The following is a 144179-nucleotide window of genomic DNA, read 5'->3' on the forward strand; positions in this document are numbered from 1 at the left end:
AGCACGGGAAAGACAAGCGCCGGTCTTGGCTCTCATTAGCAGTTTGGTTGATGCAATCCCTGTCTGGGGCGGGGGGGGGGGGGGGGATTACATCATTAATTTCCTTTTACCCGTAGCATCTGGCCCTTCTTTAGCTTTAAAAGAATTGATCTCTGAACAGGGTCCCTCCTGCCTTTACATGTGAAGACCTCCCACCTTGCCTTCCTGCTGCAGTGAGTGGCATGATGGGCGCCTATGTGCTCAGCTGCTGAAGGAAAACACACACCCTCTGGGTACTGAATTCCAATCCTAGAAATACATATTTTCATCTAGTCTTTCCTTCAAAAGGCCCTATTTTGGGGGGAATTAACCAAGTGACTTGTCATATTTCACTAAAAACTAGACAAAGTTTTGTCAGTGTTTTGTGTTTTTTTTTAAACTGCTATTTGGATAGAATTTCCCAGGTGAGAAGATTTCTGATACTATAATTTCATGCAGAAATCATGTATCAGAATTGAATACCTAGAGTTAGAAAGAATTCGAGGAATAGTTCTTTTCAGTAACCAACCTTCCAGCTATGCTCTATTCGAGGCATTCCTATTTGACTCATCATAAACACCATTTACATTGAAAACTAGCAAGTCCCTAGTGCACTAGAGGATTCTGCATAGGAAGACAGCCTCTGGTAGGGATAGCACAGCCTAGCTCCGGCACATCATTAGTCAGTATTCAAGTACCCTTGTTCAGAGCATAAAGTTATGTCCCTGCCTCAGGTAATTCCCATAAGGGATAAATGTTGGAGTCTACCTCATACAGAGAGCTAGAGCCTGGGCACTGGACTAGAGTTTTAGAGATAAAGGACACACTACAAAAGAACTAGTCAGTTTCCCTCCTCACTGTCTCTTTTACAAATGTGGACTCCGAACATCAGAGGTGCTGAGTGTTTAATATGTCACAGCCAGTGTTGGCAAAGACAAGTCTAACATTCATTTTACCTGAAGTGCAAGTTTCATTCCTTTCCTTCTGTTTTCCTTCCCTTCTTCCTTATATTTTCATTAAAACTTGTTTCTAAAATGATGGGTCCGTGGATATTACACTGTCACTGCCTCACAGCGATCTGACTCCCCAGCACTATAACCATGTATTGTGGGGCGTGCTTGGTAGAGAAGGCCCCTCGGGTGCTGGGTTCTGGCTGGTGAAGAAGCATGTGCGGGCTGAACATCTGCCCCACCTGAAACCACCTGTGTTCCAGTTGCCTTTACCACTAGCACGGATGTGAAGGCAGTGATTACAGCCACTCAGCTCCGGGCTGGATAACACTCCATCCTTTGTATTTTAAACCCCAAAGAAGTGCAGGAAACTTGTCAAGTAAGCGCCACCATCTTGAAGTAGCAAGTTGTACCTCAAGATCCCTGTTCTCAAGTTCCCTCGGGTTGCCAAGTGAAAAAGGCCATCAACTGCACACTCGGTTGTGAAAACAGTGCGCTGTCATTTTGATTACAGTCAGTAAACAGTCTGTGGTTGCCTGGAAAGAAATTGCCTAAGGCACTAGCACCAGCAAGCAGTAGGAGAAACACGGCCCAGGGCAACTCAGAAGGCTACTGTGGCTGAAGCAAAACTGATGTGAGGGTAGGAATGCGGATCAAGGATTGATTATTGGGCTGAGAATGCTGTTTGCTTTCTATTTGTCATGATGCCAACTTATTTCAAAATAGAAAGCTTCCTATAAGTCTGTTGTATTCTGATTTAAATGTCCTTTCTGCTCCACATGCTCATGCATGCACGCACACAGATGTTTGCTTATGGACAAAGGAGCATTTTCATGGTAGTGTTTCTTCGTCCAAAATCCTATTACTTAAGGATAAGAACAACAATCTGACCAAATAATACTGAGAATTAATCAATCTAGAGAGAGCTTCAATGCTTTCTAGAGCATCTCAGAGTAGGGGATCACCTCCTTCCTTAATTCATGAATTTGTTTATGGGTTTGATCCCTTGGAGGAGGATGAAGAAGTAGGAGAAAGGTGTATAGTAGACCAGCACTCTTCAATAGAAATATGAGGCCAACATAGGTACTTAAAATTTCTAGATGCTAACTTTAAAAAAAATACAAAAGAAATGACATGCCAAAACATTTCAAAATTTGGCACTAGCAACATTTCAAGCCTTCAGCTACTGCACATGGCCAATGGCTGCCAGGTTGAGCTGGGCTGTTGTAGAATTCATTTTAAGTAGTTGTATTCAACAGATATTTAATAATGCCTGCTTACTTCAAGGCTTATAGTCTACCCAGGAGAGACAGAAAATGAATAATCAACATAAACAAGCAAATTATCCTATATAATAAAGAGCTAATATGCAAATAGTCATCACGCCATCACGTCATAATGGCTCAGACACTCAACACTGGGGAGAGAGGAATGAGGACCAGCCAAGCACAAATGAGCTCGTGAGAGAGGAATGGGGACCAGCCAGGCTGTGGCCAGGGAGAGGGACAAGCTGCCCGCCCCACGGTCCCTTGCGCCTGCGGCTGTGACCAGCCCGGGTGAAGCAGGCCTGGGTCCTGGGTGCCTGCGGCTGGCCAGAGAAGGGAATCCTGGGTCCTGGCTGTGGGGCTAGGCAAAAGTGATTAGGGGTAATCAGGCTGATAGGGCAGGCAGAGGTGGTTAGGGGTGATCAGGCAGCCAGGCAGAGGGGTTAGGGGTGATCAGGCAGGCTGGCAGGCGAGCAGTTAGGAGCCAGCGGTTCTGGATTGAGAGAGGCAGTTGGACATCCCCTGAGGGGTTCCGGATTGGAGAGGGTGTAGGCCAGGCTGAGGGACCTCCCCCAGCCCCCCCTCCCCCCCCACTCGTGCACGAATTTCATGCACTGGCCTCCAGTATACTACATAATAAGGTGATAAGTGCTTTGGAAACAACAGAGTGGGATAAGAAGCTGAAAGAAAAGCACAGCAGGTGTCTTTGAGAAGGTAAACTTTGCCAAGACTTGAAGGAGGTCAGGGAGTTAGGCATTCAGCTGTCTAGAGGAAGAGTGTTCCTGAGAGCTGGAACAGTGTATGTGTGCTTGGCTGGTGCAGAGGACAGCCAGAAGCCAATTGGGCTAGAGAGGAGTGAGAGGGGTGGGGAGTAGGAAGAGATGAATTTAGCTAGGGAACTGGAAGGCTGTATCATAAAGCCTTATAGGCAACTGGAAGGCGTTTAGCCTTTTCACTGGGTAGCCTCTGGGCTTCTGAGCAGCAAAAGAACATGATTTGATTTCTGTTTTCCCCAAATCACTCTGACTGCTGGGTGAAATGAGGCTGTAGGAGAGTCAGCTGGAAGGGAGACAGTGAAGAAGCTATCACATGCTTCTGTGAAATACTGCCATAAATCATTCCAAAGTTCCAGGTTTGGAGGAATTATACCACAGGACATTAAATGAATGAACAAATGAGGCAGGAGAAGCTGTGATTGTCATCTTTGAGAAATCATAAAAATGAGAGCAATATACCCAGCTGGTGTGGCTGGGTGGTTGAGCATCAATCTCTGACCAAGAAATTGAGGTTCGATTCCCAGTTGGGGCACATGACGAGGTTGAGGGCTTGATCCTGAGTGGGGGTCATGCAGGAGGCAGCCAATCAATAATTCGCTGTCACTGATGTTTCTATCTTCCTCTCCCTCCTCTCTGAAATCAATAAAATTATATATATATATATATATATATATATATATATATATATAGCAATATGACTAGCACATATGTTTCTAACTTCAGAAAACCTTTAATTCTGAACTCTATAAGCCAGTCATTGTCAAAGTGTGGTCCTGGGCCAGTGGCAACAGCAGCATCTGTGTGCTTGTAGAAATGCAGAATTTGGGACCTCTCCCATATCTGCAGAATCAGCAACTCTGGGGTGAGACCTGACAAGCAGTGTTTCAACAAAAAGTCCTCCAGGTGATTCTGATGTTCAGTTTTAGGGACCACTGCTTACAAACACAAATGGTGAGACCAGATGACCTCCTGGGTGTAACACTTTTAGAGTGAAGGCAGGAATGAGTTTTATACAATGCAAAGAAAGGAATCCCAGATTTCCAGTTAGCATGACCACCATGAAGCCTTTGGATGGTCAAAGTGATTCCGGAGAATGTCTGGAGCACCCGGAGCAGTGGACGGACGGTTTGCTTCCTAGACAAACTTCCAGTATTTCACTGCATAACATCGTGGTGGTTTAGCCATTCGAAGTTATCTCCTTGATAAGGGCCTCAACCCAGATGAGCAGCTGGTAAGGTAAGACTATTTCAGACCCCGAAGCACCAACCAGCGTTCCCACCCAGATGGAAGGCTGCCCCTCCCCCAGGGGAAACGCTGCGGGGACCTGCTGGGGAAGTCTGGGGGTTCCTCGGCCACAGCTGTGGGTCTGCGGCAGCCCTTGCACAGAGCCAAGTCCCCGGGGTTTCACAGCCGAGTGCATGACAGAAATGGTTTTGAACTGGAAAATTCTGAAGCAGGTACATCGTGCTGTCAGCATAAAAGAAGATAAAATGGAGTGAAAGGAAAAGGAAATAGCGTAAATGGCCGCAAATAGTTAAAGGATAAACTAGAAAGACAAAAGGATGGTTAAAAACAATGGAGCTGGAGTAAGACAAAAATTTAAAACGCTTTAGGGGCTAGAACATTTGAAAGGATAAATAAACTGTCAGGATAAAATAAAGTATCACAAACTATAAACAGTTAAATTCATCTCTTAAAATGCAATTGTTGATATTAGTATTACAGTTAGCAGCATCAATAGTAAAAATAAAAATGGGTGAAGAAAAATAAAGTTAAACAATTTTGTCCAAGGTTCTCTAGTGACACCCACTCTTTTCAGAGCAGCCTCTGTCATGCTTTTTGAGCTGTCACTTCCTCGCTTGTGGCGTGAACTTCCCCTGAATTTCCAAATGCTGAATTCTATGAAAGAAATTTCAGAGGCACACTCTCCATTTGGGGGGGAATTCTCTAGTTCCAACACTTGTATTAGGTAATCTAAAAGTAAAATTTCTGAACCATTTTATCCCACCACTTTTTAAATAGGGTTGATTGAATTTGATTTTAGCCATCAGGAGAAGGTTTATTAGATTAAACCTTGTTTTTTTTTTAAATTAAATTTAAGACATCTGTTAAGCAATGTTATGTAGTGTCCCTAATGCTATGGCCTTAAGCAACATTTCTTTCTTCAGTTTAGTTCTCAGAGGAAGTTTTTCTTTTTATATACAGTCTTTAGGAATTGTTTGTTTGTTTTAATTGTGATGTTTTTTTTTTAAAAAAAATATGTTTTTATTGATTTTTAGAGAGAGAGGAAGGAAAAGGAATAGAAAGATAGAAACATCAATGAGAGAATATGATCATTGAATGGCTGCCTCCTGCATGCCCCCTACTGGGGATTGAGTCCCCAACCCAGGCATGTGCCCTGACCAGGAATGGAACCTGTTACTTCTTGGTTCCTGGGTCGCTGCTCCACCACTGAGCCACACAGGCAAGGCAGGAATTGTTTTTGTTTTGTTTTTCTAAAATAGAAAGGAAAATATAATAAAAATAAAAGCCTTGTGATCTGGCGCGCTTCCACTTGTTCTTACTTACTGGGAACATTAGAGCTGAATCCCAGCCTTGATTGTATAAAGCACCCATCTCCTATTTCCAGGAACCTCTACTCTTCTCCTTCAGAGCAGTCTTCTCAAATTGTAACCCATGTGCCACCTGCACCACATTCATTTAGGAAGTTTGTTTAAAATGTAAATTCTTGGGTCTTGCCCCACCCTAACTTTTTCGGAGTCTCCAGAGATTGAACCCAGAAATCTGATTCTTTAACAAATAGCCCAAGTGAAGTTCAGAACTGCTTTTAAGAATCCCGATTGTCTGTTAACTCAAGACATGCAATTTTATATTATGGTTAATCTGTAAGCTATGGTCTGCTTTTAAAGAGCTACAAATCTTACTGAGACATATGCAACTTGAAATATGAGGCCTAAAGTGGATCGTGATGACATACACAGAACTCACCGCTATTTCCCATGGATTCTTGGAATTGGAAAAAAATAAAATCTCTCCCATTTGGAGCCCAGGCCATAAGCTATATTTTTCTGATCTGCGAATCAGTGATTTTCAATGAGCTCACTGATGCTCAGTTTTAGGGACCACTGCTTAAAAACACGAATGGTGAAGCTAGATGACCTGAAAGACTAATTTCAATGTTAAAACCCTGGACTTCCAAGTGTTTTCAATCGTCAGAATAAGAGCGAGAACACAGGCAGATGAGGACCTTAGGGGATGCTTTCTCCAACTCCACTCTCCTGTTCCTCCTTTTCTTCTGAGCCCCTCTTTAATGTTCAGCCTTCCTTACCTTATCCCCCTTCATGTCCCCATATTTTGGTTATTTAACATTATGCTCATTACATATGTCAGGCTGGAGACCAAGCTATTTAAAACCCAGTTACTTGTGTGCTATGAGGAGAAGGGAAGTAACATTTATTAACCTGTGGCTGTCAAGAAGAGAGAACTAACATTTATTGAAAGGCTATACATTTATTTAATAATTTAATGATTTATACTCTAATGCATGGGTCTGTTTGATGGGTATTATTAGAGTTATTATCATCTTATAGAAAATGATAACTATAATACTGTTGTTACTATTATTATCACCTCTAATACTATTAAAACCTCCCGCTTTTATGGAAAACCTACTTTATACCAGGTACTTTGCAAGTGTCTTTATATATATGCATGTATAATCTCATTTAATTCTAACACCAGCCCTATTTTGCTGGGTATTATAATCCCCATTAATGGATGGGAAACTAAAAAGTAGATTGGTTAGGTAACATGTTCAATGTCACACAGCTAGTGGATGGCAGAGCCAGGTCTGTGTTACTACAAAGTGAAAGGTGAGGGAGAAGAGGCAGGGCGAGATCATAAAGGCACTTGCACACTTTGCTACACTGACTACAAATCACTGATGGACAGATTTTTAATTGTGATAGGATACATGTTTTAGAAAAATCACTCTGATGACAGATTCAAGAAATGATTGGTGGCTTAGGAGTGAGTTCTCATCAGGAGTCAGAGATTTTTTAAAAGTATGTATAACATAAAAAAGTGAGATTTAATGTAGCAGTATTTTTTGTCATAGTAAATTATAAAAGAAAGCTTATTGGTGAGAATCCATGACCAGTTAGGGTTATGGGCATTGTATAAGTGAATTAAATAAATATTATTTTACATATCAATTGCTGATTTTAAAATTACTTATATTCTCCTTTGAAATAGTCACCAGTTTAACTGGGCTAAGCCATTGCTAATGGTTGCAGCTGATAGGAATACAACATCAGATGGTTATACTGAAATGGATATTATGCCTCGGTTTATTATGCTGTTTTTTCACCTTTGCTTGACTAAAGCTTACTCTTAGAAGCCATTGAATACAGTTTATTGTTCTTACTTTACTCATATTATCATATAGGGCTCTAGGTAGAGAAGAAGAGGAGCTGAAAAGGAACTAAAACACTGTAACCACATACTCCACTGGTCTGCTTCTTTGGTCTTTCTGGCATTTGAAGAAAAGAAACAAAGGGGAAGTAAAGAGGGGAGAGCAGTGGGGTGGGGGGGAAGTAAGAGGTGACTAACAGGAAGATACTCGGGACTCCAGCGTGCCTTCAGAAAGAGTGCCTGAATCAGTGCCAGGGGAAGAAGGAGAGCCCACCCAACCCAGGACCCTGGCGCTGGTTCCTGGTCCCATCCTTCCTTGAGCACCCCAGGGTGCACTGCTGACAAGGGTCCAACAACATGCTTGGCATCAGGCCTACGTTCTCGATCTAGGTCTATGAGTAAACAAAGTATGAAAACCCACAGCCAGAGCCAGAGCCAGAGCACCCAATTCAGTCAGATGCCCAAGACGCTGGACTAACTTCACCTGTGCTCCCTTTCTACACAGACCCTGGAACAAGAACGCTGACATCAAGCCTCATCAGAGTTCCTCGGAGACGAGATATCTGTCAAGGAGTATTGGCTTACTGGGGCAAAAACACAGAATCTCTTCTAGGGATAGTATACGACAAATGAGATAATTCCCAGAAGTGGCCTGGAGCTCTTCCGGAAAAAGGTACTGTGAAGGTGCTTAAACTACTAGTGGGTATAAATTTGTGTTTGTGGAAAGTAAACTAAAATCTCTATTAGCTAACAGGACAGTTAGAGCAGAACAAAAAGGCAAGCGTAGATAGGGACATGGCAGAGATGATCTCAGGGAATAGAACGATGCCAAGGGCTCCTGATGGGAGAAAAAGATGAACCCAACTTTTTATTTTGTTTTCTTTTTAAGAAAGATATCATCCTGGATATTTAGTAAATAACCCAGGATTGTACTTACTTGCATTTTATTATATTTATTTGGCAACTGGATCCATAGCTCACCATTTTGCGTGGAGTGAAAGACATCCAAATATGTGGTTAGTATTTGGTTGTAAGCTGGCTTCTGGACTGGCCAAGTTTTTGAACCAACAAGGAGTATTTATTTGTTTGGTGTATCAGCTGCTGCTCACTAGTAAAGCTGTCTAAAATGGTCTTAGTCAAGAAGAATGTTTATTGAATGTAACAAGCAGTGCAGAGGTGGTGTGGGTCCAAGAGCTGAGTGATCCATCCAGAGCCCATGGGGTAGAGCTGTCTCTGTGATCCGCCGCCCGCAGTGTGTCAGCTTTGGCCTCGGGATGTCATCCCTTCTGATTGTAAGTTGGAGTAATGCCATGTATCATATCCCAGTGCAATGAGGTCCAGAGGACAGAGAATTCCATCTCCGTGGTCTTCTTCTTAGCCATGAAGAAGCCTTTCACAGACACCCACATGGTGGACTGCTCACCTTTTGTTGGCCAGATTTGGACCACATGCCTATTCCTTAACCAATGATTAGCACAGAGCTCTGAAGTGGAATGAATATTGGGAAGTTGAACAGACAATTTCATTTTGCAAACATACAAGAGAAAAAATCAGGAGCTAATAAAACCAGTAGTTCTGACTTGTTTATAATTATGTTGGCTTAATTGTTGTTATTAGTTAGCAGTTGTTTCTCTGAGCTTATAGCTGTCTGGTAAGAACAGTCACAGGGAACTTCATCTCCTGGAAGCTAATTATTTCTGAGGTAAAAATTGTTCTGAAGATGGAGATGAGCTCATGCTTTCATATAACTATTTCTTTCCAGGGGCATGACACTGAGTCCAGGTAGAGAAAAGCAGATGTAGATTCTTTTATTAAGCACTGCTGCCACAGCTGCTCCCACGCACTGCCGGCGCCAGCCCCGCTAGCACCCGCTGCCGACCCGGAGCGATTGGGGGCAGCATAGTGAGAGGGTGCAAGCAGCGGCTGCTGCCCCAATCGCCCCTCAGGAGCAGGGGGAGGTGGAGAAGCCCTCATGGGCAATCGGAGGCAGCAGCTGCTGCTCGCAACTGCTAATGGCGACCAGTGACTGGGGCAGCACCGGGTGCCGGCAGCGGGTGTGAGCGGCAGCTCGGGCTCTGGCAGCAGGTGCAAGTGGGGCTGGAGCCAGCAGTAGGTGCGACTGCCGGGTGGGATCGTAGTCTGTGGGAGCAAAGAATTTTCAGTAACCACCAGAGGCTTGCCCTGATGACAGTGACTGGTGCCCCGCCTTGGTCTGGCCCACCTGCTCACCTGCTCCACTATCCCATCGGAGCCAATGCCTGCCATGTTCCACGCATGCCCCCTGGTGGTCAGCGCACATCATAGTGACTGGTTGTTCTGTTGTTTTGCTGTTCAGTCTATTTGCATATTAGAGTTTTATATATATAGATTAGCAAGTCAATAAATAATATTTATGTCTGTACAGTCATATGTTAAATAGGAAAGAACAATGGTAGTGAAAGTCTAGATTTAATTTGTATTTGGCCATGGAATAGTGCTTTCTTTGCTATACTTACTTTCTCAATAGGTTTATTCAGACTAGAAGGAATGCTGAATTCTTTGACACCACACTGACAACAAGAGGTACATGATATAGGAGAAAGTGGCCTCATCTTTTAATTTACCTCTAGATAACTCCAAAGTGCTGAACATACATATGAACATGAATATATTAGAAGTGGATTTTATTTTTGTTATTCATTCATTCATGTTTATTTTATCTTCTATATTAAAACAAAGGTGAGGATTATATTGCTATATTTCTTAGGTTGCACCACCCCATTCATAACATGGGGCTCTATACATAGCAACCACCCAATAAAGTAGCTAACTTATCCTAATTCAATTTCAGAAAAGATAAATTAAACATATCATTTTGTAGGCTATTTCCTGAACTAACTGGGTTTAAATCCTGGCTCCTTGACTTATTACTTTTGTAACATTGATAAGTTATATAACCTACCTGCATCTCGATTTTTTGATCTGTAAAATGAGAATAATAATAATACCAACCTCATAAGTTTATAAGGGTGATTAAGTAAGTTAATATTCATAAATTACATAACAGAATGTCTAAGACATAGTAATCATTTAATTGTTTTATCTATTATTATTTAATCTTCAAAGCCACCTAGTTAGCTAGGTATACCAACCAGGCATTATTTTAAAACTTTTGAAATATTGAAAATAATATTTAATTCTGCTTTGGAAGTGTGTTCAATGGTCATCATAATGTGCTGAGTGCTCTCTGTTTGCCTGCAGTAATATATGATGCTCTTGGTCACATGCTGCCTGAGAACATATGCTAAATACTAATACCTGGCAATCATGAACCCAAAATGAAAATTCCTTTTGAAAAAAATTAATAACTTTTTTCTATAGGAGGGTGATTAATTGGTTCATCCTGTCTTTTAGATTATGTCCTCCCTATAATAGTCACTTTTGTAGATACCAAGAAAACACAGCATCCTTGCCCCAGTAATTGACCCAGACTTTTCCTGACAACTCATCCTCTCTCCATCAAGAACACTGTAGATATTTTCCCCTAATCTTTCAAGTTCTATGACACAGGGCAACTTTCCATCCTTGAAGATGGCAAATTTACAGCCTCTGACATAAATCTGTTTCCATGGTAATAGACCAGAACTAATTGATTTTGTCTGTAACATAATCATCAAAACCTCCAGAGAGAGAGAGAGAAAGAGAGAGAGAGAGAAAGAGAGAGAGAGACTGTTGATACTATCAGGTTATAGGCCAATACAACTCGCCAAACTGACATGGAAAATTCAACAAGATGAGAACTCATGGTCTATATAACCAATAATAATAAAATAAAAAACAAAAAATAAACTTTCATTTTTGCCCCAGTAATGCCACAGCATATCCCAAATGTTTACTGTGCCATTTTTTTTCAGATTCTGATTCATTAACAAATACAGCTTCATATAGTTTCAGAAGTGTATGTTAGCATCATAGCATACAGATATGTGAGCCTAGAAAGCAGAATTGAACTATATATAACTATTTTTCTGTAGTTATTTATATACAGCTTAGATCTTTCCAATCAAATCACACAATTGTAAGATTCAAGATAAAAATGTCAAGTATACTAGGAAGCCAGTCAAGAATAGAATATGTGGAAAATGCTTTGCCTCAGAGAAATAATTTTTATTTGTCAGTAGACATTTGAGTGAAGATTACTTAGCTTCTCTGTGCCTGCACCTCATTTACTTTAAAGTCAGGGAGTTGGACTAGCTGTCAAATCCAATGTATGCCTCTTAATTAGCATCTTGGAAATTCCTCCTTTGGCATCCATATAACTGCTCTGACTTCTTTGTCCAGTATCCTCTGTGTTCCCTCTCCTTAAAAATTGGTAGTCACAGGAGTCCTGCCTCTTCATCTTTCCAATTTTTATCCTAGACAATGTAATGCATATTCTTAGCTTCAATTTCAACCATTGATTTCTAAATATTTCCCAGCCCAGATGGCTTTCCTGAGTCTCAGACCCCTATTCTAATTAGACACCCAGTTGTCTCACAGGCATCTCAAATTAAATCCCAAACAGAATTTATTATCATGCCCTACGAACCTCCACTTCTCTGTTGGGCTAATGACAATCTGGGAATGAGCTTATAGTTCTTCCTTCAGATCAAGTCATCACAAAATCTCAATGGTTTTCTCTCTCCTTCTTGTGCCTTGAAGACGGTTCCCTGGCCGTGATTTGTTTTCTCTCTGACTTATTGACCTACTATCTTCTAGGCACTGTGCTCACCCTCTAGGTGCATTTTGTCATTTACTAGTATATGCATTAACTCTAAAGTATGCGCTATTAATATCTCCAGATAATGCAGATAGTGTGCAGATAGGTAACCTAAAGAGTATAAAGGATAAAAACAATTGTCCAAGACCACACTGCTAAAGCATAGCAGAACCAGGGCTTGAATACCGTTCTGATCGCCGAGGCACTGTCCTTAGAGATTTGGTCAAAATGTCTTGCCCTATTCTTTAGACTACTGGTGTCCATCGGCTTCCTGGGCAGCTGTTCTCAAAAGGTGGTTTGCAGGCAACTGGGGTGGGGGTGAGAGATGGTTCCTGAATCTCTTTTGGGGGGACTATGAGGTCCAGATTATTTTCTTAATAATACCAAGATGGCATGTGCCTTTCCCACTGTTTTGGTATTTGCACTGATACTGCCAAAGTCCTGGGGGAGGGGAAAGTCCCATGCCATCTTGGTATTATTAAGAAAATAATCTGGACCTCATGGTGTTTAAAACTGCTAAAGGCTTAGCAAGAATCAAGGCAGCAGCATTGAACTGAAGCAGTCCATGTGCCAGTTCATGTAAGAACATCAGTGATGAAGCAGTAACTATTACTAATTTTATTAACAATATCGAGTCTAAAGAACACATAGTTTTAATATTCTGTATGATGAAATGGGAAGAATACAGAAAGCATTTCTGCTGCATACAGAAGCACATGATTGCCTCAAGGAAAAGCACTTGTCTGATTGTGAGTCAGGAGCTGAATGAGCCACTCCTAGCTTCATGGAACACCATTTTCACTGAAAGCAGAACTGACAAACTATGGTTATTCAGACTCAGGTATGAGGCAGATATTTTCTCAGAAAATGAACAAAAGATAAGCCTTTCACTTCAGGAAAAGCAAATGACAGCATTTGTTGACAGTGAAAACTGGAGCTTTCAAGTGGAAATTGGAATTTTGGAAAACTTTTACCTGCCCCTGGGAGCTTGACAGCCTCCCGAGGCATTATCACTTTTCTCATGAGTTCAGTGATGATATTAACAAATGTGAGTTTTTGAATGTTATATAATTAAATTTGTCAAAATTTGGAGAATATGCATAATAATGTGCCAATATTTTCTAAATTATTCATGCATGATGGAATAAAATCCATGCAAAGGGCAAGATCAATTAAAGTTCATTAATATAGTTTCAGGTTCCATTTTCTATTAATTTTATTTTTTGTATTTTTTTCTTTATTAAAGTACTAGAGGCCTGGTGCACGAAATTTGTGCACAGAGTGGGGGGGTTCCTCAGCCTGGCCTGCACCCTCTCCAGTCTGGGACCCCTTGGGAGATGTACGTCTGCTGGTTTAGGCCCAATCCCTGTACCGACAGTCAGAAATCCCTCTCGCAATCCAGGATGACTGGCTCCTAACCACTCACCTGCCTGCCTGCCTGATCACCCCTAACCCCTCTGCCTGCCAGCCTGATCGCCCCTACCTTGCCCCCCTGCCTTCCTGATTTCCTCTAACCTCTCTGCCTGCCTGCCTGATCGCCCCTAACTGCCTCTGCCTGCCTGATTGCCCCTAACTGCCTCTGCCTGCCTGCCTGATTGCACCTAATTGCCCTCCCCTGCCGGCCTAATATTGCCCCTAACTGCTCTCCCCTGCCAGCATGATCACCCCTAACTGCCTCTGCCTGCCTGATCACCCCTAACTGCCCACCCCTGCCTGCCTGATTGCACCTAACTGCCCTCCCCTGCCAGCCTAATCTCTCCCCTAACTGCTCTCCCCTGCCAGCATGATTGCCCTTAACTGCCTCTGCCTGCCTGATCACCCCTAACTGCCCTCCCCTACTGGCCTGATCTCACCCCCAACTGCCCTCCCCTGCTGGCCTGATCGCCCCTAACTGCCTCTACCTTGGCTCCCACCACCGTGGCTTTGTTTGGAAGAAGTCGGATGTCTGAAGGATGGCTGGTCGACCCAGTCTAATTAGCATATTTCCCTTGTATTAGTATAGATAGATTATATAAAATAGGACTGCTTAAATGGGGGGAGGGCGCTTTTTCATCAGGATGAGATGCTCTTGGCAGAAAAAAACACATAATCCCTATATCTGGACTGATAGCCAGCCATATGCACTACACTACCAAACTGGTCATTAAAAAATTGAATCGCTTTCTTACACCTTACACCAAACAGCTATTGCCCTTAAAACACCTCCTCAGCCCCCACCTTAGGTTCTGCCTTCACAGTTCACCCAGAGTAGGTTCTAATTGGTTGATTTCTATGCCAATCAGCATCAAAAGCTCCACCTCTTAGGCAGCCATTGGCTCCTCGCAATTCACCCAGATTTGGTTCTGATTTGTTGGTTTCTATGCCAGTCAGCATCTCCGGGCCTATCTTCGGCCTGATCATAGAGGCGGGGCTGATCAGCAGCCCTCGTGGAGGCCCAGAGAGAAACAGGGGCCCGGCTGCTGGCGAAGTCTGAAGAGAAAAAGAGAGGAGACGGCTGATCAACAGCTGCCACAAAGGCTGCGGATCAGACTCTGACTCTCTTCTCAGGCCTCTCTTTGGGCCTGATCTGAAGCCCCCTCAGCAGTCAGTGCTGGGTCACCGTGCCCGCACCAGCAGCAGTCAGTGCCAACCCAGCACTGAATGCAGGACTGACTTCTGGTGTTTCATCCAGCCTTCGGTCATTTTTGGATGTGACAGACCCTGTCTCTTTATATATATAGATTACATATGTGTCCTTATCCCCCCATTTTTCCCCACCCCCCAACTAGTGCCCTCACCCCTAGTGTCTGTGTCCATTGGTTATGCTTATATGCATGCATACAAGTCCTTTGGTTGATCTCTTCTCCTTCCCCCAACCCTCTACTGCCTTACCTCTGAGGTTTGATGGTCTGTTCAATTCTTCTCTGTCTCTGGATATATTTTTGCTCATCATTTTATGTTGTTCATTATATTCCACAAATGAGTGAGATCATGTGATATTTGTCTATCTCCAACTGACTTATTTTGCTTAGCATAATACTCTCCAGGTCCATCCATACTGTTGCAAATGGTAGGAGTTCCTTCCTTTTTATAGCAGCATAGTATTCCATTGTGTAGATGTACCACAGTTTTTTAATCCACTCATCTGCTGATGGGCACTTAGGCTGTTTCCAAATGTTAGCTATTGTAGATTGTGCTGCTATGAACATAGGGGTGCACATATCCTTTCTGATTGGTGTTTCTAGTTTCTTGGGATATATTCCTATAAGTGGGATCTCTGGGTCAAATGGGAGTTCCATTTTTAGTTTTTTGAGGAAACTCCATATTGTTCTCCACAGTGGCTGCACCAATCTGCATTCCCACCAGCAGTGCACGTGGGTTCCTTTTTCTTCGCATCCTCGCCAGCACTTATCATTTGTTGATTTGTTGATGATAGCTATTCTGACAGGTGTGAGATGGTACCTCATTGTCATTTTAATTTGCATCTCTTGGATAATTAGTGACTTTGAGCATGTTTTCATATGTCTCTCGGCCTTCTGTATGACCCCTTTAGAAAAGTATCTATTTAGGTCCATTGCCCATTTTTTGATTGGGTTGTTTATCTTCCTTTTGTTAAGTTGTATGAGTTCCCTGTAAATGTTGGAGATTAAACCCTTATCAGAGATAACATTGGCAAATATGCTCTCCCATGCAGTGGGCTTTCTTGTGGTTTTATTGATGGTTTCTTTTGCTGTGCAGAAGTTTTTTATTTTGATGTAGTCTCATTTGTTTATCTTCTCTTTAGTTTCCATTGCCCTAACAGCTGTATTGGTGAAGAAATTGCTTTGGCATATGTCTGAGATTTTGCTGCCTGTGGAATCCTCTAAGATTTTTATGGTTTCCTATCTTACGTTTAAGTCCCTTATCCATTTTGAGTTTATTTTTGTGTATGGTATAAATTGGTGGTCTAGTTTCATTTTTTTGCATGTATCTGTCCAGGTTCCATTTTGAAACTAATTAAAAAAACAACTGCCATTTGTAGTTTTAGTGTTTATCCAAGAAGAATATCACAATTGCCTGAAAAGGCAACTTAAAATTCTCCTCTTCCAGCCATATATATATATATATATATATATATATATATATATATATATATGATAATTTATATGTGAGAATTTTCTTAATTTGCTTTGATAAAAACAGCATATCTCAACAGATTGAACTCAGAAACAGATATAAGAACCTAGTTTGTTTGGCTCAGTGGATAGAGCGTTGGCCTGTGGACTGAAGGGTCCCAGGTTCGATTCCGGTAAAGGGCACATGCCTGGGTTGTAGGCTCGATCCCTAGTGCAGGGCCTGCAGGACGCAGTCGATCAATTATTCTGTCTCATCACTGATTTTTCCATCTCTCTCTCTCTCCTTTCCTCTCTGAAATAAATAAGAATATATATATTTTAAAAGAATCTAGCTATATTTCATTAAGCCAGACAATGAGGAGATTTACCTAAATGTAAAATAAATTCATTCTCACTCAATTGTTTTCATTTGGGTTAATATAGTTATTGTCACTAAACATTTGTTTTACTAGTATATGTAAACATACAATAGTTTACTATTAAGTTAATAAAAGTTTTTAATTTTTTCTTTTAATTTTGAATATGGTAAACATGGGTAGATAAGTCCCCCATAAACAAAAGCTCTTTGAGGTAACCAATGATTTTAAGAATATAAAGGGATCCTGAAATCAAACTTTTGAAAACCGTTGTTCTAAGGTTAGTTCCTACTTGTCTACACTTCAAACTGCCACCATCTTTCTAATCTTCAAATTGATCATGTCACTCCCCATCCCTGGCTTACCTTAGTGTTCTGTACAAGACCTTTAGTAATCTATATCCTGACTAACTTTCTAGTCCTTCCTCTTTCCACTCCCTTTTGGGCAGGTTAGTCTCCATGCATAATAAACTCCTTATAGTACCTCCCAAACTCTCCGTGCTCTTTGTTATTTCTAGATCCATGAACATGCTGTCTTCCTGCTTAGATGTCTCTACAGATAGGTCTTTCTACTAACCCTCCCCCAACTACCACCACCACATCTAATTGGTCAAATCCCAAATAGTCTACAAAACCTACCTCACTATCCCTTCCTCAGGGAAACTTGCATGAACCACACCCCTCCTTCCTTTCCTTCCCTTGGCAGAAGAAATTGTTCCCTTTTATGGAGCGCAGACAATAGCCAGCTACATATAATTACATTATAATCATTTGCATAAATACCTGTCTCTCCCAAGAGATGGCCAGCTCCCTAAAGGCAGGGACCACAGGTGTGTACTCCAAGCACAGTACTGATGCATAATAGTCTCTCAATAAGTATTTCCTGAAGTATCCTAATTCCCTTCCAGGTTTGAAATTCTGTGGTCCATCCCCATAATAGGATAATTTGAACCACAATCCTTTTATTGATTAACAGAGGGATGCTTTTGCTTGACTCACACACATTCACACATAGAGACGCTAGAGTTAATCTAAGAGATCATCTCAGATCTTTTTTGTCCTTGCAAGGACAGTTCTGGAGAAAATTTGGCATATTAAATTTGATGTATTTTAATAAATTATAATGCACATATATTCATTAATAATATATATTCCACACCAAGACATCGGCAGGAATTAATTTTTAAAAGTCTGCTCTATTAGGAATATAAAATTATGTAAGAGTTTTGTATAATAAGATCACAAGGAACAAAAGAGAAGAAAAATTTTAAACTAGAATTAAAATTAAAATAGAACTTCCAAAGAACTAAGAGAGGTTTCTAAACAGCAAAGCTGCAGGTGGGGCCACCGGAAACTCTACTCCCTGTAATCTTTAATGTCTCCGCCTATCCAAATAGTTTCCCTTACAGAGGAAAAGCTGAGTTGGGGACTGGCCTGGCTTCTCAAGATGTAAGAGACAAGAATATAGGAATTTCAAAGAGACTTCTTTACTTCCTTTTGACCAAGACTCAGATTCTTTGTTCTAGCCTTGATAAGTGAACATGAAGGTACAGAACTATTTATTTTTTAAATAAATATTCATGATTTTGTGATGGTCCTTGTTCTATGACATTTCAGAGAAATCAGAGTCATCTCCAAAGATTATTGAAAGATTTCCACATTAAATGCTTTTAGCCTAATTTCATTTTAAAACTCAGCAACCAGGAGAGTCCAATTAAATGAGTAGAATTAGTTATTTCTTTGTGGCAAAGTGCTACCACATATATGATAAAGCACTTCAATAGCACTGAGGTTGAGGGAGGTTAAATGACACAGGCAAACTGTTAGTGACAGACTCAGTGCTAACCCAGATCTCTCACTCTGATTGCTACATGTTTTTCATTCCATTGTCGATAAAGAAACCACAATCATTGCAAGCTCAAATACAAAAGCAACCTTTCTTTTTCCCTAAGAAAGCAACCATGTTTCATAGAAACTTCTTAAGACAGGTTTGCCATGCTGTTCCATCTTCATTGAGCACTTGAGAAGAACTTATCCATTCAGTTCATGACAGGCGATGAGAGAATCATGCATCTCTGGGTATCTAAGACTTGCAGTTAAGGGCAAACTCCTTCCATACTCGAAAGTATAAAAGCTGTGATTATTTCACACAGCCTCGAGCTGGATCAATTATGTGCCCATCAAAACTGACATGATATAGAAGAAAACATTGATTCTGCTGTATATTAATAGTTGACTGTTTTTAAGTAAAACAGAATAACTGTTCTCAAACCTTCTGATTTGCATTCACATACCACTTAATGAAGTACCAAAAAAAAAAAAAAAAGCCCTACCCCGCCTCAAATCAGAAGGTCTTTTTCAGAACTAGAGGGGAAAATGACACAATTTTTGACAAACCTAATATTTTATAACTTATTTAGTATGCCTTCATAGTAGCAGGGAATATAATAATGTCATACTATAAATACAAATTCCATGAAAATAAAACAGCTATTAAAATCATTTTTTTTTGTCATTAGAACAGACTAGGGAACCAGTAATCCAGATTTAAACTCAAAAAATGATATAAACCTATACAATTTTACTTATGTTACTATAAGATCCAGAGTTTCTCACTGTCTGTAAGTTCAGTATATGCAACAAACTGCTAAGAATTAGAAAGCCACTGAGGGATAAACGACTATGGAGACTAGACTAGTGCAGACTAGGCAAGGAAGGGCTGGGTGGGCGGATAGGGACAGGGAAAATGTGACAGACGACTTTGATGACTACTTTGATGCTGTGGTTTTAGATCATTCTATAAGACAACTGATGAACTCATATTTTGTTGTTATTGTTTCTGTTTTCTATCTTGACTTTTAAAATGTGATTTTTTGGCACAATGCAAAGTAACTATTAACTTATGTTTCAAAATTTATGTAGCTGATTTCCAGTATTTTGGACAGTACTGTCACATTTCCAGCAGATACAATTTTTCCTTCTTCCCCGGGAAACTGAGCAAGGTGACTCCACATGTCTGCCTTCTCTCCTTTCCTCTCCCAGCCAGGTGGTAGGCATGTGTGAATGCCCCCCTTCGACCCCGTGCTCTTCACTTTCCAGCCCATTCCTGGAGCTCTGTGGTCAGCTGTGGTTCCAGCAAATCAAGACCTTACTTAAACGAGTGACTCGAATTGTAAAAATGCTTGAAGCCACAACAGAAGTAATGGGAGGACTGAGGATAATTAGATTATGATCACTGACACTAAAATAGTGTTTACTAATTCCAGAAACTATTCTAAACACTTAATGTAAATTCATTCATTTATTCCTTACAATAACCTGGGAGGTCAGTTCTCTTATCCCTTTTTATGGATGAAGGCTGAAGCACTGAGGGGTTACATTTTACAAAGTCACGTAGCTCACAAGTGACAGAGCCTGGGTTTAGAACAAAGGGTTCTAGCTCCATATTCCATGCTTTTTAATTTTTTAAATTGATTTCAGAGAGGAATATGGAGAGAGAGATGGAAACATCAATTATGAGAGAGAATCATTGATCGACTGCCTCCTGCATACCCCACACTGGGGATCAAGCCTGCAACCAGGCATGTGCCCTGACAGGGAATCAAACCATGACCTCCTGGTTCATAGGTCAATGCTCAACCATTGAGCCATGCCAGCCAGGCCATATTCCATGCTTTTAACCACTACACCAAATGAAAGATTCAGGAAGCATCTGAAAATTGTCTTAGAATAGTTAGAGCAGCAGATTAGAAAATGAAATAAATATACAGGGTTGGATAAAAGTAGGATCACAGTTCTGAGTATGCAAAATGCAGTGTTATTATTTATTAACCAGAGGCCCATGCACAAAAATTCGTGCACTCAGGGCGGGGGAGGGGGGTGTCCCTCTGCCCAGCCTGTGCCCTCTTGCAGCCTTGGAGCCCTCAGGGGATGTCCACCTGCCAGCTTAGTGCTGCCGAGGAAGCAGGAGAGGCTCCCACCACACCACTGTGCTTGCAGCCCTTAGCCTGGCATGTGGCTGAGCAGAGCTCCCCCTGTGGGAGCACATTGACCATAGGGGGCAGCTCCTGCATTGAGCGAGTGCCCCCTGGTGGTCGTTCCCAGTCATTCTGCCATTAGGGTCAATTTGCATATTACCCTTTTATTATATAGGATTACTAGAGGCCTGATGCATGAAATTCATGCACTCAGGGGGGTCCCTCAGCCTGGCCTGCACCCTCTCTCAGTCTGGGACCCCTCGGGGGATGTCTGCCTGCCTGCTTAGGCCCAATTCCCCTAAGCCGGCAGTCAGACATCCCTCTCGCAGTCTGGTGCTCTCGCAGCCCAGGACCCCTCACTCCTTACCGCCCACCTGCAATGGAGGCAAGAGAGGCTCCGGCCACCACCACTGTGCTTGCCAGCTGTGAGCCTGGCTTCTGGCTGAGCGGCACTCCCCCGGTGGGAGCTCACTGACCAGCAAGGGGCAGCTCCTGTGTTGAGCATCTGCTCCCTGGTGGTCAGTGTGCGTCATAGTGACCGGTCATTCCACCATTTGGTCTATTTGCATATTAGGGTTTTATTATGTAGGATTGTATTATTTTCCATAAGAACAACTGTAAACCTACCTCCTCCCCATTCCCCTGCCGTATTCTGCATTGCCTCAGAAGATGCCCCAGAAGGATCCAAAAGGCAAAGCTAAAAGTAAACAAAGTCTTGAATTCCCTGTACCTTATGCTGGTCAGACCTTCCCTGGAGAACCAGTGATCAATGATGCTGATGACTAACACAAGGGCTGGGTTATGCAAAACTTCTTCCCTATCCTGAGATTCTATGAGTCTATAATACTGTCTTTTCTTCAATATGTCTTTATCTGGAGAGTAAGATGTGATAAAAGGAGAGGTGAGAGAAATATGAGTCCTTAAGTATTTTATTGACAAGCATTACTCTTTTTACCAAAAGTATACTATATTTTGGCTCTGAATAGAGTTTCGATAGACTTCTAAAGTTGGCTTATTGAAAATTTTAGATTAATTATGATGTTTTCAAGTTAAAATTTGTAGTATGGTACTTTTAAAAAATTACTATAAGGAACATTAAATAACATCTTGGATGAATTTCTTAATCCCTCTCATTCATTTGCTTTCCTAACTAACACTCATTCATTTTTGTTTGTTTACAGGCAATTCTTATGCAAGAAGCTAAACGTGATTAAATGTGCAGGATGAAAAGATGGCACAGGCACTGCTGGTACCCCCGGGACCTGAGAGCTTCCGCCTTTTCACTAGAGAATCCCTTGCTGCTATCGAAAAACGTGCTGCAGAAGAGAAAGCCAAGAACCCCAAGAGAGAACAAGACAATGATGATGAGAACAAACCAAAGCCAAATGGTGACTTGGAAGCTGGAAAAAACCTTCCGTTTATTTATGGAGACATCCCTCCTGAGATGGTGTCAGAGCCCCTGGAGGACCTGGACCCGTACTACATCAGTAAGAAAGTGAGTGTTGATTTCATACTTCTGAACGTTCAGTTATGCTTCCAAAGTTAAGTCTTTTACTAAACACTTAACATTAATAGACTTTTATCAGGCTCATATACATCCCACACCACATACTGTTCAAATTTGATTCTATAAGAAGCAGAAATGCTTATAAGAAATGAAGTCAAGATTGGGCTCCAGTGGAGAGAAGTGAAGAGATGGACCATTTCTACGATGTCACAGCAATTGAGATAGAATTAAACTGGCATTAGCAAAGCGAAGTATCTGTTATTGTCGACATACTTAAGCAGATGGTATACTAGTACTTATCACCCGAGGATCTTGTTAAATACAGATTCTGATTCCATAGACCTGGGGTGGGGCTGGAGATCCCGCATTTCTAAGGTGCCACCGAGTGAGACTCATGCTGCTCGTACATGGGACACATTTTGAACAGCAAGTTTTAGAATGTTTTATTTAAAGCCACCACACAAAATTAAATACTTAGACTTTCTTCTTCCTTTTAAACTAGTTTCATAGAAGGTGGCATGGAGAATATAGTCATATATTCCTAAAAGTAATTTAGTCCAGCACGTTTCTATAGAAATTTTGAAATTTAGTTGCTGGATTATTACACACGATGATGAGAGTGAGACATCCCCCAAGGAACAAGAAGACAGTTCTCTTATGAAAAGGATATATTTGCAAAGATACCTTCAAGAGATGGGGTATCACTTACTTTGACATGATTCAATGCATTTGCAACTTAAAGACAGGAAGTATCTTTAAGCAAGATGGGGGAGGGGGGAGAGAATACTAGGGATTAACATTAGCATTTTCTAAGGGAGACAGATATTTAGTAGTATCCTGAAAGCATTTTTCTCCTCAAATGAAGGCCACGTCATTGTAGGGGAGGTACAGTGGGCTACCTAACAGAGATATTAAGCATTCAGAATCCTTTGATTAAGTAGGTTTTTTAAGGCTCCAACCTCAGCAAAAAACCTTCCTATAATTTGTCTTCCCATAGATCTGCTTAAAAGGAAAGATTGTGCTAGTTATGCTATTGCAATTATTCCAGTCCATGTGAAAGTAGTATATCTCATCGTAAATAAATGGGTTGGCATTATGATTTCATATGCTAGGCTTTAAAACTTGGTTAATGTGAGTCTGCCGCTTGGAAACTGATTGTTCTCTGTGTGCTAACAAAGTCAGCTTTTATTGCCTCCTGTCTGAGAACCAGATTTGGACCTTGATTTGTCCAAAGTGGCCATGACCCATCTTGAGAGACATCGAGACTGTTTTCTCATTACTGTTGGCTGCACTGCTTTCCTTTTGAAATATCTATAAAGATGAAGTTTGAGGTGCTATTGAAGAAAACGTAGTTTATGATCTCTTAAGGTGCAAGTAATGTAAGAAGTTAATGGAGAAGTTCTGAAATTTTAAGATATGGCATGAAACTTATGTTAATGATGAAATCATGCAGGTGAAAGGCTTTTTAAAGTTGTAAAGCATTATGTAACCTTTTGCTGCCATTAAAGATACATTTGCACAGCTAATCGAAACAGATGAGCAACATCACAATGTCTTTTAATGGCATTTAAGTTGACCAGGGAATAACTTAAGAACAGTGACAGTGATAATAATAACAGCTAACATTTGTTGTGCACATACTTTGTCAGGCACTGTGAGTAGAACTCAGACGTACCTCATTTGATATGAAAAGAGCCAGTGGGGTAGGTCCAACGTTAGTGTCATTTTACAGATGAGAAGAGAAGCGCAGAGCGGTTAAGTAACTTATCCACAATCTCACATTATAAGTGGTGAATTCAGGATTTGAACCCAGACAAGGAGGCTCCAGGCCTGGAGCTCTTAACCATTAAGCAAAACTCCACATTGTGTTTATTAATGTAATACAAGAAAAGGTTTAAAAATTAGTTGTATAATTTTTTTTAATTCTCTGATTTATGTGGACCTTCCTACTCATAGATGTAAAGCTTATTCTTGCACCAAGTAGGCAAAATGTTAGTAAAACTACATAACGTGTATTTACTTGGAAAAAAAGAAGCAAGCAGCACTCCAGAGTGGACAAGGATCAGTTTAACATACTTCTACTTATAACGATCATCACCTGAGTAGGAATATACTGTTATTATATTTTTAAAGTCACCTCATTACTTATCATTACTTGCAGACCAGCTTTTGGAATTGACACTATTTACTCCTCCTCCACTTATCTGTCATCTTCTCCAGTCTTCTAAGCTTTTACATCTCTCAATCACATCAGAGCCCACATTTCAAATGTCTTTCTTGTCTCCTGTTCAGGATATTAGTATCTCATTCCTCACTTCTCAGAAATCAAGGTTTGTTTTGTGTTAGATGTTGTTTTGCAGACATAAACTGGCCTTTTTTACACTTACTTTTTGTCCTAAAGGCCTTCTCTATTCTAGAACCTGCAAATTCAATGAAGATGCCCTTGGCATGTCTGTTTTAATCCCATTAGCGCCACACAAATTAATCTCGCAGGAAGAGTGTAAGAGTCCATGTGTAAATGAACAGTTTGCTTTCATTCGCTTTGCTTTTGGATATTTTTTTCAAAATAAAATCTCCTAATGTTACAAGTGGCAATTGCTTTTCAGGGAAATTGTTTCAAAAAAGCATAATCAAATGCATCTTGAATTATGGTGAACTTTACATGTTATTGCTGTCATCGACTGCCTAAATGGATCCAGATTGTTTGACTATAACATTAGATGATCTAATCCTGTGAATTCAAGAAAATCTTTTAATGCATTTGTGCTTCAAGGGCAGTCTTCCCATGTCCACTGTCCCTTCTGGATAATCTCAATGTTAATAAAGAACAACTTACTTGCTCTCTTTATAGAATTGTTCACATTTATAGAATGCCATTCAGAAAAAAAAAAAATGGTTGGTTAGGTAACAGTTGGCTCCATGGTCTTAAATACAAAAGGGCAATGTATAGAGAAATGGTGTTCTCTGCCCCTTATACTCACAATATGTTTCTGACTACCTATTCAAACAGGGCATGTTGTCAGTGAACATGACTATATAAGATATAGACATTGGTTAAAGGGTAAAAACATATTATTAAGTAAATGAATATATAGAATAGATGTCTTATGGGTAAATGGCATCTTAAAGGTAAACCCACATTTAATTAAACAAGTATTTATTTACAAATAGCACTATTAAATACTGTGAAAAGTGTGGAGGAAAAGAAGATTGCATACTCTTTATGCTCAGCGGTTTATAACTTCTAACCTAGCCCTCAGTGGAATGAACCCTACATGTAAATTGCTACTTAACTATAATTACAAGCCACATGCCAAAGTGCGCAAATTAACATACCAAAACTTAACTGGTGAAGAAAACAATTAGGGAGTGATCAGAAGACATCGCAATTTATTTGGAAAGACATGATGGAAGAGGTGACTTTGATAACTGAGGACATTCCCAGAGAGTAGGGATTTTCAACCCTGGCTGAAGATTAGAATCATCTGAGGAAATTTTTAAACATACCATGTCTGTGCCCATCCTTCTGAATATTGGCAATTTTAAAGTCACCCCAGGAGATTCTAATATGAGACAAGACTAAGAACCTTTGATATAGTAGTGGGGCATTGTAGGTGGTTTCTTACTGTCAAGTCTGTTATGGATCTGAAATGGGAGGGAGTTTGCAGAGATGGCCACTCAGGGTTCTCTTTCCTCTAGGATCCTGTGACACCCTTTTTCAGAGTCAAAGGGAGAAGCTGACAGGTTGTTAGTGGGATTGACAAGTGGGTTGAATTGGCTGAAGCAGAGTTGCCTTGAAAGAAAAAAATAAAAGATGATTCTAGAGAGACATGGTAGGTAATCACCGGTAGCGTAGCTTCAATGCTAAATTGATAATGAGAGGTTTCAGATTATAGGCTTTTAGCTATAGAGTTCCCTTCAAAATGATGTACTTCACCCTAATTTTCAATGTAGTTGTCCCTTCTGTTACCAGCAGATCTATAGAATCATCAAAACCAGGTTTTGACATTTTAAAGTAGGACAACTACCATAGGGAAAATCAAGAGTCATCATAAACATTGGAGGTAAGAGACTTGATGTAATTAAAATATTTATAAAAGATTATTTTAATAGCAACATGTACAGAATAAACTGAAAAGTTCCCAAAGCTGTGACAGATGGCAAGCTTTAAATAGAATTGGAGTCTGCTAAGTTACATTATAACTTGGTAAACATTTTGTGTTGGATATTAATTTGTATCATAAAGTTGGAACCTTAGAGACAGATTAGATAATGTTAAGTCATATTTTTATTTGAAGCTGTAAGTTATTTTAGGGGACAGACATTTACCATGTTTTTTTGTTATGCTATACCAACTGGTTTAAACAAACAAGTTTGAACAAAAAATCAGGTAAAAAGTTCTCATGTGTGTAAGCTCTTCAAATAAGCTGCATGTCTAATCTATTAATTTTTCTCATATTTTCTTTTTCAGACTTTTATAGTATTGAATAAAGGGAAGGCAATTTTCCGATTCAGTGCCACCTCTGCCTTGTATATTTTAACTCCACTAAACCCTGTTAGAAAAATTGCTATAAAGATTTTGGTACATTCATATCCTTTTTATGTGAATTGTCTAAATGATACTTCTAGTGGTTGCTTTTTTACATTGTTCTTTAATCTGCTGTTCTCATTAATTTTCTGCTACTTAAAAAAGTATAAAATGACTATTCTATTTATAGGATATTATATTATAAAATGACTACTGTATTATATAATGATTATTGTATTATAGAATGACTATTTTACTTATAGAATATTATAGAATGACTAGTGGATTATAGAATGTTAATAGAAGTAAAATTGCAACTATGATAGCGAATATGTAAATGAATTACATTGTGCAGTAGAAACAAGAGCAAATCTTTACTTTTATTAACCTCAATTAGACCATATATAAGCATTGTTAAAGAAACATAGTCTATCCTATATAATAAAGAGGTAATATGCAAACTGACTGTCACTCCCTTGCACAAGATGGCTGCCCCCATGTGGTCACAAGATGGCCACCACAAGATGGCCAGCAGGGGAGGGCAGTTGTGGGCGATCAGCCCAGCAGGGGAGAGCAGTTGGGGGTGACCAGGCCAGCAGGGGAGGACAGTGAGGGGTGACCAGGTCAGCAGGGGAGGACAGTTAGGGACGACCGGGCCGGCAGGGAGGGCAGTTGGGGACAATTGGGCTGGCAGGGGAACAGTTAGGTGTCGATCAGGCTGGCAGGGGAGTGGTTAGGGGGTGATCAGGCTGGCAGGCAGAAGTGGTTAGGGGCAATCAAGCAGGCAGGCAGGCAAGCAGTTGGGAGCCAGCAGTCCCGGATTGTGAGAGGGATCGGGCCTAAACTGGCAGTCGGACATCTCCCGAGGGGTCCCAGATTGGAGACGGTGCAGGCTGGGCTGAGGAACACCCCCCACCCCCCACCAGTGCACGAATTTCGTGCACTGGGCCTTTAGTTGTATTATAACCTATATTACTAAATGGTCAAACTTCTTTTGCCTTAATTGGTTCTGTATCTTTACCATCTGGGTCTGGCTGTCCCTTCCTCCTTCCTTTTTTTAAAAAAAAAAATATGTTTTTTATGTATTTTAGAGAGAGAGGAAGGAAGAGGGTCAGAGAGAGAGGAAACATCGATGAGAGAGAAACATCTATCGGCTACCTCCTGCAAGCCCCCTACTAGGGATTGAACCTGAAACCTGGAATGTGCCCTGACCAGGAATTGAACCAGGAGACAATGCTGGTTGAGCCATACTGGCCAGACCCTCCCTTCTTTCTTTCCTTCCCTCCCTACCTCCCTTCCTTCTTCTTTCCTTCCGTAAATATTTCTTAAACTTCTATGTGTCTGTGTATTTAATTGATATATATTTTTAAATCACTGAACTTAGTTATAATGATAGTTAAAAAGTATGTGTAGCCCTAGCTGGCTTGGCTCAGGGGATAGAGTGTCGGCCTGTGGACTAAAGGGTCCCAGGTTTGATTCCAGTCAAGGGCACATGCTGGGTTGTGGGCTCAATCCCCAGTAGGGGGCGTATAGGAGGCAGCCAATCAATGATTCTCTCTCATCATTGATGTTTTTTTTTTATCTCTCTCTCCCTCTCCCTTCTTCTCTGAAATTAATTAAAATATATATTTTTTAAAAAGTATGTGTAAAATGACAGAAAAGTGTGGATTTCAATAAGATTTTCAAACAAGTAATGATAAAATAGAAATGTGCTCTTCTGAGGAAGTTTCAAGAATAGGCAGATTCAAAGTAGATTTATATAAAATCAAAGAGACAAAAGACTGGTTACCCTAGAAATAGGGCAAATAGAACTGATAACCTTTTGAGGTACATCTAAATTCTCTCATTCCATGATATAATATTGGGAAGTATTTATATTAAAAAAATAAAAGAGTCAATTAAAAATAATCATAAGCTTCCTTAGAATGAAATCTGGACTGAGGTCTTAAGAGAAATTATCACACTAATTGCCAGGAAGCTCTCAAAATAGTGTTTATCTGTTTAGTCACTATAAGACTACTAGAGTACCTCATTACAGTAGAATTCTTGGTCAGTGTAATCCTTGACTGTACTGGCCTATCCATTCTTAGGGTATTTATATTGTATTTATTAACATTTTGTCTGTCAGTGGATATTTTGAATTATATCTGAACTACAACTTTTACAGTTGTGTTATACTGTAAACTCACTAAATAACAGTCATTTCCTCTTACAGTGCAATTTCACATAACTGATTGGAATGCAGAATTCCCACTTATTTCAAATGGAGATCTCTTTCTATTAAATTCAGTTTTATGAGGAAATGATATAAAATTTACAAAATAGTGGACCAAGAATATATGACAGGCTTTGAAGTTTCTTATTATTTTTTTCATTGTTTTAAAACTAATAAGTTTAATTTCACAGGTAATTTGTGTTTGTGATATTTGTGTGATTTGGATCATGTATAAAGGATCATGATAATATACTAGCATTTATTCCTTAACTAATCTACTTTATTCAGCATGCTTATCATGTGCACTATTTTGACCAACTGTGTATTTATGACCTTGAGTAACCCTCCAGACTGGACAAAGAATGTAGAGTAAGTAGGAATGACTTCTTGCAATTAGAAGTGCACACTCAAATTGCAATTAGAAATGCATTCTCCTTATGGTTATGGTCTGATTTATGGTTTCCACTTTTTGAAGTCAGGATAACCACTTCTAAGAAAAAAAAATTATTTCTGAAATATGAAAGAAGATAAGGGAAGTTTTGGGAGGAGTTTTTCTTCAATTAGGTATTTTTTCCCAACAAACTAAAGGTAGTATCTAAGAAAGATTATAAATAGCATATAATAGGTAGTAAACATAACCAATAATTTCATATAAGTTAATACTCAATCATATTTATGTATTTTAGATAAAATACAATGACCATTTGAAAGATTTGAGGGATAAAATAATTACATTCTAGTCTATCATTATAGGTGTTTAGCTCTATATTATTATATTGGGCATTTTGATTATATGTTATACTTAGGAAAATACATTTAGATAACTAAGTTACTTAGATATTCAGATATATAGTTTACTTTAGCATGTGTGCTAAAACATCAGAGATGTGTTTCATAAAAGAAATAAAATGCCTCCACAAAAGTATGCTCCAAAAATAAAAGGGCTTAAGGGGAAAAGATGATAAAGGAACGGTCACTCAAAACTTATGAAACTGTAATTACTACACTAATGAAAACAATAACAATCCCATTGAAAAGATACTGGCCCAGTTAACTCTCCATGGACATCTGTACCTAAAATCATAGCCAGCAACTACTTTGCAGACTCAGACCCTGGGTCCTGTCCTTTCTCCCTTGAGATGGGGGCCCTGGGGACATTTGAAAGATATTATCAAAATAAAACATTTGATTCAATAATGTCAGAGGCACAGTAGCTCTTGGGCATGTTAAATGAGACCCTGCTTGCACTAAATAAGGCACCTCTGACAATTTTCCACTTTAGTATTAAGTTTTCTTTTATTGCTCAGGATGTTCTATTAAGTGTGGGGAAAAGATGCCCCTGATTGTTTCAAAACATCAATAGGCTAGGGAACATTGTGCATTAAATAACACAATTTCTGCACTAGATCAACATTATTCTCACATATGCGGTTATAAATCACATATGAGGTTATTCATGATAAACAAACATGTTTTGTTTTGTTTTTCAGTGAAGCATAAGGTGTTTAGGTTTTATAAGCTATTTATGTATGGTATAAACCTAAAATTAGTATAATATTTTATTGTTTTAAAAATAATTTCCAATAGGAAATGGGTTATTATAAAAACTGTAGTGTGATTCCCAACTATTTTTATAGATTTATGTGAAGATTTATTGTACCATCCTAAGCCATCATTTGCCAGTGGTTTAACACATTAAAGATTTTTTATAGTAGCTTGGGAATGCTCCCTAGAAATGATTTTAGTAAGTAGAAAATCCAGTTTTTATATTTGAAACAAGCCATTTAACAACATTCTCAGTTACCACTTATGATCTGGAGATTAACAAATGAACATATATCTATACAACTATTCTGTATGTACTTTTCCCACCAGAAGTTATTGAAGCATTCAAACATGTTTACATGACACCTGAATATTACCACCTGAATATGCAGGCTCTCTTTTAAAGTCATTTTTAGAGTTGACTATATCCATTATGAAAATAAACTTAGCCTTACAATTGTTTTTTAATTATATCTTTCATTTGGAAAAGTTTACACAGGTTTCCTGATCAATTATCTCTAGCAAAAAATAAAGCAAGCAAAATATTAGAGGTTACAGAAAAAAACCACCTCCAAATCCCAGAATCCAATGAAAAGAGAAGACAACTCACTTCTGACATGAAAACAGAAGTCATCAGAGCAGAAACAGTCCCTGTACAAAGAGGACAAAGAGGTAGCATGCACAGCTATGGCCTGAGGACCACACTGTATAGTGAGGGTCATATTATGTTAGACAAGGCACTTTTATTAGACATACTAGAGGCCTGGGACATGAATTCATGCACCAGTGGGGTACCTTGGCCTGGCCTGCAGGATCGGGCCGAAACCAGCTCTCCAACATCCCCTGAGGGGTCCTGGATTGCGAGAGGGTGAAGGCCAAGCTGAGGGACCCCACTGGTGCATGACTGGGGCCAGGGAGGGACACAGGAGGTTGGCCAGCTGAGGAGGGACCGCAGATGGGCTCCAGGGCATGTCCGGCCCATCTCATCAGTCCTGATCAGCTGGACCCCAGAAGCAAGCTAACGTACCGGTTGGAGCATTTGCCCCCTGGTGGTCAGTGCACATCATAGCGAGCTGTTGAGTGTCCTTAGCATATCATTAGCATAGTAGGCTTTGGTTGGTTGAATGGCCGACTGGTCGACCAGACACTTAGCATATGAGGCTTTTATTATATAGGATAGACATAGTTATGGGGGGTGGGGGGGGTAGGGGGGAGCGACCTGGACAGAATCAACAGGATGAGTAGGAGCCTTGTGGGCACAGAGCTAAGAAAGATCAAGGTTTCCTTGATTCTTACTTACCTGTTCAATCTAGTTTGGTAATAGGTACTTCTCAACACCTGTTCTGTGCAATCTGTCTCCTATGGTAAGCTCTAGGACTCTTCCTTCCATAGCTATCAACACTCACCATATACTACAAGTATCCCAACAAAATTTTTACTTAACTTTTCTCTTTTTTTAAATATATTTTTATTGATTTCTGAGAGGAGAGGAGAGGGAGAGAAATATCAATGATGAGAGAGAATCATTGATTGGCTGCCTCCTGAATGCCCCACACTGGGGATGTGCCCTGACTGGGAATTAAACTGTGACCTCCTGGTTCATAGGTCGATACTCAACCACTAAGCCATGCCAGTTGGGCAAAATTTTTACTTTAAAAAAAAAAAAAAGGAATAGAAGTAGGGAATTTAATCTTACTCCTAGTAACTGTAGATTACTCAGAATTGTGTAAGTATAGACCATATGGCACTAACCATTAGTATGATAAATAGAACATACACGTGAACGGTCTCTTATGGCCTTTTACAAGGCCAGCTTTCTCTCCAAACAGTAATATCTTGATGATTATGTGTAATACACAAAGAATCAAACTAAAACACAAGTGAACATAATCTTGACATTGCAAATTATATCTCTTCCTAATGAAGTCAGCTACTTCATAATAAGTAAAGAGCAATTAAATATATTCCTTTTCAAATCAACTGAATTGATTAAAAAAAGGAGGAAAAAATTTTAGATGTGGAGATTTCTGCACACATTTTCTTCTGATTTCTTTGTTCCTCATATAAGAAAATTTCAACAGGAAACAGTGCAAAATAACACTCTCTTTTTCAAATATGAAATTCTAGTAGGCTTGAAAATATAACAATTTTTAATAAGAGTAAATCAAATATTTGTGGCTTGGGTGAAATAATCTGAGGAATAAACTTAAATTGCACTTTGAAAAAGAACACAATGTTGACAAGCAAGCATTTCAATTATTTTTTGAAGAAACAGAAATAAGTCATATTGTCAACACTCAAAGAAGGAAGGGCTAGAAATGAATTATGTAAACAGGAAATGGAAAAGTCTTTCACCATTTTAGGAGCTGAAATTTGAATCTGAGCATGTTTATGTTATTTGGCCCAATTGCATAGAGATAGTAGCTGGTGCAAGATTAGATTCAGGAATTTTATCTCTGAAATTTGGTAATTTTATACAAACACTTAAATACTAATGCATTAAAAAGTTTCTTATGATAATATTTCTATAAAATATATATGTGAAGAGAGAAGCAGTTGTATAAACTCTATGCCTGACTCTTAAGTCTATTTTCTAGATTCAAGATATAAAATAATCCTAAAAATAATTCTAATCATTATGAAATTTGAATGAAATATCTATATACATAAAAGCCTAAGTGACCATTACGACTGGTCGACTGAACGACTGGTCCACCATTCACTATGATGCACACTGACCATCACGGGGCAAATGCTCAATGCAGAAGCTGCCCACTGGTAGTCAGTGTGCTCCCACAGCCAACCTCCTGCGGCCGGCCAACCTCCTGTGGTCCCTCCTCCTGGGGATCGGCCCCAATCGGGACTGGGCAAGAAGGCCCTGATTGGCCCCGATCACTGGCCAGGCTGAGGGACCCCACCCATGCACGATTTCGTGCACCAGGCCTCTAGTTTTAGTATAAATATACCAACCCAAGAAATATTACCTCTAGAGCTGTCCAATGAGGGAGACACCGGCACCTGAGGCCATTGAAATTTGAAATTTGGCTAGTTTTAATTATTAAAATGATAATTAGGTATATTGGTTTAAATAAAATATAATATAAAAATTAGGCTCACTGGTTCCTTCTTTTTTATTTGGCTACAAGAAAATTGAAAACTACATATATAGCTTGTATTATATTTTAATCAGATAATGTTGCTCGAGTCAAGTTTGATTATTCAGAAGATATAGGAAACTTATTCTAAAACTTAAGTAGTAAATAAGATAATATTCTTTCGGGGAAATATTATCTCTTCAGTTTAACCCTTTATTCAAAGATTAATTAAGCTTGATTTTAATTAATTTTGTAAGATTAATTAAACTAGATTTTTTTTTTTTTTGGTAAGTGAAAATAGGAACAAAATTTTAGTCAATTGAAAATCCACAGAAGGAAAAGATTTGCTATATTTGAAAACATCTATTTTAACAGTTCAAACAAAATTGTTAATTTTTATTTGGATGATTTTCCTAGGTACACATTCACTGGGATCTATACCTTTGAGTCTCTAATAAAAATCTTGGCAAGAGGATTTTGCTTAGAAAATTTTACATTCCTTCGTGATCCATGGAACTGGTTGGATTTCAGTGTCATTGTGATGGCGTGAGTATTTCTGAAAAATTGATAAACTCAAAGGAATGAAAATAGTTGCAGCATAAATCATGTTTTTGTGGCATATTTTAAATATAGAGTATGCTTATTAATCAAATTAACTATATGCTCCATATATTTTGAGAATACATATTAGAATACATATTACAAGGTATAATCTGGTAAATAAGCTAAAAATTATGTTACTTTCATGTCATATAGTCTTCCACTTCATCAAAATGAAGTTATTCATTGACTATAATTTAATACCACCAACTGTACTTTGATTCATTTTGCAAACGCATTTGTTTACATTAGTGAAAATTATATTAAAATAAAGCAACACAATTTTATTAATTAGAAGCAGCTTTTACCACATGACACCTTGAAGTCTATAGCAATTCCACTTGTTTAACTCAAGGGGCTTAATATGTCAAACCTAGCTTTCATTCTTTATTTAATATAAACTTTGCCAAACAATAACTCGGATTTTATTCTACAGGTATATAACAGAATTTGTAAACCTAGGCAATGTTTCAGCTCTTCGAACTTTCAGAGTCTTGAGAGCTTTGAAAACAATTTCTGTAATTCCAGGTAAGAAGAAACTGGTGTATGATGGTAGGACCCTTATATTTTCAACTGTTCTTGTGTGTTGCTGTGTTGTGTGTGAACTCCCTATTGCAGATATGTGACAGAGTTTGTGGACCTGGGTAATGTCTCAGCATTGAGAGCACTCAGAGTTCTCCGAGCATTGAAAACAATTTCAGTCATTCCAGGTGAGAGCTGGGTTAAACACTGAGGCTGTCTGAATATACGGTAATAATAGTGAAGTTGAAATCACACTTATAGTATTAGCCATGTTGCTTATTATGCTTGTTACCTCTGAGAATGCTAACTGATTTTTCAATGCATTCCAGTTCCTAAAATTTTAGAAATCACATGCTTATTTATGAAGTTGGTCTTTGAGTTTAATAGAGAATTGTATGAGATGTCTATAAAAATACTAGTTTCGCTCTCTTCCTCTATTTTTTCTTTGCATTTATAATGTAAAGTTTTCTCTTTACAGTCTTAAAATAGCTTTGCTACCATGGCTTTATTAACTGATTTGGATTTTACCATTCACTGCAGATCTATTTCAGTAGGGATCTTTTATTTTAAAAGAAAATATTATTATTAAACAGCATGCACGTGGCTGTTTTTATCATTTTAAAATTATTTTCTTCTCTAAATCATTGCTACTTGGAAGCTAGTATAAAGAATGGCTTGGAGGGAAATAGCCTCATGAAACACAAAATGAGAAATGAAAAATAATTGGACCTGTGTTTTTTCATGTTTGTGGCAGCATGTAAAGCCACACACACACACACACACACACACACACACACACACACAACTTCCTGCCTAGATATTTACACTTTCATTTTTAACCTCCAGAAAGCATGTTGTTCACAATTGAAATCTGCTCATCATCCATTTCTCAAACCATCTGGCTGTCCACAAAGCTGGGATTGAGAATGTATGTGACTATTAAGGGGACATGGGGGTATGGCCCTCCTCCTCAGTTGACCTAGCCTTCTCTCTTCTTAGGTTTAAAGACCATCGTGGGGGCCCTGATCCAGTCTGTAAAGAAGCTCTCTGACGTCATGATCCTGACTGTCTTCTGTCTGAGCGTGTTTGCTCTAATTGGTCTGCAGCTGTTCATGGGCAACCTGCGGAATAAATGCTTGCAATGGCCCCCAAGCGATTCTGCTTTTGAAAGCAACACCACTTCCTTCTTTAATGGCACAATGGACTCAAACGGGACATTTGTTAATGTAACAATGAGCACATTTGACTGGAAGGATTACATTGAAGATGACAGTAAGAAATTGCTAACTTTAGCTCTTGCTGAACAAATTTTCAATAAATAGTTGAGGCTTTGGGTGTGAAGCTATCTTTGTAAATATACTTTATTGGTGTCCATTTTGGAAATAACTGAGGTAGTCACACTCTCATTTTTCTTAATGTCAATAGGACTGATATGAAATAAACTAGTTTATTTTTTATATTAACAGGTCACTTTTATGTTTTGGATGGACAAAAAGACCCTTTACTCTGTGGGAATGGCTCAGATGCAGGGTAAGGAACACTTTTTTAAAAAGATATAGAGCACTTTGGAAAAAAGCAGGTAAGAAAAAACATATAAGGATAGCATCACATGTATACAATAAAGAGTGGTGCTGCCTACCTAGGAAGTACCTTCTCTGTCTTACTGGATTGCTATCAGTTCTAAACTCATAGGCATTAACACCATCCCTTTGGGTGAAGATCTCTGCAAAGTTTCACAATTAAGATGCACTTGTATTATTGCTCCGAAGAGCGAATGTCCATAGCCTGTCCTTTCTGTAAATGCTTCAGAGCCACTTAGGAAATACAGGGAAGGAAACACAAGATGGGAGGCTTTGTGTGAATATGTGTAGTTGGGATAAGTTTTGATGTGGCTGGAAAGGATCCAGAATGTAGCATGGTCTTCAGGGTGCAAGCCCAGTTAGGGAACAGCTTTGAGAGACTTCATAATCTTGAAATAACATGAAACCCTGTGTGTAATGAAGCCAAGGGGAAGATGAATGTCAAGGGCATATTCAAGTCTGAGTTTGTATATTAACAGTTCTTTCTGGTCACATTCTACAGTAACAGATGCTGCAATATCTTAGCCAACCTGCTAGTCTCTCATACTCAACATATTTTTGAAAGAATATTATAAATTAATTTTAAATCAGGATAGAGAGTAAATTTTTTAGAATTCAAGGGATAGCAATAGTAAGTGACTCTTAGATCACAGAACTTACAGAATATATTTTGAGTCATCCTAGAGAACGGAAAACTGGTTTAGCCATAAAAGTCTAAGTGGGCTATTGAAAACATATACCAATCTTAGAGATGGAGCTTAGGGGAAATTTTTTTTTCCTGATAGTTTTCCCAACCTTTGTTGTTAGATTGTAATAAATAAGAGCATAACTTCTACAGTTCATATATACTAACTCCACCATTTATAAACTCTTTGACCTTGGAAAAGTGTCCTAAGTTCTTTGTAGCTGAGTTTACTTATTTCTAAAATGAGGAGAGTAGTATCACCTCTCTCTTATGGTTGTTATGGTGATTAATTACTAGCACCTGGTCCATCATAAGCATATATTGCATTTTACTTATTTTTTTTATTATTGTTAATGTAAAAGACTAGATAAGATTTTGGATAAGGTTGATTAATGCCTACTTTATTCTTATTAAATAATAACAATCACTTCCTTTTATTGAGTACATACTATGGGTTAGTTCATTTATTTGCTAAAATTGATAACTGCTCTATTGTTAAATGTCAAATAAAATTCTTAATGAAGTATGGACTTTGGTTAATAATAATGTATCAATATTTATTGAAATGTACCATAAGATGTTAATAATATGGAAAAACTGGGCATGGGACATATGGGAAGTCTATGTACACTCTGCAAATTTTCTACCAATTTAAAATTGTTCTAAAATATAAATGTTATCTTAGAAAATTCTACCAAAGTGGTTGACAAATAAGCTCATTAAGTTGAGCTTAATTAACCTTTGGTTGTCTTCTGACTTTTTATTGTTTTATTATTTATTTATTTAAAAATATTTTTATTTCTTTCAGAGAGGAAATGAGAGGGAGAGGGAGAGATAAAAACATTAATGATGACAGAGAAGCATTGATTGGCTGCCTCCTGCACACCCCCTACTGGGGATTGAGCCCACAACTGGAGCATGTTCCTGACCTGGAATTGAACCATGATCTCCTGGTTCATAGGTCAACGCTCAACCACTGAGCCATGCCAGCCAGGCTTATTTTCAATTATTGACCCTTGCCACTTCGTAAAGAGCAGGATATTGATGGTGCCAGAGACAAAAGTGTGTGATTGCTGCCTCTCTGCCAATCTAACTGTCTATAAATCTGACTTTTTGAACCTAAATTTTCTATTGGTTTCCCTAATAAATTTCATCCGATAAGAGTTTCACTGTGAGTAATTATCTGAAATGTTCTAGAAATGAAAGGCAAGAAAATTAATCACAGACAGCAATGTTGATTGAAATAGCAGTAATTGCTATACTGACCTTAGCTCCATTTCTCTCCCTTACAGCCAGTGTCCAGAGGGATACATCTGCGTGAAGGCTGGTCGAAACCCCAACTATGGCTACACAAGTTTTGACACCTTTAGCTGGGCTTTCTTATCTCTATTTCGACTGATGACTCAAGACTACTGGGAAAACCTTTACCAATTGGTAAGTGTTTTAGTCCATTTGGGCTGTCATAACAAAATACCACACCTGGCTAGCTTACAAATAATAGAAATGTATTGCTTATAGTTCTAGGGTCTAGGAAGTGCAAAATCAAGATACCAACATGGTCTCATCTTGGCCAGAGCCTTCTTTCTGGTTCAGAACTGACACCTTATCACTGTGTCATCACCTGGTGTAAGGAGCGAGGGATCTCCCTGGAAGCTCTTTTTATAAGGCACTAATTTCATTTATGAGGACTCCACCTCATGATCTAAGCACCTCCCAAATGCCCCACCTTCTAATACCATCACATTGGGCATTAGGATTTCAACATATGAATTCTGGGGGCATTTAGGCCATCACAGTGATGTCAAATTAACATGCCTGGAATTTAATTTTAGGAACATACATGAAATGACAAATATGGATACTTGTTTATAACACTCTGGAATACAGAGGAAGGTCCTATTTAAAGTCAGGGTGTTGAGGACCCCAAATGTTCATTCTGTTAGTACCTATATATTGAGAGATTCTTGTGTGAAAGGCATTGAGGGTGCCTTTCAATCTTGGTTAAAATACATTGGATGCTAAAAAGCATTCACCTTCTGGTTATCTAATTATGGTAACCAGGTATTTATTGAGATTATATGAAATACTCATGAAATGATTCCTTTTTCCCCCCCTAGACATTACGTGCTGCTGGAAAAACATACATGATATTTTTTGTCCTGGTGATTTTTTTGGGCTCTTTTTACTTGGTGAATTTGATCTTGGCTGTGGTGGCCATGGCCTATGAGGAACAGAATCAGGCCACCTTGGAAGAGGCAGAGCAGAAAGAGGCTGAATTTCAGCAGATGCTCGAACAACTTAAAAAGCAACAGGAAGAAGCTCAGGTACTGAGGGATAAACAAAGCTTTATTATTATTATTAAAATTTTAAGTAGGAATATTTCTGTCAAATTGGAACTGGATTTTCATTTGGTTTACAGGCATTCATTCTCATTCAGAAAGAAATGTAAAATTGTTGCTGAAGTTGGGAGTCAAAGAAACTTTTTAGATATTATATATAAGAAAATTAGCTGGTGGTAGAAAATACATTTGGGATGAGGTTAACTACGAGGTGTACCAGTTAATAATGCAGATTTTTTTCAATAGATGGAGTTACACATATGTTGATAAATATGCGACTTGATATGTATGCTATTTTGTTGTTTGACAGCAAGCTTCAAAACTTCATGTCAAATTTTCTGAAGGTGTTAACATCATAGATATTTTTAGGCTTAAAAATGTCAAATTTTGTGCCAAAAAAAGAGCATTTGTGGAGAGTTTTAATTCATTACCTTATTTTGAAGAAAAAGCTATCATCTACTTCAGGAAGTTTATGGTGAACATGCTCCATCGCAAGATATTTGTGAACGCTGGTTTAAATGCTTTAAAAGTGATGATTTCAATGTGAAAGACAAAGAACGTCCAGGTCAACCGAAAAAGTTTGAAGACCAACAATTACAAGCATTATTGGATGAAGATGCTTGTCAAACTCAAAAACAACTTGCAGAAAGATTAAACGTTGCTTAGCAAACAATTTCTGATCATTTACAAGCAATGGGAAAGATTTTCAAGGAAGGAAAATAGGTGCCACATCAACTGAATGAAAGACAAATGGAAAACCGAAAAGTCATCAGTAAAATGTTGCTTCAATGGCACGAAACAAAGTCTTTTTGGCATCGAATTGTGACTGGTGATGAAAAGTGGATTTATTTTGAGAATCCCAAACGCACAAAATCATGGGTTGATCCAGGTCAACCATCAACATAGACTGTAAGGCCAAAGAAGACAATGCTCTGCGTTTGGTGGGATCAGGAAGGTGTGGTGTATTATGAGCTTCTAAAACCAGGTGAAACCATTAATACTGATCGCTATCGCCAACAAATAATCAATTTGAACCACACTTTAATCGTGAAATGACCAGAATGTGCCAGAAGACACAGCAAAGTAATTTTGCTTCATAATAATGCACCATCACACACTTCAAAACCAATTAAAGACACATTAAAAGATCTTGCCTGGGAAGTATTAACCCACCCGCTGTATTCACCAGACCTTGCTCCTTCAGATTACCACTTGTTCCAATAGATGACACCTGCACTTTCTGAGCAGCACTTCAAAACGTACGAAGAAGTGAAAAATTGGGTCTCTGAATGGTTTGCCTCAAAACAAGAAAAGTTCTATTGGGACAGTATCCACAAATTACCTGAAAGATGGGGAAATGTGTAGCTAGCAATGGACATTACTTTGAATAAAGCACTTTTGATGTTTCTCGTGAAATTATCATGTGTGGGGTTTTGGGTTTTTTTTAATTACAAAATCTGCCATTATTAACCGGTACACCTAGTATACAATTGTCTCAAGAAAGCTGATAGGGAATCTGATTTTCAGTTTAATGTGAAAAAGAGACATCACTGATATTTCCAACCATTGTATTTTACTACTTATAATATTTGAGGTTTAATCTGAAGTTAAGTAGTCTAAAATGTTAAGAAAACTTTAGGTATACCTAGTCCTAACCATTCTTTTGGGTTTCTGTAGCACAAAAGGTGTTTCCTGCAGCTCCTCTAAGGATATCAGGAAGGCATCTTCTATTTATTAGATTCTAACTTTAAATTATCATTAATGTATGGCCTATTTGGGCTAGGGGCATGTTAAATGGGCACTTATGTCTTGAGGAGAAGAGAAAGGATAACAGTGTTTTATTAAAAGGAAAATATAAGTTGAAAGTTAAATATCATGGAAAGTTATAGTGAGATCTAATTCATGTCAGAGTTACATTGCCTCAAATACATCTGCCAATATTGGGGATGGTAAGGCTTATTAACCATTATATTAATTATCTCATTGCTGTTTTGTTTTGCATTTTCTTAATGACTAATGATGTTGAGTGTCTTTTCATGTTCTTGCTTTCTATATGTATAGCTTCTATTGAGAAATGGATGTTCAGATCTTTTGTCATTATATTAACTGAGTGGTTTGTTTTCTTACTAAGTTTTGAGTACTTTTTATATATTCTAGGGATAAGTCAGTCCTTTATAATATGTATGCTTTGCAAATATTTTTTCCCAGTCTGTAACTTGTCTTTTCATTCTAATAGTATCTTTTAAAATAAAAGTTTTTAATTTTTATATATTAGTTTATCAAACTTTTTTGTTTGATTGTGCTTTTGGTGTTGTATCTATTTTTTTGCCAAACCAGCATTATGAAGATTTTCTCCTATTTTTTTCTTCTACAAGTTTTATAGTTTTGTGTTTTATATTTAGGTCAATGTAATTTTTTGTGTAAAAATGTGTTTTATGGGTTGATATTGTTGTATATATAGACTAGAGGCCTGGTGCATGGATTCATGCACCGGTGGGGTCCCTCAGCCTGGCCTGCACCCTCTCACAATCCGGGACCCCTCGGGGGATGTCGAACTGCCGGTTTCAGCTCGATCCCCGCAGGCCAGGGGATCGAAACCGGCAGTCCGACATCCCCCAAGGGATGTAGTAGTGAGCAAGGTGGCAGGCAGCCAGGGAGAGTGAAGCGGCACGCAACCAGGCAGCCAGGGAGAAGCTCCTACTCATCCCGGCCCTGATACACCTGCTGCCGCCACTCGGTAACGCTGCCACAGAGGCTTGAGCCGCTGCAGCTGTGCTTGCCAGGTAAGCCCTGCATCTGGCATCTGGCAGTCAGCTAAGCAGCGCTTCCGCATTGAGCATCTGCCCCCTGGTGGTCAGTGCAGGTTATAGCTTCTGGCCAGTCCTCTGGTTGCTTAGGCTTTTATATATAGAGATATCTAATTATTCCAGCACTATTTACTGAACAAAATATTCTTCCTCCTCTAATTGCCTTTGAACCTTTGTCAAAAATCAGTTATCCATATGTGAGTGGGTCTATTTCTGAATTCTATTCTGTTAAATTGATTTATTTGTCTGTCTTTGCACCAATACCACACTCTTAATTACTGTAGCTGGTTAATAAGTCTTGCAATCAAATAGTGATAATTCTCCAATTTTATTTTTTATCTTTTTCAAAGCCATTTTGACTATTCTAGGTCCTTTGTAGTTTCATTTGAGCTTTAGAATCAGCTTTTTCATTTTGCCTTGGATAGTTTGCTATATCTTGATCATCTTTTCCCCTTCAGTGTCATGTCTTCTATTAATCCCATTCAGGGTATTTTCCATCTCAGACATTACAGTTTTCATCTCTAAAAGCTCAAGCTGCATCTCTTTTATATCTCCCTTGTTTCTAATATTTTGAACATATACAATACAGTTGTAATAACTGTTTAAAGTCCTTATCTGGAAATTCTAACATCTATGATGTATATTGGTTTTAATTAATTATTTTCTTCATGAATGGTCATCTAGTCCTGTGTGGTGTTTTGTTTTTTTTTGTTTTTGTTTTACATTGCTGAAAATCTTCAGTTGAATTACAGACACTGTTCATTTTACCTTTTTGTCGCTCAATATTTTTTTATTTCTATAAAAATTATTGATCCTTTTCGGGAGACATAGTTACATTACTTATAAACAGTTTGATCCTTTTACATCTTCAAAACGTTGAGATTTGTTAGGTAGAACTAGGGAAGCATTTAGTTTAGGGTTATTTCCTACTGTTAATTATTCCCTACTGTTTAGTGAAAATCCTTCTGAATACTCTACCCAATGTCTCGTTCATTCAGTCTTCAAAACCATTATTACATGTATTCTGTCCATTTTATTGTTTATTTCAGGAAGGAGAGTAAATCTGATCCCTGTTACTATTTCTTGACCAGAAACAGAAGCACACAAAAACTTTTGTACATAGTGACTTTTTCATATATAAGGATTCTTTATTTTTTCAGATAGATGGCTCCAGATATTTGAAACTTCATTTGAATGACGGTATATCCTTAGAATTTGTAGTTTTAAAATTGAACTTTTTAATAATACTTAGTTACTTTGAAGATGCACAACATATAACATTAGGTCTTTATTTTAGGCTTTTTTTTGTGTGTGTGTGAGATGGGGATTTAACAATGAATTGCTTAGCTGGTTACCCAGTTCAACCATATATTTAGAATTTGCTGATCATGGGGATCAAGCCACAACCTGGGCATGTGCCCTGACCAGGAATCGAACCAGCGACTTCTTGATGCATGGGACAGCGCTCAACCAACTGAGCACACTGGCCAGAACAATGTCTTGTAGTTTTGAGTAGGGTTTTAAAACTGGATTTTATGTTTAAAATGAAGTATAATCACTGGCAGTCATGTGGTTTTATATTTTAAAGACACAGATACAGAGTTATAGAGCCTATTTTGAATCACACAGAAATCTTATAAGAAGAAAATGTTATTCTCTTGTAATTACTAAGGACGTATTAATTATTTGCTATAAGAGGAATTCAGCAAGCCATTTGTGAATAAACAGGACACTGGCCATGTCACAGAGCTAGGTATAAACAGGTACGCAGACATGAGAGGTGACAGGAAACATCTGCCTTTGAGGGACCATCAAATCACTGGAAGTGGAACAAGTGACAGATTTGAGTTGGTGAGTGACACAGAAAATGTGTTGTGTCAGGAGGTTACCACTGTTGCCTTAGAAATCTGTTTTGGTTTTGTGTTATTTGCCAACTGTTACCCAGAATAGGTAGGGAAATCATGTCTTATGCAAAACAAATTCCGGAAGTGATTTAAATGAACATGAGTTTCAGGATTATGGCAAAGGAATATTACCACAACTTCCTTTGTTTCTAACAATAAGCTAGACAATAAATGATTAGCACTGTGTGTTGCATGTTTCTGTCTATTCAAAGTGGAAAGGTGCATTAAGGACTTTATTTAGATAAAGAGGAATACATGTATATTCCATTATTTCAATGGTATATATTATGTATATCCTGTGTATCAGGCATAATCAACTATATTTAACTTGCTACAGAAATGTGCTTCATTTTTTGTTTATTTTATAAATATTTATATTTAACGTATTCATATTTTAAAATATCTCGTAATATTTCTCATCATTCATCATTGATGATGTTAGAAGTAATACTGATGACCAAGAATTCAATGAAAGTCTGGCTATCTGACTATATTCAATTCTGTAAATACCCAAGCTCTGAATTAATGTTTCATCTGAATGCTAGGCATTGTCTTATACCAAGTTTTAGACTTGGGTTTCCATAATTAATATAGTATTCAATATTAACAAATATCTGTCTTACATTTTATCTGTTGCTTAGCTCAACACTTATTTAGTACTATACGTAGTACCATGAATTCCATCACTGAAATCATGTTAGTCCTAGAGAATTTGTGTCTCTCTCTACATATATTTTAAGTTGAGATGAGATTCAGAAATGGAAGCTACTTAGAGTTTCTTTCTCCCCAGGAAGGAAGAAACATAAAGCACAGCATGATGTCAAAGCATTATAAATTTTATCTTTATTCTTTCCTAAAATATATTTCTGTTATACATTCTGACACTCTTCTATGAGATCTAGAAAAGTCAAATCTAAGTATGTCTTATTCTTCCCCCAACCCCACATCAGTGTCCAAAACAACTGACAAGATTATCCCCTTTTTCATCCTTATTTACTACATAGTAACTGAGCCCCCATTTTTTTATGTCAGGTGACATACTAGGCACATTAAAACATGACAAAAGTCCTGTCTAACTTACAGTCCAGTGGAAAAGATAGAACAAAATGGTCGATAAGTTAGAGTTATTTATACTCAGGAATGACATATGTACAGAGTTGACCAGTATCCTCATAATTTAATCATTTCCACTTCCTTGATTATGTTTAAAAACATGAATATACTTAATGAGAACTCAGCTTTGATATGCACTATATTGCTATTTCATATCCTCTCTAGTCATGTTTACATAATTTCCAGTCTAAAAATACTATTCATATAAATAAAAATACAAAATGTTTGCCATACTTTATCTCAGAGCTGGCTGTGTTTCTTTAGCATGTACAGAAATTTGAAATGCTTAAATAAGGAAAAAATGCTAAAATAAGGAAAAACATTGAAAAATTATCATAAACCCTTGAATGATAATTTTAGGTACTTATTGACTGATACGTTAGCATGTGTTATTATTCATTATAATAATTTATGACATTGAAGAATTTGAAATTAAAAGTGCTGTGCAGTAAATTAATCATGTTGATCTCTGGGATTAACATGACCCTAAGGATGTGAACTATAGTAATAAATGTAATTCAAATGAAGTAAGAGGATAAACTAGCCAATACATTCCCACAACTTCTATCCAGAGATAAACAGTAAACACTTTAAATGATTTGAGTTTTCACACAAACACACAAATATTTTGTCCTAGATTTAGAAGGAAAAAAATACCACTCAGTTGTTCACAATCACATGTTTCAAAAGAAACACGCCTATGGATGGAGTTGGAATAGTAACCAGACCAGCAACCATGAAAATAAATGTAGAAGATATTTTTTATCTCCTGAAATGAAGCTAATCTCAACAGAGTTGGCACATCTTTTCAGGAGGTGTGCCAAACCAGACTTTTCTTGCCCTAATGCATATTGCTTTATGGTATGTAAAACTGTGTCATTATTAACGGAACTCTTGTAGTAAAAGCACAATGAAATGACCAGAAGACATCATGTTCACATATAGTTAATAGCCATAAGTGGCAACATTTGTACTATTGAACTGTTTTCCAAGTCGTATGTTCTAACCAGTGCCTCACTCTGTTTTAAACAGGCAGTTGCAGCAGCATCAGCTGCTTCAAGAGATTTTAGTGGAATAGGTGGCCTGGGAGAGCTCTTGGAGAGCTCCTCCGAAGCCTCAAAGTTAAGCTCCAAAAGTGCAAAGGAGTGGAGGAACAGAAGGAAGAAGAGAAGACAGAGGGAGCATCTTGAAGGAAACAACAAAGGCGAGGGAGACAGGTTTCCCAAATCTGAATCTGAAGACAGTGTCAAGAGAAGAAGCTTCCTTTTTTCCACGGATGGAAACCGCCTGACTAGTGACAAGAAATTCTACTCCCCTCATCAGGTAGGGCTTTCTACCAAGTGCTCCAATTTACTTTGTCATTGCTAATGCTTGTTAATTGCTGTGTTTTGTTTGGTATATCTGATTTAAATGAAAGGCAGGTAACTAACATTTACTATAGTTATTTATATTTATATCATAAATTATTTTTAAACAAGACTTTTATTAAACCACTAGTGGCCCGGTGCATGAATTCATGCACATTGAAAGGAAATTAATTAGAAGAAATATTTTAATATTGCTATTTGCCCTTTCCCTATGATAGAAGTGTCAAATTCACGATAGTCAATGACAGATCAAAACACATGCGTGCGATTGGCGCCAGCGAGAGCTTTATATGTATCGCACATGCGTAAGTCAACTTAGCCTTTTACAGATATAGAATAAACTTGCTTAATTAGACCTGCTTTCTGATATAGCTAAACTTTTTCCAGCCCAGTGAAGCACCCTAACTTCTCTTTCAGTTAATTGTCAGCATCACAGCAGTAAATATCAACACAAAGCACATTATTATTATAGATCACGCAGGGAGAACAAAGGGTAAAATATTTAACTGCAACAGTGTTTGACTATATTCTGTGCAGTGAGAAAACCTGAAGTCGTTTTCAAGGTCCACCATTTCTTACTTCTTTTTAGTCGGGTCAATTTTCTAAATTTTCTAAATCTCTGTTTTCAAGCTAATGAAAAGAAAATAGGATTCTACCGAGTCTCCTATTTACCTGCTCCAGGACTTCTTTGAGGATCAAATGAGATGAGGCACGGGAAAACGCTTCAGACATTTGGTTACAGTGTGAAATGTTTCCACCTGGCTATGAAGCAAGTCATGTTCCTGGACTGAAGAAACATGCAAGGAGGCTAGTCGCTAGGGAGAGGAAGCTAGGCGTTGCTATGTGACGTCATTACCCGGTGCCCACAGCCACCATTTCTGGGCTGGGCTGGGTTGTGGGCCGCATTTTGCGCTATGGGGTCTCGGCAGCATCAGCTGTGTCCCACATGGGGAAAGCCAAGTGTTGCCTTGTCGGTGCCAAGTCCGCAGTGCCGTTTCTCTGTAAATGGCAAGTGTGTGTCACAGCAGCTCCTGCATTGAGCGTCTGCCACCTGGTGGTCAGTGTGCATCATAGCAACCAGTCGGACGGTGGGAGGGACACTTTGCATATTAGGCTTTTATATATATATTCAGATATTCAGATGATCTCTGAATGCATAATAATCTGGCCACTCAGTGTGTGTGTGTGTGTGTGTGTGTGTGTGTGTGTGTGTGTGTATTAGAGACCCAGTGCATGAATTCATGCATGGGTGGGGTCCAGCCAGCCTGCTGGTCGAACTCCTGGTCAAGGGGACAATTTGCATATTAGCCTTTTATTATATAGGATATACACTGAGTGGCCAGATTATTATGCTTTCAGAGATCATAATAATCTGGCCACTCAGTGTGTGTGTGTGTGTGTGTGTGTGTGTGTAATAGATTAACTTTTAATTTAAGGTAATCAGCTTTAAATGTTGCACTATTTTGAGACCATGTTTCTTCATCTGCTTTTTTTGGGGGGGAAGGTGTGGTGGGGAGGAAAACCTCTCTATCATACTTTTCAGGGAGATAGTTTTACAATCCTTTGCTTACCTTTTCCTTTCTGAGGCCACAGATTGAATTATCTTCTTTACATCTGGGTTTCTGCCTTTATTATCTGTGGTTCTAATTGCAACATATGTATGAATATTGAAAAGAAATGTCTCTGGACTTGGCCTTAATCTTCTGATAGGAGAATGTGCTGTTGTGAGTCTCCATTATCCTGATCTGGTGTCATGCTATGATTCATTCGAATGAAATTATGACCAAAATGCTCTTGAAGAGAACTAAATTGAAGATGGTCTATTTTTGTTCTGATTTAACGCCAACTAATCAATTCTTTAGACTACATCAAGTCAAAGAGAAAAAATCATTTTAACTTTCTGTCTGTCATTAAGTTTTACTGTTACATAATGTAAAGAGTAAATAGTTAAGAAATTGGTGATTAAGTACTTATGACTTTGAACACTGGTTCCATTAAATGTACAATGAATTATTAACGCTTCTAATCATATTAATCTGGGTCTTAATTATACCCTAAAGGTAATATTTTGAGAAACACTCTACATAATTAAAATTAAGTTAGAGCAAAAAACTATACATCAACCAAGGGCTATATGTCCTTATTATAAAGAACAAACTTCTAGTTCTCTTTCCCATCTTGCAATATGGTGGGTGAAAAGAAAACTAAGAAGCCGGATACTAAGGAGAAGAAGCCTGATACTAAGGAGAAGAAACCCGAAGCCAAGAAGAAGGCTGATGTTGGTGGCAAGGTAAGGCTCCTGAGAAGGGGAAGCCCCACTGCAGCTGAAACCCCGTCCTTGTCAGAGGAATTGGCAGATATTTCCAGTCGGCTACGTATTCGCAAAAGGCCATGTACAAGAGCAAGTATTTGGCAGCTAAATCCAGGATTGAAAAGAAAAAGGAGAAGGTTCTTGCTATTGTCACAAAACCAGTTGGTGGCGACAAGAATGGTGGTACCCAAGTGGTTAAACTCTGCAAAATGCCTAGATATTAACCTACTGAAGAAGTGCCTCAAAAACTGTTGAGCCATGGCAAGAAACCCTTCAGCATGTGAGGAAATTGCGGGCCAGCATCACTCCTGGGACCATTCTGATCATCCTCACTGGGCTCCACAGAGACAAGAGGGTGGTTTTCCTGAAGCAGCTGAGCAGTGGCTTGCTACTTGTGACTGGACCCCTGTCCATCAATCGAGTACCTCGTTGTAGAACACATCAGAAATTTGTCATCGCCACCTCCACCAAAATTGATATCAGTGGTGTGAAAATCCCCAAACATCTCACTGCTGCAGAAGAAGAAGAAAGGAGGAGGAGGAGGAGGAGGAGGAGGAGGAGGAGGAGGAGGAGGAGGAAGCTGCGCAAGCCCAGACACCAGGGGGGTGAGATCTTCGACACAGAGAAAAAAATATGAGATTACAAAACAGCGCAAGGTTGACCAGAAAGCTGTGGACTCACAAATTCTGCCAAAAATCAAAGCTGTTCCTCAGCTCCAGGGTTACCTCCGCTCTCTGTTCGCTCTCACCAATGCACTCTATCCTCACAAACTGGTGTTCTGAATTTCTTATAAGAACCCAATTAAATAACTGATATGTTTCCTGAAAGAAAAAAAAAAGAACAAACTTCTTATAAAACTTTAAAAATTGGCGTAAGTACAAAATTCATTGTTTAGTTCTTGGTTGGGAGCAAAAGGCATATACAAGTTATCAATGGGTATTTAATTTATAATTTAATATGTAAATACAATAAAAATTAACTTTATGCTAATAATTTATAGCTTGAATTTTCATATTAGGACAAAATAGTTATGTACACACAAAAACTTATAAGATGAACACCGTTTCCTACAGATAATGCTGGTATCAAGAGATCCAACAACTATCTGGCATAATACAAATATAACGTATGATAGTACATCAGTATAACAATTTTGGGTTTAACTTGAACTTCTATAGGACCAGATTCTTTTTTGGCTTAAACTGTTATCTCTGACATAGTTTAGCATTATTAAGTTTATTAGAAGTCGTTAGGATTAGTAGTATTTGACACCACAGCTTAATGATTGATGTAACAAAGCCTGTGTTCATATTTCAACTCCAAATTAGTTCTGTGACTATGGTCGAGTCACTTTTACTTTGTAAAATGGTGGGTAATAATGTCTACCTTAAACAGTTATGGGGGATTAAACAATATGGAATACCTATGTGACAAATAGTAAAGTTCTTATTAAGTTAAAATAGGTAAATGAATTCTAAATGAGAAACTAGAAATTTGAGTAGTTTCAATTACTCACAAATGTATATGCAGAGTAGCAACATTTACATGAATATATCTATGTGTTTTTGAAAATCAATATTTGTCCACCATTGTTTCATCATGGTGCTCAAATAAAAACTTGTGGATTAGTTCATTTGGCCAATCAACAAATATTTATTGATAACCTACTGTGTGGCAGAAACACTTCTAGATGCTGAAAATATCTGAATGAACAAAAGCAGTACAATTCACTGACCTCAGGGAACTTTATATTAAAGGAGGAGACAATAAGTTATAGACTGTGTTAGAAGGTGGTAAGTGCTATAGGAATAAGTAAAGTTGAAAAGGGGAATCGGGATCACTCACTGGAGATAAACATTTTAAATAGGGTGTTCTGGAAAACCTCACTGTGAAAGAGACATTTCCACAAACATTTAGAGATGGCAAGGGAAGAGGCTACCTCACGGAAGAGCATCGTGGGCTCTTCCAGCAAGTGTCAGTAGGTCCCTGGTGCGGTAGTGTGCCTGGGATGCCCCACAGGCAGCTGGGAGGCCTGTGCTGAGGAGCCAAGGAGAGGCCACAGCAGAGGGAAATTAGCTGACAGCCAGAGTTAAATACTAAAATCAGAATCAGAATATACACATATTGCATGCAGTTCATTTTATATTTGTAGATACGGAGATAGTGATATAGGTAGATTGGTAGGTAGATAGTATAGATGATAGATGGATGCATAGATAGATAGATAGATAGATAGATAGATAGATAGATAGATAGATAGATAGATGATAGATAGATAGATAGATGATATATAGATATATAAAAATTAAAGGGAAAAGCCTATTAGCATCAATATCTACTCTCCTCAGTAAAAAGACACAGAGAGCATTAACACAACTCACAAGCAAAAATATTCCAGAAGCAGATTACAATTTCTGGTTTTGTAAACAGAAAGGACTCTGATGGGGACAAGAATCAATGAAGGTAGTGGGGACAAGAAGCATAAGATGGACAGGGTATACTGTTCAAAATAAATATATTTTCTGAAAACTTCTAGGCAGAGAACCCATATGGTATTTTATTTTTAAATAGATAATAAATGTTTATAATACAAGATGAAAAAAGTGTTCAAAGTTGTACAATGGAAAGTAAATGCCCCCAAAGATTTCATCTATGTTGTATGGACACACTGAGACAATTTATTTTAAACCACAAGTTTTGTAGCTAGAACAAAGTATAATTGTTGGATGATTGAAAACATTGATAAGAAACATACTTTTAACTTGAAATATTATTGAGTGGACATTTCTATCCAATAATGACTTTGTGTGCATTTACTAGAACATCTTCAAATTACCTGCATCGTCCTCCACCTTGACTTTTCTAAAACCACTTGAGTTCAGCCCTGCATTGTGTTTTACAGACCCGATTTCTTCTATTCTCCCTTCTGTTACTGAAAACTAAGAAAAAGAGTTCAGATTTACCTTCTGGGCCCAAGGTAACATAAAACCCTGGGATGGACGTTTTGGCGTGCCTGAGGCAAAGAAAGATGATCTTTCGCTCCTTAGAGCACAAAAGCTTGTTTTCCCTGGAGAAAGGACTGCCGCAGCTGTGGGTATTCCCTGCACTCTGCTGCATCTTTCAGTGTGTTATTTTTGGTTTCTTTTCTCTGAATACTATTTTTGTCATCTCCTTTTTCAGTCTCCATTGCCTTGAAAGCTGTGCTCACACCCATTATTATATTTTCTAAAGAGTGAATAGAAGTTTCAAATAAACTCAAAGATCTGGACCGCCTTTGAAAACACCCTGACATAAAAACATGCAAATTAAAGGCATGTACAGGATACATTATGAATGTACCACATACTCCCAACCTTTGCATACAGAATTTCAATTGCCAAAGATAGCCTCTGAACACGAATATATATGAAGATGATTATTCTGACCTGTCCTAGGGATTAATGTAAGAGTGTAGAGTGAGCACCACCTGCATAGAACCACCTGGTGAATATTCAGATTCCAGAGTCCTACCCTCTCTCACTGAATCCTAATTCTAGAAGGCAAGGACCCAAAAATGCACACTAAAGTTTCAAAAACAAGTCTGGACATCATCAAGGTACTGATCATTTAAATTGAATCTGAGGAGATTTAAAACATTAACATTCTTTATAATGGGGGCTGAATTAATTTCTCCATAATGCCTAATTTCTTGATCAGTTTGATGAGTGGAAATCCGCCTAACTGCTGTCGATAGTGAGTAGATAAACATGTGTCATGCAGACACAGCCGCAGGTTGGACAATTGGCAGTTGGTATTTCCTGTGGCAATCCTAACCAAACCCAAAGCAACGTCATCTTTTCATTTTATTTATTTTATTTTCATATATTTTTATTTATTTCAGAGAGGAAGGGAGAGGGAGAGAGAAATAGAAACATCAATGATGAGAGAGAATCACTGATTGGGATGCCTCCTGCACTCCCACACTGGGGATTGAGCCTGCAATCTGGGCACGTGCCCTGACCAGGAATTAAACTGTGACCTCTTCGTTCAACAACTGATGCTCAATCACTGATCTATGCTGGCTATACCAGTGGCACCTTTTTAAATGAATAGTATCTTCCCAGAGCATCCCTGATATAAATAAAGGGCAACAAAGATTATTCTAGTGCTTTGTAGTCTGGGAAAAGTCATAAAAATAAAGCAACGAATGAGGCCTAAGAAAATCAACATTACCTAATTAGGCAGAAGGACCAAAATAAATTTGATGGAGTTTGCCTTTCCAATGTTTTTCCCCACTAAAATTATTTGGTTTTACACTGAAGCTTGGAGAAAGAAAGGGAAGATCCGTGCATATTTATGCTGACATATGACTATGTATGCACATGTATCTGTATGTACGAATACATTATTACCCTGGCTATGCAGAGATATAGGAGAGGTCATGAGAGACGAACTGGGGGAGCAAGAGGGAGTGTCACAGTCAATGAGAAAGGGAGTAAACAAAGATTCTGCAGACTGAATAAAGATGTCTTTGAAAACTATCATCAAGGCTAGAATAAAAGTAGAATTATTTGGTGCTGCGAGTTTAAAATCTATCCAAACAGTGAAAGAAGAGACTTCATGCTAAATCCTCATTTTCCTGTACCAGAAACTATTAACTTGATTTATTTGTGAACACATGTAATACAAAATGGTTTTGAATCATCCAGTTCCTTTTAATAAAATTAAAGTGAGATCAGAAGGATAAGCTGTGTTTTATATCACCCTCTTTAGCAAAGTCAAGTATATATATCTTGCCTTTTAAAGCACTTAGCGTTAAATGTTAAGTAAGAAAATAATTTATAAAGCAGTTTAGAAATACTCTCTGTTGTCATTACTCTGATATATATTCTCTCAAATAACGTGAATCATGATTAGCCATTTGGGAAACTGCTAGCAAATTTGGCAGACAGCATCATAGATTAACTTTATGACTTTTACTCCCAGGTGGATAGAGACAAACAGGTCCAGAAAAAAGAATAATTTCCTGTCAGAATCCAAAAGAAGTGAATGAAGAGTAATAGTTTTTTTTTTAAACCATTAAACAGAAGTAAAATATTTTCTACAAATATTTGAAATCTGAGCCAACAGTCTCACTTGAGCCATAACTTATTTTCCAAGTTGTATGTCCTTTCAGATCATAGTATTTGGCAGAGAAAGCAACCTACTACTTGTTTAACTACCACTCCCACCAAAACAAAAAACAAACAAAAAACTCCACTTGTCCTCTTCAGCATGATGCTCCAGCCCTATAACATCGTGATTAAAAAATACACCTCACAGTACTAGATGAAGATTAAATGAAATGGTCATGGACTTAATAAATTGCAAATCAATATTCTTAGTAAAAAAAAATGAACACTTTATACGTAAATTTGCATTGTGACCTATAATGAAAATACCAAAACCTATGTGTTCTCTATAAATTTGGTTACCTGTGTTTAAGAGCAAGACTATGCTAGACCCAAAAGAAAATAGGTTCTGCAATATTAGGACTTTTATTAAATAATCGTGTGTGTGTGTGTGCCCCCCATTCCTTTCTTCCTTGCTCTCTCCTCAGTCTCTGCTAAGTATCCGTGGCTCCCTGTTTTCCCCACGACGCAACAGCAAAACAAGTATTTTCAGCTTCAGAGGTCGGGCCAAGGATGTCGGTTCTGAAAATGACTTTGCTGATGATGAGCACAGTACATTTGAAGACAGCGAGAGCAGGAGAGACTCACTGTTTGTGCCCCACAGACATGGAGAGCGACGCAACAGTAACGTTAGTCAGGCCAGTATGTCATCCAGGATGGTGCCAGGGCTTCCAGCCAATGGGAAGATGCACAGCACTGTGGATTGCAATGGTGTGGTTTCCTTGGTGGGTGGACCATCAGCTTTAACCTCACCTACTGGACAACTGCCAGAGGTGATAATAGATAATAAGTTAGCTCCTACTGACATTATATACCAATTTGAAATAATCAAGGCCTAATAATGAAATAATACATTATTTTTTTAAGGACTGTCATTTTGGAAGCAGTGCTTAAAAATTATGTATTATTCATTGAATGCAAAACAATGAACTTTTTAGAATCAATTGAATTGTATGAGACCATTAGCTTTCAAATGCTTCAGGTTAAAAAAAGCCCAGTTTTTAGAATCTGGGATGAAATAATATTTGCAAATTCAGTAGACCTACCAACACAAAATAATGAGCACTTTAACAATCAAATCATTATTATAGATATATGATCACCCAGAATTGTATAATTTTTCATATTCTGGAAATTTCATACACATAAAATTAAATATTATAGTGAGCAATATAGATAATGGGCAGTTTTTACACAACTGTCAATATTACAGTGACTCAAATATTTTGATATCTATAAAAATGGCTCTAAAATGTTATTTCTTATAAAATGGCATATAGAAATAATTAAGAAAATCTCAGGAAAGCACACACATTTCATTGTACATCTGTGTTTGTGCATGAAAAAAATTGGCCCATATATGTCATTATTGTCAATATAGCCTCAAGTAAAATAACTTACCCTTGGGACTATATAATCCTATTATTTATTTGGGGGGGAGATTGATCTGATTATAAGTTATTGAAATAAGCAGAAAAACAATTTGAATGTGAACAAGATGAAACAATATATGACATTAGCATGCTTATGAAAATTTCCCTGAAAAATCCAGCAGGTTCTGCAATATAATTTCCCTATACAATTGCATTCTAAATGGTGAATTCTTGGTAAAGGCTATCACCTATGATAATTTTTTAAAAACTGTTTATAACTTAAGGACAAATTCAATATTTTATTACTTGAAAATTGTGACTTGGAAAAATTGCATGTAGCATGGTTTTTCAAAAAATGCTATGTGGTGTTGTATTAGTCATTGAAAAGGGTGGTTTGAGCCATCAGTATTTGGTTTGCAGGGCACCACCACTGAAACAGAAGTCAGAAAGAGAAGGCTAAGTTCTTATCAGATTTCGATGGAAATGCTAGAGGATTCCTCTGGAAGGCAGAGAGCCATGAGCATAGCCAGCATCCTGACCAACACAATGGAGGGTAAGAAACAGGCCATGGGGCAGGCAGCTTTCTATGATCATATGCTTTGTGGAACCTAGGTCTTCTCTTTATATTACCACAGTTAATTACCCAGGATCAGAACTATATACTAGACCTAAGTAGATAATACATGGTACATATTATGTTCCCACTGGTTATAAAAACTAATATTGTTCTTATTTCTTTTTTACTTTGGTCCTTATCATCTCTGCAGAGTGACATTTCCCCACTTGATATTATATCAGTGATTATTTACCCTTATATAACATTATCCTTAAGCAATTAGAGTAAACACTTCACTTTTAAAGTGTTGGTATAAAGAAGCACAAAAAACATCTCTTTCAACCTCTAACCTGTTTTCCAGGCAAGGAGGTGGTAATAGGGTTCAGAGAAGCATATGAGTGAGCTAGACAAATCAAAAACATGTGCTCCACTTCAACAAGGACCCTAAAAAAAGTCTCTCCCCCATCTTCCACATTCACAGAAACCATTACATCTCCTCAAAGGAGAGCTGACACAATGCTTACTAATTTTGACACAGGGGAATGGGCAGTAATTATTAATCCCTTATTCATTCATTAAATAAGTCATCACTTCTTGAAGTTTAGAAAGATAATTAGTACTGCAATGTATGTTAATTATATAAGTCATACCTAACATATGTTCTTTAGAAAGCATCAGTTACATTTTGTATCTTGTTCTATTGATGCATTGGATATCTAAGCAGTCACATCATTATTTTTAACAGGCTTTACCCATTAAAATTACTAGTAAATTTTTATATATTAGGCTAAACTTCTGAAACATATAAAGAATATGAATAACAGAAGTAGATTTGGGTTTCAATCTATACTAAATATATATATATATACTATATTCTCATTGTGTGCAAAATCAGTGCTGTTGTGGAAACAATCAGAGGAAAGAATAAGTCACATGTATTGATAAAGATCACATCTTTAAACAGTGTTTTTAAAAAGGTACTTTCAAATTAAAGAATAATTATTTGATACACTTAATTTTCCTATAAAGCTGATACAAAATCTTGTTTTGATGAGAAAATATAACAATTTAATCAACTATTATCTAAGTTATTAGGTAATGAAGTTAGTTTGAAGCAAAATAATAAATTCAGTGTTTATTTTTTGTATTTAATTAAAGAAGAAATAACGTCTATTTCATGACATTTTTAATGAACATTTTATGAAAATATTTAATGGGATTGTCTTCTCAAGGTTGTTAAGCTATTTTATCAACTTCTATTCCCCAAGTAGAAATGTCCATTTTACAAAAATAATGTATAATCTAGAGCAACAATTCATTTTCAATGTTTTTACTAACTCTACTTTATTCTTCTTCTAGAACTTGAAGAATCTAGGCAGAAATGTCCACCCTGCTGGTATAGATTTGCCAATGTGTTCTTGATCTGGGACTGCTGTGATGCATGGTTAAAAGTGAAGCATCTTGTGAATTTAATTGTGATGGACCCATTTGTTGATCTTGCCATCACTATTTGCATTGTATTAAACACCCTCTTTATGGCCATGGAGCACTATCCAATGACTGGTCAATTCAGTAGTGTGTTGACTGTAGGAAACCTGGTAAGTTTATTTGAAATTTACTTAATTCCTTGGGCAGGGGTGGGGGATATAGACCAAAAAAGAAACCCATCTGTGCTGCATTGAAACAAAAAATATGAGAAGTATTTATTTATATAAACAAAAAATATAATATTTATCTAAAGAAATATTATAGAGAATCTCAGTGATAAGGTCTAAAATTCAACTATTTTGAATGCTGATTGTTTAGATCAACGTCAGTCTGATGTATAATGGTCTCACCAGTTGTAAACTTGTTAAAATTTTTACTGTCATTCTTGCTGGAAATATCGGTCTAGTGAAACCATCAGATCTAAATCTAGCTCCATAAGCATAAATTTTAGAACACATAGCCTCTTAAGAAATCATGTCCAATGAAAGGAACACACAGTTTAATTTCTGTACAATAGAGGGCATAGTTATTTCAAATTGAATTACCTAAAACAGCAATTTTCAACCGTTTTCATCTCATGGCACACAAACTAATTACAAAAATCCTGTGGCACACCAAAAAAAAAAAAAAATTGTTTTGATGATCTGACAAAAAAATAAGTATAATTTTGATTAATTCACACTGATGGCTATTGTTGTGTTGGCTCTTGACATTTTTTGATTTGGCAATCTAAGGAAAAAGAGGTAGTACCCTGACTAAGTAGTCAGGTATTGCATGTTTAGAAAATTCTTGCCACACACCAGTGTGCCTCTTGCATCACACCAGTTGAAAATTGCTGATCTAATAAAATGTTTCAGTAGTATTCACACAAAGAAGAAATAGTTGGTAAAATGCATTTGTAATTTAACCATAGTTTTGGTTCAAATTACTAGAGCAGGCATCTATGTATGTGTGTGTTGACATGTACGTTTCCTCCTAAATTACATAAAGAAATTGGAATGAATGAACAAGTAAGAAAAGTATGTATTTAGATTATTAATTAAAATATTCCTTTTGGCACAAAAGAGAAAAAAACTCAAACTAGCTTAAAGTGGGAAGGGGATGACTTGTGGAATGGAAAGGCAAGATAGACTACCAAACCACATAAGGGTAATTTTATAGTTGTGCTCCAAGAAATTGCTTTAACCAGGGCTTTGATATAGCCCAAATAACCATTGCGTCTTTGTCTCAGTCAAGAAACATGCTTATCCATAGATCACTGGTTTTACCTCTTGTAACCTCTGCACTGAAAAAGGACTGGCTCTCTTTTTCAGTTCCAGTTCAAATACTCTCATGACAGGGGAACTCTTTGGCATAGCGTGGGTTAGATGCTCACTTCTGGTTTAATCAGTCTGGCAGAGGGTGGAGTCATATGAAAACATGGCAGACTAATATAATCATACACGTGGAGGAGCAATCCCTAACAAAAGGTAGAAAATACTGGGCAGACAGTTGCATAAAACTGCATATACATCTATCCCCAAAAGTGGTTTCAATTTCACTGCCTATTTGTTTCAATAGACCCCTACCCACCAGATTCTTGAGCAATTCTCCATCTTTGGCACCTGTAATATTGATTTTTTTCCTGATTGTTCTTTGATTTTGTAATCAGTCCAACTCTACTTCTTTGTTTATGCTTATTACAGCTATGACTTTCACTCAACATTTTTATGTACTCAATAACTCTAGTAATTATTTACTCTTGTGATATAAGCTGTGTTCAAGTAAGTGCTATATTTCCAACTGCTACAGACCATTGGTCAAAGACAACTTTAAATATAATAGATGACAGCTGAAAAATAATCTTTCTCTCAGTTTATTGAGAGTCCTAAAAAATATCACTTCACTTTTGTGTTACCTCTAGTAGTGGACAGCTTCAAAGATAGGAATCTTATAGCCATTCTAACTTCCTTTCCCCTATTTCTTGTATACAAATTGAAATTAAGACCCATTACTTCTTCATTCAAGATATGTCTTTTTTAATCCTATAACTATTATTAAAATAACATTCGTAGTACTCTGTACTCAAGTGCTATTACCTTGCTAAAGTATCTATTGTCTATATTTGTGGGCCAACACTCTTTTCTGTGTTTTTTTTAAGACTCCCCAATCCCATCTGACCCCATCCTTCTTATACCATCTTGCTGTGCATTGTTTCTTGATCAATCACCATCAGTCCCATCAGTATAGCCTTACCACTCTACCACACAAACACCACACACATTTTTATATAGTGACATATAGGAAAATATCTCACTGTTGTCTACATTCACATTTAGAGTATTCTGACTCAAATTACCTCATCTTAATTCTGCATATTTTTTAATGTTCAATTCCAGTCTTATCTCCTCTAATGATACTCAGTCCAATTAAACACTCATTTCTTAACTCCAAATGCATTTGCAAATAAAATGTGGTTGAATATTAAACACTTTCTTGTTGTAACATAATTCTTGATTTTCAAATCTATTATAAATTAGCTCAATGGCTAAAGACATGCTCCCTTTTTCTTTTGTATCTCCAACAGTGTTTACATGATTGTTGCTCAATAAATAACCAACTCATTGTTTCCTATCCAAAAGGGTTGATTCAGGTAGCAAGTTTTTGTGGAATAATGTGGGCTTTACAGTCTGGTGGAACTGGATTTGACCTCATTGCCAGTGCTTACTAATAATGTAGCATCTGGACACGTATGATAAAACATCTGAGTCTTTGTTTTCTATTATTGAAACGGATATAATACCCATCTTCCAGAGCTGTTGTGAAGGTCAAGTGAGGTAATGTGAAAACATTTAGCACTATGCCTGGCATCTAGCATGTGCTCAATAAACAATTTCCTTCCTCTAATATCTGCTATTAACCTTTCTTTGAAATACTGATGGAAATTAGCTCTTGTATTTTCCCCAGGATATTGGGATGTTAGGGAAGTTGAACAAATAAAGGAAGAAATTTGTCAGAGTGAGGCAGGAAGTTGAGATTTTATAGAATTCCAATGTTGAAGCAATTGAATATGGAAGCACATGATAAGAGAGGCTGTATTATAGTATTATCAAATGGAAAAGCACTAGACTAAAGCACCAAATCTGAGTCCAAGTCCAAGGGGTCATGCTAAATATCTGGGAGATCCTGAAAAAGTTGCTTAGATTTTTGGGCCTGTTTTTCTCATGAGTACAATGTTTTGACCAGATAACTGTTCATGCCCCACTTAGTTCTAAAATTCTATAACTTTAGGAGTAGCAATGAGGATAATAAGGCGGGGAAGTGAGGTGGAAGACTGATAACTGGTAAAACTATTGATAAATAGATGTTAATGATGGGGAAACAAGGCTCATCAAGATGGAGAGTGTGGATGACAGGAAATAGACTTGAATTAACTATTTCTAACCCTAAGAACAGGAGAATGTGTAAACTGACTGTTTCTATTGGTTGATAGTTCCTTATTATTATTAATAACATATAATATTCATAAAGAATTTTATAGTTTAATTCCTCATATATCTTATTTTATTCCAAGAACTTTATACTAAATGTTTACATATGAAAAACTATGTATTTCGCACATATATAATATAAATATATATATTTAATATGTAAGTAGATAAATAAAATATTCCTTATATCATTGGTACTTAGCTGGCTTTTGACCACATTATATACCTTGGATGGTGCATTTCATATTTTGTGGGGCTTATAGTTTGCTCATTAAAATAAATTTATAATTTCAAATGACTACACACTCCTTTTAAATAACAACATAGAGGTTTGGGTTGAATTGGTTAACACAAGAATGTCTCATAAAACAATTGCACAACTTTCAGTCTTTACTTAGATCAATATGTCCCTTTTTCATCCTATTTCTGGGGCATATAAAAATTATATCACTTCTCTGCTGGTTGGGCTGATTAAATTTGAGTATCAAGAGACCTCAAATTGCTATTGAGTTTCTCCAAGATGCTCTATTTTGGTTTTGGTTTTTATTGTGTTTTGATCATTACTCCAATAAATCTTCCTGTCAATCATAGTAGGTTTGACAACCTTTTCATCACACAAACATTTCCAACTAACTTGTAACTATTTTTCCAGGGAATATAGACAAAGATTTGTAGTTCCTATTTGTAGTTCCTAAAGAGTTGTGGTTACTTTTATTACTATAACTCTCATTGTAACCAGTGATTAAGGTTCCATGATATATCCTTAATCTACTAAACCTAGAAGGGAACTCAGATAATGGTACCTGCTCTAAGGATCTTACAGGTTGTTTGAAAATATAAAAGCCTAAAGAAACACAATTAGCTAAATTATTTTAGTTAAATGATATGTTATAGAACGGTAATTTAAAATTTCAGGACAGGAATATGATAACTCTTTAAAGCAAAAATAATGACTCTTATTTATTGAAAGATAAAATACTTGCAAGCCAAATCTTAGAATTCACCTGGGATGCCTCTTGCATGGAGTGCTATTTTGCTATCTAACTCCTTCCCTGGTATGGTATAATATAATAAAATAATCCCTTGTCATCTCCAACTTGTAGTAGGGCTCTTATCCTATATAATAAAGAGGTAATATGCAAATTGACTGTCATGCCCTCACAAGATGGCTGCCTAGGACCAGGCCAGCAGGGGTGTTAGTGAGGGATGACCAAACGACTGAACAAGCAGGCTGCGTGGCGTGACCAGGTCGGCAGGGGGGTTAAGTGAGGGATGACCAAATGACTGAACAGCAGGCTGCGTGGGGTGACGAGGCTGGCGGGGGGGGGGGGGGGCAACGAGGCTGCGTGGGGTGACAAGGCTGTGAGGGGCAACCAGTCCAGCAGGGGGGGCAGTTGGGGGCGACCAGGCCAGCAGGGGGGCAGTTGGGGGCAATTAGGCTGGCAGGGGGAGCAGTGAGGGGCGACTAGGCCAGCGGGGGGGGGGGGAGGTTTGGGGTGACCAGGCCGGCGGAGGGGCAGTTAGAGTCAACCAGGCCAGCAGAGGGGGCCAGTTGGGGGCGACCAGGCTGGCAGGGGGCGCAGTAAAGGGTGATCAGGCCAGCGGGGGGGGGGGGGGCACTTAGGGGCGATCAGGCCAGCACGCAGAGGCAGTAAGGGGCAATCAGGCCGGTGGGGGGGGGGGGGCAGTTAGGGGCAACAAGGCAGGCAGGAGGTGAGCGGTTAGGAGCCAGCGGTCCAGGATTGTGAGAGGGATGTCCGAGGGGTCCCAGACTGGAGAGGGTACAGGCTGGGCTGAGGGAATTCCCCCCTCCCATGCATGAATTTCATGCACTGGGCCTCTAGTATAACAATAATCATGTGTATACCAATTTCTGAATAAAAGTTGCAAAGTCATACAATACTGATAGAAGTCTAAGAATTTTAGACACAGATCTGATAAATCATCTCAATAAATATCATCTGACAGATGAGGGAAATGAAAATCACAAATGTCAAAATTTTTCACCATTTTAAAATATATTTCAACTTCTTCTAAAACAAACAAAAAAAAACTACAACAAATATTTAAAGCCGCAGCAGGTCATGGCCGTGGTACAGGCAGCAGAGGGCCCTGGCTGTGGTGGAGGTGGGCGGGGGCCGGGCCAAGGCCCTTGCATGAATTTCATGCATCGGGCCTCTAGTGTGTGTGTGTGTGTATGTATGTGTGTGTATATATATATATATATTGCCATAGCCTTGTACAAATCCAGAGATTACCAGTTCTTTCTTTTGTTAGCATTTTTTATGGAGTTTTAAAATTATGTAAACATAGGCATCATATCAGTGTCCTTGGCTGACCTCAGCTAGAATAAGGAAGACTTTATAAAAATTATTATTCACTGACAATGCTAAACCTAGACTAAAATGTACCAAAAACAATCTTATTGGCTTTTAGAGCCTAAATTGAAAACATTTAAAGCTATAAACGATGTGATTTTAAATTTCAAATTGTAATTAAAATGTTACTATTAAAGAGAAGTGTAATGTTGAGATTAAATTTTAGATGAAAGAATGTAAGTTTAAGATATAGGTTTTTATAATGCATGATATCTTCTAGTTTCTTCAGAAGAACTAAAAAGATCACCTTATGATTTTCTATAGAAAGAGATATTTGTAGTTCATTTACCTAGATAGCTTCTAACTCTTTCCCAGGTAGTTCAATATATTTCTATTATTAAGCTGCCTATTTCAAATAGTAGCTGCTTCTGAAGCTTTACATAAGAAATGCTATATGTATAAATCAGAACTTATTTTAGATTCAACAGGGGAAAAATAACCATGGTGAGTCATTCCATAAAATGAAAAAATAATCATATTTCAATGTACACTCCACAATATGTCTGGATTTTCATGTACCAAGCTTGCTTGAAATACATTTGAGTGAATAAATGATGAAATGGAGATATTTTTTTCTGGATGGGTTCTTTCTTTAGGTCTTACTGTGACTGGGAAGATGAGTTGTTAGCTCCATTTATATATTAGTAAGAGTAGATAAAGATTTTTAATTAATATGATGTTTTAGGAAATAATTTTGATACTGTTATTTTGACAGAGTTTCTCCAAGGTAAAGTCTAACTTACCTTGGTAAATAGTAAGTTTTACTTCACAGTCCTAAAATACAGCTTTTATTTATAGTTATTTAAGAGAATTGCCTTAAAAGATTTCTAATTTTGCAAGAGTAATTTCATAACTCTTTGTGTCCTTGGGCCTCTTTGCCTATGGTTTTGAGTTAAGAGACAAATTACTATAAAACATTTGTGGCACACTCTTTCAGGAAGTTTTCAGGAATTTTTATAAAATCATAGAAATAAGACATTTATTTAAAAAATCATGAACAAATTATGGTTTTTACTAAATTTAAAATATTTTTGTGTAACCTCCAAGAACACAGATTTTTTTCTTAAAGTACAAATACTAAAAAAAAAATTGTGATTATAGAAGCATAGTGTACCAAAAATAGCAACAATTCCATAGCTGTTATTTAGTATCAAATTTAAAATGTGAACGATGAAATGTTTTAAAATCAGCATTTTCCTGAAAATCTATCAGATTTGTTTAAAAAAACACACACAATCTACTTAAAATAGTCCTCTGAAATAAAATGCTAAGCTTGTATCAAGTTGTCACATTTCTTTACTGTAGGTCTTCACTGGGATCTTCACAGCAGAAATGGTTCTCAAGCTCATTGCCATGGATCCCTATTATTATTTCCAAGAGGGCTGGAATATCTTTGATGGCATTATTGTCAGTCTCAGTTTGATGGAGCTTGGCCTGTCCAATGTGGAGGGATTGTCTGTACTGAGATCATTCAGACTGGTATCTGCACACAGACTGTTTATATTTTCTTTTTCATTAACGGAACATTTATTCTGAGTGAATCAAAATGTATTTATAAAATATTTACTTTGAATTTTAAATTTATCCCAATATGCGTGGCAGTCTATGAAAATATATAAATGTTCTCTTTAAAATAAAGTGTGACTGTGTTCTAAGAATGATAAAAATGGTTGAAACACTTCATAATGATTAACTCTGTAGGGCACATTTAACAACACTTATGTGTTTCTAAAATTATGTTTTAAATTCCTTAACTTCTTTTTGCTTTAAAGTCTATAAATAAATGCAAATAAAAACTTTAGGTCCCAATTAATCTTAGCTTTTTATCAACCTTATATTAGTGGGAGTTACATTAAAGGTACATGTAGAAAAATATTTTATAGCATCAGCATTTTAAACAATAGTAAAGCAAACTTTTTGAGGTCAGCTAAAAATCTTTTGCAAAATATGTAAAATTTTGTTGAAAATTAAGTAAAATGTGTATTTTTTCAAGTGGAAAGAGAGCTTTCTATTTTTTATCAAAGTAGTTTATTTTACTTTTACTTCACAAATGTGCACTAAGATCTGTATTTTTTACTCTCAAAAATATAGTATGAAGATGATATTAGTTTGCTAAATTTATAATGTCTTTAATCAAAATATTAATGTTTTCATACTGTTTCTCATTGAATCAGAAATGTTTTATTTATCACATCTGAAATATTATATTTTTTTAACGTTTGCATTTAAATAATATCATGATTTGATTTGCAATTCCAATATTATTAACACCCTTTTCTGGATTCGAATTTGTTTTGTATGTTTTGAAATTTTTATATCCAAATTTGTATCCCACAGAGTTGGTCTACAATATAGTACACTAATTAAATGATGTTTAACTACCTTCAAAAATTATATTGTGATTACTGCTAAGAGTAGCTTTTCACTTGATTGCAGCTTCGAGTTTTCAAGTTGGCAAAATCCTGGCCCACCCTGAACATGCTAATTAAGATCATTGGCAATTCAGTGGGGGCTCTGGGTAACCTCACCTTGGTGTTGGCCATCATCGTCTTCATTTTTGCTGTAGTCGGCATGCAGCTCTTTGGCAAGAGCTACAAAGAATGTGTCTGCAAGATCTCCAGTGACTGTCAACTTCCACGCTGGCACATGAATGATTTCTTCCACTCCTTCCTGATTGTGTTCCGTGTGCTGTGTGGAGAGTGGATAGAGACCATGTGGGACTGCATGGAGGTCGCTGGCCAAACCATGTGCCTTATTGTCTTCATGTTGGTCATGGTCATTGGAAACCTCGTGGTATGTATGCATTGCAAATATTCATAATAAGAACAGACCAGCCAGCATGGCTCAGTGGTTGAGCATCAATCTATGAACCAGGAGATCATGGTTCGATTCCCAGTCAGGGCGCATACCTGGGTTGCAGGCTCAAACCCCAGTGTGGAGCATGCAGGAGGCAGCCAATCAATGATTCTTTTCATTGATGTTTCTATCTCTCTCTCCCTCATCCTCCTCTCTGAAATCAATAAAAATATATTATTAAAAACAACAACAACAAAAACAAGATCAGACAGTAGCTAGGAAGGTAGGCTGACACTGTAGACATATCTTTGGTTTTTCATCAATGACTTAGACTCAGATCCCAGTGCTGGCACTCTAAGCTTGGTCCAGTTACTTAACTTCTCAAGTTTCCAAACTATGAAACTGGAATGACAAAAATGAAATATTGTGATTTCTATGATGATGATATCTATCTGATGTTTGTTTTTTGGGGGGAAAAACATTAGTTTTTTTCTTCAAATAAATGTTTTTATAATCAAGATTAACTTTATCATAATATTTTATAGCCTGGATTATTTTTATCCTAATATTATTTTGATAAAAGAATAATCTCCAATATATCTTAAAATACAACTATCTACTCTATATTGAAATTGCTCTTTATAAGTTCAGAGTTCATATTGTTCGCTTACTCAAAGGCATAAGTTACACAGTACCAAATTTTGAAGACAAATTTCAATGAAATAGAGCATTATACTGGTATTTTTAACTATGTATCATAATTATCCAAATGGCTTGGAAGGGACTAAATATATTCTTCTCTGTATGTGCTTCCTAAAAGGAAAATAAATTACTATAGTTTAAGTTACTCATACGAATGGACATTGACTAGATATAAAAGACCTACTTTCAGCTCTGGTTTAAAAGCACACATGTAAAAACACAATCTGTATATTTAGTTTTAATGTTTAAATTTCTCAATCATGTGTAGACAAAGCATTTCTTTATACTATCATACTGGACTGTTCCATTGAGAGGTACATTTCAAATGTACATGCTTAAAATAATGTTGTGGAATACCTTTGAACAAGCAATTTTTTTTTCAGAATAATAAATTAAGAAGCTCTATATTCTGAACAAAATCTGATACAGAAATAAGGAAACTGGTATTTTTTTATTTTCATGTGTTTTCCTACCATGTAACATTTTTTTTAACTCAGTAACTACATTTCAGGCTAAAAATATTCCTATAAATAAATTTCCTTTTGCATCAGCTATAATTAATTATTCTGTATTAGTCATATTTTATCTGTTAATTAGATAATTTTCCCCATGTATCCCAGAGATACTCTCAGAGATAAGATTTCCTCATATTTTCTGTACAAAAAGAGGAAAGAGAAAAGTAATTTATGGGTCTAGCCTATGCCTTGGGATAATTTTAAATTTTTCTCCATCTGTTGAACTATTTGGACACAAATTTCAAAGCATATTTATGGGCAATGTATTATATAATTTGCATTTAGAAATTTCTGCTGTTATAAAAGTTTGTGGCCATTGGACAAAGGATGTACATTTCAAGTATATTGTTTTAACGTATTACTAGACTATTAAATAAATAAATTCATTATTTAAACACAAAACTAGACATTCCCTATACAAACTGGTAAAATGAAGTAAAATGATTAAAATGAAAATATCTATTATTTTCTCATTGAGCTAAAACATAAAAATGGGATTTATCTTTCATTGGCAACCCTGAGTAGACACAATTTAAATCTTAGAAGCTCTGGTTTCCCATTGTCCTCAGTAGGAAATAGATGGAGCTTGTTTTTCCATTTTGCCCTTATAGCATATAGATGTCAGGTCCTTTTAAGTAGTGTGTAAGTAAGACATGGTGTCTGAAATACAGTAAGCAATGTAGAAGCATTTGATGAATTAATTTTAACAAAGATCTATGAGTGCCCTATTTAAGCTATTATATTTATGCATATTTCAATATTAATGAAACAATTTTTTCCTTTTAGGTTCTGAACCTCTTTCTGGCCTTATTGTTGAGTTCATTTAGCTCTGACAACCTTGCTGCTACTGATGACGATAACGAAATGAACAATCTCCAGATTGCAGTAGGAAGGATGCAAAAGGGAATTGATTATGTGAAAAGTAAGATACAGGACTGTTTCCGAAAAACCTTTTTTAGAAAGCCAAAAGTTGTAGAAATCCAGGAAGGCAACAAAATAGACAGCTGCATGTCCAATAATACTGGAATTGAAATAAGCAAAGAGCTTAATTATCTAAAAGATGGGAATGGAACCACCAGTGGTGTAGGTACTGGAAGCAGTGTTGAAAAATATGTAATCGATGAAAATGATATGTCCTTCATAAACAACCCCAGCCTCACTGTGACAGTGCCAATTGCTGTTGGAGAGTCTGACTTTGAAAACTTAAATACTGAAGAGTTCAGCAGTGAGTCTGAACTAGAAGAAAGCAAAGAGGTAAGAATGCTTTTAAACTTTGTGTTGTATTTCTTTTAATAACCAGGCAATATGATTACTTAGTATTCTTATTGTGTTTATTATTTAAAAGTATATTGGAAGTTATATATGGTAATATTTTAAAAGTATAAAATATTCTTTATTGGAAAGTTCAATCATAGAAATTCCAACTTTCCATCGAAAATGTTCATTTTGAATAATTAGTATTCATTTTCCTGATAGTTTGAAAGTCTGATTTAAAAATATGGCCTTCCAAAAAAGAGATGTTATCTAATACGTTCTATACTGTACTAATTATATTCTGTAGAAAAATCAAGGAACCATATTTTATTGATCATTGTGAAAGTGTCATCTCCTTACTTTCTATAATATATTAGGGCTACAATTTGTTTTAATGTGAAAGTTCATGTAGTTTTTGTTCACCTCTGAAAGTTTTATTGCCTATGATACTGTGTTATTCATTTATGAAAGAGTTGTACATATTAGAAAACTACAAATAGCACTGATAATGTTTTGCTCAGTCAGTGATGAGCAAATCTACAAGGTCTTCCAGATGAACTTGAAAATACTAAAAACTACTTAGAAAAGCTCTACTTGAAGATTATAGTTAAATTATAGATGGAAAAGCTGCTTTTATTGTCATATTACTAGTTATTTAAAAGAAAAGAAAGAAGGGAATTTTCCCCACTTTATGATAAGAATTCATAGGATTAGCTTATTGGTATTAATTCTGCAATACTGTTTGTGGAGAACAGTATTAAAATTTTTACTATTATTTATCTGTGAATTCTAATATACCAATAAGAAATAAGTCTAGCATAGAGTTATAAAAGAAAGTTTTAGTTTGAGGGCATAATATTGACACCCTAGGAATCAGACCAGTGTTGTCTGATTTTGTGAGCATATTTTATAACCTTCTTTCTTAAATACAGTAACACTGAATTTATATAAGTAATAAGTAGTTGACAATATCACAACTGGTAGCTTTCTGATCTTTTTTTTAGGCATTTCATAACTGCTGATATATAATAATAAGTTTGAAAATATTTTGGAAAAGGTAAAAATACACATTAAATTATGCATAAGATTTTTTTCTCTGAATTCCACTCAAAGTCAACTTAGTGAGTTCAATCTAATCTATATGTTGCTCATTCTAGTAAAATAAAAAGTTAATTCTAATTTTTCATCTGATATTGTTTTATTTAAGAGGAGACACCAATTAATTAATAAACATTTATTGAATACTTTTATTAACTTAGCATTCTGCTGGATACTTAGAGTAAGAAAGAAGTAAAGGAGAGCTCCATAACATAACCCCCTTGAGGGAAACCTCAACATCTTTGGGGAAGCTAACACTAACTCACAAAATAATGAAAGACATTAGAAAGATTAATCCTATAGCATTGGATATAAGGGTGTGGGTATTGAGAACAGCAAGAGTATAGTAAGCTGCTAAATGGAAGAGATAAAACAGACCTCAAAGTCTGGGGCAAATATACAAAGAGAAAGCAAAAAGCAAAAACCTACTAAACAAAAGATAGAATTGAGAGTGAGCTTAATATTAAGGTGAGACAGTGAAACAATCACCATGAATAAAGTGTTGGTTGAGAAGATAGTGGAAAATATTTTTGAATGAGTTAGTTTCAGATTGCTCAATCTTTGAAGTAAGTCGATGAGTTTGGAATTGGCTGCATAGGCAATAAGAAGCTGTCTATATTGAAGCAGGGGGAAATCAATAGAAAAATTATGTTTTAGGAAATTTTATTTGATATCAATGAGTTAAACAGTTTAGAGTGAGGGATAAGCGGGGGTTACGGTGGGGAATGTAGTAACAATCACTTGATAGCAATGAGGTGAGGAGATTCCGGAGTAGGGGAGTAAGTGTGGGAATTTGATAAACCCAATAAAAAATCTGGAAATTGGAAAAATGGTAATTGCAATGTCTAAAAATCTTTGTAGAAAAGATCACCATGTTTATATGGGAAGAGAAGGAATTGCATTATGATATGCTGAAATAGAAGTGCCAGTGTTTGGAACCAGAGCCTGGGTGAGAGGGCAGGGTTTTAAAATAGCTTTAAAAATACAGATTCATAATTATCTGATCCCTTGAAATTAGAGGAGCTCACCAAAGAAGTAAGTACAAAGGAAAAATGAGGGAAGACAAGGGACAAGACTAGCTTGAGGTCAAGAAGAACTAGAAAAGCCAAAGAGCTGGAGAAACTTTTGCTACATTAATATCATAGGTTCATCACCTTGGCACCGTGAAAACTAAATATCTTGAAACAGCTGGTTTCCATGATACTTCAAAAAACTCTGTAATGTCTGACGATATCTCAAATGATTGCTTGGAAGAATACTACCTCACTGTCATGTCTTTTTAGTGGCTAAAAAATCATAAATTTGGAATAAATGGGATACAATATCTTCATTATCAAGTCCTAGAAAACATTTTGTTATCGGAACAAAAATTTCTGTATTGGGTGACTTTTTTAATAAGCATTCTCTCTTCTTTCAAGCTAATTTTGGGTACATGTAATCTAATTACAGAATGTAATGAAATTGTTTAAAATGTACAGATAATAAGGTGGGAAAATGAATCAAAGTAAATATAAAATTAAATACTTTTACAAAGTTACGATAAAATGGCAAAGTATTTTGTGCAGTAAAATTAAATTCAACAATAAATTTTATGTCAGTGGTTTTTAAAACTAGTACCAAAAAAAATCCCTGAAAAGGTAACAGGGCAATCAATTTTCATATATGCTCACACAAAAATTAAAAGTACACTTTTTTTAAAAGCAAAAATCAGCATGTTCTAACATTATAGAGAAGATTTAAATAAATTTCAGCAAAGTTCAGTTTTGATTTGAAACTTCTGAAAACTGCTAACATTGAGCACATTTCAGGAGCACATTAATGTTAGCTGTGTTCTTTTTTTAGTAATTATTGTGCACATGCATACAAGCATGTGTGCGTGCGCACACGCACACACACACACACACATAACATATTCTTAAAGTGACATTTTGGTTCATGCTTCTTAGTTGTTGTTTTTTACCACGAGTAGAAAAAGAACATTGAGCTGTGCTTTGGAGAGCACAGTATCTTATCTCTTTGCTGACAAAGTGAGAAAACATACAAGCTAAACCAAGCAGAGTGATACATTTATCACAGAAAAAAAGAAAAAAAAATTTCAATTCATTTCTCCTTTAGGAAGAGGCAGTAAATTAATCATTAATGTAGATGGTGTATGAAGCCTATCTAATCAACTCCTATTGATTTTCATAATAAACTCTATCCAGCTGGAGAGAAATTTTTAGAGATAAAAAATAAATTGCTGTTATTATATATTACATGATATATTATGTGTATATATATATACCTATTGTATCCATCTATATGGACCACTAACATAAATAGTCTGGTATGAAAGTAAATATAAAGCTTTGCATGAAAAAATGTAAGAGAATTTAAGGTACAGATTTTAAAATAGTGATCTTTTTCTTTTTGAATAATTTGGAATTATACAAATATTGTGACAAGATATAACATTTAATTTTGTTCATTTTTATCTTTTTTAAAGTTTCCATAATCATGATTTCTTTGAATTTTTATATAATTATAAATTTTGACAACTTAGTCCTCAAAAGGTTTCATTGTCTTCCTAGATAAAGGATATAGAATAAATGCTCTTAAGAGTCATATTTAAAGTTGAATTCCAAAGCACAATCTAGCATTATCCTGCTGTGACCTTCACTGCTTACCATTCTTACTTCTCACAGGGGTAAAATCGAGCGGGAGCCATCAAGAATGCAGCTCTGGGGTTTTTTAACCAGCCAGAAACTCGTGCCACCACTTTTACCCAGGTTACCCAAGCAAGTGTACAAGTACAATTAATTTCTAAATGAATCTTGACTGGCCTGCATGCTACTCAGCTATGTTCCTTCCCCTGCCATGGCAAGGAACTGCTAGACATGCTCAGCTGCTCTCTGCTGAATCGTGTGACACATCGCAGCATGGTCAGCTACATGGGCAGTCCCAACATCATATCTGGTTCTGCTAATGAGTTTTCCAGTTAGCCTTTTTACACTTTTAAAGGCAATAATTGCATGATCATAGGATTTATATCTATATTAAAACATGATAAGAATGTTTAAAGTTCAAGATAGTCAAGAACTTGAGGGCATGCATTTTTTTATTTATCTGCTTTTATTTCATTAAAATAATACCACAACTTTTTGTTGTTGATTCAGCCCTTATAAGTAAGTTGTATTACCAAAATGAGACTCACATAGATGTTTAAATAGTGCTTCCATTTTCAGATCTGTAAATATAATTTTCAATCCATCCAACCCATGTGCTCCAAATGGAAATGTTTGTTTTCATGTGTTTTGGGGTAAGGTCTTTTAAAAGAAGAGTAGGGTGATCATAAGTTTTTGGATATGAAGGGCCATAGTCTGTATGCATTTGGGCACTACATATCTTGGATTTTATGTAGTTTAGAAAAGTTATTAAATCAGATGTCTGCAAAACCCTAAGTGATCACTGTAAAGTAATTAAAAGAAGGAAAGCATCATTATATGGGGTAGAAAAAGTTCCTTGTGTCTTGATCATTAAGTAATTGGTCCAGTGTACCCATTTTTAAAAATTTCCCTGATCTACATTAATTTCTCCCTAAAATGTTTTACCCAAAACTGAGCAGGCAAAAAAGAGAGTTGGAAAATTTCCTACTTTTGAATATTAATTATAGTTTTCTGAAGAGTAAAGGGCATCTCCCAAAATTACTGTAGGTTTCTGGATTAACTAAATGTCCAGTTTATTCTCTTGACTCAACATTTTCCTGTTGATATCATTGCTTATTGGAGCCTGAGTGAGGGATCTGGGAGGGAAATTATAAAGCAAAAGTGAAAAGTTCATGAATATTGGCAATTTTCAAGGCTCTTGGTGAAAAATGACACCTAAGTAGAGTTTAGGGTTGTTTCTAGGTTTAATTTATAAATACTTTCTTATTTTTTAGGGATAACTGATAATTAGCTGTAGAATGTAACAAATTCAGAAATAAGATTATTAGTGAAAAAATAAAAAAAAAATATCGTCCCTGGTGATTTATGTTATTTTTTTATTTAAAAAATGACTTTTTAGTCATGCTTTTTGTGAATCTGAATGTGAGGTGTCTCTTACAGAGGCACAGATGGGTGTGTGAATAGCCATTTTAAACCCCTCTCGACCTTAGAGAACTGTTTGGTGCTTTAGTATATTTCTGCTGAAATTACTCAATGAAGGCTAGTTTAGATGGCAATTTTTGTATATCTTCTCAAGATAAACCAGCCTTTTCTTCTGCCCTCTGGATGCCCCTTTACCTTACTCTTCAATTACCCCATAATCATTTTCAGTTTCATATATTATGTCCTTAATAAGGCTACTTTAAGATAAAAGGAGTACAGGGGGAATTACACATCTTAAATATGTCGAGGCCAAACCAAATACATGTGATTTCTATTTTTAACCATTCAATAAATGGTCCATCAAAGAGAAGTATTGGTTTTAGTTGTGTACTTCCTGCCTTGGATAAGCAACCCAATGGTCTCAACTATGTGGCTACCTGTTCTTCAAGTGAAATGTCCTCAGTCAAGATATGAATATGCATATCCAAAAGATCAGACTAAGGCCCTGAGAGTATGTCTGACCAAAAAATTTTCCACTTCTACCTGCAAGACAAAATCCAGAAGCTTTGAGATCAATGGCTAGATTTTAAAGGCAATCTGTAATGGCTGAATCTTTTACTTTTGCCTCTTGAATCATACAGCAGTGTGAGAGTCAAACATTTGATAGCTGATTGAAAACAAATGAAATGTGAGCGCATTTCAGTGGAAGTAGGCCAGTTGCTAACATTCTCTTCTATCTCTGAAAGTTAAATTTCATTATTTAATTGGATAAAAATCAAGAGGATTATTCATCATAAGGGGAGGATTTCTATATAAGTTCATGCTCTCATGGGGAAAACATGGTCTCATGGCTTTCCTGGGTGCTGATTCTGGTATTTCTGATGAGTGGTATTTGTAATTAATCTTCTTGAAAACTTCATGTTCAGGGACCATGTCTTTGAGCGCATGGTTCTTGGATCAGCGTGCAGCTTCCACAGCATTGCGCCAGGCTTCTGCTACAGCCAGGCATGTGTTCTGCGGCTGAATTAGGCCTGGAGAATGTTGCATCTTAAAACCTGCTTTCCAGTGTGCATTTGTACAGCATAAGCTATCATCCCTCTGTAGACTCAGTAATTTCTACAAGGGATGGAAGAGTGTAATCTTAAGTGCCATACAGTATTGGAGGAGCAGGAAGAAAATAGTACAAGAAAACAAGTCTGAGCTTGTACTATGAGGCTTTATATGAAAGCATAAGCATTGTATCATTATGCCTATAGAGCTAATCATGTTTTTCAAACTACTTCAGAACAAGTATTAATTTTAGTTATTTAGTACAGTCACCAAGTTCCTTAATATGAAAAAATTCATTTCAGGTTTTCTTTGCTTTTTTTTTATATATATCGTTGTAGTATCACAGCTATGGCAATATAAAGTAAGTTCTTTGTATTTATCGCCATTCACTTGCTTTTAAATCATTTACATGTGTTTAAATAGCCATCCGGGAAGTCATTTGGGTTTGGCCAAGATAAAATGTATTACAAACTACCCTCTGCCAGAGATATGAATGTCAAAGTGTTGAACTTAGAAAATGTTTAGATTATGTAGATAATATTTTCTCAATGTATAGAATTTTAAATGCTTAACTAGTTTTCTGGGGTATAAAACAATGATTTAAAAACTCAGCAATAAAATTCTTTATGGATCCAGTGAATAGAGCATATAAGGAAGAATCTCATAATTGGTAAGTTGTTATAACCTAATGACAGTCTAAGCTTTAATTTATACATGCAGGCAAATTTACAACTTTTATAATTTTATGTAGTTGATATAGTTTTATAACTTTCCTATGGCAAAATTGTGGCCTATGAAGATTATAATATGAATAAGCCTGATTCTTCAATTTATGAAGAATTAAACTTACATCAACCTCGATATGGGAAGGAGCTTCCCACAGAACACTTTTTAGTGAAACGAACACTAACCTACAAACTATGTTTGAAGCTTTGGTGCATGCGGGTCTACAAGTCTCTGAACATTCCTTAAGGAGCTTTACAGATTATAAATTTAAAGAACTTATCCTTAGAATCAGAAAACTCCTGGATTACAGTGAAGCGATTCTTGTTGTAAAATACGTTTGAGAAGAGAAGGCATGCAAAATTTTTTCCTTTTCTGTTTTCAAAAAACATGTTATGTCTCATAATACCAAGCAGATAGAGGTGAACTAACTCACTACTGAACCTCTTTACATTATGATTTTGAATGCATAGTCTCTAGAGCCATTTAGAAAATTAAAATTCTTTGTATCCAAACATGTTAATCACATTCACCAATGTTTATAATCCAAAGACAGTACCATAACAAAAATATGTATAGAGGTCAAAACTTACTAAACAGTAGATTCAGTTGTCATTCAGATTAGCAGCTACTATTACTGGTGCTGTGAAGAGTTTGCTTTAAATAAGTATTTTTATTTAAATATAAGACATAATATATATCAGACAAATATGAAAAACAGTAAACATCTTAGAATCATATTAACAGTGTTAAAATGAGAAGTGAAGGGTGAGTATATTTTCTAAAGTTTTTAAATAGGAAAGTACATGTGTATTATTGTGGGTATATACTAGTACATCTATACTATTAATTTCTTCTATCAGATTTCTTTGAGTGTCTGCCAATATTTTAGAGAAACATTTTTGAAATATGTTTTTAACACTAAAATATTATTCATTAAACTAGAGGCCCAATGCATGAAGATTCGTGCAAGAATGGGCCTTCCTTCCCCTGGCTGCTGGCACCGCCTTTGCTCCGGCCCAGAGCCACCTTTCTGCCTTCCCACACTGCCCAGAGGCCCAGAGCAGCTGGGGCGGTGCAGAACGCCTGCGTCATCACCATGGCAACGAAGCAGGCATCCCGCACCGCTCCAGGCCGCTCAGTGCCTGCATATGCAAATTAACCCACCATCTTTGCTGGGTTAATTTGCATACTCACTCCTGATTAGCTGGTGGACATTGCGAAGGTATGGTCAATTTGCATCTTTCTCTTGTATTAGTGTAGACAATTCCTATTTATGCAGAAAAATGTGTTTCCTAATACAATTAAATTAGCTCTGTTCAGACAATAATTATCAAAATGGAGAGATTAAATTATCTAAATACTCTAATTCTGTCTATAAGAGTTACACAGCCCAGCTGGTGCAGCTCAGTGGTGGAGTGTTGACCTGTGATCCAGGAGGTCACAGTTTGGTTCCTGATCAAGTCACATGCCCAATTATGGGCTTGATCCCTAGTAGAAAGTATGCAGGGGGCAGCCAATTGATGGTTCTCTCTCATCACTGATGTTTCTCTCTCTCTCTCTCTCTCTCTCTCTCTCTCTCTCTCTCTCTCTCTCTCCCTTCCTCTCTGAAATCAATAAAAATATATTTAAAAAAAAGAGTAACACAACTCAACAATGGTATTGTCTATTTTGTGCTTGGATTGTCTGGTATATATATGTGTGTGTGTGTGTGTGCGTGTATACATTTTGGTATATATGTTTATGTATATGTACATAAGTTATAATTTTATCTATGGTAATTTATATATATATATATATATATATATATATATATATATATATATATGAACATATTTGGTGAAAACAAGTAAAATGAACCAATGATTCTATAAAATTTAGTGTGGATAAATCATGTAAGAAATAAAGGCTTCATGGGAGGTGGACCATGACCAGGCTCAAAAGAAATCATTGAGCTTGGACTGGCCAAGAGGAAAAGCATGAAACTTTTTATAAGTAATCTCAAAAAATATTTCTTTCCTTACTGGTTTTTGTATGTAGTTGTGATGTTATCATATAATGAAATTATGATATTCTTGCTACCACTCATTAAACATTATAGTGTCCAACGCATAAAACAAGTGAAATTAGAAAGGGAGAGTTGTTGCCAAGTCTAAATAATTATCCAGCATTTTCTTTATAATACCAGAATATGCTGCAATTCTAACCAGCAATAGCTTTCCTGGGATTTTCTTAAAAGAATAACAATATTAAAAGCAAAGAAAAGTCCTGGGAGAAGAAAATATGTCCACCTCTCCAAAAAATAGAGACATTTAATGGTAAAATTCTTATACTAAAATAATCCTATGAACCATCAGCCCAAAATGATGGCCTCGCTTCTCTCTGTACCATACTCCAGGATAGGAGGTATTTTATTATAGAATTATATTTTGACTTAATTTTCATAATCTATTTAGTTGCACCTGGTTAACTTCACCCTCAAAGTGACATCACAAAAAGTATCATCTGGATATTACTCTTCAATTAGGTCACATTATAACATATCAAACTATATTTACATTATGATTTCAGTAAATCAAGAATTTTGAATCAATTTTTCTCCTGTACTTAGGAAGACAGTTATGCCTATTTTAGTGACACATGAACTCTTTCAGAAGGCTAGGGCAGAGTGACCCTCCACTTAGCTACTAAAGCTAATGGAGGCTTTGAAACCATTAACATATCCATGCACCGTTCTTTCATTCTGAAAGCTTTACATTGCCTAGGTTGTGCTGTATGTCATGTCTTTGCATCAGTTTTCATAAAATGTTGCACATCCATAATGTCTTCCTAAGTGACCTAGAGTACTTATTAGATATTTATTATTGTAACATTAAAGTGGTTCTTCCTAGCCATGTAGCATGTCACAGTGATTTATTTAATGGAAAGGTCCACAGCCTGATCACATGTTGAATTAAGAATGTGCTCCTAATAAATCAAAATAAATTCTGAACATTGTCATTTATGAAGAAATTTCCATTTAGAAATCTTTAGCAAATATTAAACAGGAGAGAGAAAGAGAGAAAGAGAGAGATCATTTTTTCTGCTAGTAAAGAAGTAAAATAAGAAGAAAATTATGTAAGTCAGAGAAAAATATAGCTTGAAATTGAAGTATAATGACTTTGACTAATGTTAATGAGCCATTCTTCCTTTCTAAAATTACAGAAACATGGACAGTAGTACAGACAACTGGTAATGTTCTTTGCCCTCTGAAAATTTCCATTGGAAGAGGTGGAAATTACAATTTGACTTGATACATTTTAATTAATATAATCAATAGTCGATGCCAGCATATAAAACTTTTATCAAACTATTCTTGAGTTGGCCTGAGTATTGATGAATTAAATGCTTTTCATGTGGCATTCATATATAGAGATCATAAAACTCATTAATTGGTATAATCCATCTTTCCCAGTCACCCACATTGAATGCTGTCTAAACTTTATTTTGTCTGAATTAAGTCAGTAGTTATATTGTTTTGAATAGGACTTTAATTATGTTAAATTATTAGTACTTAATTATCAGTAACTAGAGGCCCAGTGCACGAAATTCGTGCACTGGGTGTGGGTCCCTCAGCCTGGCCTGCGCCCGCTTGCAGTCTGGGAGCCCTCAGGGGATGTCTGACTGACAGCTTAGTGGGCCTAAGCTGTCAGTCGGACATTCTTAGCATTGCTATGGAGGTGGGAGAGGCTCCCACAACTGCCGTTGTGCTCACCAGCTGTGAGCCCAGCTTCTGGCTGAGCGGCGCTCCCCCTGTGGGAGCACACTGACCACCAGGGGGCAGCTCCTGCATTGAGTGTCTGCCCCCTGGTGGTCAGTGTGCATCATAGTGACCAGTCATTCCACCATTCAGTCATTTGCATATTAGCCTTTTATTATGTAGGATGTTAATACAGTCAAATACCATTTTTTTCACACTATGACAGAGCTTTCCAAATTAACTAATAAAAGGGGAGGGAAATTACATTTTTGCGATGGGGTTTTGTTTCCAGAAATTAAATGGAACCAGCTCATCGGAAGGAAGCACCGTTGATGTTGCTCCGCCCCGAGAAGGTGAACAAGCTGAAGTTGAACCAGAGGAAGACCTTAAACCAGAAGCTTGTTTTACTGAAGGTAAACAAGCTCTAATGCGATTAAATGCCATCTCCCTTCTTTCCTTACAGAGACTGGATATACCTCATTTAACAGAAATATTTCAAAGAAATGGTGAAGGCATGTTTATCCTTGTTTTCCTCTTTTCTTCCAAAAAGTTAATTTATCTATATTTCCGGATTGTATTCTAGCAGTGGCCATGCCTGCGCAATTAAGATGATTTGACCTGTCTTTTTTTTTTTTTTTTTCCTCCAGAATGTGGAAAAGTTAACCTTATGAGATAAATAGCATTCTGGAATGTCATCTCATTGATACAGCAATGCCTTCAGACTCCACTGTTAGTGTGGTGATTTGATTTGTAGCTGCTGCTGTAATTACACCCCATCCTGCACTGGCCGGTTTAGCTCAGTGGATAGAGCAATCCGGGCTCGATTCCAGTCAAGGGCATGTATCTTGGTTACAGGCTCCTCCTCGGCCTGGGCCCTGGTAGGGGCTCATGCAAAAGGCAACCAATTGATGTGTTTCTCTCACATCGATGTTTCTATCTTTCCCTCTCTCTTCCACTCTCCCTAAAAATCAATGAAAAAATATCCTTGGGTGAGGATTAACAAAAGAAATAAATAAATTTAATTACACCCCATCCCTTACAGTTTCAAATGTGCTTAATTTGTGCTGTGACCAGAATGAGCTGTTTGGGGCTGTAGCTGTGTTGTAGAGCTTTGTCAGGGAGAACAGTAGTTGTTCTCACAGCAACCACTACAGCATCTTGCTTATTAATCAATGGAAATTTGCTGATTCAATGTGATTGAATTAAATCTGATGAGTAGAAGCTCAGAGAGTTAGAGCAGAAAAGTAGATGGAAGTTAGAAAAAATAGTAACATGAACACAAAGAGGGGGAAGACAAAGGAATAGAGATACTGACTGACAAGATGAGTCATAGGTGTGACTAAGAAAAGCACTGAGCTGAAAATAAATTAGCTCGGGAAAACTGACAGTGGCCGATACTGGGGAACACAGAGGGATTTTCTGTGCATGAAAAGAGGGAAATGAAAATCCAGGATCACATCCAAAAAGGAATAAGCAATTTGAACATGTAGTTTTCCCCTAATCCTGAGAAGTGCTATTTTCATCAGTGGCCTTGAGGCAAAGAGAGATCCTAACCAGTGTTAAGGAACAAAACCATTTATACTTAAGCAACTTTTGGTAAAGTAATTCCTTGAATTCTAGGAGTTGATGATTCATTATACTGGAGCGGTGCTGAAGATAACTAGGTAATGAAGTAACCAGTTACCCTATAAAATGATGATTTAAGACTGAGATGGGAGTAACAAAATTTATTTTTTCCTAATTAAGAGTAAAATATATTTTTCTAACTTATTTCATTGACTCTTATCTTTTAGGATGTATTAAAAAGTTTCCATTCTGTCAAGTAAGTACAGAAGAAGGCAAAGGAAAGGTCTGGTGGAATCTTCGGAAAACCTGCTACAGCATTGTGGAACACAACTGGTTTGAGACTTTCATTGTCTTCATGATCCTCCTTAGTAGTGGTGCTTTGGTAAGTCAAATGCATGTTGGCAAGAATCAAGTCTTAGTAAAATAGCTTATTCTCCGAAATACCAAAAGCATACACTGAGTTTAAAAAACAAATGAGGCCTAGCCAGAGTGGCTCAGTGATTGAGCCTCTACCTATGAACCAGGAAGTCACTGTTCAATTCCTTATCAGGGCACATGCTTGGGTTGCGCACTCAGTCCCCCGATGCCGGGCGTGCAGGAGGTAGCCAATCTGTGATTCTCTCTCATCATGGATGTTTCTATCTCTCTCTCTCTCTCCCTCTCCCTTTCTCTCTGAAGTCAATAAAAATTTAAAAACTAAAAAAAAAAAAAAAAAAAGCAAATGAGATATATCTGTGCCTTGCAGAGCTTGGCATCTAGGGTTTAACTATGCAAAATTCAGTACAGAATAAATCAGGACCATAAAGAGCCAGATGGACTTCCTCATCTGGTGTTTATCTAACAGATGTTCTCTTCACTGAGAAAACCATTTCCCGAGACATTCTGTAACTATGTTACCTTCCATATAAAATATCATCCACTTGTCCCTAATAATCATATTAACATTTAGGGAATAAAAAATGTATCTTCATTTCTTTATGTCTAACCAATTTATTCTTTCAAAATAAACCATATTCTTCAGGGAAACATTCAAGGTCATGTTGGAATGTCAAGTCTTCCCTCATTAACAAAACTTCTAATTATTTTTCTCAGTTTATATTACTTCTCTAAAAGCATGTCTTTGTAGCAGTAATTGAAATAGAGATTTGGTATGAAAAGCAAGGAAGAAAGCACACATACTAAATCAGTAAAGATAGTGACATTTATTTGACCACATTTTCCATTAGTTTTAGTTTTTAAATTTTGCCTGATGTCCGATGTTTGTCTGATATTAGCTAATACTTGTCAAATTATTGCTGTGTGACCAGTATTATACTACGCGATTTTATCAAATATATGCGGAAGTCAAGCCATTCAAATAAAACTCTTCATTCACAGGCTTTTGAGGATATATACATTGAACAACGAAAGACTATCAAAACCATGCTCGAATATGCTGACAAGGTGTTCACTTATATATTCATCCTGGAGATGCTTCTCAAATGGGTAGCTTATGGATTTCAAACATATTTCACGAATGCCTGGTGCTGGCTAGATTTCTTGATCGTTGATGTAAGTATACTGATTAATTTTTAGAAAATTATTTCTTAAAGACGCAAGTTTGGCATTTCATATATGTCTATAACTGAAACCTTGACTTTTGAGAACCTAGTTTTACTAATGCTGACACAATTATGCAGTTACCTTTTAAAATATGTATAATAAATGCAAAAATTAGAAAAGTCTCATGGAAAACAGAAGAGGTCCTAGAAATGTGGACAGTGATAACAGAAATATGTTCCATGCCACAAGAAGACAGCTCTTCTTTTTCTGAAAGTTTAGGACCTCAAATTCAGGAATAGCTAAAAAAAATTCTGCTAATTGACAGATCTAAGCATTTATCTTATTAATAGTTAAATTTTTAAAAAAAAGTTCAAGGAAGTAAAATCAAGACAGATTTGGGGCCAGGCGTTGTGAGAACTACCTCTTAATCACTTGCTAGGGAACATGTTATTAAATAATGTTAAAATAACCTGTACTGTATTCATTCCATCACATACACGCAGAGACAGTGAAATGTATTTCTAGTCTTAAACCAGGAGTTATACAGCCCAGTAGTAATCAAATATTTAGCACGCAAAGAGTTAGGTGTAGGAGCCCTGCTCTAAACTGACTGCCCGGGGGTGAGTGGTCATAAGAATGTTGGCAGTAGTGGAATCTGTTTAACTTGCAGTCTATTTTTTTTTATTATTATTCTAAGCAATGTAGTGGCACTGGGGCAAAATGATAGTTACATGGTTCTTTGTAGTCTGTGATATTCCTTTGCACAAAGCTTCACAGTCTCCCAAAAAGCACCTCTAGCTGTTTCATAGCAATCAAAGCACTTTATTTTTAGCTCTAACACTTGCCACTATAAATCAATGATTGTCATATATGTGCGTTCATTCTGTTTTATCATTTTTGACAAGTATGGCTTATCTAAATTCTACTTTCCTTTCTCTCACACATACATACTCATAATTCTATAACCAGAATGTGTTTAACCCTTTGAGTTGAAAAAAAATCTGCTGCTGAGTCACTTTTAATAGACCAAAAATAACTTCCAATTTCCATGGCTGGTCTTTAATGATTAATAGAGATGAATCTCAATATTGTCCTGAAAAGCTATTCATCAAAGTAAGTTTAATAGTCTCATATTCTGCAGCTGGAATGGACCTTAAAGAATATCTAGCCTTTATCCTAGACAGTTTACTGAAGAGTTTATTCTAAACTGAAGCCTCGGTTTAAAGAATTTTCTTAAAATAACACAACTACTTAAAGCTGAGATTAGTGTCCAAATTTCCTAATTCTAAATTCAGTGTTCCTTACCCACCCCCACTCCCAGCTTTCGAATTTAACTGGTACAAATGTAATTTTTTTTTTTCAGACTGGCCTTGGGATTTAGCATTTATAATCTCTAGCTTCTCCCTGAAATGATTAAACACTAAATACATTTAAGAATCTTCTCTGGTTTGAAAAGATTTTGCCATGTATAAGATAATCCATAAATGTGATAGAACTCCAGAAAACTCTGAAATTTACTGAATCTTTACATTAACTGAAAAAGTGTACATTCACTGAAGTACTTATTACATTGCACTTTTAGTATTTCCATGTATTTTCCTCATAGAGAAGACATGAATACCATGCAAAAACCTCTCAAGAGCAGGAGTATTAGTATTGTATCATCTTTGTATCCTTAACCACCTGATATAGGTGGTTATTTAGGTGTCTATTAAATAATGTTGAAAATGAATAAATTAATGACAAAGAATGGTCCCCCCCAAAATACTGGCCTTTTAGTGAGACTGAATTAGTAGATTAGAACTGGATACTTAAAGCCTTCTACCATTGGTAAGTTACATTATCTTAAATGGGTCTATTTTTTTCCTTCTCCTAAAGCAGGGACTGAAATATATAAATTACTGTAATCTGAGATAACAATTTTTTCTCAGACCACTAGACTAATGTAAATGTAGAGTTAAAACAGTTTTTGACAGTATAAGTGAAATATATGTAAAAGGGGTTCACAGTCAATCAGATATTTTGCAGTAACAAAACTAAACAGCTACAGAAAATTTAAAAAAAATCTGAGGTATAAATGAAGTACATCATACCAGGAGAAATATAAACATTGAAAACTTACTTATGTAAAAAATGTACTCTGTTTTATTCCCTACCTAAAAGTAAAAGTAAATTGTAGTGGGCTCTCTGTCCAATCTCAAAACATTCATTCAAATATTTTGAGCACTTTGTTGTTGTAGAGAAAGGAGAGATAAATAAGATAGATTAAGCCCTGGTTGAGATTATACTCCTCGGCAGCAATTTTCAACCTTTTCCATCTCATGGCACACATAAAAGAGTTAGTAAAATTATGCAGTACACCAAAAAATATATTTTTTGCTGATCTGACAAAAAACAGGTAAATTTTGATTCATTCACAATGGATGGCTATTGTTGTGTTGGCTGTTGTCATTATTTTGACAACCTAAGGCAGTGGTCGGCAAACTCATTAGTCAACAGAGCGGCAAACCACGGCTCGTGGTATCTTAGGCCACTTGCACTGCTATAACAGAATACAATAGGCTAAGTGACGTATAAACAATATAAACTTCTCAGTCCCAGATCCAGGCACTGGCAGATTCAGTCACTGGGCGAGCCTGTTTTGTGGCTGGTAGAAAGCTGTCTTCTTGCTGTAACATCACATGGCCGAAGGAACAAAGGAGCTCTCTGAGGTCTTCTTTGTAAGGGCACTAATCCCATTCATGAGGGCTCTGCCCTTATGACTGACACCTTCCAAAGGTTCCCACCTCCAAATACCATTACATTGGGGATTAGGTTTCAACATATCAATTTGGGGGTAGACACAAACATTCAGTCTATAACAATGGGCCAGTCATTCAAAGACCAATCTGAAGGTCCTGGAAAAGAACAATCTGAAGGTCCTGGAATGAGTATGAGCAGAGGACACTCAAGAAACAGAAAGAGCCGAAACCAGTTTGGCTCAATGGATAGAGCGTTGGCCTGTGGACTGAAAGGTCCCAGGTTCGATTCTGGTCAAGGGCATGTACCTTGGTTGCGGGCACATCCCCAGTAGGGGGTGTGCAAGAGGCAGCTGATCGATGTTTCTCTCATTGATGTTTCTAACTCTCTATCCCTCTCTCTTCCTCTCTGTAAAAAATCAATAAAATATATTTAACAAAAAAAAAAAAAAAGAAAGAAACAGAAAGAAAACTATGTGCTTGTGTGTGAGGGAACATGGGTAAGAATGATAGGAATTGACTTAAGAAAGGTACCTACCAGTAAAGGCCATGCAAGAAGTTGTGTGTTTTTATTGTAATTTATTACATATTGTGTATATTAAGTAATTTTTGTATATATTAATTATAGTTACAATAGGAAGCTCAGGGAGGGGGCTGTGCAGGGATCTGATCTACAGTTTCAAAATGATCATATCTTGATGGGGAAAGAACGGCAAAGAGTCGAAGCAGGGAGACCAATTAGGGAATTGTATTGATAATCTAGGAAGAAGAAGATTGTGTCAGACTGTGGTGATGAGACTTAATGATGGACTGGATGTGTGGTGTGAAGAAAAGGGAGGTTTCTCCAAATAGATTTTCTTTCAACCCGGGCTTGAACAAACAGGTAGAGAATGAAGCCATTAACTGGAATGGGGAAGATCAAAACACATTCGACCAGGCAAGCCGGTGGTAGGTGGAAGAGGAATGTACAAAGTTTGAGATGCCAATTAGACATTTAAGAATATATGTGGACTTTTATATAAGTCTTGGACTCTAGAGAGAAGCCAGGACCTGATTATGAATTTAGGAGTCATTAGGTTATAACTGGCATTTGAAGCCCTGAACTTGGATTAGACAGAGAATGTACTAATTTGGAGCCTTTCCTAATAGTAATTAAAATTAATAACCCTCATTTAATGCTTACTGTGCATAGTTGCTACTAAAAGCACTTTATATATGTACTCATTTAATCTTCAAAACTATATGAGTTAGAAACCATAATCACTCTCTTTTTGCAGATGGAGAAACTAAGACAAAGAAAAGTTGTTGTTACTTGCCTAAGTAAATAGAGCTAATAAGAGGCTATGATGAATTTTGTACTCAAGGAGTCTGATCATATGACTGTACTCCTAACACCTACATTATAAAACTTATTATCAGTATCTCTTTTGAGTTAAAAAATTATTTGTTAATCCTCTTAATAATCATGTGATATAAGCCTTATTATCACTATTTTGCTACTGAGAAAATGAGGTTTGGAGAGGTCATACATCCAGTAAGTGGCAGAGCGACCTCTCTCTAGCACTGTGCTCTTTGCCCCATATTTGCATTAGGGCACACACCTATTTGAAATGTTATGTTGCACTAGTCAAAGAGTCCCCACATTGTACTCCAAGGTGGAATGGAAACAATAAGATGCCTTGCTAATATGAACACACCTGCCTTGTTCAGCTGGAGCTTTTGTGAAGAGAATTAGGTTAAATTAAAAGAACTTCCAAAGGAACTGAATAACCTAAGTTATTGTCATTTCATGTCAATTTCTATCTCTCTCCAGACATACTTTCATGTAAACAGTTTAGTATGTGCTTTAGCTTTTTCTACAAATGTCTCCTAGTAGGAATGATTCGCTTTGTTCCTTTTTTGGGAAGGATGCAATTCTCTTTTAGCATCATCACTGTTAATAAGAAAACTTTCTCACTACCCATGGTTAATAGATTATCCTATTAATTTAGTAGTATAAAATTCTATATTTCATTCTTTAAAATATCATGACTTTTAGCACAAAGAGATTTTAAGTCTTTAATTGTAGTCTTTCCTGAAACCACAACCCACCTTTCTAAATGCTTCCTAGATAATACCTACTTTTACTCCTCCTGTTTGAGTCCATTCATTATCTTTTCCCTCTATTCATGTATTTCTTCCTGAATTCCATGTTTAGTCCAATGGTGGTATAACTATAAAACTATACAAAATGTCATCTTCAACCTACCCTTCTCTATCACTCCTCACAACCAGTTGATCAGCAAATTTTTCATGTTACCAAATAAAAAATAAATTGGGGACCTGGATCCTCCCCTTTAACACTAACACCATGATGACTAACTGGACCAAGAAATGGCTTACTAAATGTCCTCTGAACCTCCAGTCATAACCTCATAAAGTCTCTCCCATAGAAAGGTTCCCAGGCTCTCTCTTTCTAAGAGATATGACATCAGCTCATCATCTAGGATTCTAAATAGTGACACAAAAGGCAGATAAGGGCTCCCTTATATAATATCAATAACAGCTAACCTTTGCCATAATTCATTTAATCTTCATAACAATCACTGAGTCATCTACTGTTATGATCCCAATTTTGTATATGAGGAAAATCATTATGTAAAATGTCAAAAACAATTCCTATTTTTTCAGAAAAAAAAAAGGTTAAACCCAGGGATAGATACATAGTTACATACCCCATAAACAAAGTATTTTTCCAGCAGTGTACTGATTAAGGATGATGTATCTGTAAATAAAAATACTGTGATTTGTCTTTCAGCATGAATAAGATATAGTATTATTTTGTTTTAACCATCTTGAAATTATTGAATTATAGAATTTCAGACAAGGAAGTAAACTTATAAATGACCTGGTTCAAGGTACTTGTTTTCTTTGTGTGTTTTTTTAAAGGTGTTAGTAATCCTATCTAATAAAGAGGGAATATGCTAATTGACCCTCACGCTGTCGCAAAGCTGGCAGAGCCCACAGCCGATAAGGCGGGATATGCTAATTGACTGTCACGCCCTCAAAGATGGCTGTGCCCGCAGCCAATAAGGAGGGAATATGTTAATTGACCCTCACACCATCGCAAAGCTGGCAGAGCCCACAGCCGATAAGGCGGGATATGCTAATTGACTGTCACACCCTCAAAGATGGCTGTGCCCACAGCCAATAGGGAGGGAATATGTTAATTGACCCTCACACCGTCGCAAAGCTGGCAGAGCCCACAGCTGATAAGGAGGGAATATGCTAATTGACTGTCCCGCCCTCAAAGATGGTGGCGCCCACAGCCACAAGATGGCGGCACCCAGTCTCTTCAGCCCCACTGGGGCAGCAGGCACACAGCATGGCCGGGACTCACTGGGGGCGGGCCCCAGCCGCTCCACGCACCTGCCTCCAGAGTCCCCCAGTCCCCTCAGCTCCCCAGCCGCCCAGGGCCGATTCGAGGCACAGGCAAGCCTCGGATGGCGGAGGGCCACCTGAAGCTCAGGTAACCAGGGCCAGCTGAGGCTTGCACTGCCGGCAATGGCAGCAGCAGAGGTGAGATAGGGCATCACCTTCCCCTGATCGTCGGGTCGCCTCCCGCCCCTGAGGACTCCCAGACTGTGAGAGGGGGCAGGCTGGGCTGAGGGACACCCCCTCCAATGCATGAATTTTCATGCACCGGGCCTCTAGTATTTAAATGAAATCCCTGTGGAACCCATATGTCTGTGTGCCATAAAGCAGTCCACAGTAGGGCACCACCAGAATTTGCTCATATGTTCCCCAGGGACGAACACTAACATATAGATTATCTCCAGCTTCCCACTTCCAAAAAAAAAAATTTAAAAATAAAAATAAGTGGTATAATGACCAAAATATTTGCTTTTATATACCTTGTGAGCATTGTGGATTTTCTAATCATGTACAAAGTTAAAGACAAATAAATAAACTGCAAAAGCCTAAGATAGAAATAGAGGGATATCGAAGGCAAAGAGGCAACCCCTGGCTTACAAACTCCCCTTACATAAAAATGAGCTCTCATTCCTGACTGAGATTGCATAGGGACTGTTCTTTACTTCTCACAGACACTGGCTATCCTTCACTCCATTCTTGCCGTAAACCTTACCCATCCCAGTTGATCAAATCCCACCAGCTCCAGCATCCCTCGCCTCCCTTCATCAACAACCCTTTGCCAGCAACTCCATGGCAGCTTTCTACCTGGCCCTCACCAGTATCTGAGCCCCGTTTTAGCAGCTGCTGAGCATAAAGGAAACAGGACTGTCCTGGGGTGGAAGAGAGTAGGTGTGCACTAAGTGTCCTGAAGTTCCAGGTGCCCTTGCTCTAAGAAATATTGATTTAGTCCACATGCTATTTGAGCCCCAGGGCACTATTAATGAAAAAACCTCCATTTCATGATGTGTTGAAGAGGCTTGTTGTGGTCTCATGGCTCTCACAGTGTAGATTATTGTTTCTATGTTCTGACTTCTATTGCAGATACAGATTTTACTCTGTAAATTGTGAAGGTGCATTTTGCAGTCTGTTCTCCTGCAGAGCTGTAGAGAGGTGGATGAAGGGACTCAGCTTTCCTGTGGAGACTTTCAACCAGTTCTGTTTTCAGTGCCATCCATTACCTCCCTGTTTTAGAGGAACTTGGTGCCTCCAGGTTCAGATCCTTTTGAGAGTTCATGGAAACAGCTTGACTTCCGCAGGCACTTGGGTTTCTGCTTGGCTAAGAAAGTAATCATTCTTGTGCTCTCCATAGTTCAGAATTTATTTGTATTGCATTAAATTTATTGTGGTGACATTGGTTAATAAGATTATATGGGTTTCAAGTATACAATCCTATGATACATAATCTGTATATTGCATTGTGTGCCCACCACCCAGAGTCAAATATTCTGTCACCATATATTTGGTCCCCTTTATTACTTCCCCGGTCTCCTTCCCTCTGGTAACCACCATTCTGTTGTCTATATCTATGTTTCAGTTTTATATCCCACATATGAGTGAAATCACATGGTTCTTAGCTTTTTCTGAACAACTTATTTTACTTAGCATGATATTCTCAAGGTCCATCGATGCTGCAAATGGCTGTATTTCACCTTTTCTTATCCAATCATCTATTGATGGATATATATTAAAATTATATAGTTCAAGCCCGGCTGGTGTGGCTAAGTGGTTGAGTATTGACCTATGAACCAGGAGGTCACGGTTGAATTCCCAGTCAGGACACATGCCCAGGGTGTGGGCTCGATCCCCAGTGGGGCGCGTGCAGGGGGCAGCCGATTGGTGATTCTCTCGCATCATTGATGTTTTTATCTCTCTCTCCCTTTCCCTTCCTCTCTGAAATAAATAAAAAATACATACATTTTTAAAAATTATGTATCTCAAAATTACCTTAAAGAATATTAAGGTTTTCACAATAGTTAACTCAATAAAGTGAGTTTTTGCATTACACAAAATGACATGAGGCCCATTAAAATAAGGGCAATTCAATAATTCCCAGCCTCTCCAGCAACACACAGAGCCACTCAGTCCAGTGTCGGGTGGTTATGTGTCACTGGTACCACCTTGCCTTTGAACCCACAACTTCCTAACCTGCCAGTACATTTGGGTTCTGGCCATTACCATTTTCTTTTCCTTTTAAAGCATGTACCTCCTTACTTTAGGGTCTTGAAAAATTTGCAACCATTTATCTTTAAACAAAAGACTAAGTTGGGAGAGTGGAGAAAATCTTCAGTAAGAAGCTCCAGAAATAAAAAGAAGCTGTTAAAGCCTCCTGAGGCAAAGGAACCCAGAATATAGAAGGCTGTGTGTTCTCTAATAACTTTTCCATCTTTCCAGTCTTCTGTGGCAGCAAACACTAGACAGAAATGAATAGTTCAATAAATTATCCTGCCAGTAGTCAATTTTAATTTCAAGTCATTTATTTTTCTGTTCAATTTTGTGAGATGTATGCTAAATTAAACAATGAGGGGACAGTGGCTCCAATTGTATCTGCCCTCAAAAGATTGTTGGTAGGTTCACTTATATCCATTTCCAATAGCATCTTTCACAAGAAATTAAACCCTAACACCCTTACGCCATCCAATGGATTCATTGACTTGATTACATGGCAAATGCCTCCACTATGCATAACCAAGATACTACATAAATTCAGGAGAAAAACATGGTTTCTAATCAATGATATTAAGCACAGATCTATGGAGGATATGGCTTTTATACCAAATCCTGAATTATTAATGGTATACAGGGTGTCCTAAAAATGTATAGCTCAATTTTAAAAATGAAATAATTTTAATAAACACTACCTTTATAAGTATTCAAAGTGTGTGTATACATTTTGGAAGAATACCTTATATATGCAGATGTAAAAAAAAGGGCTCCATGGGCGAAATATCTAACCAGAGGAGTTTCCAAATGTTTTTAAAATGAGCAAGGACTCCGGTTTCACTGGTAAGGAAAGTGACAGTATGAGATGAGGCTGGCCAGGTAAAATGATCCCACTATGTGGAAGATGGAAGCTGCCAAGATATGGCTGAAGTTTTATATGGTTGCCATTGAAGATCAGGCTATATTCTATGCCTTCAGCCAGCAGTTTATTTCTTGGTAAACTGATGAATAATTTTTCCTTTTGTAGGTTTCTCTGGTTAGCTTGGTCGCCACTGCACTCGGCTACTCAGAACTTGGTGCCATCAAATCCCTCCGGACACTAAGAGCTTTAAGACCTCTAAGAGCTTTATCCCGGTTTGAAGGCATGAGGGTAAGAAGGCTAAGAGCTATCTGATGATTCGTGTCAGAATTAAATATAGGTTATGATTTAGATACAGAGTGGGGTCATACTGTCTTGAAATTTATTTCATAAAATTACAAACTTTCAGAGCAGGAATCTTAGAGATCACTAAGCCTAGCCTCCTGAAATTGAAACAGGCCTTCAAAAAATTGTGGCAGAAGGAGGACTACAATCCAGGTCTTCTGACAAAAGTTCAAGGATGTTTCCAAAAACCGCGTGCTGCTATTTATTTCTTTGCTTTGCTTATACACTTTGAAATGACTATTTACTACTGATATTCATCCTAGGAGGGTTATTTTTTTCTTCAATAGGTAGTTTGATTCCTCAAAAATTACGGGTGATGAATGAAAGGTAAAATGGTTTTTGTGTGCTTTTACTTTTTCAATTAACATCAGTAATAAAAATAGTTGTTAAGCAAGAAAGCAACACTAAATTGTAGCCTCTGACAAAATCTATATATCCTAAGAAAACAAAGTAGGGGGTTAGGATAATTAAAGATTGCAGGCAACCCCTGAGGTTTGCTTTATAGATCTCCCTTTTAAGTGAGCATTCTGAATGAGGTTCACTTTTTCTATAGCACTTGTATTTTCCTCTCCTGCTCTCCTCCTTAGTGTATATTTTTGCATCTAAACATACCGTACACACTTGTATACACACCCACTTGCAATAACCTCCAAATACTATTTAGCACAGAGGCCAGCTTTGTTTAATCCAGCTTACAAAAGCACATGGATATTGAATTTCTTATAGGCCATAGGGTTTCTATGTTAGGAGGAAGTTTGGATACTAAAAGCACTTCAGCCTTGACTTTGAGATTTACTCTTGAGGGATAATTAAACCACTCTTTCAGATTATTGCAAGAAAGGGAGTACTTGGTTTTAGATTATAATTTTATTATGCTGATAGTTGATAATGGAAGTCACAAGATAAAATTAAAATTACACAATTTCAGGTCCTTTTCACACCAATTTTTTACCATTACTGACATTATGTAAGCCCTCATCTGGTTGTATTGCCTCATATTAATAATTCATTTTTGAGGGGACATAGCAATTAAATAAAACAAAAAAACTTATATATTTGCTTTAATCTGAAAAAAATATTCTGTCATTTTTAATTCAGTCATATGGCAAAATTAACATTCCAGCTACAAAATATGATAAAATATATAATGCATTTATTTGATGACAAGAAAACTTGTTGAGGTAATTTTACACAAATTTTAGTAATGTAAAACCTGATTTCAGTATAATATATTTGACTTAATGCTTTGCACTCGGATGTCGAGTGTGACTCCACACGGTTAGCAGTAGAATAAAGGAATCAAAAAAAGCAAGCGAGTGCCAAGGGTTAATTTCTAAAGGAAATCAAATTCAAGTAGCATATTACATTTTTACAGTTTTGGATTCCAGGTTTTGATGTCAATTTAAAATTCTTTGGTGTTGATTTCTAAAATAACATTTATAATATCCTATATAATAAAAGGCTAATATGCAAATCAACTGAACCAGAATGACCGGTCACTATGATGTGCACTGACCACCAGGGGGCAGACGCTCAATGCAGGAGCTGCCCCCTGGTGGTTAGTGCGATCCCACAGGGGGAGCACTGCTCAGCCAGAAGCTGGGCTCACAGCTGGCCAGCACAGCAGTGATGGTGGGAGCCTCTCCCACCTCCGCAGCAGAGCTAAGGATGTCCAACTGATGGCTTAGGCCCTACATCCCCCGGGGGCTCCTGGACTGCAAGAGGGCACAGACTGGGTGAGGGGACCCCCTGTCCCCCTCCCCCCAGTGCATGAATTTTGTGCACTGGGCCCCTAGTTTTTAAATAAAACAATACTTTCACTTAATATCAATGCTTAAAAAATAGTCCACTATAAATCAGATTATATTAGTTAAGAAAAGATACTGTTGATAGAGATTTCAAAATAGATCTTAATCTCTTCTGAATTTAGTTAGAGGAAAGGTGACTGAATTTCTCTTTAATGAAATAGATCAGCCTGGTGAAGTGACATGTACCACAAAGTGGACATTTAAGAGAGTTGGAATAATAATGATGGGGGGAGATTCAGTACTTTTATGTCCAGAGATAAATTTCATCTCATTTCCTAATATATTTTTTAAAATGAATTTATCAATAGGAGAAAAAAAAGGCTTTGCAAATTCCTAATCCCATGTTCATATTCATGAAAAGTTAACTTGTGCTGTGGATACAGATTTAATGCATCACTAATACTTTGCTTATTTGTAAATGGTTTAATCACATTTTCAACACTCTTGAAAATTAAAATGTATTGCTGAATGATGACTATTTATTTTGTTGGTACATAATGTATCGTTCTTTTTCTCTTTTTCCCCAGCATGCAAACATTTTCTGATTCCATCTTACTATATCAGGTTTTATTTATTTCTTTTCATGCTTTGATATATTTTGTTTTCCTTAAATCCTTTAGCTCTCTAGTTATGTGTTTTCCTTCATCAAGTATGTCCTAGAAAATACTAGAAGAAACAACTTGTCCATCTAGATTTTTATTTTATTTTCACACCCATTTAGTATTAAATAAATGAAAGAAATGGTTTCCATTTTAATGATTCATAAGCTGCCTTATCCTCATTTCTTCTTCTAGGTGGTTGTGAATGCTCTTATTGGAGCAATTCCCTCTATCATGAATGTGCTCTTGGTTTGTCTTATCTTCTGGCTGATCTTTAGCATCATGGGTGTGAATTTGTTTGCTGGCAAGTTCTACCATTGTGTTAACACAACAACGGGTAACATGTTTGAAGTTAGTGAAGTCAACAACTTTAGCGATTGCCAGGCTCTTGGCAAGCAAGCTCGGTGGAAAAACGTGAAAGTAAACTTTGACAATGTCGGTGCTGGATATCTCGCATTGCTGCAAGTGGTAAGTGGCTGCTGTGTGAGTTTTGAAACATTTTCATTTCTCTGATGCTTTGTTTGAATGATTAGCATCTGACAGTACAAAAGCAGTTGATGCTAACACCTATACCATAAGCTTGACTTGACTTGACTGTAAAAAAGATGTTTTGCAATTATTTTATCATGTATTTTCCCCAGTTTTCAGCTTTTAGTGTGTTTTAATGTGATTTTATATTTCTGCTTCCTGTATTTCCTTATAATATTATCGAGCACTACCGTGCCATTAGCATTTCTAAGTTTTTGTAGCAATCATTGCCAAAGGAGCAATTTTATGTATTAAAATAACAATGTATACTAGTATATTGAGTAATGAATTAAATGGATGGATTATTAGCCATATCGTTAATTATTCCAACATCTAAAGAGTATGATTCTAATATATGTAAAAATGCAAACTTATGGAGTGAATTTAAAAATGAGTAATGTTTAATAATTTTGACTTGACAGTATATTAACTAATTGATAATTACTTAATGAAAATGACTGAACTGTATTTAAACACGTCATAGGTTTGAAACACAGAGCTCACCTTTTGGTATGAAAAGGATTTGAGATGGAGATGGGGTTTTATGAATCAAGCATCTAGTTAAATTTTAGCTTAAAAAAAAAAAGGAAACCTTCCAGGAGAAACAAAGAAAACAAGTCCCAGACTCAAAATAAAATCTTGTTCTATTTCAGTTTCATTTCTTCATTCAACTCCATAACATTGTACAAAAAGTTATTTGTAATAACCCTATCATGCTTTCATAAGGTAAAAATGCATATTCTTGGATTAGGCTTTTATGAAGAATTCAAATATATGTTGTTTACAGGCCACATTTAAAGGCTGGATGGACATTATGTATGCAGCTGTTGATTCACGAGATGTAAGTATCGCTAAAAAACTATTTATAGCTACTAGATATTTCATAGTGAACATCTGTGATAATTTAACTGAAAGGCCCAGAATTTTATATTAGATGTTATCAGATCATTTACAATTTATGTAGAAATGACCTTTTTAAGACCATACACTTCAATACAGATAATTTTTGATTAATATATGTCTATTTTATGTATCTAAAATGAAAAGATATCTAACTTCCTAGAAAAAAAAAGATATCTAACTTCTTGGATCAGAAGGTGTAAAATTGATCCAGCAAATGAGACTGTTAAGATTAGGAAAGTTCTCTCCCTATCCCTGGTGAATATGATAAACAACTAGGGTCTGGGAAACAACTTCCAAAAATACCATGATAAAAGCAAGCAAGTTTCAAGGAAATTCAATTTTAAAAATAGGAATAAAAATAATTCCTCAGAACATATCACTTATGCTGAATTTTCCTCTGAGAAGTTGATGTTCCGTTATTAAAGCCATACCTCCAAGAGCCAGCATTTCCAAACCCAAATTGAAAATACTGCAAAAATATATATGACTAATAATAGGCTCAAAATGTTTGCCCTGTTTTTACCACTGTTAACGTACTCTAAATAATATGTACGGATAAGCCACAATGGGAAAACAGATGCAAGAACACTCATAAAAATTACAAACTTCCCTTATACGTCATCACAACAATTTGAAAAAGAATTGTTTTTGCAAACTACTATTTCAGGGCAAGGCAAAAGTAGCTCTATATTAAGTAACAACACTCATCAAATTATTATTTGGTTTAAGTATTTGTGTTTTTAAATATTTTATATTTTTAATATTATTTAGGTTAAACTTCAGCCTGTATATGAAGAAAATCTGTACATGTACTTATACTTTGTCATCTTTATAATCTTTGGGTCATTCTTCACTCTGAATCTGTTCATTGGTGTCATCATAGATAACTTCAACCAACAGAAAAAGAAGATAAGTATTCCTCAGCTCTCAGCTTTCTCCACTCTGAGCTTTTCTCTGTTATATATGAACACTCACAGTTATGGTAGACTTAGATCATTTTTATACTCTTTTCCATTCACTATATGGTCAGTTCAGTGGCAGGGGAGTCCAGCTCTAGTCAGTGGCTCCTCTCCAGGTGCATCCTCTGCAGATCTGCTAATATCGAGTCTTTCTGACCCAAAAATATGGCCACTGCTTCAAAACATCCAGTGGGCCTCCAATGTCTTATCCTTGCTTATGAAGCATTTCAGGAATGATCTCCGCCCAGCTTTCCAGCCTCATTTTCTCCATAACGTATTTTCTATATCCACTTCCCTAGTCCTCAGTTACTACCCACCCACCATCAACACTACTATCATTTTCTACACTCACAGCTAAATGGATTTTCTGCCCTTTTCTGAACAAGCCATATTCTTCTACCTTCATGTAGAATATGTTCTCTGCCTGGACTGCTTTGCTTAGCAAACCCTTAACCATCCTTTAAGGTCTAGCTTAAGGGTAATCTCCTATACAAAGCCCATTTTGGAGTCTTGGAATTTATTGTTATCTCTGCAGTGCCTGCAGTGCTTGTATCTTATATATCTATATATCTGGTATCTATGAAAGTCTGATTCCAGATACATTGTTTAGCACACAAGATGTGCTCAAAAATTGTTAAATAAGGAAGTAAAACTGTCAAAAGTGAAATAGTTTAAGAAAACATTTTTTCTTTCACCAAAATATATCAGACCTCTGATCCTCCTTCTAAACATATTATAATCAAATTAAGATCCTGTACTAATCAGAGTTTTATGTGATTACAGGGTTTGCATAATATTTAAGTACTCAGAATTTCACATAAATAGGAAAAGCAGAAAAATCTGTATGAAGCAGGATAATAATCCATTTAAAAACGGAGAGAGGATTAAAGACCCAGAAATATTTTTGTAAAAATGCTGTTGTAACCCATGTTGGGATTGTAACCAATTTTATTCTGTGTCTTTACTTTGGAGGTCAGGACATCTTTATGACAGAGGAACAAAAAAAATATTACAATGCAATGAAGAAACTTGGGTCCAAGAAACCTCAGAAACCCATACCTCGGCCTGCAGTAAGAATGACTCATCTATATATATAAAAAGCCCTAACGACCAGAACGACCAAACAACCGGTTGCCATGAGGTGGCATTGACCACTTCTCGGTCCCTCCCCCCCCCCCCCCCCCCCCCTGAGAGCGGGGGCAGGGTGGGACAGGCGACTGGCAAGCGGGCCGAACTGCTGAACTCTTGGTCCCTCCCCCTGGTCCGCCGCTCTGATGGATCAGCGATGGTGAACGGGGGAATCGGGGTGGGTGGCGGAAGGACTGGACTGGCTGTCAGGCCATTGGGATCACGAGCTCATCCCCGGCTGCTCGGGGGCTCAGGCCTGGGAGAAAGTGGGCGCAGGCAACTTCACCTCCATGCGCATGTGCCGGGCCAGCCGCTGATGGAACATGCTGCCCGCTCGGGGCCACTCACGACGGGGCAGGTAGGTCGCAGGCGCGCCCTGCAACCTCCATCAGCACCTCAAGCCCCAGCTGCAGTGGCGGTGGTGGCGGCGCGCACATGAGCAGCCTGAGCAGGCAGCGCATTCCATCAACGGCCAGTCCAGCACATGCGCATGGAGGCGAAGTCTCCAGCGCCCGCTTTCCCACAGGCTTGAGCATCTGGGGCTGAGCTGGTGATCCCAATGGACTGACAGCCTGGTGGCAGAGGTGGCGTTCAGCCTGGGGACTGGCGAACGGGCAGAAGATGGCCCTGATCACAGGTGGCTAGGGCTAGGGACCCTACCTGCATGATTTAATCGTGCGCTGGGCCTCTAGTCTTCTTTAAAATTCCAAAGCCTGATTTCCATAGGATGAAACTGGGCAGTGCCCTGGATCAGAGCATACTGTGTGATATCACCAACACATAATATGCTCTGATTGTGAAGTCCATATTGTGTAACACAATTCACAACTGCTACACTCGATAAGACACTCAATAAGAATTACTAAGTTTTTTAAAAAGAGGAAATGTTCTTTACAGTCTTGTCAGTTGAAAGCCTCCAACTAAAGGGTTCCAGGTAACTGCTTCCCACGCAGGCTTAATGCTCCCACTGCTGCCAGCAATGCACTGGGATCCTGCTCCTCTGATCTTGTTATAGGGTACCCTCTTGGCCTTTTAAGTAGATGGAGTTTTTCAGATTTCCCATCCCACACCCATGGCCTCCCTCTATGCTGTTTGTTCTCTTTATTCTTATGACTAATAATATTCTTAACCTTTTTAGAAAGGAAAAGGATGTCATCAAAATAGTTTGTTTCACGAAATACACACACAAAAAAGACATGTTTGGAATGCATACTCTGTAGAGCTCCCTAATAATAGGAAGGCATGATAATGAGGTATTATGCTCACAGAGCTGTATTCTAGCTCATCTATTCTCTCAGATGGGTAAGCAATAAGGAAACTGAGGCCCAAAGAAGGTAAATATCATACCTCGAGTCATAAAGCCTGTAATTGCTAAAACTGGGACTAGACAGGGTCTCATGAATCCTATAAAAGGCTTCACTTCACCATATGTTTAAGAGTAGTTAGAGCTGGGCAGGAGATGGGAGGAGGTTCAGGGTACACAAAAGGGCATGACCTGTTGTACTGAAGGTCATTTAAATATTTCAGTTAGGAGAGGTAGAATTAAATAGAAAATGACTGACATATTTTGTGGGAGAGAGAGATTGAAAAAAGATACTATCAGTCCTAAAGTATTGATAAATGAATTGGAGTATTGTACAAGTCTGTCTACATTAACCTACTTTGTAAATATTTATTACTAGTTGCCGTTATTTTTTGTAAAAATAATCAGTTATTAAAGTCAAGCAAAGCCCATACATCTTATCAGCCAATTGCCACCAATTTATGCCTTATTCAGCTTTATCTTTCCATAGAACCTAAATAAACCAATTACGTTTTGCTCTTGTCAAATGACTTTTTCTTTTTTAAAAAAATATATTTGATTGATTTCAGAGAGGAAGGGAGAGGGAGAGAGAGAGATAGAAACATCAATGATGACAGAGAATCACTGATCATCGGCCTCCTGTATGCCCCCCACTGGGGATTGAGCCCACAACCTGGGCAGGTACCCTAACCAGGAATTGAACCACTGAGCCACATTGGCTGGACACAAATCACTTTTTCCACTTCTTTCTCTTTTTTTAAACACAAGAGAAATGAAGCATACATAATTGTCTGGGGTTATGTGAGAAGGGTGTACATCTCATGGCCACTGGTGGAACTTTGTAATTTTATTGGATCATTATTTATGAAATATGCCTATTTACTCTATCCTCTCTCTTTTTCTAGAACAAATTCCAAGGAATGGTCTTTGATTTTGTAACCAGACAAGTCTTTGATATCAGCATCATGATCCTCATCTGCCTGAACATGGTCACCATGATGGTGGAAACAGATGACCAGAGCAAATACATGACTCTAGTTTTATCCCGGATCAACCTTGTGTTCATTATCCTGTTCACTGGAGAATTTGTGCTAAAGCTCATCTCCCTCAGATACTACTACTTCACCATAGGCTGGAACATTTTTGACTTTGTGGTGGTGATTCTCTCCATTGTAGGTAAGGATGCTTTCATTACAGAGAGGTCTACTGTAGGAAGGTCCCTCAAGGCCTGACAGCTGTGTAACATGGAAATAAGATATGAGAATTATAATGTGTGTAGATCTGAAGTTTAACAGTCTTGCTCATTTTCCTCTAATTGAAAAATGTTGGTATTAAAAAATAAAAAATAATATATTTGTAAATTTCAGAAAAAAATCTTTGTAATTAGCACATTTCATATGTGAGGATACCTGTTCATAGAAAATGGTGTGCATAAACTTAAATTGCTATATCACTATGAGATTATTTACTTTGTTGGATTTTGCAAAAATCCATATAGGTTTATGACATTACATAATAATTGTATAAAACTGTAATCTTTAATTGCTAAATTAGGAAGCGGATCTAAATATTTAGCAAAGGTTTATATTCATAATGAATTTGTTGTTTTCATAGAACTTGCAAAAAGATATAAAGTATTCATGTAAGCATAAGATATTCACTGTTGAGTGGTTTTCTGTATTTTTCCATAGGCATGTTTCTGGCTGAGCTGATAGAAAAATATTTTGTGTCCCCTACCCTGTTCCGAGTCATCCGTCTTGCCAGGATTGGCCGGATCCTACGTCTGATCAAAGGGGCAAAGGGGATCCGCACGCTGCTCTTTGCTCTGATGATGTCCCTCCCTGCGTTGTTCAACATCGGCCTCCTGCTCTTCCTGGTCATGTTCATCTACGCCATCTTTGGAATGTCCAACTTTGCTTATGTTAAAAAGGAAGCTGGAATTGATGACATGTTCAACTTTGAAACCTTTGGCAACAGCATGATCTGCCTGTTCCAGATTACCACCTCTGCTGGCTGGGATGGTTTGTTAGCACCTATTCTCAACAGTGCACCACCTGACTGTGACCCTGATACAATTCACCCTGGAAGCTCAGTTAAGGGAGACTGTGGGAACCCATCTGTTGGGATTTTCTTTTTTGTCAGTTACATCATCATATCATTTCTGGTTGTGGTGAACATGTACATCGCTGTCATCCTGGAGAACTTCAGTGTCGCTACTGAGGAAAGTGCAGAGCCCCTGAGTGAGGATGACTTTGAGATGTTCTACGAGGTCTGGGAGAAGTTTGACCCCGATGCCACCCAGTTTATAGAGTTCTCCAAGCTCTCCGATTTTGCAGCTGCCCTGGATCCTCCTCTTCTGGTAGCAAAACCAAACAAAGTCCAGCTCATTGCCATGGACCTGCCCATGGTCAGTGGGGACCGGATCCACTGCCTCGACATTTTATTTGCCTTTACAAAGCGTGTTTTGGGTGAGAGTGGAGAGATGGATGCCCTTCGAGTACAGATGGAAGACCGGTTCATGGCATCGAACCCATCCAAAGTCTCCTATGAACCCATCACCACCACTTTGAAACGCAAACAAGAGGAGGTGTCTGCTGCTATTATTCAGCGTAATTTCAGATGTTATCTTTTAAAGCAAAGGTTAAAAAAGGTATCAAGTAAATATAATAAAGAGGCAATCAAAGGGAGGGTTGACTTACCTATAAAAGAAGACATGATTATTGACAAATTAAATGGGAACTCCACCCCAGAAAAAACAGATGGAAGTTCCTCTACCACCTCTCCTCCTTCCTATGATAGTGTAACAAAGCCAGACAAAGAAAAGTTTGAGAAAGACAAACCAGAAAAAGAAAGCAAAGGGAAAGAGGTCAGGGAAAATCAGAAGTAAAAACAAAGAATTATCTTTGTAATCAATTGTTTACAGCCTATGAAGGTAAAGTCTATGTGTCAACAGGACTCCCAGAGGAGGTCTATGCCAAACTGACTGTTTTAACAAATACTCATGGTCAGTGCCTATAACAAGACAGTGGCCTCTCCGTCGCTACAACTCTGTGAGTCAGGGTATCAACATTGACAAAAGGTTGCTGTTCTCATTACCAGCTGACACTGCTGAGGAGAAACTCAACAGCTACCTAGACTGTAGGGATAGTTGTGCAGTGATCATTGTAACTACACCAAACACCTTTAGTACAGTACTAGCATCCACTCTATTTTTAACTTCCATATCTGCCATATTTTTACAAAATTTGTTCTAGTGGATTCCCTTGTCCCTAATTCATAGTTTATTCATAATACTATGTCACTATTTTTGTAAATGAGGTTTAAGTTGAGAAAAAAGTATATGATCCTTGTGTTCCTACTCCAAAAGTTTCTCAAATAATCAGACAAAAGGGTTTTGTCTGAGAGATGAAATTCTAGCTCAAAACCAGAAACAAAATTGTAATATCAACAATTTCAGGTACTTCCATTTTCTAGATGATTTTCATTTTGAAAGTGTTTGTCTATGTTTGTTTATATCTGAACAGTTATGTGCCTGTAAAGTCTCCTCTAATTTTAAAGGATTATTTTTATGCAAAGTGTTCTGTTTCAGCAAGTGCAAATTTTATTCCAAGTTCCAGAGTTCTATATTTAATTTTGGTTAAATGCTTTTAAAAAAAAGTAATTTAATAATCTGTTCTAGAAAAGTATAGTCTATCTAAAGTATCACTTTAGAATAGTTGTTCCACTTTCTGCTGCAGTATTGTTTTGCCATCTTTTGCTCTTAGCAAAGCTGACATTTTATTAAACACCCTGTTATGTAAATAGTTATTTTTTCCTGTGGTGCATGTTTGGGCAATTATATATATATATATATAAGTATATATACAGCCAGATAAACAAGTTCTATTAAATCAAATATGTACCACAGTGTATATGTCTTTTGCGAGCTTCCAACAGGAATATATCCTGTACCATTCATTAAACATAAATAGTTTGAAGACTATCACTAATGCATGTTAATATTGCCTATGCTGCTCTATTTTACTCAATCCATTCTTCATAAGTCTTGGTTAGAAGAAGTGGTATGTTGGTGGTAGACTGAATTCAACCAGCTCTCCGTCTAGTATGTCAAGCAGAATAGCTTGCAGTTATTTAAAAGCACTTTGACTTTTGCATTTATAATTTAACTTGAGTGTTGTGTGGTGCCTCTCTAGATCTCAAAGAAACACACTGCATACTGCCTGTTGTCAAAACCTGTATACTTCATATTTTGCTATAAATATGTCCAACACTTGTTGAAATATAATGTAAAAATATGATCAATTTTATTTGTCACATTTGTACATAAGAAAATTATTTTCAGGTTGATGACATGGCAACTTATTTTGCTTTCTGCTTTTGCTTCTTATTTTTAATCACAACTCCAAACTTTTGAATTCATAAGACTTTTCAAAGGATAATTTCCTAAAATAAAAGTTAGACACTGGGTTTTGTGAATTTCTTTGTTATATTTTCTACCATACCAATAGTAGATACATTGGTCAAAAACTCAAACCTAGATCATTTTTACCAATTCTGGTTGCCTCAGTATAACCCTTTACTCATGGAAGGTTTTTTTTTTAACTCAACTTTTGTAGTATTTGCTTATGCAGACTAGTCTTATTTTTTTAATTCCTGCTACACTAAAGCTATTAGAGATATAACTTGGGCTGTGTCCTTTCCAGCCATGAACAAAGTGGCAAAGTTGTGCAATGATCTGAAATGATATAATTTTTTGCACAAACCAAAAATATAATGTTAATTCATTTTACAAAACTATTTACTTGTAGTGTATTGATGAACTGCATGCAGGGAATTGCTATTACTAAAAAAGAATGGTGAGCTACATCATTATTGAGCCAAAAGAATAAATATTTCATTTTTTTATTGTATTTAATTTCTTGGCCTCTGTTTTTTTTTTATTGTTCTAAGTTTAAAGTATATATCATTAGTAAAACCTGTACTTGATCTGAAATCTGTATACATAAAAGTTCACATGAATTATATAACAACCTAGGGCATGATTCACCAAGCAGTACTACAGAATAAAGCACTTTTGTGAACTTTTGTGTGTGCAAAGGATCAAACCCATATGTTCCAGTTTGTAGCTATCCTAACAATAACAGTAGCTCTCTACAATGATCATTAACTCAAAATTGATTCCTTTGGCTGTAATCATTTTAATCTCAACTCCTATCAGTGTAACTGTTACCATCTCCAAATTTTTTAGTAGTTAATAAATCTTATATACTTCATTATATAAATGGATTTTATGAACTCCTATTTACAGATAAAATATTAATAATGCAGTAATTGAGGATTTATATTAACTTTTTTCACGTTTCCTTGGATTGATGTCATGTCAAAACCAAATATTTATTATCAGTGGTAAACTCCAGTTATAATACATGTGTTTTGAAGATGAATTGGATCTAAATATGCATTTCATATTTAACCCTAACCCCAACATAAATGATATAAGGTGACTTAATTGAAATTCATTGACTTCTTCCTGCTCAAGTAAATTTTCATAACTTGCCAATACCACAGAGAAGTATTACTTTGCAAAATCCTTAGCCTTTTTATGTATCCTATTATGTAATTATTAGCCAAGCAATCTATTAATTGATATGAATTGTATCTAAATAACCATCTTCTAAAATAGAGAGTCAATATACCTTTTAAAACAATGGTTCTCAACCTTTCTAATGCCGCGACCCTTTAATACAGTTCCTCATGTTGTGGTGACCCCCAACCATAAAATTATTTTCGTTGCTACTTCATAACTGTAATTTTGCTACTGTTATGAATTGTAATGTAAATATCTGTGTTTTCCGATGGACCTAGGCGACCCTGCTAGCAGTTCTCAACCTGTGGGTCGTGACCCAAAGGTTGAGAACCGCTGCTGTAGAGCTTAATACCATCAGAAAACACAGATATTTACATTACAACTCATAACAGTAGCAAAATTACAGTTATGAAGTAGCAACAAAAATAATTTTATGGTTAGGGGTCACCACAACATGAGGAACTGTATTAAAGGGTCGCGGCATTAGAAAGGTTGAGAACCACTGTTTTAAAACATTACTCAGATAACTTTAAATAGACAGAAACACATTTGGCCTTGACTTTAATCCCATTAAAAGTCTTCTTGACCTCAAAGATTTTGTACTACAAGGTTGAAGGATGTTTAAAATAATTGAAAATATAGCTATTATTTCTTCTTTGTGATATTACAGATTTCTAAAAGATAACATCTAATATATAACCAAAGAGACTAAAGCAAAGAAATCATTAGTCATTTGTGAAATTGTCTGAAATCAAAAATTACTTATTTCTTGATCATTAATTAACATCTGCCACAAAACATGAAGAAGTTGGGCTTAATTTCGTATTCCCTAAAGTACTGGTTTTAATCACAAAAGAAAGAAGCTCATCATTCTCTTACCTTATAACATCAAAAATGTTTTATTCTTTTTACAGAGAAAAGAATTAATGATTTAATGCATCCAAACATTTGTTGTTACTCCCTCTTAAAGATCCTTTTCTTGGCAGCATCTCCCCTCCCCTCCTTTCCTCTCCTCTCCTCTCCTCTTCAGAATCTCTCTGTCCTCTGGAATTCTGCCAGCTGACATACAGAAATACATATTGGAAACCTTCTAAACTAGACAGCACCCCATTACTGAGAGATCAGTTTTATCTTAGTATGGAGTAAAAAAATACTCTGGATAACCTGCCCTTCACATATCCCACTACTATCATCTGTCATGGCCACCACTCCACAACTCGCTCTCTCCTCCATGGAATCACATTACACAATGTTTTGATATCTCTCCTGTCTCTGCACATGCTATTCTCTTTACCTAAAGTGTCCTTCCCTCTCCTTCCCCCTGCCCGCCCCCACCCCCTCCTGGTAAAGCACTGCTGATCTTTTAAGAACTGGCTCAAATATCATCATATTTTAGGAACCTTCCTCAGATTTCCCCAAGTAGAATATATCATTTCTTCTTAGACTTCTTAAGTGTATCAGTGACGGTGTGTATCATAATGTGCTGTATTATCTCCTTTTCATTTATCTCTTCTAATAGATTGTATATATCCAAGGTATGGGGCACATCTCATTTTTTTTTACCCTTCTTTCCTATCAGCAGTGACTACCAGAGCATCAGTTACTATCAGTATTCAGATATATTATGAGTACAATTGATTCTTGTAGGAACACACAAAAATATTTAAGTGCCAAATAATAATACTAGTACTGTACATTTTTTTTCAGTCCCAACTGAGAATGACTCTCAAATTTATTAGCATCTAAATTCACCACCTTTATAATAAGTTAAAAATATACACATATCTTGTAAATACTGTATACCTTATACCTGTGGTTTTCAAGTAATATATATTACCTAACAGAAACTACTAAAACAAAAACTTCATTTCATTAATTCTATCAATGAAAGAATAGTTTTAGTTAGTTGTCTTCAATCAGACATATATTTCATGGATAAAAACATAGGTTTTATTTTGGTACATTAATCATGTAAATATTCTTCACATTTGATAATTCATGAGTACACTTTAGTGTGATGTTAGGATTTTGCTTAACAAATATATATTTCCATCATATAATGAGACAGCTATCCTAAAATCTTCCTATCATAAAATACCTAAAAACAGAATACAGTATTTTTAAAGACCATTTTACTGTATGGTTGTGCTTACAGGAAAGCAAGAGAAATTCCATAGGGCTGATAGAGAAAGGTAAGCAAGCACTGAACTCAGAGGCTGCTTTGGGGTCTTCTGTGGATCCTTGTTACCTATAGCTTGGTTTTAATGACCTGGGTACAGGGAATAGAAGACAAATATTTTGATCCAATTCTAGTGAGAGATCCTGAATAAATTCAAGACCACAAAAAGCTACTCACTTAATGAAAACATTTTTTAAAAACCAACCTTGCAAAGGCAGATAGAAAGGCAACTTGGTAAGCAAACTTGTATCTTGTCTTAGTTCTGGGTTTATTGGGGAAAAAATCTCTCTTGAAATTCATAATCCAGAATTCAGCCATATTTGACCCCTATTTATACTACCAGCCTAGTACAAAATACTGCAAGGCAAAAATTCAATTTAAAGCAGACACAAGTTGCTAGTGGTTCCAGGCACCTGGTAGAAATGAACAGAAATCCTTTCTGAAAGACGACAGCTCAGCCCAGGCTTCAAAGATATCCCACAAATAAAGTTCAAGAAACATGAATTCGTAATTAGAGAAATAACAAAGTAAACAATGAGAAAACAAAACTGAAGAGTGGGAGCAGGAGAACATACCCACTGTCTTCAGATATAGGATATAAGTATGCTTAATAGTATTAAAAAATAGAAAAAGGATTTAAAATACGAATAGTGAGGGAGAGATAAAAAATTATGAGGCACACTTGAAGAATATTATGCCATTTCCAGAAACAAAGAATACAATAAGTGAAATTAAAACAAAATGGAAGACTTATATAGCAACTTACATGAAAGAGAGAGCCCTAACTGGTTTGGCTCAGTAGATAGAGCATCAGCCTGCGGACTGAAAGGTCCCAGGTTTGATTCAGGTCAAGGGCATGTACCTTGGTTGCAGGCACATCCCCAGTAGGGGGTGTGGCAGGAGGCAGCTGGTCGATGTTTCTCTCTCATTGATGTTTCTAACTCTCTATCACTCTCCCTTCCTCTCTGTTAAAAAATAATAAAATATATTTAAAATTAAAAAAGTAAAGAGAGAAATAGTGAATTAAAATCTTTTAAAAAGTGCAAACAAAACAGCAAAGGCAAAGATAGAAAATATATGAAAAACCTTAGGAGAAATTAAGGGAGTTGTGTGAAAGTATAACATAATTGGAATTCCAAAAGAGAAATTAAAATATAAGGGAATCCAATATGTGATTACATAATGACCAATAATTTTTCAGTATTGATGATGAACAAAAATTCTAACATTCAGGAATCACAAAAATCCTAATCAAGATAAACAAAAGAGAGCCATAATCAGGCACATCATAATAAGTTTCACAACAAAGCAAATGACAAAATCTTACAAGTAAAAAGAAAGACAAAGTAAACAGAACAATTTGAATATAACAGCAAGAAATGTTACAAGAAAATGTCTGTTAAACAGGTATTTTATACACAGGAAAACTATCATTAAGAATAGAGAGGAAATTCAAACATTTTCAGATACACAAAAATGGAGATATTTTATTACCAATATATTCTCACAAAGAAATGTCTAAAAGATATACTTCAAGTAGAAGAAAAATTATTTCATCAGAAAGTTCTAAGATGCAGAAAGGAATGTTGAGACAAAAACAAAACAAAACTGTAAATGTATGATTAACAGATAAAATTTAAAAAGTAATGGCAAAAAGCAATAATAATTTTTACTTTTGTTGTTAAAACAAAAAAAAATAGAGCTAAAAGAGTAAAATATTTTCATGCAAGCTGGGAGAGACATTGGAGTTCAAAAATTCTATATCTGTATTATTCAGGAGGGTGATAAAAATATTAACTTTATTATTTTTTACTAAATTTATTGGGGTGACAATTGGTCAACATGATCACCTGGTTTCATGTGTGGGCTTCTATGTTACAAGACCTGTATATTGCACTGTGTGCCCACCACCCAAGTCAAATCTTCTCCTGTCACCATATGTTAGGACCATGAACTTTAAACTTTGCTTAAAATGCTTAAAATGTCAAAGATATACAAAGAAAAACGAATGTTAAGATTAATACAGGAGTAAGATTAAATAACTTGATATTCAATAAATTTAAAAGCACAAGAAGAAAAAGAAAAATACAAGATAAATAAAAAGTAAAAAATAATCTGGTGGAAATTAACAATAGTCAAAATGTAATGAGTGGATAAAAAAACCTAAAAGCACATGTATTCTTTGATTATAAATAAAAGCTTCACCTACTAGACACACAAAGAACTCTTCAGTAGCATTTGAAAAAGTATCATGGTTTTTTCAGATGCACAAGTCACATTTATTAAAACACATTAAATGACAAACCAAAAAGCAAGTGTCAAAAATTTTCAAAGAACTGATATATTATGGACCACACCATGTATGAATGTAATTAAATTAGAAATCTAACTTTTGGGACTATATTTGGAGTCTTAGCTCTAATTGTGGTTAAGGACAAAGAGCTGTGGAACAGTTCTTGAAGGGACTGACTTTATTTGGAATATAGAGTGAAGAACTCCATGTCTAAGGGTATTATCTAAAATAACAAGATCTTGGTGGACATTATGAGGCTAGTAGCTCCATGATACAAGCAAAACAATGGAGCAGCCAGAAGTTCAATGGAGTGAACCAAGGAAAGAGAAAGCCAAAAAGAACCCTGTTAAGGTCACAGCCAATTATGTGGGTCAAAAAGACTGTACACAGACTAGGCTTCATTCACTTAGGAGAAATCAGAACAAGATATGGGCATACATGAAAGCACTCCCCAAAATGCACACAAAGCCATCATATAAGATGGCATGAGGCTCACTTGTATAAGAGGCTTAAATACAACCTCTGCCAAACACTGATTGAACAACACACTATTCTAATCCAGGGGTGACTCTTAGGAGACAGGATTAAAAATAAATTCAGGCTCTTCCCCCTGGCAATGTGAAAGATTGTGTGCATGTCCAAGGTTGTACCCATTAAGGAGCAGAGAGAAGAATTCAAAGCTACTAGTCCCTGAATTACATAGGGCCCCAAACCCAAACACCCTGAACCATGATATCAACCTCTAAGCCACACATACATCCAATGACAAAAAGTAAAAATCTAACTGGATAAGGGGGCTTAAGCACAACCTTTGACTAATAAATGGCTAATGCTAACCCAAGGGCAACACCAACGTATCCAGCCTAAGATTAAAAAAATAGAAAGAAAGAAAGAAAGGCTATCTGAGCAGGGAAATTAGTGGTTACACACTTTAGAGTAACTAGACTTTACAAAATTAGTTCAGTCAAATCACTAAACAAAAAATTAAAAAATAAAAACAAGCAAGCAAACAATAACAACAGTCTTAGAGGGTAGGTGGAATCAGAAACTGTAGGGTTGAAAAACACAATAATTTCACTAGAGGGATTCAACAGTGAATTTGAGCTGGTAGAACAAAAAAAAATCAGTAAAATTGAGAAGAGACTGATAGAGTTTACATAATCTGAAGAAGAGAGAAAAAAAAGAAGACAAACAGCCTTAGAAAAAAATATGAGACACCATTAAGCATTCCAACATACATATAATGGCAATGCCAAAATAAGAGAACAGAAAGAAAAAGGAAGAACATTTGAAGAAATAATAGTTGAAAACTTCCTGAATTTAATGAAAAACATTAATCTGCATATCCAAGAAGACAAGTGTTGGCGAGCATATGGAGACAATTGAAATTCTTGCACATGGTTGGTGTGAGTGCAAAATAATGTAGCTGCTATAGAAAACTGTATGAAGATTACTCAAAAAAAAATTTTAAATAACTAAAATATGATCCATCAATCTCACTTCTGATTATTTATCCAAAAGACTGAAATCAGGATCTGAAAGAGATATTATCACTTCCATTTTTATCACAGCACTATTCAAAATAATCAAGATGTAGAAACAACCTAAATGTCCATCTATGATGAATAGGTAAAAAAAAAATGTAGCATATACATACTAAGGAATACTATTTAGGAAAGAAGTTCTGCAATTTGAGACAACATGGATGAACCCCAAGGACATTATGCTAAGTGGAATCAGCCAATCACAGGAAGACGTATAATTCCATTTATACCAGATATCTAAAATAGTCTAAATCATAGATTCAAAGATTGAAATGGTGGTTGTCGGGGTCTGGAGGAAGAAGAAGAAAGCAGTTATTAATCAAGCATAAAGTTTCCTTAAGCAAGATAAATAAGCTCTAAAGAGCTGCTGTGCAGCATTATATCCACGGGCAACAATATTGTATTATACACTTAAAATTTTGTTAAGAGGGTAAATCTCATGTTAAGTGTTCTTACTACAATAAAATAAAAATTTTAAAATAAATACAATAAAACCTTGTTGGGATGTACTTCATAGATGACATGTTGTTTTTTTTTTTTCTTTTTGTTTTTTTAGTAAATGTTCTGTATTTCAAAATGTCTATTCTGCAATTGTGAGATACAGTGTTCTACATATTTAATGTTTCATCATCTCTGTACATACTGAGTTTTTGTCTGCTTATTCTATTAGTCACTGAGAAAAGTATGTTAAAATCTCCTATATAATTGTGAATTTGTCTGTGTCTCCTTTAAATTTAGTCAGGTTTCGGCTACAAACGCACCTGGCCCAGGATTCAGAGAAACCAAAAGAGAAGATCAAGAGGGTGGGTGACCTGCCTTAGAAGCTGTTCCCGGGCAATGCGGAGCTGCACACCGACTGGTCCAGGACCCAGAGAAGGTGAAGGAGATGAACTATGGCGCCAGAGGAGTTGCAGGCCCAATGATGCCCGGGCTGCTCCCACAAGATGAAAAGCAGCAGGCACAATTTAGCACATTGCTGGGGCCATGTGCATCCTCAGAGCATAAATAACATGGCGGCTGCTTCCCTGTGCCTATTAGCAACGCTAAACCAAAGCCGTAGGGAAAGGGAATTCTGGGAAATGTAGTCCAGCTTATCTAAATTCATTCCACATGGGCCACCACCCCAGGTTGAGGAAGGGTCCAGGGCCCAAGACAACCTTGACACAAATTGTAATTCATTTGGTTCAGGACGCTAGTTGAAACCGCAAGTCTGGAAGAAATGGCCTTGAGATAAAGAATAACGGGAAAATTACTGTACCAACCCACTGTCATTACCAGGTATAGCCACAAGGCAAAAATATACCTATTTTCTAATAAAGTTTACTTACTTAAAGGGATAAGTATATATGTAAAATATTGCTAAGTATTTGTGACAAAGGTTAAGTCAGATGCTCATCCCCAAATAAATTAACTTGGGAAATTTAGGTTTGTATAAAGTATATGGCACACATCTGCGGAGCCTAATGATAAAACAGTGTTTTGTTTGTTTCTTTCTTTCTTTGTTTAGTTTTTGGTAGGGGGGTACAACTTTAAATTATAATAATAATGATACCATTGTAACTAACCTAATTATTAATAACAGGAAAGGAGCAAAAGGAAGGCCAAATAGTATAGGCATGTCTTTTGAACTGCTTCACCAGGAAGCTAAAGCGTACACTCCCTAGGGAGCCACATGTCTATTCCCTGAAGATTGCTGTGGGGAGGGACTGGACAAAGAGAAGAATAGCCGCATGCCCAGTTAAATTGGGGGGGCCACCAAAGGTACTTGCATGTTAGTCACACCTGGGAACAGGTCATTGACCAGAATGGGTGTGGTCACTGCAAAGGCTCGACAATTGGGGTCTTTAATCCCCTAAACAAAGGAGTGTGCCCTCTTGGGCTCTTGGTTTCTCGTGTGCTCTTGGCTCTTGGTTCTTGGAGTGTTGCTCTTGACTCCTGGCTTGTGGGGCTTCTTGCTCCTGCTTCTTATATTTGCCCACATTGGCCCACAGCCATGTGGATTTCCACACACAATGGACTAATGGACTGCAACTAGCCTGATGCTGAACTGGACCCAGCTGCAACATGAAACAGGAAGTCTGGACACTGCCTTTGCTTTTAGCTCTACTGAAACCCCAACTATACTTCTCCTAAAACTGGACTAAGGGAAATGGGACTTTGGAAACCCAGGGATGTAATTCCACACAAATAAAAATCACTCATCCTCCTGTGCGAGTCTCAGAAAATTATTTTTCTGGAGCTATCATAAGGACTCCACTCCCAGTACTCAGTGGGGAAAGGGGTACCTCAATTTCCCCAATAACAGTAAGTCTGAATAAACAAAAAGCAAAGGAAATAATTTTTATTCCTTTCAAATATTCATAATGTATAGCACAATATTCCCAGGCTAAGGCAGGGTTTAGCTTTCCAGTGAGCATTAATATTTAAATCACTTCATGAATTGGAGAACTAGAGACAAAGTTAAAATTAACATAAAAGGAAAGTGAATGAGAAACTGTACCAGCTGCTGGGAAAATCCTTGTGATGTGGATTTTTTGTATACAAAATAAGGTTGTGAGCGAGGGGATTTTGGGTAACACCATCATGTACAAACAATAAGAGAGAGATACAATTAAGCAAATGTCTCTGGAAAGGGGAAATGAGGTGAGATTTTCCTCAGAAACGGCCCCTCCCCCTGCTCTCAGAAGGTCTTTAGCTACAAGCAGGTTCCCAGAGGACACAAGGTTGTCATGGAGACGGAAGAGGCCTCCTCCTCTGCCCTGAGCAGAAGCAGCAGGGCTGGTTGGAGCCAGCATGAGAACACAGTGGTGAAGCCTTTTGCTGTGACATCAAGCAATGACCTAGGATGTTGAAAGAGAGAAAAGGAAAAGAATACAATCTCCCCTCATTCTCTCCTCACACACAACACAATATTAAGGACAATAAGGGATACTCTGATCATCTAATTAGCTAAGATTTAAACAAATCAAACAGCTGGTTTTTTTTAAAATATATTTTTATTGATTTCAGAGAGGAAAGGAAAGGGGGAGATAGAAAAATCAATGGTGAGAGAGAATCATTGATCAGCTGCCTCCTGAAGGCCCCCATTGAAGATCAAGCCCCCAACCCAGGCATGTGACCTGACAGGTAATCCAACCATGACCTCCTCGTTCATAGGTTGCCGTTCAACCACTGAGCAACACAGGCTGGGCTCAAAGAGCTGTTTTTAGGAAAGCCATTTATTTCTTCTAAGGTTCAATAAAGACAAAGTTCTTACTGTTTCAATATAATTGTCTTCCTATGTAATAACAATAGTTACTAGTAAAAAGAATAAATAATATTGTAACAAGAATATTTCCTTAAGAAAGTTATAGATCAGTTTAGTAATTGTCATCTTTAATTAAAGGCCAGTAATATGTACAAAAAGATAAGTACAAACTATCAAATTTCCTCAAATTAAAAGTGGCTAAAACAAGCATAAATAGAAATATGGAATCTATTACCACTTATAAAGAACCTCTCCTCCTAGTTTATAAAAATGCCTTATTTATATTATAAAACAGAGCAAATTAATTCAACTGGAATTTAAAATAGAAAAAGTGAGTCAGTGATATTTAATAGTATTCTTTATATTTAAATTGTATGGACAAACATAAATAGAATTTCTTCCTTTATTCTGTAGTCTTATTAAATTCAAAGCACAGCTAGTTTGTCCAGAAAATCTATGGTCACATCTTTAATTTATGTTGACATCCTGTATCCTTTAGGAGAACATGCAAACAGGAAAAAGCAGTATGTAAATGAAAAAAAGTTATAAATTAAATAATAAATTTACATGCAAACTATTTTTATTATTTAATTACTGCAAGCTACTTCCCTTGAAAATAAAATTCCAAAAGAAAATTATCACAAGTACATTTTTGGACTTTTTTATGACCTTATGTAAAAATGCTGTGAAGGTCTGGGTTTATACATTATTCATGAACTATATATCAACACTAAAGTTCCCAATGTGTGTGGTGTGTTATTTTTAATTTAGATGATGGATAATATGGATGGAATTTTTGACCTTCAAATAAGGAAGCATATTTATTCATGAAGACTTTGTCCTTCTGGATTCTGAGAGCACAATCAAACAAATGAATACAGGAATTTGTAACATAATGCCACTCCAATCCTTTTGGGATAAAACTTGGAAAACAAACCATAAAAGAAGAAATGTTACATAAAAATGGATCTTAAGCTATAATGAAAAGGCCAAATGCACTTCTTAAGGGATATCCACACTTGCTTAACATTCTAAAAAGTGATGTCATGATCAATATTTAAGTTCTTAATGACTTTGGGGACATAACATATTATGACAGTAATGTTAATTATAATAATAAAAGATCAAAGATTAAAAATGGTGATGGCAGTTTATCTTCAGTAAATTAGGTGGTGTTCCTGGACTTTTATAACTACTCTGACTTTTCACTTTGAAACAAAACAATTGAAAAATTTCCTTCTACTTCCTGGTTATTCTCTTTCTCCCCCTTTTTCTCTCTCTCATAAGAAGTGGGAGGGGGGTTGTATAATACATATACATATACTACATTTATACAAACATTAAAGATAAAATACATGTATATATGTACACACCACACATACACACACAGAGACACATATGCATCTTATGTTTTCATAGAGGAAATTTCCAACCCATTCTCCCAGAGGGAAAAGTGTGGAAAGAAAATTTCTAGACTTTGCTCACCTTAATCCTCCCAGGGAGTTTAGTAGAAGAAACCAGGAAAACTTAGCTTTCACCTTCTGAGTTCTATTTTAGGGTCTTCCTGCCTGCAGAAAGACATAATAACCCTTGTAGGCTAGCTTTACTCCAGCAAAGAAAACACAATTGTTTAGATTGGTTTGAGATTGAGGGGAGTATATTTGGCCTCTCCCAGATCTCAAATATATACATACTAGAGGCCTGATGCACAAAATTTGTGCACTGGGGGGCGGGGGGAGGGTACCCTCAGCCCAACCTGCCCCTTCTCACAGTCCAGGAGCCCTCAGGAGATGTCCTCTGCGGGAGGCGACTGGCTGATCAGGGGAAGGCACCGCCCCCATTACCCCCTCATTGCTGCTGCCTCTGGGCTCCCTCTGTGGGAGGTGGCCCTGCAATCAGGGGAAGGCGATGCCCCCATCACGCCTCTGCTGCTGCCACTGCCAGCCGCGAGGCTGCCTGAGCCTCGGACATCGCAGCCACTGTGGCTTGCCTGAGCCTCTCCCGGTCCTCATTGCCTGAGCCTTGGGAACTTGCAGCGTCAGCGGCCATCGGTGGCTTGTCTGAACCCGGGGCTGGCCTTGGGCAAGCAGCAGCTGCCATCATGTCCCCAACACTGCAAGTCCCCGCCCACCAGTGCCTGCTGCACACGCAGCCTGCTGATCGGTTGTTACTGTGACGGCGTCCCGACCAATTTGCATATTACCCTATTATTAGATAGATGTGTATGTGTAGTTTTCCTTCTCTTAATTTTCAAATTTTACTTCAAGAAGTTAATCCAGCTTCAATTATTTAATTTCTCAATTTGTATTTATCATACAGGGCTTAAACAGCAAAATTCGAACTTTAAAGTGAGTTCAAGGGCCAAATATTAAGGTAACTAATTTCTAAGGTAACTCATTTCTAAGTCTAGTCTCCAAACAACATGATTTCAATACTGCTTTTAAAAAATAAAGATAAATATGTTATAAGATTTAATTTTCCATTTTAATAATGTACTTTTAAAAGCATATCATAGGAGCAATCATTTCCTTTAAAATAATAACACTAGAGGCCCAATGCACAAATTCGTGCACGGGTGGGGTGTGGCCGGCCTGGACCCAATTGGGGCGGATCGAGTCCGGCCTGTCAGGAAAAGGAGACGGTGGGAGGTTGGGGTAGAAGGGCCGATTGGGGGCAGGGCCAGCCATGGAGAGGGGATGCAGGGGTGGGCTGGCCAGTCCTGCCCCCGGATGGGGTGGGGGACCAATTGGGGGTCAGCAGCCAGGGGAGGGGCTACAGGAGGTTGGCCGGCTGGCCCTGCCCCCTATTGGGGTGGGGGGCAATCAGGGGCATGGCCAGCCTGGGGGGAGGGGCCAAAGGGTGGTTGGCCGGCTGCCCCACTTCCCAATCAGGGTGGGAGAGGCCAATCAGGGGCGGGGCCTGTTGGGGGGAGGGGCCGTGGGAGGTTGGCAGGCCCCACCCCCCGATCTGGCCTATTCACTGGCTGAAGTGGGCGTCATAGCGACCAGTCGTTCCTGTCGTCCTGGCATTCCAGTCGCTGGCTTTTTATATATATAGACTAGAGGCCTGGTTCATGAAATTTGTGCACAGGGGGGTCCCCTCAGCCCAGCCTGCACCCTCTACAATCCGGGACCCCTCGGGCGATGTCCGAATGCAGGGATCGGGCCTAAACCAGCAGTCGGTCATCCCTCTCACAATCTGGGACAGCTGCTTCCTAACTGCTCACCTGCTTGCCTGCCTGATCACCCCTAACTGCCCCTCCCCACCAGCCTGGTCGCCCCCAACTGCCCCTCCTGCCAGCCTGGTTGCCCCTAACTGACCCCCCCCCACACTGGCCTGGTTGCCCCAACTGCCTCCTTCTGCTGGCCTGGTCATTCCTAACTGCCTCACCTGCTGGCCTTGTAGCCCCCAACTGCCCTGCCCCCACTGGCCTGGTTGCCCCTTACTGCCCTCCTGCCAGCCTAGTTGCCCCTAACTGCCCCCCTCTGCTGGCCTGGTCACCCCTAACTGCCCCCCCCCGCCAGCCTGCTCACCCCTCACTGCCCCCCTGCTGGCCTGGTCACCCCCAATTGACCCCCTGCCAGTCTGGTCACCTCCAACTCCCCCCCCCCCGCTGGCCTGGTCACCCCATGCAGCCTGCTGTTCAGTCATTTGGTCATCCCTCACTAACCCCCCTGCCGAGCTGGTCTCTCCACGCAGCCTGCTGTTCAGTTGTTTGGTCATCCCTCACTAACCCCTCCTGCCGTCCTGGTTGCCCCATACAGTCTGCTGTTCAGTCGTCTGTTCGGTTGTTTCAGTCATGACGGCCCCTGGCTTTTTATTAGGATGCCCTGCATTCCATTTTACAGTGGCCGACTCTTCTTAACCTGAGTAGTACTTTCTACATCTCATTATAGAATTGGAACTTCTTAGTGGCCAGCTTATTGAAAGCCGATTATATGAGGAGTTGTACTCTCCTGACACTCCGGTGTATGTGTGATATGTGTATATATTTATGCAAACATTAAAGAGAAAAAAATCATCTGTATTCTAGAGATTTCTCCCATCTCTAGGAGCTGCAACACAACATTCTTTTGTTTACTGCATGCATTCATATGTGCCCAGAATTATAAAGACCCAGAGGTTTTTAAATTTATTTTAAAAGATCTCTTTTTTTTGTAGAAGAAAATAAGCCAATAAATATGTATTTATAAATAAATGTAAATTCATTGTATATAAATGTAAAGAATCTCCTATTGGTCAGAACGAAAATAGCAAAATGACAATTATAGACCACTGTACTATGTATCCAGTGTTTATAAAATTTTATCCTATTTATACTTCATAAGACCCTAATGAGATAAGTTTTACTAATTTTATTTTAAAGATAAGGAAACTGAGGCTCCAGGACCACTAAGTCAGTGGCAGAGGCAACATTATAACCTGGATCTGGCTGGTACCAAACCTGCTGAAATTCAATCCCTATGTAGCATACTGACTCTCTAAATAATAGCTATTTCACTGTTGTCTTTAGTCAATATTTTCCCTGAAACCACATTTGATATTACTTTATACTTATTGATTATCACTTTACATGGAGAATCAGAAGGTGTGAGAGAATAGGAAAGAAAACTGTAGTTCCTGCCCTTGAGCTTAAAATAATTTAATTTCAGAACAAGTTGTTCAGAGTTTAAAGCCTTGATCAGATGAACTATTTTATTCTGGATTGGAAAAAAATTGGTTAAATAGATAGTGTCTCACCCAATTAGGGTCAGGCAGCACTGACATACACACACAGAAGAAATAATTAAACACAGGCACTAAGAAATGAAGCAAGGAATATAAACAGAGATAGTGGAGAGGTCAAAGCAAACTTCAGGCAAGATGATCATTGATTCAGTTAACATATTAATTGAGCACCTACTGTGCCTGGCACTGTACTAAATGCTGAGGAAACAACGTTGGCCAAGAATATACAGTACACTCCCTGCTCTCATGGAATTTATCAACTAATAAGGGGCACTGAGAAGCTGTGGATAAGGCTAAAAATGGGGGCACATACAGGCTGATATGGGGACAGAAAAGTGGGTACTTAATCCAGTCCTTACTAATTCCTTCTACAAAGGGATGTCTAAGTAAACCTGAGGGGTCAAAAGGAGTTAACTAGCTGGCAAGGCTATAATCCACTTGAGGGAACAGAGCATATAATACCATGAGGCCTGGCATGAATTCCTGGCAAAGAGTGCACAATAAATATTTTGTGACTCACCAAACTGTCCAAATAAATGGATTAAGAGGAAGATAAGCTTGAATCCAACCAAGGGAAGAATGATATGCCTGTGTAAAAGCTTATTTTGAGGAGAGGTTGCTATAAGATTTTTTTTTAATTTTTATTGAATTTATTGGGGTGACATTGGTTAATAAAATTATATAGTTTCAGGTGTACAATTCTATAATACATCATCTGTATATTGTATTGTATATTTTTAACTCTACTTTTGATATTGCCAGTTGGCAAGAATTCAAACATCTTAGCCTTGGGAGTAAGTATTTAATGAGATCTGAAGGGGATGGTGCATGTTAAGCCACACTAGTCTCTACCATTTAGACAAAGGTTAGTGGAGCTACAATGAAGCATCTTTTTTAAAGGGTAACAATATACTTCTATTCTACATGGTTCTTAAGTGCTTATGAATTACAAATTTCATTTTAAACATTTTGTCAGCATTTGCATCCACCTCTGTCTTTTCATGAAAGAAAATGTAAGTTTACTATACTTAGAAAAATAAGTATTCAAATCTAGCAGCTAAAGTTATAAAAATGACTTCTCTAGGGAGGAAATGTAAATGGGTTGTTTCCAATGTTTGTCAGATTTGGAAAGAAGTTTTATCAATCTGACTGTCACTGACATATGGTGCAAGACTTTTTTCACATTTGATTTGGAGCTCTGTATTAAATTTAAAGAGCAGAAAGGGGCTGCTGAAGGTCATAAGTTAACAAAATATTGTGAAATGACATACTAATAAGTGAAGTAAAAATTAGGATTAAAAATATATATGATAAGGGCCTTCTTGGGAAAGTTATCCCAGGAGAGAACAGGGCATCACACATAAGCTCTAGCCATCTAGTCTACCAACATACACAGAGTTTGTTATTTGAGACCTGATGCAGGCATCACATCCAGATCTATGAGCAGTTTCTGGATTGAAACCCACTTGCTACTAAATATTAACACAAGGTCACCATGATGAAGTGCAGCCTGGAGAGAAGCCTGCTCTCTAGCACTGCATCACTTTTCTGTATCTCGACTGGAGTAACTGGTGTAGAAAATGGATGCAAGTATAACAGCTACACAAAGTTGAATTCCAAGAAACTCAAACTGCTAACATTCTTTATTTTTTAATTTTATTGTTGAAAGTATTACATATGTAACTGCTGACATTCTAAAAGGATAAGCTGAATTGAAACCATAGGGACCATTGGCTAATTTTTGCCTATTTTTAAATAATAGTGATTAATAAAATCATAGTGAGAACCAAGATGGCGGCATAGGCAAATGCCTGTATTCGCTGCCTCCAACAACCACATCAAAATTACAACTAAAATATAGAACAACCATCATCCAGAACCACTGGAAATCTGGCTGAATGAAAGTACTACAACTAGAGAAGTAAAGAAGAAAGTGCATTGGTATGCGGTGCAGAGGCAAGGAACAGGCTGGGCCAGCACCCACGTGGGCCTTTTTTTAATCGGGAAGGAGGTCATCTCCGTGGAGGCTGCCTGGAAGAGTAAGGGGTCCCAGTTCTACACCTGACGCCCAACCCAGGGTCCCAGAGCTGGGAAAAGAATTCCCTACGGGCAGTAAGAACTACGGGCTGTAAAAACCAGTGCAGACTGGGGCTGAGTGACACACAGGCTGCTGGAGACCCAGCTGCTCCTCTTAAAAGTCCAGCACCACGAACTGAACTTACAAGCTCCCACTTCCTCTGAGCTCTAGTGCTGGGCGAGGCTTTGGGGGGGACCCAGAAACATACAAGGAGAAACTGGACTGTCTGGCATCAGGGCAGGAACTTGGGGGCAGCTTTCTTCCATATGGAGGTGCTCGCAGTGGTCATTGTTCCCATGCTGGGACCTCCCTGGTTGCAGGGATGACTGGTAGCCATTTCTGTTTGCTCTGCCCTGGTGATTCCCTAACACCATGTCCCACCCAATTTACAACCCTACCCAAGCTGTGTGCAGCAGCTTTTGCATATGAATGGCCTGTCCTTCTAGGCCAGTGGTCGGCAAACTGCAGCTCGTGAGCCACATGCAGCTCACGAGCCGCGGTTTGCCACTCTGTTGACTAATGAGTTTGCCGACCACTGTTCTAGGCTAAAATCCTGTCAAAAAGCTGCAGCCGGGTCAGGGAGCCCAAAACCTATCAACAAAAGGCCCAAGATGCAGCACCTGCACCAGCCTGCCTTGCTTCACAGCTGGGACTCATCAGGGCACTTCCAAACCCGATATAAAGAGGAGGAATCTGCAGAGCTCTCTGTAGCTTCTGCTGGGTGGCCCCAGGCAATGGCTGACTTTGCACCTCCCTGAAGACCTAAGAGCCAGTGTACCCAGTAGTCAGTGTGGGACCATACCAGATTACAACTCTTCACATCCATAAGCGACACACTCAAGGAGCAGACTCAGTGAGCACCAAAACCCCACTGAAGCAAGTCATGCCCCATAAGGGTGTCTCCTGCACAGCAGCTCTCCCACTGTAGTCGCAGCTGGTCCCCACAGCCAATTGGCCTGGAGGTCAATTCCTTCAAGTGACACCAATAGCAATCAAGGCTAAACTACAATAAGACTGTGCACACAGCCCACAAAGGGGTGCACCTAAAGTGTCCACCTTAGGTGGCTGGGGAGGCTGAGCCCAATAGGACTCCTACCTACTACACAAGGCCACTCTATCAACTCAAGGAGACTTAGCATCTCTACCTAATATATAGAAACAAACACAGGGAAGCAGCCAAAATGATGATACAAAGAAACACATCACAAATAAAAGAAATGGAAGAAAGCAAACTATTGGATATAAAGTTCAAAACCACAGTTATAAGGTTACTCAAGGATCTTCTAGAAACCTCCAAGGGACTTAGTGAGACTATCAAGGATCTCAGTGAGAATGCCAAAAAAATGGAAAAGGACCAGTCATAAATACACTGACTGAAATAAAGAATAATAAACAGGGATTCAACAGTAGAGTAGAGGATCCCGAGAATCAAGTCAATGATTTGAAATATGAGGAAGCAAAAAACACCCAACCAGAAGAGCAAAAAGAAAAAAGAATCCAAAAATATGAAGATAGTGTAAGGAGCCTCTGGGACAACTTCAAGCGTAGCAACATCTGAATTAGGGGGGTGCTAGAAGGAGGGAGAGAGCAAGATATTGAAAACCTCTTTGAAGAAATAATGACAGAAAACTTCCCCTACCTGGTGAAAGAAATAGACTTACAAGTCCAGGAAGCACAGAGAACCCCAAACAAGAGGAACCCAAAGAGGACCATACCAAGACACATCATAATTAAAATGCCAAGGGCAAAAGACAAAGCGAGAATCTTAAAAGCAGCAAGGGAAAAGCAGTTAGTTACCTACAAGGAAATGCCCATATGACAGAAGGGAGTAGCAAAAAATATTCAAAGTGATGAATAACAAGAACCTACAACCAAGATTACTCTACCCAGCAAAGCTATCATTTAGAATTAAAGATCAGATAAAGAGCTTCACAGACAAGAAAAAGTTAAAGTTCATCACCACCAAACCAGTATTATATGAAACGCTGAAGGGTGTTCTTTAAGAAGAGGAAGAAGAAAAGGGTAAAGATAAAAAAATATGAACATCAAAGTGGCAACAAATACATATCTATCAACAATTGAATCTAAAAATAAAGTGAATAAAAAATCTGATAAACAGAATAAACTGGTGAATGGAATAAAATCAGGGGCACGGAAATGGAACAGACTGATGATTCTAAGAGGGAAGGGGCTGAGGGAGGGTGCGGGAAGAGTTTAGACAAAGATCTTATATGCATGTATGCATTACCTATGGACACAGACAATAGGGTGGTAAGGGCCTGAGGTGGGGTGGGAACTGGGTGGAGGGGAGCTATGGGGGATAAAAGAGGGACCTCTGTAATAATCTCAACAATAAATATTAATTTGAAATGATAAAATAAAATAATAACAGCAAATATGATTATAATATCTAACTTATTGAACTCTATTATTTTGCAGCATCATGTTAAGGGTTTTGTAATTGGGTCATTTAATCCTCATGAAGACCCTGTAAGGAAGGATCTATTGTAAGTATTTAATGAGACCTGAAGGGGATGGTGCATATTAAGCCACACTAGTCTCTACCATTTAGACAAAGAATGTCTACCATTTTATAGACAAGAAAAATAAGATTCAGAGAAGTTTAAGAAAGTGACTTCTCCAAGATCACACTCTTTGTGCAGATTAAGATAGTGACATTTTTTTTTCACTTCTCTCACTGAGAAGTGGGTCTATATTCTGTCCCCTTGAATCTGGACGGGTTCTGTGACTGCCTTGACAAATAGATTCAGCAGAAGTAATATGCCAATTTTTGAACTGGTGGGGGGCGGGGGTCTCATTTCTGTCTCTTAGAAAACTCTGTGTGGAGAAAACCAGCTGCTTTGTAAGAAAACAAACTACCCTAAGACTATGATGCAGCCCCAAGCTAGCCAAGTGGAAAGGCCACAATGAGAGTGAGATGCCCAATCATCCTCTCAGCTCTTTCAGTCCTATCATCCCAGGCAGACATATGAGGCAGTGTGGTGGTTAATTTTATGTATCAGCTTGAGTGGGCTATGGGATGCCTAAATGGTTGGTAAAACATTATTTCTCAGTGTCTCTGTGCTTTGAGTGTCTCTGGAAGAGATTAGCATTTGAAGCAGTATATTGAGTACAGTAATGACGATCCCCTCACCAATTTGAGTGGGCATCATCCAATCCATTCAGGGCTTAAACAGAGCAAAAGGTACAGAAAAGGTGTATTCTCTCTCTTTGCTTGAGCTGAGACATCCACCTACTTCTGCTCTCAGACACCAATGCTCTAGGTTCTCAGCCTATCAAACTCAAACCAGGACTTGTATCACCCCACCCCCACCCACCCACTCACCTCCTTTGATTTTCATGCACTCCAACTGAATTATGATACTAGTTTCCTGGTTTTCCAGTTTGCAGATGGCAGATCATGGGACTTCTCAGCCTCCATAACCATGGGAGCCATTTCCTATAATAAATATATTATTTATATCTATACATATGCCATTGGTTTCTCTGTAGAACCCTAATACAGTGAGGAAGCCTTTAGATGACTCTGTCTCAGTTGTTGACCTCAACTACATTAGAAACCTTGAGTAAAATTGCCCTTCTGAATGGAATCAATTCACAGAATTATGAGAGGAAATAATAAGTTGTTTAATTTTAGATCTGGTTTGTTACATGGCAGCAGATAACGAGAACAATGTTATGAAGTGGTAGAGTCAGGATTTAGACAGTAGCACACGATCTCTGCAGGAGGTCTCTATTTTCATAATAATAACAAGTCGCACCTAATGCAAGATGATATTTGCTTTCTTAACTATGATAACATTTGCACTGATTGGTAGATAAAATTAGGAATGTCTTAGACTGGTTCAAAGCAGTGATATGAATAGGCCCTATATTCTCACTGCCACATACACAATTAAAAAAAAACACACAGCAACATTTTACTTTAAAATGTGCTAGATGAAGTGGTAAAAAAATAATGACTTTATAAAATTTTGACCATATGTTCACATATTTTGAGGATTGTGTAACATAAAAGGAATACACAATAAACCTTTCTGTTTTATACCTGTCATTTTGAGGAAAAGCAATTGGTTGTTGGACTTGGAGATAAGTTAGCTGCATTTTTCATGGAACACCATTTTTACTTGAAAGAACAACTGACAGACAAGCTATGGTTATTCAGACTTGGGTATTTGACAGGCATTTTCTTGGAAATAAATGAAATGAGCCTGCCACTTCAAGGTAAAAAACACACTATTTTTGCCAGTCATAAAAATCAAACTTCCAAGCAAAAATAAAAAATTTGGAAAACTTGTAACTGCCTCAGTGAACTTGACAGCTTCCCAATACATAAAAACTTTTCTGATGATATTAACAAATCAGAAAATAATTTTTGTATTGTATAATGAAATGTGTTAATAATGGTAAGATCTGTATAACTTAATGAAGCAATATTTTCCAATTGTCCAATCCATGATAGTAAAAAAAAAAAAAAATCACATTGGAGTTAAGATCCATTCAAAGTGCAAGATAGGTCAATAGATTTTAAATGTCACAGAGTATCCAAAGTTTACTTATTTGATTTCAGATTCCACATTGCCACTAACTTTTAAGAAATACCCACTTGTTGAGTTTCAGTGTGGTACTAACGAACAATATAATTATCTGAAAAGCTATTAAAATGCTTCTTTTTTTTCCCAATTGCATATCTATGTGAGGCCATATCCTCTTCATACACTTCATCCAAAACAACATAATGCTATTGTTTGAGTGCAGAAATCGGTACGGCAATCTACTTGTCTTCTATTAATCAGGCATTAAAGAGATTTGCAAAAACTTAAAACAGTACCGTTCTTTTTGCTAAATTTCCTTCATTTTGGAAATTAGAGTTGTTTTTCATGTATAAATATATTATTTCACCATGTAATTATCTTATTACTTTTATTTTAAAATAAATCAATAAATACATATTTTAAATTTTTTCTTAGTTTTAATTTCAATACAGTAAATAGCAATCATATAACCCACATAAACAGAAAAACATTGGGGCTCTCAATAATTTTCAAAATATAAAGGTGTCCTGAGATCAGAAAGTGTGAGAGCCACTGTACTAAAATAAAATATCACTTCACGCGCCATACACATAAACAGTGATCTGATTATACATTTATTATCAGGTAAGAGATCATATGGCCCAGGCAGCAAAGAAGTAGGCCCAGACTCAGAAACAGGCCTATCAAGAATGATCTGCAGATGGCATCAGAAGACAAATTACAAGTATATTCAATGTTGAAGTTCAACAGTCACACATCAGAGGCACATCTGTAGTAGTGCTTTTTATTGTTGCATTTTAAAAATATATATTTTTATTGATTTCAGAGAGGAAGGGAGAGTGAGAGATAGAAACATCAATGATGAGAGAGAATCATTGATTGGCTGCCTCTGATATGCCCCTACTGGGCATCGAGCCGGCAACCTGGGCATGTGCCCTGACCAGAAATTGAACCGTGACCTCCTCGTTCATAGGTCGATGCTCAACCACTTAGCCACACTGGCCGGGCTATTGTTGCATTTAACAATATTATTTATGGATGACAGTCTCTTAATAATAATTATACACAAGAACTTCACAATTAAATTTATACACAGAAAAACAGTGTTATGTCATGGATTTGTTATCAGATGTTAACATGCAAATTTTATCTGTTGTGTTGCCCTATTGTTACTAAGCAAGAAAGCTAGACAATCAAAATCCATTTCACATTTACGGCGAAGTCATTCTTGGGTTGACAGCATGTCTCCTAAAAAAAAAAGTGTCAGTTAGTTCCTGGCTGGAGAGTGGATTTACTGTTCCCTGAGTTCAGACACTTAATGTTCCGTAACAACATCCTTGGGACATTTTTACAATCTACTTATTAAAAGAGAGGCAAGAATAAGTCTATCAGTGTAGCCTGAATGGATTTTTAAAAAAACCAACTCAAGTAATTAGAGAAAGATACTAGAAAAGGTGCTCTTCTGTGTTATGCTTAGATTTTTCTTTAACAATTTTTCAAACACAAATTTTTCATCTGAAGCTTCTCTGGAGCAGGGCCCTTGGTGAGAATGTTGTTGCTAACTCTGCGATTTATTTTTAGTCTGAATTACAGATAACCCTTTTGTTCTGTTTACAACCCACACACTCATGAAACATTCCCTCTTCCTACCACAGAAATCAGTTGCTTCAGCTCTGGGAAGAGAGTCATATTGTCACAACATGACTCATTTTGATAAGGAGCCTGAAGCATTTCATCAAGATAGTGCTGCCATGGCAAACAGATATAGTAGCTAGTTTTGTGTACATCAGGGGGAACAGCACTAACACTGCAAGTGTATGTGCAGTTATATTAATATGGATGCATACATGCATGCTAATTCAAAGGCTACTACAGTTGTCTTCCTTCTCCAAGGAGTTTATAGGAAATGCTTTAAAATTATTTTTTTCCGGGTTAAATAAAGAGTATCAACTGGTTTCCAAAAAAGATAAAATACAATATTTTAAATTTGTGTTTGTTTTCCTAACTCCTTCTGGCAGGTAAAGCATATTTCTCACTAATGGCACTTTCACAGATATGGGGACTAACATACCTTTAAATATTTCATGTTTCTTAAAATTCCCATGACTACATCATCAACTGGGTTTCAAATGTGTATGTGTATTTACATAAAGAACATAAGGCTTTAGGCAAAGAGCTATACTAGTTTAAAAAGTGTTTTCCATTTTTTTTCACAGAAGAATGTTGTTTATGAGTAAGTACTGAGTAGATTTGCGCTCAACAAGAACTGGATATTGATTTTTTTTAATGTTACTGTAAATAATATTAATGTTTCTCTGAGTTCATTGTGTTAGTTTCTCCTTCCTTCACATCTACTCTCCCTACACATATATACATGGACACTAGAAATTAAATTTGTCTCCCTAAGCACTTTAAGTAACTCCAACAGTGACCCATGACTCAGATTATATAAGGAGGTAACACCTGAAATTATAAAGCCCCGAAGAGTACCTTTCCTCATTAAAAATGTTAATTTTAATGTAAGTAAAATCTATAATAATAAAAGGGTAATATGCTAATTAGACCAGACAGCCGAACAACCTTCTGGGCGACCTTCTGGGCGAAGCCAGGGCTGCAAGGGCCAAGTCCCTTGTACGAATTTCGTGCATCGGGCCTCTAGTTTATATATATTTAACTTTATTAAAAACTAGAAAAGTAACATAACTTTTGATTCACTGGGGCAATGGATGTGAGAGAGAGGTTGGATAAGAAAATGTATATAAGAGCTAAAATTAAGATAGATTTGATATAAATATATTTGGTTAAAATGACATATAACATTTAAGAATGCTTTTACAGCTCTATAACCATAACATCAAAAAGTAAAAATGCCATAGTAGTTTAAGAACACTGAAAATTATGTAAGTTACTTAAAAGATTACATGGCTAAAAACTTAATAGCTGTCAAAAATATTCTGTCACTGTGTGGCCGTTTTTATTTTTTCTTCCTGAGTCCCACTTTAGTCCCAAGTAAATGATCTTTCACAAATTCTTTCTCCAGAGCCTAAACCCTCTGCCTGATTTTGCAGTGTTTGAATTCGCAATAGCACAAGCCCACCTTGCCTTGACCATGCAGTCAGTCCAAGGCCCTTTCGAAGAGAATCCTGGCGGAGGGCAGGAGTTACTGAGGTGCTACTCATTTGACCTGCCAGAAACTGACAAGTCTGTGTTGCAACAGACATAATATGGCATCTGTTGACCACTTATAATTTCAAGTAATAAATACATTTTAATCCGCTGATGATTTTTGTTTTAATTTTAAATTGCATATATCTAGATGCCTGGAGTTGAGCCCAAAATAGTCCATTCCAGTTCATCTAGCATTTATTGAGGGCCTATTACATGCCAATCACTGGCTTCAGTAAATTCATAGGTGAATAAGGGACCCATACAAGAAAATCAATTATTTTAGGTAGTGTAGTTTGTGTCATAATTAAGGGTTTTATTTTTGGTTGTGGAAAATGGCAATCAAATTCAGATAGGTTAAGCAAAAAAAAGGATATTGATTAGGAGCATGGTGAAGTACCTTATAAAATTCAAAAGTGTTGAACAAGCAAGCTTTAGAAAGTAGAGAAATCAAGACATCCGTATAAACTCCTCAGCAGAAATTTGCAGATCTCCCTTTCAATTGGCTGCCTCTTAGTCGACACTATGCCATTTTCAAAAGAGAGAGGCTGATTATCTTATTTGAGTGGACAGGGTCAAGTTGTACAAGCACAGCACTTGAAGGATCTTTTGGAGGACCTGGTTGTATCTGGGCACAATACCCAATGTAATGTAGCTTCTTTAATATCATAAGAACTAGTTCTAGGACAAAAAGTAAACTACAAAGAGGAAACACAAATAACTCATTCTGGGAGTAGGGGTTGGGGGGTCAAAGTGGTAAAACAACTAAGTTTAAAAATGTCACTGGTTGCGTCGTCGTTAGCTAGGTGGTTCATGGTATAGGAAAAGAACATTGAGAATATGGAAAATATAGCATGTCAGGGAAAACTTAGTTCATTCTGTTCAGATGCAAGAGTAAATATTGAATAAGGAAATCATTAAAAGCAAGAATTTGGAATGCTGGGAAGGGAGTCTAAATTTTATTTGCACATCCTGGTGCATTGCCTGGCATTTATTTGAGGCCCCTGACCCCATCCTTTTGGCGAACTCTATCTATTCTTTGAAGACCCAACTCAAAATGTACCCACAGTATAATGTCTTCAAAGATAAGCAATATGCTACCTTGGTATATTATTCATACTGTTGATTGCACTTATCATATTACATTGTTATAATTTTGCTTATGTTTCTATCATAGTAAATTTTGGATGTGTGAATGGATCAGTACCTAACTCAATCTGGGACACAGAAGACCTCACCTAAAGTTTTAATAAATTAATAGAAGGCAAAGGGGAAACTAAAAAAAAATTGAGCTAAGTCTTGAGTCTGACATAATTAGATTTGTGGGATGGTTCTGTAGTCATAGACTGGAGTTGGACAAGACTGGAGACAAGGGACAAGGTTAGTGGAAGCACCCACATAAAAGTGCTACAAGCTGCAATGAATGCAATGTTGGGGGAATTGATTGTGAATACATAGTATTAAAAATTGGGAGATACAGAAACAGAGGCTTGAAGATGGATTACAGATTGCAGAGTTGTTGACTGGATAAAAATGACAGTACCAATGTCTAATAGAACAAATATAGATAATGGGGCATGTTGGTGGGCAAAAGCAATAGATTCCATTTAGAAAATGTTGTATATGGGATATTATTGGGATGTCCTGGTTAATTCAAAGCCAGACTAAGTAGCTCCACAGGGTATATTCATAACACCTAAACTCTGCCACACATCCTAGGGGTGGTATGAGGCATAAATGTGCTACTGAATTTAGTATAGGGTTAGGAAGAGCTTGTTGAAAGTTTGCTGTAATTGTCCTTAAAAGTAAGAGTCTATGGCCCAGCAGGCGTGGCTCAGTGGTTAAGCATTGGCCTATGAAGTAGGAGGTCATGGTTCGATTCCCAGTTGGGGCATATGCCTGGGTTGCAGACTCGATCCCCCAGCATGCAGGAGGCAGCCGATCAATGATTCTCTCTCATCACTGATGTTTCTATCTCTCTCTCCCTCTTTCTTCCTCTCTGAAATCAATAAAAATATATTTTTAAAAAAGTAAGAGGCTATGAATCTTCAAAACATCAAGGTTGTGTTGCTTTTTGCTCAAAGCCAGCTTTTGATGACTGTGATCAACAGAGGTATAATGGACTTTCTTTAACATCTGGCCCCAGCATACAGCTCAAAAATACTTTTCTCTTTTATCTTAAGGTAGGTCCATTTTCAAGAACAATGAAAAGCTTATTAGGTCAGAAGGTATTACAAAAGAAAAAAAAAGTCCAGAAATGCTGTTCTTTTTACAAAACTTTTCCTTACAGGATGTATTTCTATTATCTAGAAATAGAAGTATTAGGTAGTTAAGCATTCAAATATAAAATATAGGAATATGGCTCAACAGAAAGTTTCAAACTTTCATAATCATTAGTTATTAGAGAGTTCATATTTCACATTTATAAAATTCAATAACTAAAAATAAAGTTAATGACTCAGTCAATCTTTACTTGGAAACAAAGCATAAGTGTTATTCATATTAGTAACCCAGTGTTGGCACATGGCTGTCACATAGGAGGTGCTCAATATATTATTTTTGAATTAAAGTATGAATTAGAAAATTTTCTAAAATATTATTTAAAAAATATATTTAGTTAGCCAATTATGCCCTGATCTTTATTGAAATTCTCTATGAGAGAAAGTATAAAAGTTCAAATTTTTTAAATAAATAAGAGTGCAACTTTGTCTACCTACCTGCTAAAAAGTTCTTAACTTAGGCTAATTCACACCTGCCTACCATTATTGTGGCATTCACATGAGAATAAATAAAAACAAGTAAAGAAATATTAGAAACTAATAAATAATAAAAATATAGGCCATGTCAGTTTAGTTTAACATAGATCACAAAAAATAAAGAAACTAGCCCAGCTGGTGTGGCTCAGTGTTTGAGCGTTGACCTATGAATCAGGAGATCATGGTTTGATTCCCGGTCAGGGCATGCCCAGGTTGCAGCTTGATCCCCTGTAGGGACATGCAGAAGGCAGCTGATTAATGATTCTCTCTCATCATTGATGTTTCTAATTCTCCTTCTCTATGAAATAAAAATAATATACATATATATGTATTTTTTTAAAAAGAAAGAAACCTTTATTTTTTTTTCTCTTCTTGCCCCATAGATATTTATACAAAATGATGCTCAATCAAGTTGGGTTGGCTTGATATAAAGCAGGAAGCTGGAAATTATAGCCTTCTGCAGGGTAATATTAAGAAATTATTGTAAAGTTCACATTTTCAATTAATAGTTGTAGCAATTATCCATGAAACCAGCTTTTTAAATCACCTAGACCAAAGCAGACACCAAAGGACATAATTCATAGAATATGATGAACAGGATGAATCCATTTTATCTAGCATAATAATTATCTGAAATATTTTTATTGATTTGGCAAGCAATAGGAAAAAATTATTTAAATTATTTCTGTAAACATTGTTGCACAGTCCCAGAAGTAGAGTTTGACCTAGATTCTGATGACCTAGACTCTCATAGCTGCAAATCTTGGCTACAGGCTTTTGGGTTTTTTCAAAATGCGATTAAAATTTAAACAAATATGTGGAAATGTGCCCTTTTGCTTTTCTCTTTCTGCACAAGACTGTGGCATGAACAGTCTAATATTCAATGTGCATTGATTTTACAATCTAAAATAGCTAAATGCAATTACCTCTAGTATGCTTGGTGGAGTGTTCTCCCAGGAGAAACAAAGCTCATCCTACAGATCAAGGGATGTAAAATGAACCACCAAGCTTTCACAGAAATATGCTGACTTGAGATTTTTAAAAAGTTTAATGGCATTTTATTGCAATAATAACCCTTGCTCCTTTTATTACCGTTAAATATTTAACTGTCTCCCAACATGATCATTCTGAGTTTTTTGAGGTTGGCCGCAGCACAGCTGGGCCACTCGATCTGTTAGCTCCCTGTTGTATAGCTGCTGAATAAAGACCTTGGGAACAATGATCTGGGGAGTATGTTGGGTGCTGAATAACCAACGTGCCATCAGGAGGCAGTCTTGGCCTCTCTAAGTGCCTATTTCATTCTGATAACACTTTCTGAGCTATTATATAAAAAAGAAATTTGGATTTAGAACACAGTTAAGTAAAGCAATCCAAACCAGGTACTGTCTTAAAAAACCCTGCACTTCATATGAATTTCTGTATGTATATCTATTATCATGTCATCATCTAACTACCCATATAACTATTACCAGAGCATCAGTATTTAACACATTCTAGTACAATTCCAATTCTATGAAAAATATTGGGCAGATACTAAGGTAAATAAGATAGGTTCTGACATACATGGCCAGTGTCTAATGTGGAAAACTCATGTGAAGAAAAGTCATAATACAATGAAGTATTTTAGAAGATGTAAATTTAGCCTTTATTGTGTCCAGAAGGCATCCATCTTTCTTCCCACCCTAAACAAACAAACAAACAAACAAACAAACACACAAAAAAAAACATAATTTATGGCAATAACAGTGAATATACAAGCAATCCTTATCTACATGTTTACCTTATTTCCTCTTGTTCCTTAGTAGTAATGACAACTGCTGGATTGATATTCTATCCATAATAACTTTTTAAATCAAAGGATTACATCTTTTCTCAGCATTCTTATAATAAGTCTAGTTCTCACACTATTTATTTCTTTTATTCATCTCTACACCAATTATTTCTCTTCTGCCATTTGAAGGTAGAGAGGAGCTTAGAACAGAAGCATTATGGTAATGGTGATGATGAGAAGTAGTTACATCCTATCCTCCTATTAACATATTTCAGTTACTGAAATTTCAAATGGCAGCATTATGTTATTGACTCACAGCTAGTCATTGCATAGAATCCAAATAATTTCGAACCTATATTTTTTGCCTGGTCAGTCATTTTCCACCTGTATAGTTTGCTTTTTGTTCTTAGATATCCTCTGTGTGACTTTCTATGAGTTTCTTAGCCTCTTATAAATGGTTACTAACATGTTAAGCATACATCAGGATATCTGCCATGTCACACCCAGGGTCACTAAGTCTGCTGAGTGATGGTCACTCCTGCTGAGCATCATACCCACTAACCCTGCCACCTCCATCTTCAGTAAGGAAAACATGATGCACTGCAAGCAAAGCAATCAGAACCTTTTTCTTCTCACTCCTTCTCTCTCACAGATACAAAGACTACCTCCCATTGGTGTTCAGCAATAATGTTGTGTAACCCCCATAATGGTAACCACATTCATTTACTAAAAACTAGAGGCCTAGTGCATAAAATTCGTGCACTGAGGGAGGGGGGTGTCCCTCAGGCCAGCCTGCACCCTCTCCAATCTGGGACCCCTCTGGGGATGTTTGACTGCTGATTAGGGGCAATCAAGCAGGGATGCAGGATCGAGCCTAAACCGGGCAGTCGAACATCCCTCTCACAATCCGGGACTGTTGGCTCCCAACCGCTCTCCTGCATCCCTGCCTGATTGCCCCTAAGTGCTTCTGCCTGCCAGCCTGATCACCCCCCAACCACTCCCCTGCCAGCCTGTTTGCCCCTAACTGCCCTCCCTACAGGCCTGGTCTCCCCAACTGCCCTCCCCTGCCGGCCCAGTCACCCCTAACTGCCCTCCCCAGCCAGCCTGGTCACTCCTAACTGCCCTCCCTTACAGGCCTGGTCCCCCCCAACTGCCCTTCCCTGCCGGCCATCTTGTGGCAGCCATCTTGTGACCACATGGGGTGGCCATCTTGAGACTACAGGGGGGCGGCCATCTTGTGACCACACAGGGGCGGCCATCTTGTGTGAGGGTGTGATGGTCAATTTGCATATTACCTCTTTATTATATAGGATATTTACTGAGCATATGAAGCAATAAACAAAACATGCACAGTCCAAAAACTTTTCTGGTGAAGGAGAATGATATTAAGCAAACAACTGTATGAATAATTATTTTAAAAGTCTAGGCTAGGCTTTTCTTTTGTATGACCTCACAGCAAAGGAGAGGACTATTAAGGAATGTAAGAGGGCTGACAGTGTTGTAAGTTTGTGCCCACATGTCTGTGTATTTAGAGGAAAGAGATCGCTTAGTAACTTTTTTAAATCAAAGGATTAGTAACTAACTCCAAGTTGGAACTTAAAAAATAATTAGTTGGGTCCTGGCCAGTGTGGGTCAGCTGATTGGCCATTGTCCTATGTATCAAAAGGTTGCTACTTTGATTCTGGTCAGGTCACATGCCTACATCGCAGCCTTGATCCTTGGTATCGGGCATGCAGGGGCAGCCAATCAATGTTGCACTCTCACAATGATGTTTCTCTCTCTCTTTCCTTTCCTCTCTCTCTCTCTAAAAATTAATTTTAAAAATCTTTAAAAAAAATAATTAGCCATACAAAGAGAGAGAGGGAATGAACAGTTTAGGAAGGAGATACTAGATGTGTAAAATCTCTGAGATAGGAAGGATTAGTAAATTGGAAGGAAGAACAGCATGCTGAGTGTGGTGGGGAGTCAGAAGGTTGGTGTGGGCCAAGCCTCAAACAGCAGGCAGGGACCAGATCATGACAAACCTTAGAAGCTGTCTTAAGGAACTGGGATGATGTATAAGTAAAATGGATCAGTGGAAAAAGAATAAGAAAGAGGGAAGTAAATATAGGAGAGCATGGGGCCCCTGAGCAGTGCCTCATTCCTTAAATCTCCCAGCTTAAGTTCTCTGCAGCCTGCAGTCTATCTCTCTTCTCCAATCTCCCCTCCATGCTGCTACTAGTGTTATTTTTGGAAATACAGATCTTATTCTACCACTTCCCTGTTTCAAAACTTCTGATACTATCCATGTCTTAAGGATACAGTCCCCTTATCTTAAGGAATATATTCCTAGTATACAATACACTTTTCTAGAAGCATCTGCCACTTCATCCCATATACCCTGTACTTCAGTCATACCAAGCTGTTCACTGTTCCTTAAGAATGGCACATAGCATTGTGTCTCCTTGCTTTCGCTTATGCCCTTTCTCTGTAATGTCTTATCTTCCTTGAAGATTCTCTACAACCTTCAAATATCATCTCCTCCACGAAGTCTTCCTGGACTATATTTTCTGTGGCATTTTATCCATGTTATTTATGTAAAATATACCATTTTAAAGTTGTACTTGTGCATTTTTACACTCAAAATATGAGTTCTTTATGGGCATCTCATGATTACTTCTTTGCTCTTCCTCATATATAGTACATAGTACTCAAAATGTTTAGTAAATGAATAAATATATTATCTTTTGGCTAAAATCAACACATCTTCTGGCATTCCCAAAACTGAGTTTTACATAAAATTTGATTAATGTTGATTTTTTTTTCAACTGAGTCATCTAATCAGTAGACTTTAAGATGCAATAGAATGCAGAGAGTTCTAAATACTACATTACAGATAGACAACTTTTACTTGTTATGATTTTCCTTATGTAAAATATGACTATTGAAACTACATATTTTAAAAGATTAGGTAATACATAAAGATGTTAATGTATCCCTTTCTCTTAAAAAAAAGTGTTTCAAGGAAAGGTGTGAAGTGGAAGACATTTAGGTAAGAGAATAACAAAATTAGTTTCTTTTTATATTTAAGTGATAGGGGAGAAAAACAAACAAACAGCACATCCTAGGGGTCTTTAAAGACAATGAAAAGCTACCTGTCCAAAATAATTTAAGGGAACTTCTACTTATGGAAAGTAAAATGAAATAAATAACAGTTAAGGGGTCCTCTGATAATTTTTAGCAGGCCTCTAAAACTAAGACCCTTGTCCCTTGCTGAAATCAAATACCCTGGTAGAACCAGACCTTATTCTGGACATAGTTCTGATACACATAAGCTCTTAGACCCTGAAGTTCATCCACCTTCCTTAGACTGTTTATCTAACGATGACTCTTAAGTGATGAGGTGGAATAAGTGAAATCACTTCCAGTTCTTATAGTCCATAATTGTACATTTTAAAGATTATCTTTTTGTAAGGGGATCTAAATAGAACTTATTCTCCACCAAAATGCTGATAAAACCCATTTTAAAATAGTTTGATATTGTCTTACACAGTTGTGTGATGCTTTAAGAGGGTTTCCCTTTTTAACCTTGATCTTCTTTGGCACCTTCAATCCATGCTCTGCAAATGCCCACCGGTTACCACATAAACAAACATGCTGGTGCTTTAAGTATGCTCAGGCAAGCGGCTCCCCCAGGAAGACCCCCGAGAGCATCTGCACCAGGAGTCTATCTTTTGTTGCAGCATTCCAATAGCAGAGTTTTCCTTTAGGCTCAGCATCTCGCTGACCCAGTTTTTCACTGCCTGAAGCTCCAGACTGATCTGCTGAAATAATGACTGCACCTCTGTCACCCTTGCCTTACTAGACAAGGCACTCCCTTTCTGTGAGGATTGCTGTTAATGAGAGGTAAGGGTGTGCATATGTGCTCCCACTTCCCACAGCCATGGATGATATCTTTGGGTCATCTTTTACAGAGAACTGTACTGGACCACACAGTCCTCCTTAGCAGATCCTTTCATACAGCCACTAATAACCAATTAGGGCCAGCATCGGAGATGTAACTTGTCACCCTGGGCCAAATGGTTTCAATGTCAACCTCCTAGCTTTTATCTAAAATAACCAGAAAATAGATTTTGGATTATCATATAATACTAGTTTTTACTGAGTGTCCAGAAATATTATGTAGAAAAGACTAAGTCTAGTTTGAGCTAGTTTTCCTGGTTTTATTAAATAGGTGTACTTAGAGGTTACAGTATATTATGAAATTTTTTAAAAGGTTATCTTATTTTTGTTTTCTATCCAGGACTCAGAACTAAAAGAAGATCCAATTGCTTTCATTTCATTCTTTAGTTATAATATTATTAACTATATAATCTATGTGGAGTCCATAAGTATAAAGTAGAATGTCTAAAATTTAGCAATGGCTAAGAAAAAGTTTGACAAATTTCTGATATCCATTAAGATCACAAAATAACTATCTCTTATGATCTTACTCATAGTCATATGGGGTTTAAACAACTGATATAAAAAATTGGAAACAATAAACTTTAGCTACCACCATTTTGTATTTCATGTTATGATTAATAATCTCCTGGGCAAACATTATTTTTAGACAAAAAAAGAATGACCAAAGATTTAAGGTTGCTCCCTAGCCCAAGTTATTTGTAAATGTAGACTGTCTATACCATTTAAAAGTCGGTGAGGAAAAAAAAAAGTGAGCAGCCCTGGCTGGGTGGCTCAGTTGGTTGGAGTGTCATCCCATACGCTGAAGAGTTGTGCGTTTGATTCCTGGCCAGGGCACATACCTAGGTTTCAGGTACAATTCCTGGTTAGGGCCTGTACAGAAGGTAACTGATAGATGTTTCTCATTCACATCGATGTTTCTCTCTCCCCCTTCCTCTCTCTCTCAAATCAACAAAAACATATCCTGGGATGAGGATTAAAAATAATAATAATAAATGAGCTATAAAATGAAATCAGCCATAGGCTTTCCTAGCCTATGCCTTTTGGCCTGGTTGCTCTGAATGAACAAAACCTTACACATATATCAAGTTGTTGATCAGTGCTGTGGATAATCACAAATATGTGCTATACATCCTTTTACTTCATCATCTAGCTACAATATCTGACTTCACAAAAGAACTCAAGGACTTGGACATTTTGAATGTGTATGTGAAATAAGATGGAAAAAAATATATCTTCTTGGTAGAGAGAAAAAGAACCAGTTTTGGGGAGGTACTTATCTCTTATTCAAATTACTTCAGCATCTAGAGCTGTGCTGTCCAATATGGTAGCCACTAGCCATGTGTAGCTACTGTTTTCTTGAAATGTGGTGAGTATAAATAATGTGCTGTAAGTATAAGATACACACTAGATTTTGAATACATTATAAGAAACAATGTAAATAATGAAAAACATTTATTGAACACTTATGTTTTAAGATTATATGTCAAGCAGTTGATCTTTTTAACAACCCTGTAATAGAATGACCACTGGTCCCAGTTTTTCTGGACTGAGAGGTTTTTATAATGTGGGACTTTAGGCCCCAAAATTGAAAACATCCAGAGTGAACCCTGATGAACTGGTCACCATACTTATTCATTATATATTATTTGCCTCATTCTACAAGTATAAAAAATTGAGGTTCAGGAAGATTCAATAACTTGTGCAAATTCCCACTGGTAAAAAGTAGCAAAAAAGGGATTCAGTTGTGTTGCTCTGTATTATACAGTACTAGAAGCCCAGTGCATGAAATTCGTGCACCGAGGGGGGTTGTCCCTCAGCCCAGCCTGTACCCTCTCCAATCTGTGACCCCTGGAGGGATGTCTGACTGCCCGTTTAGGTCCAATCCCGGGATTGGGCCTAAATGGGCAGTCGGACATCCCTCTCACAATCCAGGACTGCTGGCTCCCAACTGCTTGCCTGCCTGCCTTCCTGATTGCCCCTAACCGCTTCTGCCTGCCAGCCTGATCAACCCCTAACCACTCCGCTGCCAGCCTGGTTGATGCTTAACTGCTCCCCTGCCAGCCTGTTTGCCCCCAACTTCCCTCCTCTGCCAGCCTGGTCACCCCTAACTGCCCTCTCCTGCAGGGTTGATCACCTCCAACTGCCCTCCCTTGCGAGCCTGGTCCCTCTCAACTGCCCTCCCTTGCAGGCCTGGTCCCTCTCAACTGCCCTCCCTTGCAGGCCGGGTGCCTCCCAACTGCCCTCCCCTGCTGGCCGTCTTGTGGTGGCCATCTTGTGTCCACATGGGGGCAGGATCTTTGACCACATGGGGGCAGACATATTGTGTGTTGGAGTGATGGTCAATCTGCGTATTACTCTTTTATTAGATAGGATAGAGGCCTGGTGCAGGAGTGGGGGCCAGCTGGTTTGCCCTGAAGGGTGTCCCTGATCAGGGTGGGGTTCCCTTGGGGTGTGGGGCGGCCTGAGTGAGGGGCCTGTGGTGGTTTGCAGGCCAGCCACGCCCCCTGAAAACCCAAGCTGAGGCCCTGGTATCTGGAATTTATTTTCCTTCTACAATTGAAACTTTGTAGCCTGGAGTGGAGCCAAGCCTGCTGCTCCCTCTGCGGCCGGCAGCCATTTCTGTGGCAGTTAATTCACCTTCTATAATTGAAACTTTGTAGCCTTAAGTGAAGGCTGGGCCCGGACAGGGTGTGCGGAAAGCTTTGCTTCCCCTGTTGCCGCCGGCAACCCTGGCTTGCTCTCTCAAGCTCTGTTCTGCCGCCATTTCTGTTTGAATTTGTTTACCTTCTATAATTGAAACTTTGTAGCTTGAGTGGAGGCTTAGGCCTGCAATGGCTATGGAAAGCTTGGCTTGCTCTGTTACCTGGGAAACCTTGCTCTCTGTGGCTGTAGCCATCTTGGTTGGGTTAATTTGCATACTTGATCTGATTGGCTGGTGGGCATGGCTTGTGGGTGTGTTGATGGTACAGTCAATTTGCATATTACCTTTTTATTAGGTAGGATAACATACTCTCTTCCTATCAGAGAAGATTATGCTGTTCTTTATTCATTTCTCCAATTTACATATGTAAAATATATACTGTGAAGTGGTATTTCAAAATCTGAAATAACAACAGCTAAAATCAATGTTAGGTTGATTTTTTTAAATTCTTATAATTCTATGAGATAGGTGCTATTAATATCCCCATTTTACAGATAAGGAAACTAAGGTACAGGTAAGTTAAGTAACTCTCCTATAGAAACAAATTTTCAGTACCAAACTTAACCAAGACAGCAGAGCTTTGGTTTTGTTAAGCTGTGATGTCAACATAGCCCTTTAGAACTACTTGTCAATAATTATTGCAAGCACTTCAGATTTCCTGGTTCTATGGAAGGATTGGCAAGAGCTGAGGGAAGTATGAAAAAGGTAAGGTGGTAACCTAGACTCCAAATTCATATGAAATTACTAAATTTGGGGTCCACAAAAAGTAAGTGCAAGACCATCAATACTATTTATGATACTGTCCTTTTTGAATTCTTAATTTTTATTTGTCTTTTGTTTCACTGATGTATATTTTTCATGTTACTTTTAAAAATAGATGAGTAATGTATTTTCAGAGAATCTGCTTTTGTATAAATTGCTGTTTTTACTCATGAAAGATTTGTTGTATATAAAATCCTTGAGTTAAAACTTTTTTAAAAATTATATAGTTCTATTATCTTCCTACATTTATATAGCAGAGAAGTCATCTGATATCATCATAATTTTTATTTTGTTACAAAGAAATTGCTTTTATTGACCTCAATGCTTTTGAAATATTTTGTAACTCTTTTGAAAACTCTTTTTAAATTACCTAGATGTGCCTTCCTATAGATTTCTTTGTATTGATTTTTGCTAGAACATAGAGAATCCTTTTAACAAGCATTATCAACCCAGGACATGTTCTGCCAATTATCTTTGGTGACTCTGATCCGATTATTCTAGTCTCTTTCTCAGATCATGTGTAATTTTGAGATTGACTTAACATTTTTGGCTTTTCATGTTTATGACTGTCCACATCTTTTCATTATTTTCCCTTTTTTCATACATCCTGAGACAGGTACTCACTGTTTTTCACATTATGGATTTTCCAGTGTCAAATCTGTCTTTTACTGTCTCTAATTTGAATTTTTAATGTCTCCAATTTGAAATTTAATTCAGATAATAAATTATCATCTCATCTCATATTCTATCAAAACTTCTATATATATTGTGGAAATCCCTTGTCACGTCCCGCGTGTTTCAGGGTTCCCGTTCAGGTCCGGTTTCTGGAGAAGGCCGCAATCAAAATGAAAAGAAGCTAGAAAATAATCAATTTGGGTAAATGGGGCCAGGCGGGAGCCCACCTCTAGTGGGAGGACTGCTCACTGCTCTGGCCTTTGCCATCCCTTTTATTGGGGTTCTGAGATACACCCATATCCTTTAGGCAGGAAATTACAACAAAAGACAATCAGCAAAAATTTACATATGATTAACAGGTGAGAGTTTCTTTAACTACCAATGTCTCAACTAAACAATGAGTGACCAGCTCTGACCTTCAGAGCTATTAAGGTTGACCAAAGCATTCCGGATTCCCTTTTCATATTTAAGTTCCAATGTCTCAATGTTCGGTTTCCGGCATCTCCCCCCAATTCCTTCCTTTAAAAAATCTTGCATTTACAGACCAGAAATAAACATATAAGAACAAAACATGTTTGAGTCCTAATTTCAATGTCCAAAAGTTCTGAGTCCAAAGTTTAAATGTCCAAAAGTTCCTCAAGTGTACATGTCAGCAATGATATCTGGATGGTGGAGAAACGGTGGCGATGCAGGTCCGGTGGCGATGCAGGTCCGTCCTCTGGTTTGGTCCTGGGCAACCTGCAGCGATGCACATCTGCTGACTGCTATTATGGCAAGGCATGGTCAGTGTCTTCCATCTCTGGACTGTTTCTCCTCTTGTCTTCATGGCTGGAACATTCCTGTTAATTCCTCTCTGTTACAGGAATCCACATGGTCTTGGAGTTGTTTTCTGAAAATATACAAACATATTCTCGACCAAAAGTTAATAAAGGAATCTTTTCTATAAATTTTTTCTTGGGATTCTATTATTTTTTTGCCCAAACAATTTTCCTTTGGCTATTTTGACACCATGTATGTTTTTCATGGGTGTCCTGCTGTATGAAAATTAATTTTCAAAGTAAAATTTTTCAAGAAGTAATTTACTTACAGGATATTTTTTCCTTACATGGTACTTTTCCACTATCCCCCCTTCTTTTATATTTAATTTTTTAGGAGGCTTTAGGAAAATTTTTATAATGCAGTCTTGATAACTTTACATTTTTGCACAAAAATATGACTGCTTTAGGTTCATTGCATGTTAAGTAATTTTACCATGAAATGAACTACCAATAGAAATTTTGGTTAATACTTTAGGAACAGCTTTTTGTACAATTAAATTTCCTTAAATATTCACTTATTTCATTTAGCCAATTAAATTAATCTGAAAAACTTGATTACTATTTTACTGTCAAATTTAATACTCTAACATAAATCTTAGTTTACCATGTAAATATTAATGGAAAGGATCATTTTGCATCCTTGAGAAAGCCCTGAGCATTTCTGGATTTAGGCTGGATTTAGATATAGGGCAGCTGCCATCAGCCAACTCTCTGTTGCCTGGGTCCCAATCTAAGCTGGGCCAAGTCTCTGTTTTTATCTGTCTGGGTCTCTTCCTGTATCTGAGCTGGGCCAATTCTCTGTATGTTGCCTGGGTCCCGATTTGAGCTGGCATGGGAAGCGCGAAGCAGCCATGGGGCAGGAGACCTCCCTCAGAAGGGGCGAGTGTTCAAGCCCCTGCAATGTTGGGGGGGTGAGGTTCTGTGCCCCACCTCTGTTGACTCCCAAGTTCTCTCCTGATGGCCCCTCTGCGACTGTGCCTGTCTTAGGTTGTTCCTCCCTTGAGGAATCTTACCCGTCATTGACTAACCAGCCATCCTCCTGGGCCAAGCAGGGTGATGTGAGGTTCATTTCTGTCTCCTTGGTAGCCTATGCCCCTATGGCCTCCATGCCCAGCACCTGCCTTGGGATCCCCTCGCCGTCTGGCGGGGCCCCAGCATTGATCACATGTCTTGGGGAACCCAGGTTTCTTCTCCATGGAGGGCCCAGCTCACGCCATTACGCGAGAGACAGATCCATGGTACTAGCTACCACAAGGCTTCAACCTCAGCATGAACTGAAAACTCAGGCAACAGCTGTGGACAATTGGATTGTGAGAAGAGGGTCCCTCTTGGCAAAAAGAGCAAGAAGGGTCAATATAGAATGCTCAAATGCTTTCCCAGGGGGCCTTCCACACCGTGGAAGGGATTAAATCCTTTTATGTCCTTTTTAAATTGCTGCCAAACATTCAAAAAAAATTAGTTTGTAAGTTTGGGATAATTGTACAATATGCTGTTGTAAAATATAAAAAATTATAATGAAATTGTAGAATATCATGTAAGGATATTTTGCTCTAGGCAATTCAATTTTCAAACTGGCTGTCAATTTCTTTTTGTATAGACAAAGTCTTAGTTACATATTCTGCTACACACAAAGGGGTAGTGGTTTGATTTTGTGTCATACAGAAGGGAAGCTGGGTGGGGACACCTGTGTAATTATACTTCCTTGCCCCACCCATTTTCCTCCTGGATGACCAAGATGTTTTGTATTATTGGTGACTACATTAGTCAGAGGATCAGCCCACCTAAGGGCTCTTACCCATGAAGGGTCAGGAACATAAGTCCAAAACACTTCCACATTTGTCCCAGGTAATATTACCGTACAGCTGATTACTGCTAGCGTGGCACGAAACATGTTCTCAGGCGTCAGGCGTCTGTACCGTCTTCTTTACCATGCCCCAGGAGACCTCCGAGCTGTTTGTTGTCCGGCTCATTCTCCTCCTGCTTCTCATCTTCAGTGGACTGCTTGGAGTCACTGCCCTCTGTGGCTGAGGTAGTTGATTGTCTGCAGCTGCATGGTGTGGCTCCAGGCGCAAGGTCCTCATTAGTCTGGCTAGTTTCTCTCTTGGATCCCTGTTGCAGTTTAATATTTCTAGCAGGAATCCACACAGGTTTGGAAAAATTCTCTGGGAATATACAAGCATACCCTCTGCCAAAGGTTAATAATGGATCAGGTCCCTTCCATAAAGCAGATTCGGGATCCTTCCATTTAACTAGACCATTTTCTTTTGTTTTATTCTGGCACCAATGTAGTTCCATAGGTGTCCTACCTTCATCATCACAAGTGAAAAAATTTAAAGTAATTAAGTCTTGGTGCAGCCTACCCACAGGTGATTTCTCCATTATCCCCCCGTTTTGTTATTTCAAGTTGGGATTTTAGCCGCT

At 37.5% G+C, this 144179-nt stretch overlaps 1 protein-coding gene and 1 pseudogene across 2 annotated transcripts; both read left to right on the plus strand.

The window, feature by feature from the left end:
* Positions 1 to 21817: 21817 nt before the first annotated feature.
* LOC307106186 (sodium channel protein type 3 subunit alpha-like) lies at positions 21818 to 101841 on the plus strand (the record flags this gene model as incomplete). The annotated part of the gene is given in 27 exon segments (XM_079782441.1): positions 21818 to 22081; positions 26565 to 26684; positions 26686 to 26696; positions 29125 to 29205; positions 33894 to 34022; positions 34513 to 34604; positions 35598 to 35870; positions 36065 to 36128; positions 38156 to 38297; positions 38981 to 39187; positions 46059 to 46349; positions 54283 to 54627; positions 55648 to 55780; positions 57143 to 57381; positions 64425 to 64598; positions 65556 to 65912; positions 67919 to 68386; positions 79356 to 79476; positions 80857 to 81011; positions 82007 to 82180; positions 91550 to 91672; positions 94329 to 94601; positions 95449 to 95502; positions 96336 to 96477; positions 97496 to 97593; positions 99860 to 100130; positions 100646 to 101841. Coding segments are annotated over 27 exon segments (5997 nt in total).
* Positions 48579 to 49486, plus strand: LOC307106507 (large ribosomal subunit protein eL6-like; annotated as a pseudogene). Its single transcript has 2 exons — positions 48579 to 49235; positions 49266 to 49486. The product of its transcript is annotated as a large ribosomal subunit protein eL6-like (transcript).
* Positions 101842 to 144179: the final 42338 nt, after the last annotated feature.

This window comes from Cnephaeus nilssonii, assembly GCF_951640355.1.
Source record: "Cnephaeus nilssonii genome assembly, chromosome: 10".
Taxonomy (NCBI): Eukaryota; Metazoa; Chordata; class Mammalia; order Chiroptera; family Vespertilionidae; genus Cnephaeus; species Cnephaeus nilssonii.